Source organism: Candoia aspera, chromosome 6 (genome assembly GCF_035149785.1).
Source record: "Candoia aspera isolate rCanAsp1 chromosome 6, rCanAsp1.hap2, whole genome shotgun sequence".
Classification (NCBI taxonomy): Eukaryota; Metazoa; Chordata; class Lepidosauria; order Squamata; family Boidae; genus Candoia; species Candoia aspera.
In genome coordinates this window covers 79,425,139-79,569,317 of record NC_086158.1, presented here as the reverse complement: position 1 = coordinate 79,569,317, position 144,179 = coordinate 79,425,139, and the positions used below count along the sequence as shown (strand labels likewise).

The 144,179-nt window shown below is 39.7% G+C and overlaps 3 protein-coding genes across 4 annotated transcripts; 2 read left to right on the top strand and 1 right to left on the bottom strand.

Annotated features, from left to right (window-relative positions):
• Positions 1-49,751: 49,751 nt before the first annotated feature.
• MCU (mitochondrial calcium uniporter) lies at positions 49,752-67,573 on the top strand. The gene is made up of 7 exons (XM_063307492.1): positions 49,752-49,821; positions 53,623-53,793; positions 56,542-56,646; positions 62,192-62,352; positions 63,752-63,955; positions 66,002-66,118; positions 67,316-67,573. The coding sequence occupies exons 1-7, from the start codon at positions 49,782-49,784 to the stop codon at positions 67,391-67,393; spliced, it is 876 nt and encodes a 291-aa protein (XP_063163562.1). The 5' UTR covers positions 49,752-49,781; the 3' UTR covers positions 67,394-67,573.
• Positions 67,574-78,036: 10,463 nt separating this feature from the next.
• On the top strand, positions 78,037-110,061 carry OIT3 (oncoprotein induced transcript 3). Its single transcript, XM_063307491.1, has 9 exons — positions 78,037-78,289; positions 83,419-83,793; positions 88,744-88,854; positions 95,859-95,981; positions 96,867-96,989; positions 99,070-99,230; positions 100,892-101,307; positions 106,418-106,517; positions 108,032-110,061. Exons 1-9 carry the CDS (start codon positions 78,172-78,174, stop codon positions 108,203-108,205), a joined length of 1,701 nt encoding a protein of 566 aa, XP_063163561.1. The 5' UTR covers positions 78,037-78,171; the 3' UTR covers positions 108,206-110,061.
• On the bottom strand, positions 105,922-129,490 carry PLA2G12B (phospholipase A2 group XIIB). Of its 2 annotated transcripts, none has more exons than XM_063307490.1 (4): positions 129,145-129,490; positions 122,217-122,293; positions 120,901-121,066; positions 105,922-111,199 (listed from the first exon to the last, which is right to left on the bottom strand). In XM_063307490.1, exons 1-4 carry the CDS (start codon positions 129,380-129,382, stop codon positions 111,081-111,083), a joined length of 600 nt encoding a protein of 199 aa, XP_063163560.1. In that variant the 5' UTR covers positions 129,383-129,490; the 3' UTR covers positions 105,922-111,080. The 2 variants fall into 2 exon arrangements, with proteins under 2 accessions (XP_063163560.1, XP_063163559.1); XM_063307489.1 differs by having other exon boundaries at positions 122,205-122,293; positions 129,145-129,489.
• Positions 129,491-144,179: the final 14,689 nt, after the last annotated feature.

Genomic DNA, 144,179 nt, shown 5'->3' with positions numbered 1-144,179 from the left:
GGGCCAACTGCAGCTTCTGGGTGATTTTAAAGAGCGGCTCCATGTAGACTGCATTGAAGTAGTTCGTACAGGGGTGACCAAAGTATTAGTGATCATGAGCAAAGGCTGTTCAGACCAAGGCTGTCAGTTACTCTTGGAGCAGGAGTTGAGAGTCTAGGAGGATCCTCAGATTGTACACCAATCCTGCCTGGGGGACTGCTACCTACTGCTACCCAAATAATGTTGGAAAATTCCCCAAATCTGGGGCCCTAAGAGTCACAGCCATTTGATCTTGTTAGAGTTAAGTGAGAGCGTATTCTTCCCCATCCAGGCCACTACAGTTTCCAGACCTTTGGAGAGAACCCTGACAATATCACTTCATTGGCCAAGGGTGGAGACGTATAATTGAGAATCATCAGTATACTGATGATACTTTACTCAGTGCTGATGGATGACTTAACTCAGCAGCATTATGGAAATGTTAAATAAGAGTGAGGAGGAAGTAGAGTCCTGAGGAACTCCACAAGACAAGGATTTAGGGTTAGATTTATTTCACCCCATTCCAACATCAGTTGGAACTGGAGGAAGGAGAATAACCATTGCAATACTGTGCTCCCCACCACCATTCCTAATCCTCTAAGATTGGTCAATGGTATCAAAGGCCATTGAGAGATCAAGGATGGCCAGATGAATGTATCCCCATCATCCCAATCATGCCATAACTTGAATAACCTTATTCAGACGAGCACTTACACACTGCAGCAACCCAGAACACCAGAAAAAAGAAAAAGAACATCTGCACAGCATCTTCCAACAAAATGGATACCGGCTCAACTTTATCAAAAAGTGCCTCACCACCCAACCCACTACAACCTAACCGATGGAAACTATGAAAAGGATAACACTACCATACATCAGAAACATCTCAGAAACCACCAACAGACTGTTACAACCACATGGCATCACCGTAGCACATTGACCAACTAAAACTCTTCAAAACATGTTAAGCAACCCAAAAGACCCAATAGCCCAAGAAGAAAAAACAGGAGTTATTTACAACATACAATGCAAAGACTGTAACAGCCACTATGTAGGACAGACAGGCAGAAGACTAGCAGAGCGCATCAACGAACACCAACTAGCAGTCAGAAGACACAATGAGAACTCCTTAATCTCACAACACATAGACAGACTCAACCATAGTTTCAGCTGGGAAATGGTGAGCATCCTAAACCAAGCCAAATCCAAAAACGCCAGAGAATTCCTGGAAGCCTGGCACTCAGACAAAGTAGCCATCAACAGATACATAGAGGTAAACAACATCTACATACCATTCAAAAGAGACAGTAGAAAAGCCAAAAGACCAGTACACTCCCTTGCCAGCAATCAACAGCCAGATATGCAAAAATCAACATTAGGATTAACACCAGATGAACCATCAAACAGCACAATACCCCCTAATCAAGGAACTATTAACTCAGGCAATCAACCAAGCAGCAAACAACAGCTCAATCAAAGAACTCCCAAGGAGAGAACAACACCCCTACCAACACAAGCAGGGCAAGCCACAGTATATAAACTGAGAGCAAGGCCCACTCCCTCCTCACACTGAAGATGTTGCCTAGTCTGGCAATGAAATGTCAGCAAGAAAACAACAAGGCTCAGAGAGCACCAAGGACTCCACAGTTCAACCCTGAGCTACAAATATTTGCTTTGATTAATGCTATCTCAGTACTATGCCCAGGTCTGAAATCCAACTGAAAAGGGCCCAGATAATCTGTTTCTTCCAGAGTTCTCTGAAACTGCAACTCAACTACCTTCTCAACAATATTCCCTAAAACGGGGAAATTGGAGACAGGACAAATGTTGTCCTGTACCATCAGATCCAGCAATGGCTTCTTGAGGAGGAAGTGGACCACCACCTCCTTAAGCACTGGCAGGACTACCTCCTACTCAAAGATGAATTGACTTTTACCTTGATCCAACCACATATCATTGCCCAGGTGGCCTTGACCAACCAGGAGGGGTATGGAATTAATACGCAGGTGGCTGCATTTGTAGTCCCAAGGCCCCTGTCTACTTTTTCAGGACCAAGAGGCTCAAACTCTTCCCAGTAACCAAGCCAGACCATGCCTCAGTCAGCTCCATAGGACCTGCACAGACCTTCATCTCAGAGTGGATTTCAGTAACTTTATCAGACAGATGCCTTGAAGAGTCCTCACAATAGTCCTGTAAAAATTCCTCTGTTCCCTCCCTTCAGGAAATGACCGCTCACCTCGAACATCCCTTGTTAGGTCCTGGACGAGAGAGGCTTACCTGTCATGCATGAGGCAAATGGCCCATGAACTGAACTGTTACAGATGTCCTACAGGCTCTTCTCCATGAAGTTATATTCCAGTTCTGTGCTTACTAAATATTGCTGTAGTACTTCCATAATAATTGTCAGCTGTATCAGGTAGATCAGACTATGAAACAGACACCATGTACATCCAAGCTTTATTATTCTTGCAAGTCCAAATGTTTTACATTTCCTCCCTCTTCATGAGAGTAGGGAGGTGGGGAGGGTATTTGAGGCAATAAGCAACTTTTGGAAATTACTTTTGTGGCATGGGATCAGGTTATCAGGTTTCATTTATCTGATTGTTAGCAGATCTTGGTAGCAGATCTTCTTCCTGTCCTTCAAGGCCATTCACTTTATCCACTACAGTCATTTCCACAATCGCTTGGTCATTGCAAGCACTGTGTAAAGGAATGTAATTGACGCTCCATAAAACTTCTACTGTGATAGCATTAGTTGATCTTGTATTGTGTGATAATCATACGTATAAGCTTTCTGGAATGCTTGTCAGAAAAATGGGATGCAAAGAGTTTTGATAATGTTGCTTGTGTAGGATTATACACTGTGATCCATTTTACGGTTTTAATAAAAATCTTCTGTGGTGAGGCACCAGAGTGTAATCAGACTAAAAAGGACATCTGAGTGGTTGCCATAAATAGAAGGATATCACTATGTATGACAATGTTAAACACTGCTTTGCCATAACAAATGTTTCTGCTGATAGCAGTCTAGGGTATCTTTACAATACAAATTAATTTGTCATAGCTGTCTTTTAGAACACTTGCAGATACAACCCTATAGAGGTTTTAATCTTGTAGAGAACTCTATTAAAGACCTGTGGTTGGTCCTCCAGGTTCATGGTGGGATATGTTTTGCACGGGTTGCTTTATGCTACTGTCAGTAGGCCAGCTCAAATGTGATCATATTTGCTTCAAGAAATAGTTTGCATGCCAGGTATGTGTTAGACCTGGTATCAACTACATGTGAGAAATGGTCTGTTTACCAAGTCTATTGGGCCTTGTTTTAGGCTATTATTAATTGAGAACGATGTAGAATACATCAACCCTATACTGAATTCCAAGCTTAGTCCAGAATAAATTTTAAACGTATTGTTCTAAGAGAATCATTGGCTGACACTTGTCTGTTCTTTTGTGATATGTCCAAGCTGTGTGACTATGCAGAATAATATTGGATTGTTTTTCCATTGCATCAGTAGGGAACCAATTCATAAGCAGAGAATTTACACCAAGATTGTAAGTCCAGGTGACGCTGATTTTCTATTACGGTTGAATCTTTACTGATGATGGATACAATCCCAAGTTTTTTGTATATTCATACATTCCAAAATTTTGACAAGTAATCCAACATCACATTAACATCGTTAAACCCCATTCCCTTTCCCAAATCCATATGAACAAATGTATAGATATTAAACTGAAATAGGATAATAGTGGGACAGATATTGCATGTATCTTCTCCATTATTTTATATTTTCAGCATAATGAAGTTGATAGCCAACCCTTTCTCAATCTTCTTTTAGTTGTCCAGTTAATCTGATCCAATTTTTTTTGTTGAATTACTCTCACCTTAAGATAATAAGAAACATATTAAATACTTTTAAATGTTTATCTTTGCCATAGAATCACTGGAATTTTTAAACATCTATTTATGTCAATATTAATCAAAGCCAGTCACCTTCTAATATTTGAGGATTTTCTTTCACATTGATTTTCCAGCTTCTCCATACTGTTCCCCTCTATCTAATGCAAAAGCTTTCTTCTTTTGCATTCCAGGTAATGGTCTATAACATTTAATTTTAATTTTAAGTAATCTACTTCGCTTATCATCTTGTTAGGGCTCCTCCCACCCCACTTCAGGATTGCCCAAATTGATGCTTTGTAAAGGTGTTACTATTTGGTGTTGGGTGCCAACTGTAGAAAGAAGGGTAATTCCCTAAGTTTATAAAGAGCATAAATAAAAGTACATGAAATTGGATATGTACATTGTAAGGAGGTAAACTATGCTGTGAAAAGATTTGTGGAATTCGGTGCCAATCCACAACTTTATGTTTAGATCAGACATTGGATTAGCAAATTGGCTAATTATCTTCAAAAGCCAGAGTAAGGGAACCTCTAACTTTGAGATGTCCTTGTGAATCAACAAGCCTCCTGTTGTTCATAGTTATTTTCTGTGAACATTAATGGAGCTGCCAAACATGGAAATCAATGAGATAGGTGAGATTCAAAAATGCACTTGTTTGTATTGCAAATGTTTCAAGCTTTTAGTACTGGAAAGTTCTGCAGGAATTGCCTTGCCTGTCAGGGTCAGCCTCGCTCCGAATAAGACACGGACTCACTTAATAGGGATTAAGGATTTCCGGTTTATTGGAACGGTATGCTTGACAGAACGAAAAATGAGAATGGAGGCGTGGGGCATGGTGTCCTGCTTTATACCCCCTTGCCAGACCCCGTGCTCCTCCGCCCTCTATTGTCCCCATTCCCCTGACCGGACGGGAGATTTATATGTTGATGGGATTTGTGATGGTTGTTTGGGCGTTTTCCCGGCTGCCGTCTTTGTCCTATGGGTGCAGGTGCATCCTCCGGGGCACAAGGTGTGAGTCCTTCTGTGTCTTCGATGCTTATCTGAATTACCTTGTGATGTCCTTCTATGAAGCTGTAGATCAGGTCATGGGTGTGAGTGCTTGGATGATTAGTTGAGCATTGATTTGATTATATCCTTCCTCTTTTCCTGATGATCATGATCCACGTTGTGAGGCTCTTGTGTGCCTTGCAACGGGGTCATGACATGCTGCCCCCCGAAGATGTCTTTAGGGTGCTGGTTTCCCTGGGTATGCCTCGTGGAAGCGTTTAGTCAGTTGTTTTGCTAAGACGTGTTGTGCCTGGACCCACTCTGGGTGTGGGAAATGCTTCCATTTGATGAGGTATTGTAGTGTGCCCCTTTGCTTTCTTGAGTCCAGTATCTCCTGTACCTCAAAATGCTGTTGTTTGTCTATCATGATGGGTGGGGGCGGGGGTTTTTCCGTGTGCCATTTGGAAGGGCTTGTTGGTTTCAGCAGGGCACAGTGGAATACCGGATGGATCCGTCGTAAATTGTGGGGTAGTTCCAGTTTGAATGTGACCGGATTGATTACTTCTGAGATTTTAAAGGGTCCGATGAATTTCGGTGCCAGTTTCTTCGAGGGTTGTGGGGTCTTTATGAACTTAGTGGAGAGGTAGACCCTATCTCCCACTTTGTAGTTTGGTGCCTCCGCCCTGTGATTGTCCGCAAATTTCTTGTACGTGGTTTGTGCGTCCGCAAGGGCCGTTTGGATGATTGGCCAGGTTGTCGCCAGTTGTGCCGCCCAGTCGTCTGGTGAGCAGGGTGGGGCGTCCGGTTGAGGTAGTTCTGGTATTGGTACAAAGTCCCTTCCGTAGACCACCTTAAATGGGGTGTGGCCAGTGCTCTGATGTACTGCATTGTTGTAGGCTACCTCTGCAAAAGGTAGTAGGTCCACCCAGTTGTCCTGCTGGTAGTTTATGAATGCCCTTAGGAACTGTTCAAGGGTTGAGTTTAGGATCTCTGTAGATCCGTCTGTGTGTGGATGCCACGCAGTGGACAGTGCCTGTTTGGTGCCAATGAGTTTTAAAAATTCCCTCCAAAATTTGGACGTGAACTGTGTGCCCCTATCGGTCACCAAACGAGAGGGGGCACCGTGGAGCTTGTATATGTGTGTGAGGAACAGGCGTGCCAGTTGTTGCGCGGTGGGGATGGTCGCGCAAGGGATAAAGTGTGCCTGTTTTGAAAAGTAGTCTTTTACCACCCAGATGACTGTTTTCCTTTGGCTGGGTGGTAGGTATACTATAAAATCCATGGAAATTTCTTCCCAGGGGCGAGAGAGGCTGGCTACTGGCTGCAACAGCCCTTGGGGTTTCCCCCCCTTCCATTTGGAGGTGGCACATGTGGGGCAGGCAGCGACATAGTCTTTGATGTCTTTTCTAAGAGTCGGCCACCAAAATTGCCATCTCGTTAAATGTATGGTTTTTACGAACCCAAAATGCCCCGCAGTTTTATCGTTGTGTGAGCGGTTTAAAACTTCCCCCCGCAATGACTCTGGCACGTACAAAACTTTCTCTTTCCAGGCTAGGTTGTCTTTGAGAGATACATGGTGTCGGTTGTCTTGCAACCATGTATCCGTTTGTAGTGCTTGAGCGAGTCTTTGTTGCCAGTCGAGCGGAATTGAACGGTGGCTCCGTTCGTTTTCTGGCGTTCGTGCTGGCGTGCGCTGATTCCTCGTCTGGCTGCGCGTGACAGCTGGGCAGCCCAGTTGTTTGTCGGTCCATACTGTCCCCACGATGTCTGAGGCTTGCGTGGCATCCTGTGGCCGTCGTGAGAGAGCATCCGCCAGGAAGTTCTTCCTTCCCGGTATAAATTTCAACGTGAAATTGAACCGGCTGAAGAACTGTGCCCAGCGCACCTGCTTGGGGCTGAGGCGTTTAGGCGTGCTGAGAGCCTCCAGGTTCTTGTGGTCAGTCCATACCTTGAAGGGGCAGGAGGCCCCTTCCAGTAGGTTCCTCCATGTTTCCAGGGCTGCTTTTACTGCAAACGCCTCCTTTTCCCATACGTGCCATCTCCGCTCCGTTTCGAAGAATTTGCGGGAAAGGTACGCGCAGGGTTTCAGCTGGTTGTTAGAGTCCTTTTGGAGCAGGAGAGCTCCGATGGAGAAATCGGAGGCGTCTTCCTGCACCACGAAAGGCCTGGTGGGGTTGGGGTGTTGTAATACTGGCTCTGCTGTAAATAGGCTTTTTAGTCTCTCGAACGCCGTTTGGCAGTCAGCTGTCCAGTTTAGTAGCGCCCCCGGGTTTCTTGATTTGCGAGTGTCCCCCAAGCCCTTGGTCCTTAGTAGGTTAGTCAGGGGTAATACAATTTCCGCCAGCCCCGGGACAAACCCCCTATAGAAATTCGTGAATCCGAGGAAACTTTGGAGTTGTCTCCTCGTGCGTGGGCGCTCCCACACCAGTATAGCTTGGACCTTGCTTGGGTCCATTTCTATTCCTTTTTCCGAAATCCTGTACCCTAGATAGTCTATTTGTTGTTTATGAAACTCGCACTTGGAGAGCTTGGCAAACAGCTCTGCCTTGCGAAGTTTCCTGAGCACTTCCTTTAACAACCGTTCGTACTCACGCTCTGTTTCTGTGTATATTAATACATCATCGAGGTAAACCAGCACCCCCTTAAAAAGGTGGTCATGCAGGACCTCGTTGATTAATTGCATAAATACACCCGGTGCCCCTGCCAGTCCGAATGGTAGCACCTTGTATTGAAACGACCCCAATGGGCAGTTGAAGGCCATTTTCCACTCATCCCCCTCCCTTATTCTTATGCGGTAATAGGCTTCCCTTAGATCTAGTTTAGAGAATACCTTACCCTTTACCAGGTGGGACAAGATGTCCTTTATTAGGGGCAGTGGGTGTTTATTGGATACAGATGCGGCGTTCAGGCCCCGGTAATCTGTACAGAGCCGCAGTGACCCGTCCTTTTTCTTGCGAAAGAGGACTGGAGCTCCTACTGGAGAGTTTGCAGGCTCGATAAAACCCCTCGCCAAGTTCTTATCCACAAACTCCCTTAATGCTGCCAGCTCCCTCTGGGTCATTGCATATATTTTGGGTTTGGGTAGGGGCACCCCTGGGACCAGTTCGATGGTGCAGTCCGTTTTCCTGTGAGGGGGGAGTCTGTCCACCTCCTTTTCACAGAAGACGTCTGCGAAGTCTGCGTAGTTGGTTGGCAGACCGTCTGGCAACGCCGCCTCTCTGTGCTCTGAGGTCATCGTTGCCCTTCCCATTGCTGCCCGGGGGACGCTGTCCTCTGTGGGTGCTTGGTAGCGCCCATCAGAAAACTTGATCTCTCTAGTTTTCCAGTTGATAACTGGGTTATGCTGCACGAGCCATGGGATCCCTAGTATAAGCAGGGGTTGCCCCACTGGCCACGATGAAAGCCAATTTTTCCTCGTGGCTGCTGAGCCGTAGCGCGATCTCGCTGGTGTATCGGGTGACCGGGCCCCCTCCCGCTGCTGATCCATCAAGCTGCGTAAACACCAAATGGTGCTGAAGTGGATAGCAGCGAAGGTTAAGTGCGGCTACCAGGTCTGGGTGCATTAAGCACTTAGAGCAGCCTGAATCGATCAGTGCCCAGACCTTTTCTGTCTTTTCCCCATGGGTGAGGGTAACACGGACATAGAGGATGGGGCATTCTTCACTCACCCCTCCGTCGGTGCGCCTATTGCCTTTTTCCACCTGTCTTCTGGCGCCCATTAAGCCAGGTGGCTGGCGTTTCCCGTCGGCTCGTCGGAGTCGCTTCCCTCCTCCTCTGAGCTGTAGGGGAACTGTTTGGCTCTGTTCTCCCCCGTCGCCACTGGCAGTTTTCTTGGCGCTGGGCTTGGCGTGGCTGGTGCCCTCCACGTGCTCTCTCTGGGTTTAGTTTTGGGGTAAGCCGCCGCCTTGTGATCGTCCTTGCCGCACTTGAGGCACTGGCCCTTTGCGAATCGCCGGTCGCATTCCTCCTTCCGTGGGTGGGGTCTCGCCTTCCCGGCCCCACAGCTGTGCATGATGTTCTCGTTGCCTCCGCCTGCTGCGCTTCCCTCTTGGCTTGGAGGAAAGTGTCTTGGGCATCCTCTGCTTCCCCCGCCAGACGAATCCACTCGGCCAGGGAGTTGAGGTTGTTGCGGCAGAGTGCCCACCTGAGTACGTTCAGGTTGAGTCCTTCTTTAAATTTCTCGATCAGAGTTGATTGAGACCAGACTTCCACTTTTCCTGCCAGGGCTTGAAACTCCATGGCATACTCCGCCACGGGGCGCTGTCCTTGCCGGAGCGCTTTCAAAGTCCGTTTTGCCCTTTCTTTCTCCAGGGGGTCCCTGAAGTGTAGTTCCATCGCCCGAAGGAACTCATTGCTGTCCTGCAGCTCCCGGCCGCCTGATTGGCACAGTTGGACATACCAATCAGCGGCCCGTCCTTTCAATTTTATGGCCAAGGCATTAACTTTGCCCTTTTCTGTCCTGAAACAGGGGCCCCACACTTCGAGGTAGTACCTGGCATTAGTCAGGAAAAAGGAGAGTTTCGAGGGGTCCCCGTCGAACTTTATGCCAAAGTCCTTGGCTGCCATTCTGGTCGGGCTCCAGGTCACATCTGGGCTGTGCAGCGTGTGTCACGGGGGCTGGCGTGGGTCGTCTCGTCTCCTGGCATCTGGCGGTGTCAGTGTCCTCTCTCGCCGGGTCTCTTCGTGAGCAGGTCGTCCCATCGACAGGGTGGGAGGGTGGGATGTCGTCCATCTGGTGGGCTCCTGGAACCGGGCTCTCCCGTAGTCGCCGCTGTCCTCTAGGTCGTCCCTCCGTCTCTCCTCTGGGTGCGCCTCCAATCGTCGGGTGGGCTCCTGGGGCCGGGCTCTGCCGTAGTCGCTGCCGTCCACTGGGTCGTCCCTCCGTCTCTCCACCGGGTGCGCCTTCGGACCTCCGGTGCCCTCCTCGATGCTGCCGCCGCGGGATTCCTGCACCACCGTCAGCTTCTGGAGCAGCAGCTGTACCGCCTCCAGCCTCTCCAGCGCGCTTAGCCTTGCCGCCGTCCGTGAACTCCTTCGGGTGTGCTCGACTCTCCGCTCACCCTCGACTCCGGCCGCCATGGATGACGGTCCGTCCCTCGGTTCCTCCGGGGTGCCAGGCGACCCTAGAGAGGATCCCCCCATCTCGTCCGCGGTAGCCCGCGGGCCACAGGACGCCTGGGTGTTTCCCCCCCTTTCCTCTTCCTCCGAGCTGGATCCCGCGCTTACCTGGGCATCGCGCTGCCGGGACCTCAGGCACATCCCGCCCGAGGGGAGGGGAGCTTCGCCTCTGGTTGCTGGGTGGTCACGTCGCCGCACTCCGTTGTTCTCCATACCTAGCTGGGTCCCTCACAAGCTGGCTGGATAGGTGCTAGGTTAAAAAAAAAATTTGATTCCCGTTTTTATGTCAGGGTCAGCCTCGCTCCGAATAAGACACGGACTCAATAGGGATTAAGGATTTCCAGTTTATTGGAACGGTATGCTTGACAGAACGAAAAACGGGAATGGAGGCGTGGGGCATGGTGTCCTGCTTTATACCCCCTTGCCGGACCCCGTGCTCCTCCGCCCTCTATTGTCCCCATTCCCCTGACCGGACGGGAGATTTAGATGTTGATGGGATTTGTGATGGTTGTTTGGGCGTTTTCCCGGCTGCCGTCTTTGTCCTATGGGTGCAGGTGCATCCTCCAGGGTACAAGGCGTGAGTCCTTCTGTGTCTTCGATGCTTATCTGAATTACCTTGTGATGTCCTTCTATGAAGCTGTAGATCAGGTCATGGGTGTGGGTGCTTGGGTGATTAGTTGAGCATTGATTTGATTATATCCTTCCTCTTTTCCTGATGATCATGATCCACGTTGTGAGGCTCTTGTGTGCCTTGCAACGGGGTCATGACATTGCCTTTCTAAGACATAGTTGGGAGTTCCTGCACCAAAAAGTAATTAATGGACATCTTGGGGACATTTTGAAATAAATTCTCTTTGGTGGCAATTGGGGAGTTTGGCTGACATCTTGCTGAAGAAGGAATCCTTTTAACAGTCAGGGAAGTGGGGATTCTGACAGTTCTCGCGTTCCTTCTCTGCTCTACCTATTTAGCATGCAGAGGGAGTTTCCATCATCCAGCAGAGTATCTTCCCATCTTTCCTACATCACTTACTCAGCAAAGCAAGCAGCATGCAGAAAACCCTGCCAGTAAAAATTCTAGTGTTTAGGGAATAACCTTGGTAGTGCTGCAAGGTTACTGGCTGTATTGATGGAAACTGCAAACTTTATGTCAGTTATCAGCTGCCTCTCTTTTAAGTCGTGCCATCTGATTTTTTTTTAAAGCTTAATCTTTAAGTTTGCAGGTAACTTCTCAGACTTAATACAAAGCTTCCTGAATATACTAGACATTGAACTAGGAAGATGCATCTGGGATTGCTGCAATCTCTTAAAACTCAACGTATTCAAATTTTGAGTATTGGAATAGGTTTCAGGCTATACATTAAGGTTGTTGCAAAATGATTTGCTAATACAGTACTTTTTTCTCAGGTCTCACTGTTGCAGTTGTACAAGTAGTAGATGATTTCTAGGTTCATTTGATAGCGTGTTGCATTTTATAGCATAGAGTTTGACCTCCGATGCTTATTCTGAACTGAATATAACGGTTTATACATTTGAAAGCTATGCCTCTCTGGGCTGTGACATGCACAAATGATTTTATGTGAAAAGAAAGCAATACAAGAGTCATAGCTTATTAAGATTTCTTTGTAGTGGTGATACTTGCTTTTTATTGGAGATATTTTGCTTCCAGATGTGCAGCTCCTGACCTAAGTCTTGTCCCAAGGCTGTTGAATTGACTTTAGGGAATTCTGTACATGTATATTGTTAAAGAATGACTTTGTAAATGTTTAAATACAGCAGGGATTTTCTATCCTCTGACCATTTTCAGAGGTTCATATTCCAATACTGGATGTCATGATTTTATAGAAATGGATGCTCTGGCCTGTATTAAACTTTGCAGATTTAGCTTTCTGTTAGAGATATGTTATTTGAGACATGTTGAATATAAAACACTATTTAAAGCCAAAGTTCTGAGTTTGATACTACATATATGGTGCTCAGTTATGTATTTATAAGGAGTCTCCTAGTTTAGAAGCAACATTCTTGAAAATCTTACTACAAGTTCCTTATTCAACTTCCAGTGCTCTAACTCAACTAGAATTAGGCTGCATTCCCTTGGAGCCCGATTAAGACTTTTTCGTCTTAGATTCTGGCTGAAGCAAGTCTACAGGGGAACTTCCTTAGCTCATCACACCTTGCTGGATAGGTTCTCTTCCAACCTAAGAAGACAAATGAAGGACAACTTGGCATACAGTATTGTGGTCTCACCCTGACACCACTACCTGCTTTGGGACTTGATAAAACCCTGGCTGAAGTAAACAAGAGATTTGGGATCTTGTTATCCAAAATGATAGAGAGAAAGTCTCCCATTCCTTTTATAGCACAATTGTCCCTCCTCCCTGAATTATCCCTAGATATTTCTTTAACATTTTCTATGTTCCACATAGAAAATTATTTGCTTTGGCCTGAATTGGGGCACTACTTACTAGGACAACAACTGGTGTGTGTGTGTGTGTGTGTGTGTGTGCGTGTCTCCCATATGAAAGCTAAACTTCTTTCCATTCAGATTTAGAGGTAGAATCTGTCTTTCAGATGCTATTAAAATTGTCCATGGTACACCCAAAGACAATCAAGTTTAATACTTTCAATTGTAAATAACTCTAATTGCCATTGTGACCAGGAGTCTATTACCTTCTCCTGGGTAGCCACTCTTCAGAAACTTCTAAGATGGTTGCAAAATTTCTATCAATAGCAATAGCTGTTAGAAACTGTCTGGTTCTTCCCTCATGGTATTAACTGTTTGCTGCTAATTGTTTTAGGATTTTCTCACAATTTCTAAATTTATTTTTTATAGTTTTTATAGTCATTGTACTCTATGCTGGTCTTTTATTGTGTTTGGTCTTGTACTGTAAATAAATTTTGATTGATTGAACTAGACACCTTCATAATAAGGCAGCCAGTCCCTCAGATAACCATGCTGAAGCTATTTGAAATCTCAAACTGAGTCTGGAAATGGACAGCTGGCTTGTCTTTCAATATTGGGTTCATATGAGCTTGATATCATGCCACAGATAGATTAGATTTTGTACCAGGTTGATTTAAGGGTAGCCTACTTAAATGGCATTGCAATAGTCTAAATACGATATACGTAGTGCACTCTTCTCAAATCCAACTAACTCAAGAACAATCAAAATTTACACACTAAACATAATTGTGTCAGCATGCTCCTTGCCAAAGTTATTTAACAATCCAGAAACAGAATTAAATCATGTATATAATAGCAAATTCAAATAGGCTGGCAGGAAGACCACAGTCTGCAAAATCTTTAGGGGAAAAAAACAACTAGCCAAGGACAACTGCAAATGTAGAATGGCCATTGGATACTGGTTGGTTAGTATGGAAAATATGGAAATCGGTAAAGAAAAAATGTACATGGAGTATCCTGCAAAGGGAATGGTTGATTAGGAAGAAACCCAAAGAAGACCTATTCCAGTTACATTTTTCCTGGCTCTGCTGGTTTAACACCTCTTCATGTACTTGGTTACTTATCTACAACAATCCACTTTGCTGTACCCTGGAAATACATTCTGTTGACAGTTATAGCATTATCCCTTTAATATTAAAAGATCATTGTTAACAGAATTCACTTGTAGAATACTTTTGAACAGTTATTCAAAAATGAAGTTACAAAAGTAAAATTTGAAATAATATTTTCATTGTGAACCCAATAATGGGTTTTTACCAGACAACTTTATAGAATCAGTACTGCCCAGAACAGATGGTTTGACAAAATATTTTTTTTTTCTAAAGAGAATTATCTGTTTTCAACTTAAATCTTGTGATCCACTTTACTGTACAAGATTGATTTTATATTCTGGATAAGAAATGAGTAAACATCTCAACCTGGATCCAAGAGCATTGCAACTTGGCTTCCTACGTGTTAGATACATAGTAAGTATCTTATTTCACTTGCCCCAATTCTAGGACCAATATTAAGAGTTTGTACACAGCACAGGGATTAGCACCGATAGAGAGTGTTTCCATGAGACAAATTATTTCCTCATGGGATTGACTTTAGAGACTGATTTTGGCCTATTTCACTATTACGTGAAAGTTCATCTGGTTTTCTCAATATTGTACCTTAGTTGCTTGATCACTTGAATGTCTGATACTTCATCAGTGAACTAACCCCCATTTCCTCAATTTTTGCCTTCTAGTATTCCAACCAGTTTTTTGTTGGTCTCAGAAACTAAATATGGTATCTTCTTCGTCTCTTTGCTACCCCCTCTCTATTTTTGAGCACCCCATTTGAGAATGTAATTTTAATTCATAGATGTTTGTTGAATATTCCTAACATTTCATCTTTAATGTATTCATTATAGTAGTTCTATCTTCTCTGTTCACTGGATTGTTTTATTATTCTGCAGTAATTAAAACAGTGCTCATAGAGTTTTTTTTGCTAAATCAGTTGTTTGCAAAATAATTTGATGTATTTTAGAATTCTACTATTTATAAAAGATTACTCTGGGACAGTAATGAGTTAGCCCAGACACTTGGTACTAAACAAAAAGAAAAATGTGTTTGCTGTTAAAAGCCCAGCCAGTAAGACTCCACACTTGAAAAGCTAACACTAGTGCCAACGAGTTGAGGTGCCCTAGGTGGCAAATACAATATTTCTGTGACTGTCGTCTTAAATTGTAAAATGAAGTTGTTCTTTGCTAGCAAGCTTTTAGATCTATTCCTTTGGCTTGGCAGAGCGGGGTGGTATTCAGCATCTTGAAAGCAACTTTTGTTCTTTCAGGATAGCGGATAGTGTGAACTTTTGAACTGCTTTTATCTGCAATTCTGTCAAGTTATCATTCCCATTTCAGAGAAAAGAGAAAAAACACCCAAATTTTATGTGCTCTTAAAGCTATAGTTAAAGGCTCTATATGGCAGGTTTCGTGTGATAATCAGCCATGCTCTAGTAGCAGAAATGGTTGTACTGTTGCAGTGTCAAAGACTGGAAAGAATGAGGTGTAAATGGATTGCAAGATGTGAAGATCAGGCTTTTGTGAAAAATCTGTGCTGCATTCCTCTTTGCTCCATGTTCTTTGGACGGAACATCTTTAAAGAATAAAGGAAGGGTTTTTTATTTAAGGAAGTATATCTGTGTATCATCCTGAAAGAGCTTTTAAATATTAGGTCTGTAGATAGGAGTATTGCATGGTGCTATTACTAACTTCAGTACTATGAATTAGGTTTTTTATGGTATTAAGACTGTTAATTTACTACTTTTAAGCTACTTTGCGGGGGACGCGGTGGTGCTGCGGGTTAAACCGCTGAGCTGTCGATCGGAAGGTCGGTGGTTCGAAACCGTGCGGCAGGGTGAGCTCCCGTTGCTCGTCCCAGCTCCTGCACACCAAGCAGTTCGAAAACATGCAAATGTGAGTAGATTAATTGGTACCGCTTCGGCAGGAAGGTAACGGCGTTCCGTGAGTCATGCTGGCCACATGACCCGGAAGTGTCCTATGGACAACGCCGGCTCCAAGGCTTTGAAACGGAGATGAGCACCGCCCCCTAGAGTCGGACATGACTGGACTTTACGTCAAGGGAAACCTTTACCTTTACCTAAGCTACTTTGCAATTTGCTAGTGAAATAACCCTGTTCAAAAGTTAGGCTACTGTTCAGCCTTTTATTTATTATTAGATGTGAAAACATGGCATGAAGTTTCGCAGTTGTTTTTCTGGAAGCCGGTACATTAGAACTCTGCAGTAAGACCAGCAGGCATAAGTGGTTTGATGAATTATGCACAAGTAGCAAGTGATGTGGCATTCACCAATCCCCTCTCTGCAACCCTTTCCCACAAGGACTGAAGAAGCTTGTGGATGAAGCAGGCATGCTTAACAACTTCTATTAAGCGTGATTTTTATCCTGTATTGGCAGAGCCTGTTGCTGTTCATTTTTTGGTTCTGTGAAAACATCCAGTGTCAAATGCCTCCCTACAAGCTACTTTGCTCTGGTAGCCCTAAAGGAAGTCTTAACTGTGCACGCAAAAAGCTATGCTGATGATGGGGACAAGTTTGAAGAAGGCATGCAAACCATCCCAGCCCCAAGCACTTATTTTGAATGCTTTGCACCATCCTCATGTATACCCTGGGAGCCTTAACCTGCTGTTCCATGGATGCCTTCCACAGAAGAACATTCTCAGCATTTCTCCGGATGACGTCTTACCATAAGTCAGTGTGGTGTGATGAATGGTGAGGCGCAGTCAATGTAAAAAACTCTGCCATATGGCTTTTGGAGCTAACAAGGCAAACAGTCATGGCAGTTATTTGCCAAAAGTTCTTAACTTAAATTTGCTCGTCCAGTTAGGAGATGATGTGTCAGAGCCTTGGACTTTTTCAGGATGGATATTTTAATGTGATAGCCTGGATTATGCTTTAACAAATTGCGCAGGGCTAACCAAGGTATCAGCAGAAAGGTCACTCCTTCTCAAAATTAGAAATATAGTTAATGAACTAGCAAATATGTAATGAGGTTGTCATCTTACTAGCAATAGTATGAGGAGAGGAAAATGTTGTAGCTGGCTGTGACATGAAGTAACGATTCAACATTATGCAGCCGTATTACTAATCTCAAAGCGCAATAGAAAACTGCTCAGAGAAGTCCATAACTGTTAGTCACTCAGAGTTATGTAAATTTCTATATCTAAGGGATTGAACTGAGAATAGAAGCCAGATCGTGGGAAGAGAACCTGAGATGAAAATTGTGTGTCATTTGCATTATGGCATTTGGTCCTATCTCCCCTCTGGTGGACACCCACTGTAAGGCTGTAAAATAGTGTGACAAGTCTCCCCAAACCATCACTTTTCTCTGACTTCTCTGGCACGGTGTGTCTGTGTGTGTGCATGCACAGTTACTTTAAAACAGAGATGAAGGTGGCAGTTTTTGAATTAATTCTTCTGCAGTCAATGAGAAATGATTGGGATGGGGGTGGGGGAAGTCCTTATTTTTCCCAACAAGCTTCTCAGCTAATTTACCATCAAAATAGGACTTAACATGATGTGTAAACCCTGCCACCATGTACAGAAGATCAAAGAAAGCAGTCCAACTCCTGCTGGACTGCAAGCTGAATTCTTGCAGTAAGCTAGATTCTGTTACTTCTTTTACCTTTATTTTTTGCAAAACCAAGAAAATGAAATGCAGTCTGTGCTCTGTTTCCAAATTCTCAGTAGAAAAATCAGGGGAATAGATCTTCATCTATCCCAGTTAGGGCACTTGCTGAGCAGAATGGATCTATTGTCATTGGTGGTCCATATTTATATTTATGTGTGCTGAGATGCTACAATTAGTGAGAGTAGGACAGCGGTGCCTAACTGGAGGACTATTTGGTATGAACAGGCTGATATTAAGTACAGAAATGCCTTAAATAAATAATAAGCAATCCATTCCATACACAACAAGAGACCCCATGGGAAATTCTTGCCATTTATGCTAAACATTGAATTGACAATCTGTAAGGAAGCACTAAATTAAGCTTTAGTTGCTATTTCCTAGTCTACTTTTATATGAAAAGAATTGTTTTTTCTGAGATGGTAGCTTCAGGTAACAATTAGCTGAAACATTTTCAAGTGTAATAAAAAAGGTAACTAAGGGCATTGGCTGTTATATCAAATATCTGTAACCAAGCCTTGGTTTCTGTGCGTTATATTCTTTGGAATAAATCTTTCCTCCTCTGATTACTTTTACAGACTAGAGAAGCAGTAGGGGAATGGGTTAACTGATTGTGTCATTACCAGTTGTCTTTCCATCAGTTTTTCCACTTGTTATTTAATACAGCTTTCAGGTAAACTTATAAAGAACTTTATGCCCCAAACCAATTGCCAGGTCATTGCAGTAAGTTTTGAGGGCTGTGGGTTCAAGTTTTAAATCATAACTTAAAGGTAAATCTAATTAAATTACATAACAATGTTGGTGATTTTTTTAAGAAAATAATTACTTAAAATTTTATGTTCCCATGGGAATAATTTAATGACTCTTTTCCAATCAGGATAATACTTATGGGAGAAAGGATCTATCAGACAGTTTGCTTTTTAGGTAGCCAAGATTTACTAACATAGTTTAGATGCACTTGGCTTGATAACATTTGCTTTAGTTTAATATAAAATCCTATCATACATTTTTATTTCTTTTTTGAAGGGAGGTATTTCTCTACCTCAGACTTGAATTTCAGGGTGTCGCTGCTATAGTCTTGATGCTTTTATCTGATTTGTATTTTCAATTATTGGTTGTCAAATTAATATGTTACATTAGTTAAGCATATGCTACCATAAGGAACTTTATGTTTTCAGTTTCATATCTTCAGCTTGCATTTATTTTCTGTTAATGTCAGTGTTTTACCACTTTAGTAAACAATATTGACAAGAACCACTAAAATATTTTGGAACTGAAAAGCACTGTTAATAACCTTCTCTTCTGCAAACAAAATCCTTCCTATGGGGGTTTATCAAAGCATACTTTAAAAAAGCTGTCTCTGTGTGCTTCCCATATTCAGTAGTCGCACATTATCCTCTAAAGCTCTTTGAAGAAATCTTGTGTAGTGTACATTGTTAAAAAGAAGCTTTATGAATGAAATCTGAAAAATGAGTCATGCCTAATGTGAGCCCACTCACCCTCTGTTTATACTGCTTATTTTCTTATTCCTGTAACAGAAGTGGTATCAGCATCAGAATGAATAAAATCTTTTACCAAATCAGTTTTTGCAAAATTAAAATGGTGCAACTATTAAGTGTTAATGGGATCCCTTACTCGTCACATTTTTATAGCTGTTCATCGAAGCCCTGTCAATAAGTGCATCTTGGAGTACATAATGTGTTAATATCCAAGCTGTTGGATATTGTTCAGTTGCTAACTGCTTCCAACACGTTGTGGCCTGATGGACAACATTTTGTTAGGATTGTCAGTTAACTTGTACACATTGGCCTAAAGAATATTCCGTGAGGATCTTGCTTGAAAGAATTACTTTTGGCTTGAGGGAGCTGACAGAAAGCTTGACATAAACTCATGCTTGTGTCATCAGTGATAGTAGATACCTACTTCATATCAGACTCTAAAAACTTCTTTAAGTCCACCTGAAGTTCTGGTGCCTTCATGGATGTGTTTGTGCAGTTTTCTGGGCAATTGTACAGAATTGGTTTGTACAGGACATGGCAGAGACATTTGAAGGACACTACTTTCGCAAACCTCGACCTCAACCTTCTAATCACTTTCAGAAATTGCTCATTAATTATTTTTATGCTATTAGAGACCTTCAGAATGTCAAGTTTGAAAATGCTGGAGGAGTCTGTCTTTAATCCTGAATAAAAGAAAATTTTAATCATAAGATTAAGAATTTAAAGAATCTGAAATGAACAGCAAAGAGCTCAAATAAGATTTTGATCCTAGAAAGTTATAAAACAACTAAGGGTTCAGATAAAATTGGAATATTGAAACTTTTATGTTAAGATTTTGGAATTAATTACAAAGTACAAACAGCTTCTGATGGGAAATAGATCCTGTTTTGCTTTTTACAAGACATAACAAAGAATTTCATGATTTCAAAAACTGGACACTAGAGGGGACAAAAGATTTTAGGTAGAGGAAAGATATGCAGGCCTGCAAGATGGTGCAAAATGTTTTGACAATAAAAATACTGAAGGAGACTTTTGAAGAATGGAATCAGAAAATAGTTCCCACAGTATCAACAGTGTCAGTAATGATGTCTGCTTCTATGAATAGACTATGTCCAAAAGATATTATTGAAGAAATAACAGATGTAGAACAAATTTTATAGAGATAGAGATGGTATCGAAAGTGGATTTACAACTGACAGGCCAGGAGAATGACTTAGAAAAGGATGTTTCACTGGGTCTACAAAAGAAATGGCTGAGGTTTTAAAATCTAAAAAGGAAATACAAATGACAAACCAAGAGAGTGACCTGGATAATTTTTTCCAATTGGATTTACAAAAGAGGCTTGTTAAAGCCTTGAAGAACTCTGTGTGATGGGACAAAGAAGAAATGAAGAGAAATTAAATCCTACAATAATATTTGAATGAGCTAAAGATTAAGACTGTTAGAAATAAAAGGAAGGAATTATAAAGTTGGTTTATTTGATCAAGGTTAAAACAAGATATGTTGTTATTTCTGACTACCCTTTGTGGACTTTCTGCTGACACCAGGACTCAAAAGACAATTCTTTATGGATTTGTTTATAGATTAGAGATTGGATATGCAATGAAGAGTTAAATGTTTGTTATTTTAGAGAGAGTGAAGAGTTACTCAATTTATTTATACTTGTAATGAAGTTTGGAAGTCACTTCTTTATATATTTATTTTTTCTTTCCTTATTATATTCCTACTTTTCTCTTTTTTCTTTTTTCTTACACATTTTATTCCTCTATTCTCTTTTCTTTCTTTAAGTTCAGTTTGTATTAGATTTTAAGGTAAAGGTAAAGGTTTCCCTCGACGTAAAGTCCAGTCGTGTCCGACTCTAGGGGGCGGTGCTCATCTCCGTTTCTAAGCCTTGGAGCCGGCGTTGTCATAGACACTTCCGGGTCATGTGGCCAGCATGACGACTCGGAACGCCGTTACCTTCCCGCCGAAGCGGTACCTATTGATCTACTCACATTTGCATGTTTTCGAACTGCTAGGTGAGCAGGAGCTGGGACTAGCAACGGGAGCTCACCCCGCCGCGCGGTTTCGAACCGCCGACCTTCCGATCGACAGCTCAGCGGTTTAACCCGCAGCGCCACCGCGTCCCTCTTAGATTTTACTCTTATAATAAAAATTCTTAATAAAAATTATACACACGCACACACAAAAGAAGTGTTGAATCCAAGTCATAGTGGATGTGAGTGATTTTACCTTTACATTATCTTGCAACTTTATCACTGCATCCTTTCATCTAGAATAAATTTTTGGATAATACTGTGAAGATACAGTAGAGCTGGGTGCTCAGTAAAGAATTCTAACTCTAGTTTGGTTGGATTCCCTGAAGTCTTTCTCTGCCAGGACTCCAGCTATCATGCCTCATGTTTAATTGCCTTAGTTCTGAAGGTTACTAAACTAATTGGTAAGCCAAAACAGAGAAGGTGTTTGATTGCAGTTGTATCAAACTTACAAGTCAGATTTGATTTGATTTGATGTAGGTAGAAAGGAGAAAACTGTTTTGCCATAGCAGATACATGAGAATGCTACCAAAGGTCTAAACCAGGAGTCAGCAAACTCCATGGGTACAGCTAGCAGGTCTGCAGCCAAAGTGATATGGCTGCCATTGGCCCGCCAGCAAGGAGGCCACTGATACACTACTGCTCCTGTCCAGGACACCACACCCCCAATCTTCAGACCGGCCCCTCACCCCTGGAGCTCGATTAGGGCTCAGGCCTGGTAATCTGCCACCCGCCCATCCATTCTTAGCTCATAAGCTGTATGAAAACAGGCAGTGGGCCAGATTTGTCCCATGGTCCATAGTTTGTTGACACCTGGTCTAAGTAAAACAACTCAGCACAGCTAAAGACTTGAAGATCTAACTCTTTAAATGTCTTAGTCTTATGAGATCTTATAAAATTCATTAGTTTGCTTAAGATAGACCCACTGAAGTCAATACAAGTTTTAACTTGTTATCAGTGGGTCTGTTCTGTGCTATCTGGATCCAACCCATTAATTGTATTTTTATTGGTCCAGAGGCTAACTGATGTGTGTTCTATATGAATTTGCTCTCTGTGAAATGGCTAACTTTTTAAATAATGTTTCTGTAACTTGATGTTCTTTGTAACTTGAAAGCAATACTTTTCACAGTAGGTATAGACTAATAAGTAATTTTATGTCTCTTTATGTTCTTCTTTCTTTAAATAGGCTGCATTCATATATCTAAAAAAGGCAATGTTCATATACAGTAGCTATATAAATGCAGAATTTGGGATAGCATTTTTAATGGTTTCTGTAGATAAACACAAGCATTCATGAGTATTGCTGAAAAGGATTCATTCATGTACAGGAGGAAAAAAAACCATATGCAGTAGACTATTTATACAATGTTTATGTAATGATCATATGCTTGCATAAATATAGATTTATTTTATAATTCCTCTACTCTTAATTTTCTTCTCTTTTTCTGCTCTCTGGAACTTACCTTTAACTGGGTGATGACATAAAACATGCTTTTATACTTTCACTGTAAGGTATTATTAAAAAAATTACTAACTCTTTAATTTTTAAACCCTAGTGTGCTGTTTTAGGACTTATTTCTGACTGAATGTTTACATTACTGTTCTCATTCAAGGGAAGTGCAGCGTCACCTAGAGCCAATGATGGAATTATCCTGGAATCAGGGGATTTCTAGATCAATAGCCCTCCTTTTAACTGGGATTAATCTTTAGCTTGTTTCTTCCAATCCAATCCCTCACAGCCTCCAGATACTTCCACCACTTCTCCTGCTTAGCCCAGGGTGGATATATACAGATGTTTCCAGTTAGATAGATAATACCTCACCCTGACGAAGAGATTACCTCTTCAAATTGCTTCATGTAAATGTAAAATAAAATGAGGGAGATAACTGAATCCTAGAACACCAAACAGCTTGATCTCTCCCCTCCCCAGCACCATTTTGGAATTCCCACTTAGGAAGGAACAAAACTACTACAAACCAGTATTTCCAACTTCCAGCCCTCACAGGCAGTTCATAGATATAGATATAGAGTTCACACACACACACACACACACACACACACACTGTGTGTGCGTGTGCGTGTGCGTGTGTATGTATATAGACTAGAGAGAGGACTGAAATTTTGAGTCAGAAGGTTGAGATGTGCCATTTTGAAGGGCAGGTTTTATTTTTTTAAATCCTAAAGAAGGTTTTTAGTAGGTAATGAATAATGAATTTACCGTTTCCACCTTGCTTACCCTTTGAAGCCTGCTGCTTAATGTATTCTTTATTTTTGGGGAGGCAGTATGTCATGTTCACTGATTCAATGTAGTTTATACATCGTAACATTTCACATGCCATGGCTCTGACGCGCGTTTCTGTTTGGGAGGGAGCTGCTGTGAGACTCTGTATGTGAAATCAGCACAATGGAATGTGTTTGGGTTATGTTATCTGTTCAAGGCCTTTTCCCCGCAGACCATCAGAAGCCGTTAGGAGCACCTGGGATTGTGGACTTGAGAAGATCCTATGGGGGGAGGGATTTCACTTGCACCGAGGGTTTTTAGTTTGCATTTGGCACGCTTTCATCATTCTCAGCTTTCTCTGTGATCCTGCATACTATTCTTTAATAAATCAGATATCTTTGAATTCCTGCTCATGAGTCTGATAGTGTTTTAGAATAGGCAACCATTACAGCCTCTTAACCAGGTTCATTATTAATTCTGCTCTTCATTAGGGGGAAAAAATGTTTCAAGACGTAGCTTGTAAAATCCTTCACCTCTCACCAGTTCTGTACACTGGAGTACTTCAGTGTTTGACTGGTGTGGTCCATGCCAGCTGTATTCTGATATACTTGGGAAACAGAGAAGTGTGTGTCCAAATTAATTGGCAGCAGCGTAAATGTATGAAAACCTCTGTCTCACATTTAGGATTGTTTATTACATTTTTAAAGCTAATCCATTGGCTACATCTCAACTTTCTGTCTATATATTAATGCAGTGTTTCTCAACCGTGGCAACTTTAAGATGTGTGGACTTCAACTCCCAGAAATCCCCAGTCAGGCTCCCCAGGCTGGCTGGGGAATTCTAGGAGTTGAAGTCCACACATCTTAAAGTTGCCAAGGTTGAGAAACACTGCATTAATGTCTTTCTTTCAGAAATAGGTATGACTCTCTTTGGAGGTTGATTGGAAAGTGTCCTCTTTAAACATGCCAAATTTCAGAGTTTAAGAGTTTAAAATATACTCTGTATGTGAAAGGAAGACTTCTTTTCCCAAAATTGTTACTTACAATGGGGAGGGGGAATGCCTGTGATTTTATATTCATTAGGAAAATGGGAAACCTCAGAAGAAGCCAAGTGAATGATGGGTGGAACAAAGTGAAAGGGAAACAATAATGGGGAAATCTGTAAGGGACATAGGAATCAGCATATTGGTCTGCCCTCCTCTTACCACCATTCAAGTATGGCAGGAGAGTGTATGTGATGAAGAGCCTCCTTTATCCAGGCAAAAGATGACTATGGGAAATCAGTGGAAGGTCTCTACTGAGCGGCCCTCTGTTGCAGTCTTCATCTGCCCATGGAGGCAGTGAGAGAATAGGATTAGCATGGTGATTCAACCAAATATGGTGTTTACCTGGAAGCAAGGTAAACACCATATTGGTTGAATATGGTGCTCAAGAGTATATGGTGCCCCCAGGCCACATTGACTGATGATGTCACCTTCTGCCAATGCAAGGATTTGCAGTTTTAGAATGTTTTGGAAGGAGAATGGTATTGGTGCCCCCTAAACGTTGGCACCCTAGGCCAGTGCCTACATGGCCATCCCTGCCTGGAAGTAACTGAACTCAAGGCAATTAATGCAGTGTTTCTCAACCTTGGCAACTTTAAGATGTGTGGACTTCAGCTCCCAGAATTCCCCAGCCAGCCTGGGGAGCCTGACTGGGGATTTCTGGGAGTTGAAGTCCACACATCTTAAAGTTGCCACGGTTGAGAAACACTGCATTAATATATAGACAGAAAGTTGAGATGTAGCCAATGGATTAGCTTTAAAAATGTAATAAACAATCCTAAATGTGAGACAGAGGTTTTCATACATTTACGCTGCTGCCAATTAATTTGGACACACACTTCTCTGTTTCCCAAGTATATCAGAATACAGCTGGCATGGACCACACCAGTCAAACACTGAAGTACTCCAGTGTACAGAATGAAGATGCACTAATTTTCATGGGCTTTTATCAGCCCGTTTCATTGTTTCAAAGAGAAGGGAGGAAAACACTCAAGATTTTTTTTCCTAGCAAGCCAAACAGATACATCCCATACTTACCTAAGAGTGCACTTAATGGAACTAATTAAATAATTAGAATGTGTTGTTGTTGTTGTTTTTAACTTACCAAGTCAACTTCACAGGCACCTTCTCTATGTGAGTGTCTCTGTATATATGGAAGTATCAATCAACCAATTTTACTAATTAATTAAACTCACGAATGGGATTATGATGGTGTTGCCCCTTTTCAGTCCTTTATTGCCTTTTGTTCTGTCCTATTGAAATAGTGTTGTCTTGGTTTGTGTCAGGTTAGGAGTAGACATGTTCTTCATTTATCCTTGATGTTTTTAATGTTACTTCTATGTTCTAGTACATTTTCATTTTCTGTACTGTATTTGAGTCTTTTCTGGAGGATGTTGTGTTCTGCAGCAAATAAGGAGCAGGTGGAGAGTTTTACTACTATTCCAGTTCAGTTTTATGCTTGTTAGTAATAGTTTCAATATTTTTCAATAGTTCAATAGTTTCAATATTTTTATGTTCTGTTTCTCTCTTTCTTAGCTTGTTTTTGTGGTGTGTTTTTGATAGCTCTACTGTAGTTAGCATTACATGCTTTGATTTCAAGGTATGTTGATTATTTTGGGTATTTGCATAATCAGAAGTGCAGCTCAGCTATCATCAGTTGCACTTTTTCAACCATGTTAATTGTGCTATTTTCCATCCATGTACAGTTGATTGCTGGTCGTCAGCAAATACAGCAAGGGCATCTTCTCCTTCTATGCATGAAAGACATTAGCAGCTCATTAGTGAAACCTGACTAAAGAGTTGCAAGCATGGTGTAGAGCAGCAGCATAACTCAGCTATTTTAAGGTTGAGTTTATCCTAATGAGCATGTGGAAGAGAAAGAACGAGTGTTCATAAAATAACCTATTATTTAGAGCCAGGCTATAGATAGCAGATTGTATGAGTTGCTTGAACACTTTCATTTTTCAGTGATTTCTAATTGAAGTCTCTATTGGAGATATTCTCCCACTTCTGTATGCATTTTGTGCTTGTATGTTGTTGCAATAGTAGTGAAAATATGTAGCTTGGGGTTGGCGTGTAGCGTTGTTGGAGTTTTCTGACTTTCAGTTAAGTTTTATATTCGTCAGTGACCTGCACATATGTCTTCCAAGCTTGGTTTTGGTGATGCAAATGTTTCATCACTGTACTATCAGTATCTTTCTTGGGATAGTGTTTCAAAGGAGAAGGCTGTGAGTGAAAGTTGAAACAGCATTACAATCTGATTTTAAATAGAAATTAAGGACCTTATTTTTCCTACACATGTTGATGGCATGTGTAAAGTATAAGTTGAAATAAGGTGAGGAGAACTGACTGTATAAATTACATTGTAGGATCTCCAGTTTTACATGCAACCCAAAGTATTCTGTTCAGTCTTCCCTTGCAGATTTATTAGTAATCAGGCAGCTTACTGTTCAACTTTAATTTGTTACAGTTTTCATTTATAAATCCGTTCTTTAATTTAAAAACATTTAGATTATATGTGAATTTAGAAGTAATACAGGCTTTGTTTTAAAATTCATGCACAATAACATATCTGAATTGGGATTGTTATTGTAATGAGTATGATATTCATAATTTCCTCAGTATCTAACTATTAATCCTCTGTGATGAAGGAAACCTAAAGAGAAAGCATGGGGCTCTTTATACATTCCCTTTTTTGGACATAGAAGTATACTGTGCAGTATTTCTGAATATCTTTGAATAAGCTGGGATATTTTTTGTGTGGCCCATCTCTAATCTGATACTGGTCCTGCTTTGTGTTGATTAGATAGAATGGAAATCTTGGTAGCAACGAGTTGCATCTCTTTGAACAACTGAATTAAAAATGGAGAGTACAAAAAGGACGATTAGGTTTTATATACTTTATTTCATGTCTTTTCTTTTAGATACCAGCATTTCTAATCACAGGAGGTAATTAGAGAGTCCTTGGTTAAATCTTGTTCACATTATCTAACCTAATTTACCTATGTTTAATGGTAAACACTTTTATTTTTAAGGTTTAGAGGACAGGTTTGTGATGGTTTTGGTGAAGTTTTATTTATAGTTCCACTTAGGGAAGGTTTCTTTAGGTTCTTCTCTTGTGTCTATGGTAGAAACATGGCCAAAGCATCCCTACTTATATTTTTATTTTCTAGTCATCTGTATATATCTTCTGCATTCACTTATCTGAATCTTGTTTGATTAATTAGCTAATTTGTTGCATTTCGAAAAGATTGTATGAAGTGTGGGTCTACAAGAATCCTATCTGAGTGCAATACATCTCTTTCACATGTTGTAAGTCTACCTCTATGCTGGCTTTTATGCCACAGATAGGTTTAAGTGAAGGAGGAAAAATTTGGTTCTTGCTGTAATTTGGAGAAAGATTTACACCAAATACACTTCATTTGACTTCGTAATCCAAGGGAATCTTAACAATATTTCTTGGTTTTTAACGAAGTAGAAGTCTTCTTTAGGTACAAGAGCAAATTTTATCAAGGGCATCTTCTCCTTCCATGCAAAGATGTTAGCAGTTCATTAGTGAAACCTGACTAACCACTGCAAATATGATGTAGAGCAGCATATGCCAGCTATTTTAGGATTGAGTTTATCCTGATGAGCATGTGGGAGAGAAAGAATGTGTGTAAAATAGCCTCTTATTTAGACTCAGGATATAGTGACGATTGCATGAGTTGCTTGAACATTTTTATTTTTCAGTGAGTCAGATAAGGAAACTAACCAATGCATAGCCATCTGGTATAAGCCACAATGACATCAGGTGTATCATGACATTGTTGTACAAATTATATCATTTAGATCAGGACACATATCACACCATTCTCCTTGCCCCACCTCTGCAGCTGCCTTTGAACCAATGTTGCCTTTGGGGATGCTGGTGTAGACTACTATCAAGCCAAGAGCTGATAATAACATTTAAAAATCATGATAAAATAATATCAAATTTAAAATACAGATGTTTTCCATTGCCCTCCAAGACCAAGTTCAGATGAGAATATTTGAATTTTCCAATATTTATCTGTAGTGAACTACCCAGATGAATGTTATCTGGGGTCCAAGTGTAAGCCATGAGTAGGTAAATATATTATTAAAGTTGAAGGGGGTGTTCTCCTGATGAGAAAGAGTCAGAGAAATTAAATAGAAAAGATTAAAGTCAATGGTTCTGCAAAGCCAAACTTCATTCCAGGTGCTTTAGGTGTCATATCCATGTTTGTTTGTTTTGGCAACAATAAGAAGTGATTGCCACTGCTTTGTTCCAGGATATATTTTCAAATTCCACTTCTAGCCTACAGCTCTGGTATTTTCTGGTGGCATCCCACCCAAATACTAACCATGTCTGCCCATTGATTGTTTAAGATTAGCCCAGGTGACTAGGTGTTGCCTCTTTTTGGGACAGCAATGTAATAAATTAATGCTTACACATGATGGAAACAGTGAAAAGTAGCTATAAGTAATTGGTGGAAGGACTTGAATGAGGCACTAGAAGTTGGTCTTATTTATTTAGGTGGGGGAGAATGTAATTAAATTTTTAAAAACCTCTAAGATAAATTACAAAATTATGGACAAATGATCACATATCATCTCTGTATAAATTCAGTGCACTTATTCAAACAGAGCAACAGGAAAATGTTCATGTATGTGACCCTTTCAATGGATTCTGTAAGTAATCTTTTAAAAAATGTAATATTTTATTTCAAATCAAACCTTTATTATGACTATAAGGCCAGCAGTAATATTTTGTTCATACATACAGTAGTCAGTATTCTTAAATAATGAATGGGAAAGATGAAGTGCTCTGAACTTTTGTTCCTCTTTTACCTTTAGCCCCAAACTAGAAAAACGGGCAACACCCAACAAATGAACAGTAAACAAATAGATTTAGTTATATAAAAGATACCTGGCATGTGCACGCAGGTCAGAGACTTTAAAAAGAAGAGCAAATCCCTGGAAATCCAGCACCTTGTTTAAACATTGAAAAAATCATGAGAAAGAGAGTTCAAAGTAGGGTAAGTAATAAGATTCTACGCAAGTGTGGGACCTGGAATAAGTTGTTATAATATGTTTAATTTGCACTTTCATAATATAAATACAGAAGTTCAGTTCATTGTTTATAAAGAAAAAATGCAAAACCTTAAGAATACTACTGAATAATAGTATTCTAAAAGTTTTGCATTCTTTCCTTTATAAAAAACGAATAGTCTGCACTTCCACATATTCCATGACATAACAGTTTCCTTGGTATGTATTCTGTTTTAGGCTTAACATTAATTGCTAAAATTTCTCCTTGTCCTAAATATGATCAATCAATCAATTTTATTTCTGTCATAGACCAGCATACAACTAGTAACCTAACAATTACACTAAAATAGGAATAAAAATAAGTAATATTGATAGCATAAAATAAGGTAAAGATGAAATGATTAAGGTAAAATTACAGAGTGCAGGTATTAAAAAGCAAAAAAAAACACCCTATAAAATTACAATTAATTTTATGATGAATAATCTAAATATTATAAATAACTAGAGCAAATAACTATAAAGGGACATAAGTAATGGTAGAATTTGTAAAACGCTATGAGAATGTAAAGCTATGCTAGCTTATATTATCAAATCAAATCGATTTTTATTTGGTCATAGACCAGCAAATAAAACAGAAGATTCACATCTGATTAGAATAAAGGAAAAAAACACTTCTACATTTTCTTAGATTTTTTTAGAATTTTAAGAGATATTGTGGTGTGCTGTACAAATTATAGAGCAATATTTAGCTGTGGTCAATGAAGTAAAGTCAGATTGGTCTGGTAGAAACAGCTTGAGATGAAAATCTGAATGACCTGGATGTTTAGTAAAAAATTGGGATAATAATTCCTGGCAAGCATCTGCATACAGAGGACAATATAAAATGACATGTTCCATCGTTTCGGTTACTCCTTTGCCACATGGGCACAGCCTTTCATCGAAAGGAGTATTTTGATATCTCCCTTCATTAACAGCTGTTGGAAGGGCATTGAATCTAGCCAAGATAAGGCCCTTCTAAATTTTGGAATCATTATGCAGCTAAGATATCTGGCTGGTTGGAGAAGATGTGCAGAATGAACCCCCCCCAAAAATGTTTTTAGGTAAAACTGATAAATCTGATTGTAGCTCCAAATCAATGGCCTGTTGTTTGAGATCAGTTAGTGCATGTTCATAGCCCAACAAGATGATGGCTGCCCCTGAAAAGCCATATAATTGCTGTTTGGCGTGTATTGCCTGGCACCAAGAAGATTGAAAGCTATTGGTCATAATCAAAGGGGCCAAGCCAACTGGGAAAAAAGAAAGCTTAAGCCAGTAAGAAAAAGTGTACATCCGAGCAGAAGTTTCTATTTTTAGTTGGCCAGCTTCACAGCGAACCACCACATTGGGGACACAGCAAGGTGCTTGAAAGATAGATCTTACAAACTTGTATTGGACTCTTTCAAGAGAAAGGAATGACCTGTAGGGTCCTAAATATGATTATTATGTCACTTTGTCATTACATGTTAGAGCATTCCCTTCCATCCATGAAAGACATGCTTTTGATGTATGTATTTTTATCATTATGGTTAGGTTTGCATGAGTTCATTTATATTCCTGATCCATCCTGTTTTCATATCAACTATGATGTTTTTAAAAATATGTTTACAATACAAAACAGGCATTTATCTACAAAATATAAACCCTTTTCTTTGATAAACCTTTTTGGTATATCTTTTTAAAGGAACCTGAGTTATAAAATTCAGAGAACAACAAGACCAAGAATAACTGTATTGTCCAGAAAGTACAAAACAGGATAGCCTGCTTAAAACTGGGGATCTAATCAAACCCTTAAGTCTGCTTAAACTTAGCTAACTAAATATAAAAGGTTTTTTTTTTTTCCCCAGGTGAATCTGACTATTGTGCCTAGTATATCTTTAATGTAAAGCATCCTTAACTGGTGCTGTATTTTTCATCGGGCATTTCAGGTTGTTTCAGATAGAGGTTTTCCACCGTTATCAGTCAAAAGACACTGTACAGTAAATTGTCTCTTTTACTTCATAACAGATTTACTCGGAAAAAGAAAAATAAAGCACAGGGAAAGGTGCAAGCACTCACAAATGATAGATGGTATCATTTGCTCTTATCATCAGTCATCTGCATCTGTCATTGATTCCATGTTGATGTTCCATTCAAATGGTTTACACAACAGTATCAATTGTTATTAAAAGCTTTTTAAGGCCAATCTGTTTTAAACATTTTAAATGTGACTTACAAGAATACATTGGTGGCTTATATCTGGCAGAATATATTGAGTATGCTAAATACAAGACAATTCCTGCTTTTTATTCCCATATTACAACAATTAAATGCAATTCATGTTAATTTCACCCAAGAGGGACACTGTTTAGAGTCAGAGACTCTAATATTACATGATGATGTTTGTGAAGCAAATTACATTGTGGATAATAATGTAACATTGTATATGATACAAAGAGATACCTTAAATTATATTATTACATTATCTCATTCACTACTCACTTTAAAAAACGGTGAAAGGTCCCCTGTGCAAGCACCGAGTCATGTCTGACCCTCTGGGGGGATGCTGCTTTTGCGACGTTTTCTTGGCAGACTAGAGCGAGGTGGTTTGCCATTGCCTTCCCCAGTCGTCACCTTCCCCAGCAAGCTGGTACTCATTTTACCGACCTTGGAAGGATGGAAGGCTGAGTCGGCCTGAGCCAGATACCCAAGAGAGAATCCAGCTTCCTCTGGGATTGAACTCAGGTCACGGGGAGAGTTTCAGTTGCAATGTTGCCACCTGCCCCTCTGTGCCACATGAGGCAATGTACTCACTTAAAAGTACCTGCCATATTATAATAATATTAACCAGTTTGTAGGCATGCAACTCAAAACAAAAAAAATTAAAAGATAATACCCTGCACATTTTCTTTTACTATATATTTATTTTATTTTGCTGCCTGTCACCAAATTAAATCAAGACTTTATTGCAATCATTGATCAGAAATCCAATATAATAAATAAAATCTGATACAGAATGAAACACTCAACAGTTTTCATCCATATGTGGAGTTACCTCTTCAGCTGGTCATTCTGCTTCATTATGGTGTCCATTATGGTGCATTGTCAAAGGTAGCAAAATTTTGCCATGGAACAGTTGACTTTAGGATTTCTGTCAGCTCTAAGGTAGCTTACATAAAAGTTGTCAGTGTGCCTGGAAAAATTGCATAATGATGGCTGGAATAGCTATTGCCTTAAATCAGAATAAAAGGCACAAGCTAGAAAAAGATTCTCCATGGATTTAGTCACACCTGATGGGCATTGCCTCTACTGCCTGTCACCATATGTTATGATTTGATCTTATGTAAGGCAGTTCCCCAAAATATCTATAGGAAAGTTAGTCAATTAGGGATATAAAATGAATAAAGATGAATCAGTAAGAGGGGAAATTAGTAGAGCTTGCAGTGTTTCATATTCAGAAGTTTTTTTGTTTTTTTTAAGTGTTTGGGGGCATGCAGGGACACACATGTGACTCTGGTCTAACTCTTTAAAACAAAGGGAATTTTCCCTGGGTTTCTGCTGAAATTTTGGAAGCCAGCAAAAGATTCAGCTGCTTTAAAGGAGTTGCAGATGGATGCTATACCAGTGGACTTCAACACGATGACTGGGGAATTCTGGGAGTTGAAGTCCATACATCTTCAAGTTGCCAAGTTTGAAAAACACTGCACTATACGAATGCCCCCATACACACTGAAACGCCATTTTGGCTTTGAATATAAAACACTGCACAGCCCTAAAAAAGATGGGTTCATTAACACTTGAATTTCCTTTTCTGACTTGATGTGTACAGCTAATTACTATTTAATAATAAGTGAATGTGCGGCTTCATTTGTGCAATTAGGTGTACATTCTTACATGCAAACTATGTGTTACCTTAGTTTTGAAAAACTGTATAAAATGTGAAAATAGGCATATCAAGTACAGTCAGATTACGCTAGCTTGAACTGGTGTTTGGAAGACCTGCAAATACTAAAATTATTTTAGTGGCTAACGTCTACAATTCTATATAGTTTTCTAAAATAACTTGAACGAAGGGGCAAGAAAGCATTTAGAGTTGTTCCATTTGCTTTTGTAAACTGGCTCATGGACATGAAGTAATTACTGAGTGCAAAGACCCTATGTTAAAATCTTTGTTTATATTATTTATAAAAAAGATGTCAAATTATTCATCTGCTCTGATGATCAAATCAAATCTTTATTCATAAACCAACATATCTCTGGTGATGGTTTTGCCATGCCTCTGTGGTTACCGTATTTCCATGACTCACCATGTATTCTGGGCCCTAATCCAAGAATAATTGAGTGTTGGAAATTAGTACTATCAATCCAAAATGAAAAGCAATATATTCTCTATTTGCAAAAAAAAAAAGTCACTACCTCATCATTCCCTGTATGCTATGTTCATTTTATTTGTTGACTACTTGTAATTTTTCTTGTATAAAGAGAAGTACTTACCCTACGTGATATATAGGTATTTTTGTGGTTTAATAATAATGTTATTAAATATTATTATTATATTATTATTAATATATATTAATAATAATAGTTATCAGATTTTTAAAAAAACAGTAATTTGATTCATTAGACATTGTTTAAGTATCTATAACATTAAGAGCAGTCATTGTTCATGCTGCGTTTGAAGCCTTAGGCTATAATGCTGTGTATCTTAAAAGTAAGTCCTATTGAGCATAATGGATTGAATTGTGAATGACCTCATTTGCTTAAGGGCAGCCTACAGTCACTGAAAAACTATATGTTCAAGAAAATATGGAGAAAAGGTTGCAAAATGGTCATTGGCTTTTTAAAAGCTTTTTTTGAATAAGTTGTTATTTTCTAAAACCTTTTTTTAACCGGAATAAATCTGAAGTGTGCTTAAAGAGTTTAATAAGTGAACTATACATTGCTAAGTGGTTTTAATGTTTATATAGGAAAAGAATGCAGGAAATAGGCTGTAAATAATTATGATACAGAATGCATTACATTTTTGGAAAATTTGAATGACATGGACCCTTTAGTCTATAATTCCTTTTGTATCATGGTAGTCATCGTAAACATGTTAAAAATAATTCAGTGATTTGTTGTTCTTATCTGTAGCACAGATGAATAAATATTTTACTTAGATTGATTAAAAGTGGATATGAGAAAAATCTATGAATATAGATTTATTTCTGTCTCTATGTGTATATCTCTGGGCAACTTACGTTTAATATTACTGAGCAGGAAAAAAAATTAACTGACCCTGCCATTAGTTTCTTTTCTTCAGCAAGAATGGATTTTTTTCTCTTGCATTTGTTGCTATTAACAACAGTGCCTTGGAGGATGATTCAGAATTAAATACTGAATTCAGTGAATTAACCTAAAAGACGGGCTCTTGAACAGTAGGCTTAAATGTTCATAATCTTACATGTGAAATGAGGAAGGCGTAGTAGATGCTGTTACTTGCTGTAAGCAAACTTCCTACGAATACTGTAGATTCTAAGTGATGTTTCCTATTTGTTTCTAATGGGGTTCCACGATAGGTTTTGTGTTCCATGTGTATAGTCTCTGCCACTCTTTGGCAGAAAGAGGCTGCCATGCTGAAGATCCATCATCTGTTCCTTCAGCTTGTCCTCCACAACATCAATGAGAGCAAAATCCCAACTCCCTCTGCAAAATACATATCCCACCACCTTCCTGCACCAATCCAGTTACATCAAACTTATTAGAAGATATATGTCTTTGTTCTTATTGTGTGGGCATTTCTATCAGAAGACAACTATTAATTTTTTAAAAAGCTTCTCAAATGCATAATAAAAATTGAAAAAAGTGCAAATAGGCAAAAATAAAGTTTTGTAGACTTTTATATGGCTTTATTAAAATGACATTGGTGTTGAAATGTATTATAAACAAGGATTCTGTTATGTTCATTACAGTGTTCTTCTTTATGGACATTTACAATCAGCCTTTGCTTGAGATACGTCTTACAGCACTGGTTGTCTAAGCATAGCTTTTGCAAATCTGTCAATTTTCATTGCTGTTACCACCCCATTTGAGTTAATGGTTTTAGGGGAGATGTTTTTTTAGTGCATTAGGAACATCTGACTTCTCTAAAATCTTTAGAAATTTTAACAAAAATGCTACTTTTCTCTACAATTGAGTTTTAAAATATATGGTTTTGTATGGAAGTAGTAGGTGCCTTTTTTTCATCAGGTGGACTAATTTGTTTCAAAGTTAATAGTCAAAATTTTACAAGTTTTAAATGCATCCAGCAAGCTTTACATGGGCAGCTATTGTTACATGATCTCTGTAACACACAGAAAGTGCCTTTTATAGAGATGCCAGAAAAACAGAAAAGATCAGATTAGTAGAATATCATTTATGGGTTGACTGTAGGACCAGAAACTTTTCCTGTGGCTTTTGTTATACCATAAAAACATGAAAAAGCAAAATTTCAGTGTGTTTCTTTGTACCAGGAATAATTTCTGTGATAACTCACAAGCTAAATATCTGGCCACACAATTGCCTTCAAAATTGTCTTATCAATTTGTTCTACTTGCGTTCTAACTAACAGGATATAGGACACAGAGCATAGAAAGGAATTCTTTTTAATGGTCTATCTAATCATTGAAATTATTGTGGGTTTTTAAACTACACAGAATTTTGGAGTAAAGATGGGAGAAACGTTAGTTTCCCAGAGAAAATCTGTGACAAGGAAAGAGATACAGTTTGCAAAACACTGTGATCTTCTTCCATTTCACTTTCCTTTTCTTCATTTAAGTAGTTTTTCTAATTCATCATATAATTTCCTCTTGTTCTGTTACAGAGATGTTTACCTTTATTTACCAATGATCTTAGAAAAAATTGCTATATATAAAATACTGCTAACAGAATTTGAAATCCGGAACATGGCTTCTCCACAATTCTTTTGCATGTGCTACATCAAACTTATTAGAAGATACACCATTTGTCTTTGTTGTTCTTATTGTGTGGGCATTTCTTGTTTGTTTATTCGTTCAGTCGCTTCCGACTCTTCGTGACTTCATGGACCAGCCCACGCCAGAGCTTCCTGTCGGTCGTCAACACCCCCAGCTTCCCCAGGGACAAATCCATCACCTCTAGAATATCATCCATCCATCTTGCCCTTGGTCGGCCCCTCTTCCTTTTGCCCTCCACTCTCCCTAGCATCAGCATCTTCTCCAGGGTGTCCTGTCTTCTCATTATGTGGCCAAAGTATTTCAGTTTCGCCTTGAATATCATTCCCTCAAGTGAGCAGTCTGGCTTTATTTCCTGGAGGATGGACTGGTTTGATCTTCTTGCAGTCCAAGGCACTCTCAGAATTTTCCTCCAGCACCACAGTTCCAAAGCATCGATCTTCCTTCTCTCAGCCTTCCTTATGGTCCAGCTCTCGCAGCCATATGTTACTACAGGGAACACCATTGCTTTAACTATGCGGACCTTTGTTGTCAGTGTGATGTCTCTGCTCTTAACTATTTTATCGAGATTGGTCATTGCTCTTCTCCCACGGATTAAGCGTCTTCTGATTTCCTGACTGCAGTCAGCATCTGCAGTGATCTTCGCACCTAGAAATACAAAGTCTTTCACTGCTTCTACATTTTCTCCCTCTATTTGCCAGTTATCAATCAAGCTGGTTGCCATAATCTTGGTTTTTTTGAGGTTTAGCTGCAAGCCAGCTTTTGCACTTTCTTCTTTCACCTTCATCATAAGGCTCCTCAGTTCCTCTTCTCTTTCAGCCATCAAAGTGGTATCATCTGCATATCTGAGATTGTTAATGTTTCCTCCAGCGATTTTAACTCCAGCCTTGGATTCCTCAAGCCCAGCATGTCACATAATGTGTTCTGCGTACAAGTTGAATAGGTAGGGTGAGAGTATACAGCCCTGCCATACACCTTTCCCAATCTTAAACCAGTCCGTTGTTCCGTGGTCTGTTCTTACTGTTGCTACTTGGTTGTTATACAGATTCTTCAGGAGGCAGACAAGATGACTTGGTATCCCCATACCGCTAAGAACTTGCCACAATTTGTTCTGGTCCACACAGTCAAAGGCTTTAGAATAGTCAATAAAACAGAAATAGATGTTTTTCTGAAACTCCCTGGCTTTTTCCATTATCCAGCGGATATTGGCAATTTGGTCCCGAGTTCCTCTGCATTTTCTAAACCCAGCTTGTACATCTGGCAATTCTCGCTCCATGAATTGCTGAAGTCTCCCTTGCAGGATCTTGAGCATTACCTTACTGGCATGTGAAACGAGTGCCACTGTTCGATAGTTTGAACTTTCTTTAGTGTTTCCCTTTTTTGGTATGGGGATGTAAGTTGATTTTTTCCAATCTGATGGCCATTCCTGTGTTTTCCAAATTTGCTGGCATATAGCATGCATTACCTTGACAGCATCATCTTGCAAGATTTTGAACAGTTCAGCTGGGATGCTGTCGTCTCCTGCTGCCTTGTTATTAGCAATGCTTCTTAAGGCCCACTCAACCTCTCTCTTCAGGATGTCTGTCTCTAGCTCACTGACCACACCATCAAAGCTATCCCCAATATTGTTATTCTTCCTATACGGGTCTTCCGTATATTCTTGCCACCTTTTCTTGATCTCTTCTTCTTCTGTTAGGTCCTTGCCATCTTTGTTTTTGATCATACCCAGTTTTGGCCTTGGTTCCAAAGCAGCTAATCGCCACTTACCCTTTGGGCCTTGCTGCCAGCCGGTTGGGCACAGGGGCCAGAGGGAAGCAGGAAAGAGGGTAGGGACATGCTCCTCCCATCTTCCCTTGCACCACACAATCTACAGGTTTCTGGGACGTTCAGTCGGAAGGTGCATTGGTGCTGAAGCAGCCACAATTCTGCCAAATTTCAATCCCATGGGAGTAATGGGTCTCGATTTTTGGATGCATTCTTTAAGCTAGTCCACTTGAAGTACATTGATTTAAACATTGTTGCCCTATGGTGCACTGTTTTGCCCAACTGAAGGTTACAAACAAACACTGAGAGTTTTAGTAGTATATAGATTATATTAAACATATTTATGGTATTTACATGTCTGGAAGACAAAGTGTATTTAAAACTGTTGTATTTATTCATTCTTTTAAAACTGATTTCTAGAGGTTAATTTCAAGTACTTAACTAGAAGCTTCTAATTTTTTTTCTATGTAAATTAAACATGCCTAAAATCATTAGTGCATATAAGATATCCTTTTTCACTTGTTCATGTCAGAATGTTGAGTGAAAGCTAGCACAGAAAAAGCAAGGTCATGTTTCACTACTTTGTTTCAATGTTTTAAATTTTCCCAGCATGAATGAAGAACTTTCCTGATGGCATTAGAGGGTGGGGGTGAAGTTAAATCCAAGTATAGGGTTTAATTATTTCCATGTGGCTCTGGTTTCATGAAACAGAAACTTACACTACTTTATAAATAGGAGATACAGAATAATACACATCTGTCCTCATCTATGTCTCACAGATGGGTTTGTTATTATCTTTTATATGGCTTTAAGTAAGAGATGAAATAGCACACTCAAGGCAAAAATGCTTAGTGGGACATCTTTCCTGTCCTGGTAGCTGTGGAAAATGTGGCAGGGTCAGTTTGAGGACTCTGGGTGTAGAAATAATTTAAGAACCTTCTTTGTGTTTATTATTTGGTAAATAAATATTTATTTGGTGTAAATATTAGCAGAAAGAAAAGAGCAATTTTGCATATGTAAGTACTATAGAAAAGTATTTGATTTTCTTACATTTGAAGTTTCGTTTAAACTGTGAATTTCTCACGTTATTATACTACCCACATACTAAGAAGGAATGTAATAAGGGTAGGCTAAAGGTGCTGATCCTTTGTTTAAATATGGCTGTGCCTTGTGTTTTTCTACTGATGTTACCATGATAATTTGGCTCAAGAATCATTTTGTTCAGTAGAGCTGCAAAACTAATCACACACAGATGTTTCCCACCATAGTTTTTACTGATCCCCTTTTCCCATATGTTCTTATCTGCATGATCTGATAAGGCATTATGCATTAGTTCAGATTATGTCATGAGTACTGATGGTGAGCAGGAGGGGGCCCCTATCCAGGGGGGAAAACGCATGCGTAGTACTGAGGAATTAAGCAGCCATTCAAAGAGACACAGATCAGACCCGCCCTAACTTTTGGGGTTTATCTGTCTGGGTTTTTCCCACGCTTCTTCAGTTTGTTAGGATTCTGTTTAATGTAGCAGTAATAAACGTTAGAGACCTACTCATCGTCTCAGCGTGATTTCTGACTGTTAGGACAGATTATGCATTAATTTAGCAGAAAAGAAAGAATCAAAACACATTTTTCCAGAAAAAAAATACCAGATTTGAATCAATATTATACTAACAGAAGATAAAATCTATTATGTTTTGAACCCCAAACAATCTTAATTATTTAAAGGTGTTGGTGAATATTCCTAAAGGGCTCTGAAAGGAGAATTTGCATATCCGGAAAAGATCCAGAATTTGGCAAGGACTATATAGTGCTATAATTCAGGAATCATAAAATGGTAATTTTAGCCTATCGATAGAGAAATCTTTGGCTACTGGCATAAGTATCATACCTTTTGCCTAAATGTGTTAATCAAGTGCACAGAATCTGAACTAAGTATGAGGTTCAGAAATAACGTCGGCATACATTACCAATATATCAACATAATGTACCAATTTATATTCCAATGAATTATGCAACTCACAAATGCCCATGGAAATTATATGTTTGTCTAATAGCACAAACTAAGGAGTCTAAACAAATCACAAAATCAAAGGTTCTAAGGAACCTTATGAATATATCTGTATTGTATGTGTGTATGTATGCGTTTGTGTGTGTGTATGTGTGTGTATATATATATATATATGAGATGTGCATAGTTAAATATTCAGTATTTCTTCCTGCAATTACATTTGTATAGACAAAGGTCCCGATTTTATCATCCTAACGTATCTCACATTGTATCCAGCTTCATTATGATAAAAATTTAATGTTTCCCACCAATAAAGGGATATGTCTATCTCACATAGGATGGAAATAATTGATATATTCAGTACATATGCTAAAATGAATAAACACCTATAGGCATTAATTCCAATTTGGAATAGTTAACAGAATATCCTGCAATTTGGCCAAAGGCATTAATCAAATGCATCAAAGCCAGAATCGAAGTGTGAGGTTCAGAGACAAACATTAAAACGTCATCAGCACAGATATTTTCTAATCTTGTCTATTAGCACAAGCTAAAGACTCAAATATCAAAAACGATGGGGGAAAGTGGACATCCCTTATCTAGTACTTTTATATAATGAAAAAATAGGTGAAAAAATACTATTAACCTCCACTTTGGCTTGGGGAGGCTCATAGACCCCCTTTATAAATTATTTAGGAAATCCACATTTGGGTGAGGTAATATGCATATATTGTCTTTAAATTTCCACATTTAGTGATAGAATTGTAGTTTTGTCCTTTTTATTGTTATTCAAATCATTCAAATGTACAGTTGAATATTATCTGTCTAGCTTTGACAAAGCCCAGTTTATCATTCTACTGGTTAAGAGAATACTTGTTGGAATCTGTTAGCTAAAACAGCAATTAAAGTTTTAATATCAACATTATTCAATAAAACAGGTTGATATTAGCATATATCATATGATCTTTACCAGTTTTTGGTATAATATAATATATGCTTCATTAAATGAAAAAGATAAAATTTCATTTTCCAAGATCTCATTATATAAGCTGATAGAGTTTAGGAGCAAGAATATAAATAAATGTTTTATACTGTTCCACAAGAAATCAGTCCTGGTGCTCTAATATTACTCATATTCCAAATCACTTTTTTAATCTCATCTATGGTCAAAAGAACAAATAATAATTGTGAAGAATCCAACTGCAGAATGTCACTTTAACTAAAAAGCTTCTTTATCTTCATCAGATAGTTTCTCAGATGTAGTATACTGTATATATCCAAGTAATTTTGGGGGGGCATCCCACCAAATCTTTCACCATTTTCCTAGTGTTTTTGATGCAAGCATGTATCAAAATTCAGTTTGATATGATAATGTATTATTCAATTCATACTTAGCTTATTCTGTCTCCTGTATAGGCTGGTAATGGGACATCTGTGTCCAAAGAGTTTTCAATTTATCTTTCAAATTAGTTTCATTTTTTTTAAAGTTTCTTATATGATATGGGTGCAATAACATGACCACATTTTATAAGCCTTGTAAGCTTCCCATTCAAAAAATAAGGAAGTAGCCATTCCTGTATTAAATTCAAAATACTATAGTGTCTCAGAACTCATATGCTTTATAAATTCAATAGAAAAACATTGAAATACCAGCTGCCAGATGGTTTACTAAATTGTTGCAGCTGTAAATTTAAGCTAGTTGGATTGTGATGTGATATATAAGCTATGTTAAACATACACATTTGAATTTGTTAAAATAATATTGAAGAAACCAAAACATAATCAAGTCTAAAAATTCTAATGCGGAATAAGAAGAGTACTGGTGATTGCCTATAAAGCCATGTATGGCATAGGGCCTGGATATCTGAGAAACTGCTTATCTCCAACTGTTTTTGCCCACCCAGTATGTTCTAGCAGAGTGGGTACAGTCCATGTCCCAGCATCTGAACATCTTTTCCAGGGCCTTCATTGCTACCCTACCAAGTGCTAGTCTGTGACATAGTTCTTGACTCTGATTTTTTTATTGGTTAGCTTGGTTCTTCCACTTCAGCTTGACTTGCAACTTGTACATGAGCAGTTGTGATCCATTCCACAGTCCGCCCCTGGCCAAATTTTGCTGTTATAAGTAAGCTCTCCCACCTCCTTGGATCAATAATATAGCCAAATAGATTCTGTGTGTCATCGTCTGGTGATGTCCATGTGTATACGAGATGTTTTGGTTGTTTGAGGAATGTGTTAGCAATAAAGAGATCATTGGATTCTCAGAAACTGATAAGATATTTTCCTGTCTCATTTCTGTTTCCTAGGCCATACAGTTGAAGCAAGTTTTCCTCCTTGCTATTTCCAACTTTGGCATTCCAGTCTCCAATCATAAGCAACACATCTTGCTTGGATGTTCCATTGATTTCAGATTCAACTTGACCATACAATTGTTAGTTTCCTTCTGTATCAGTGGTTGGAACATAAACCTGGACAATCATCATATTAAAGAGTTGTCCAAAGTTTCATTGATACTAGTCAGTCACTGACTGCATTGTACCCATGTACTGTCTTTGCTGTATCTTTCCTGACTATGGAAGCATCATCGTACCTTCTTTGTTTTTTCTGTCCTGAGTAGTAAACAGTAGAGGCTAAAAGTGTCCAATTCCAGTGCATTTCAAATTGCTGATGCTTTGGATATCAAAGTGTAGTCAATTCATTTCATCTTTTACTGTGTAGAGCTTTCTCACATTCTTTGCTTTGTACATTCTGCGTTCCCACTCTTATGCTGTCTTTGCAGCTTTGGATTTTCTTTTCCTGCATGTCAGTATCCGCAGCTAAACATCTCAAATGCTTTAATCTAGCTGTGTCATAAACACCATTAGCACTCCAAAAGGTCCTCAGTTCTTCCTCATTAGCACGCTAAGTGACATCTGATCTGAGAAAAGATGCAGCATGCAACAGAAAAGGAATTTATTTAGATTCAGCATATTTCTTTGTAGGAATGTTACTTTTCAACATATCCACCATCTTTTCGGATATAAACCCAAAACACAGTTTTGAAGTTCTCTGAACATTTTCTGCAGTTCTGTTTGACTTACAGCACTGATCCCATTTGTAATCCTAGCATTTTATCCAATACTCATTTTATTTAAATCTTGAATACATTCCCTCTCCGTGGCACTTTACAGATAGTTTATATCTTGTATAAAAGTGAAGTTACTAAAATTTTAAACTGCACAAAACTAACTTTATAGACACCATGTATACACTGTATGTGACCTGGACATCTTTAAAACTGAAACCCTTCAAAAGTATTATGTAGTTGGATCCTCCCCATCCCAAATATGTAATATTGGAAACTGAAGTGAGGGAATCAAAATGTCCTTAAATGCTTTTTTTAGTTATCAAACATCTTCCCTACATTCTTGCAACTTTTCACCAATTGAGTTGTAGCTTGTTTGGCAAGAAAACCTAGTAGGAAAATTGTAATTCCAGTTGTGATTCTCTGTCCAAACTTTCCACTTGTCCTTAAACTCATTAGTAAAGGTAAAGGTTTCCCTTGACGTAAAGTCCAGTCGAGTCCGACTCTAGGGGGCGGTGCTCATCTCCGTTTCTAAGCCTTGGAGCCGGCGTTGTCATAGACACTTCCGGGTCATGTGGCCGCATGACGACTCGGAACGCCGTTACCTTCCCGCCGAAGCGGTACCTATTGATCTACTCACATTTGCATGTTTTCGAACTGCTAGGTGAGCAGGAGCTGGGACTAGCAACGGGAGCTCACCCCGCCGCGCGGTTTCGAACCGCCGACCTTCCGATCGGCAGCTCAGCGGTTTAACCTGCAGCGCCACTGCATCCCTCCAAAAAACTCATTACTCATTACTTTACCTTAAATGGCAAATTCTGGGTATTCAGAGACCAGGAGTAATCGAGGTATTGGAACAGACACACAAAGGAAGAGAACTGCAAACAAAAAGGATGGCTGGTAATATTGAAAAGACAGTTGCGAGCCGAGAATATTTTATATAATTCCTAGCTGAAGCAGAGAGCTTTCTCATTGATAGGAATAGGATACAAGGGTCAGCATTTGGATAAGCTGTAAAGATAGTCTGTTGCCTAAATATTTTGGGATTGGCAGGAAAGGCAAAAGCTTGGTACCCAAGCTTTGCTCTCATCTTGCTATTCCTGTGTTTAAAAGGGAGAGCATTTATCTATTGAATATGTTACATGAATTTTCTATTCATATATACAATACACATGCATACATAAAATATTTTTAGCTGTGTGTTCTCTAGTCTTTGAATTAGCACAGTAAGTTAACAGTGTTAGACCTTTAGCAGTTAATTTAATATACAAGTGAGATTTTTTTCAGTATTTTCTTTCATATTCAGGACAAAAGCACTTTCTGTATTCCATTATGCTCAGAGAAGTTATTCCAGCCATCAGAACAAACAAGTTACTTGTAAAATTCAGTGGAAATAGGAACTACATAATTTTTTAAAACTTTCTGATTGTATTATGTTGGCTTTTAATACCTTAAATATTGCACTGAACCAATATAATAGAAAAAGGTCTCTCACTCCCTGTCTTCAGAGTTATTTGTTGTTTAACTGAAATTAATTCAGGGTAATGGTTCACGGTTTTTTTATTTCTTCTATACATAGTTTGTTAATTTACCCCATATAACCTAATGATTACTACTCAGTAAGACACACACACTCACACTGAACTGATGCATGGTTTTGCACACCATTTACTTGACAGCCAAAGATTGCTTGAAGAAAGCTTGGAGCAATCTCTAATGTTCCTGGGATTATAGCCAACAGATTTTGAGGTACTACCGGTCTGAGCCAAAAATGGATTTTTATTTCATAGTGCAGAGCATGGAAGCAAGTTTTTCTTTTCTGCCATAAGCAGCTAATTGGCTGAACTCTGGTTCAGCTGTAGCTGAATTCATTTTTGAGGCCCTGCGACATTATGATATAAATATTTTTAATTTTTCTGTCTACTAATCTTTGTCTGCAAGTACTGGGAGTGGAACGCCTTCAGAGACTTGGTATTCAACTGACTGTGTGCCAATGCTAGATACTGTCTTAAAACAAGAAATTGGAGATATGTAAAATTATCCCCATGTGGGATTTAGAGCATGTTCACTAAGTATGCTAAATACTTGAAGCAACTGCAGTCGGCATGTACTGCTTGCAGTTACCATATGTAACCATGTGGTTGTATTTCCATGTGGTTGTACCATATGTAACATGTAAGTTGCTTTCACTCTAGTAAGAGACTGAATGTAAATTGCTCTGAGCTAAGCCTAACTCATGGAAAACGTTGGAAGGAAAGAATCTGTGGCTGGCTTGATATAAATGCAGCATTATACTATGATGAATGCACACATTAGTCTACAAAGTTCTTTAAAAAGTGGATTTACATCCTGATTTGCAAAGTTTTAATCATGTAGTAATTATTCAGTGCACCTTGTCACTGCATAGCCACTGATGCAAAATTAAGGCAACAGGCAGCAAGGGAGGTGAAGGTACTTATTAACACTATCAGGAAGTAGCATTGTTGTTAGTACCTACCATCTTGTTCAGAAAAGGTCAGGACCACTTTGAAAATGTAGTCCAAAACTACTAATCTAATGGCTACCCTCCATGATGCCCACATGTTTCCAATTAAGTCTTATTGCATAGTAGGACTTGTTGAGCCATTTTGGAAGAAGAGCTATCCCATTAGATATCCATATCTGTCTGCTGGTCATGCAGATCTTTAATCTTTTTTCATTCTAAATAACATTTCATATGAAAACATGTGTCAATATAGTTATGCCTATATGAACTCAGGCAGAGGGTAAATTAATTTGGTTCATATGATCCCAACAGGCCAACATACACAACTTAGAAGTTCTGAACTAGGCTGGGTAACAACAGTAGTAGGCTGTAGCATACCTAAATGAGTATGAACCATAGTGATTATGTTGTATTAGCCAAGAAAACTTTGAGCTTATCTTTAGACTTCCTTGCATACTTAAATGTGTACTATGTGGAGCTATCTCTAAATGCTTTTCAATATCAAGCCTATGTAACTATACACTTCTTATATTAAATTTACCCATCTATGAGTTTTCCGTGAGATGGGATAAATGGAAATGTTGGTCAACATGAAAATAATGTAGAGATACTATACCTAATACACAGGGGAGAGAGACTGATTTTTCCTCTTTGCACTTTAGGGTCTTCTAAATTTATTTTATTTATTTATTTAAATTTATTGGCCACCCAACTCCAGTGGACTCTGGGCAGTATACAGAACTAAAAAACATAAAAACAGAAAGAAACATTAAATCAACAAGTAGCCCAGACTAAAATATTCTGCTAACAAAACCCACCAAACAAAACAGGTGGCATTAAACAGTGGCAAACATCAACCTCAGGCCTGGGAACGCAGCCAAGTTTCCGAGGCTTTCCTGAACCCCAGGAAAGAGGACGCCCTCCTTATCTCTGGGGGAATGCTGTTCCAGAGGGTGGTTGGTCCCTGTATTAATACAAAATAGCAAGAGAATTTCATTTGACTGCTGTTAGTCTTGGAAAGCTTAATGCTGGGTCAGGACAACTGGCAAATGTCTACTAAACTGTTGTATTAGTGATCTACTCTCACAAACAGTACAATATATGATATTCAGATCCTGTGCAGTTGGAGCTGCCACTTTTCAAATCAGAGGAACTTTTTTTTTCAGTACTAAAATAGTTTCTTCAGTCTGCAGAATGGTGGATGGTGCTCCGCAGAAAAATATTTTTTCATAATGTTGGTGCTTGTTCTGAGTAAATATCAACTACTCTCTACCAAGATAGTTTTTCTTGTTTGAGCTATAGTAATATAGATGATCTTAACAAAATGTAGATACTGTAGATTTCAGTACAGCCTTAATATTTCTTTGAAGATGTCCTGGAAAGCAAGGGTTTCATTAAGAATTAAACTTAGAAATGAAAACTATATTAATTGTTTTATTTGTAAATAAGCACTTTCAAAATAGGTCTCATATCTGCTGAAGAATGTTTTAAGTGTGCAACTGTCAGCTTCGTAGAATGGGTTAGACTGCGGATTCTTAATATTTAAGAATTTGTGTGAAAGAACAAAGGTATGCCGGCCTGATTTGCAACAAGTAGTTGTTTTTTCTGCAAAACACACAGATATTTATTAACAAGTTTTTGAGGGAGGGATTATTTGGTCAATGTCGCCAATGAATGAAAAACATGTTTTATTTAACAGTTGCACATGACTTGAAAATGCAGTAAGGTTTAACCTGAATTATTTGCAAATTCCATATATTTTTGATGTGGTTTAATTCAGTAAGTAAACAAGGCAAATGTATGCAGTTAATCCAGATTCTAAGGAATTATTTTTAAACAAGCAATGTGCAGAAGTGGAAGAGACGATAGAATAGGAAGGACAAGAGACCTCTTCCAGAAAATTAGAAACATTGGAGGTAAATTCCAGGCCAAAATGGGTATGATCAAAAACAAAGATGGCAAGGACCTAACAGAAGAAGAAGAGATCAAGAAAAGGTGGCAAGAATATACGGAAGACCTGTATAGGAAGAATAACAATATTGGGGATAGCTTTGACAGTGTGGTCAGTGAGCTAGAGACAGACATCCTGAAGAGTGAGGTTGAATGGGCCTTAAGAAGCATTGCTAATAACAAGGCAGCAGGAGACGACAGCATCCCAGCTGAACTGTTCAAAATCTTGCAAGATGATGCTGTCGAGGTAATGCATGCTATATGCCAGCAAATTTGGAAAACACAGGAATGGCCATCAGATTGGAAAAAATCAACTTATATCCCCATACCAAAAAAGGGAAACACTAAAGAATGTTCAAACTATCGAACAGTGGCACTCATTTCACATGCCAGTAAGGTAATGCTCAAGATCCTGCAAGGGAGACTTCAGCAATTCATGGAGCGAGAATTGCCAGATGCACAAGCTGGGTTTAGAAAACGCAGAGGAACTCGGGACCAAATTGCCAATATCCGCTGGATAATGGAAAAAGCCAGGGAGTTTCAGAAAAAGATCTATTTCTGTTTTATTGACTATTCTAAAGCCTTTGATTGTGTGGACCAGAACAAATTGTGGCAAGTTCTTAGCGGTATGGGGATACCAAGTCATCGTGTATGCCTCCTGAAGAATCTGTATAACAACCAAGTAGCAACAGTAAGAACAGACCACGGAACAACAGACTGGTTTAAGATTGGGAAAGGAGTACGGCAGGGCTGTATACTCTCACCCTACCTATTCAACTTGTACGCAGAACACATCATGCGATATGCTGGGCTTGAGGAATCCAAGGCTGGGGTTAAAATCTCTGGAGGAAACATTAACAATCTCAGATATGCAGATGATACCACTTTGATGGCTGAAAGCGAAGAGGAACTGAGGAGCCTTATGATGAAGGTGAAAGAAGAAAGTGCAAAAGCTGGCTTGCAGCTAAACCTCAAAAAAACCAAGATTATGGCAACCAGCTTGATTGATAACTGGCAAATAGAGGGAGAAAATGTAGAAGCAGTGAAAGACTTTGTATTTCTAGGTGCAAAGATCACTGCAGATGCTGACTGCAGTCAGGAAATCAGAAGACGCTGAATCCTTGGGAGAAGAGCAATGACCAATCTCGATAAAATAGTTAAGAGCAGAGACATCACACTGACAACAAAGGTCCGCATAGTTAAAGCAATGGTGTTCCCCGTAGTAACATATGGCTGCGAGAGCTGGACCATAAGGAAGGCTGAGAGAAGGAAGATAGATGCTTTTGAACTGTGGTGTTGGAGGAAAATTCTGAGAGTGCCTTGGACTGCAAGAAGATCAAACCAGTCCATCCTCCAGGAAATAAAGCCCGACTGCTCACTTGAGGGAATGATATTCAAGGCAAAAATGAAATTCTTTGGCCACATAATGAGAAGACAGGACACCCTGGAGAAGATGCTGATGCTAGGGAGAGTGGAGGGCAAAAGGAAGAGGGGCCGACCAAGGGCAAGGTGGATGGATGATATTCTAGAGGTGACGGACTCGTCCCTGGGGGAGCTGGGGGTGTTGACAACCGACAGGAAGCTCTGGCGTGGGCTGGTCCGTGAAGTCACGAAGAGTCGGAAGCGACTGAACGAATAAACAAAAATACAGATTCATCAGTACTTCCAAGTATCCCTCTTAATCTTTCCCCATGATAACCCTACTTTAGTTTGTATATATTTTCCCATTTCTCTTGTAAGTTTGCCTGCATGAAATGTACACACTGACCAATGGGGTTAGATGTGTTGGCTGGGATTCCTGAATATACCCACTCCTCATTTAGTGACAACCTTTGCAAATGTGATGGTAATAAATGGTAATAAAAATTTCATTTTTTGACCAACGTGAACATTTACCACCAAATTTTTTGTGCCTGGCAACAATGTATGCCAGAATGAGAGTAACGCTGGCATAGCTGTACAAAAGAACTTTATCTGAAAGCAGCAACCAGTGATCTTCACAGCATCTTTCTCTCTCAGTCATGTGTTCACTTAATAACTATTTTGCTTAATGGCCTGGTCATTGGAATGAAACATGGTCACTAAATGAGGAGTGGGTGTAAATGATTCTGAGTCTATATAATGATAGCCCATCCTGTTAGTGCAGTATTCCATTCTTGGTTATGTCCAATATAATAAAATGTTTCAGCTTATGAATGACCTGCCTCCATTTATAGCTTCAAATGGAAATTCATCTCCAAAGTACACTTAAAGATTTAATGTCTACCTAATTTGTTTTTTAACAATTCAACAGTAAAAAAATAATAGGTATGAGAATTGGTTTGGGAGAATATCTACATTAAATGATGTATAGCAACCAGTTTCTCTTCCATTATTAACTGATTCACCGTCCTCCATGCAGTAGGTGGTAGGAAGTGGCAAGACTGGTAACATGGCATGGGCCATCTGAAACAACTGAGCATTTATTGTTTTAACAGGAACACTTAATGTGCTGTGTTCATTTTTCTAGGCACACCAAAGGTTTCCTCCCTTGCAGACTATGGGAATAGTCTATTGCAGTACTGTAGTGCCCTCTGATGGTGAGTACAATATATATATATATATATTTATATATAAATTGTTCATTAAAGGATTTTTGTTCAGATGCTCAAGGATCTGGTTTTTAGTTTAATTAGCAATTGTATTTTTAAAATGAAAAAGGAAATTAACTTAGAGCCAGTACAGTTCTCAGTGTGATTTTAACAATTTACCTGTTCAAAATCAATGAGGCATCTTGCTTGCTCTAGTCTTTCTACAATACTGAATTGCAAAATGCAGTGTATCATTTTTTGGGTCAGTTGTCATATTGTTTTCCTTTGCATATTCTGATTAGATAAGCATCTTTCTTCATGGCTCTTTGTTCATGACAAAAACAAATAATTCTTTTCCAAGATCTCATTTTTGTAAGCTAGTAGAGGGCTGTGTCAAGCTTACGCCTTTGTCTTGAAGGTCAGATTTCTTTTGCAGACAGTCGGTGTCACATACCTGTGCTTCTTCCTCCCCTTCAAAAGCTAGCTTGTCTGTGCATTTATTATAGTTCTGCATTCTTTCTATTTTGCAAACACATCGGTTTATGAAATTTTCACAGCTGATGCTTTAAAGCCTTTGCTTTATTTCCTGCATCCCACATTGAATTTGAAATGCAAATGTCATCTTAAGCTGACAGATTCCAGTTTTGTCTACTGTGTATTCACATCACCTACCATGTGTGACTAAAGAATATTGCTTGTGTTTCTTACCCAAATTCCTTCAGTAGTATTTGCTTCTTAATATACCTTAATTTGCATTTGTGGTCGCTCTCTGTGAACTTTTCAGACAGGGGGGTCTGTCTGTGGCTCACCTGGTTGTGAAAAATGCTGCAGAACAATTCTAAGAGCAACCTTGAGCTTCCAGGAATAGTAGTAAGACATGGAGTCTACAGTACCATGTTGGAATGTTGTAGCAGATTAACAGCCACTGAATGTTTCATGAAAATATAAAATCCAACTAAGAAGAAAAGGACTTCATAGCCCTTTAAAAGAATTCCTGCATTGTGTAGACAAATTTCTGGTTTTTAATCTCTGAGTATTACTCAATCTTTTGACTATTATGAGATAAGGAGGATTATTGTGGGGAACTTAAAAACTCCTTTGCACTCTCTAAAACGGCATTTTGAAGCATGCATGTTATTCTACCAAAAATATTTGAGAATAATCAGTGCCTAGTAGGTTAAAATGCTGAAGGGCTTAAAGAGAATACAGTGCTTTGAAAATAAAATGGATTTGACATTCTGTTGTAATTAATGAGTGCCATTTAAAATGTTAAAAACCATCATGCTGTCAAAATGGGAATTGTTCTTGGGGATTCCTTGTTATAGTATTACTAGTAGTATATTAAAATTGGTTTGCTATCTCATGCAGACTTCAGGTTTCCCAGATGGGCAATAAAACCAGTGACTCGGTTGTTGATGAATTTCTAGTGGTGTGTCTGAACATCTGCCTGCTATGCTAGAAGGCTGGAAAAAAGTGCTTGCTACATTTTTGTGTAGCTCCATTTAAATTATTTGAAATTTAGACAAGTACTTTTTGTGATATTTCCCTTAGAGGAATATATATGTAAAACAGAAGAGTTGTACTGTATTTAGGTAGGAGGAATAGGAGGAATAAACTTACTGCTTTGACTTCGGATGTTTTTTTCCGTGAGCAAGTTAGTTAGCTGAAGGATTTTATCTTTGAGAACCCAACAAGTAAGGATAAAGTACGATTATTGAAGTGTTCGTTCAATATCAATTTATTCTGATTTCCAGAAAAAAAATAATCTGGAAAGATCCATCCACTGCATAGAATACTGTGGAGCTTAGAAGTCAAGATACAGTTTCTCCGAGAGGATAAAAAATTAGTAAGAGTGTATGCCTAGCATTCTCCTGTCTCTGCAGAAAAAAAGATTTCTAGTGGTGTGTCTGAACAGAAAATTCTACTTTTTTTAGAAGCAAAAGGTAATTAGAAGGAGTAGATTTTCAGTTCATCAAGGGAAGGCATTGGTGACAAATTTATGTAGCCATAGCTTCACATTTTATGTAGCCATAGCTTCTTATGTAATCAAATTGTTCCACTTGTTTCAGATTATGAATGATGAGTGCTAATGCTGATGCTGCAAAAATAAATTCAAGAGAGAAAATATTGGCAGAATTAGAAGAACTTTGAGATTACAGAAATACTGCATATTTAAAATGTTTAAATACAGAACCAAAGGATACAATTACCTGTGGCGGTTTACAGGTTGAACAGGAGAGGAAGAAGAAATATGGCATGAAAGTCAGGCCTGGCTCAGCCTTCTCCTTTTTAATGGCATTGCTTGTACTCTGTTTATCTCTCTGCTAAACCTGATTGGCTCACAGATGCTGAAGACTAACTTTCTGCAGGGAATATCCTAGAGACAGCTTTTTGAAACCACAGGTTGCATCATCTTCTCAACATGCAAAACGTTATTTCAATAATCGTTTTATTCATTCAGGACTGCATTTTGCCTTGCCAAAAATGAGAAAGAATGGAAAAACAGGATGACTGAGGAAATGTGAAAGTTTAAGACTTAGGTTTCTAATATAAAATGGTGGTGGGTTGTTACATCATAACCAGCACATTTAACACAGATGGTGGGAGAGCATCCTTAACTGCATCAGGAGCAATGGGCTAAATATGGTGATGTCCTACAGCTCTGTTCTCCAATACCTTGGTGCTATTCTTCCCCATTTCATGGACCACATCCACATCCAAGCAGTCGTCTCATTCTGACCTGCATATAAACCTCTGCATTACTTACAGCATATTGCAAGGTGTGGACAACAGAGGACTTGCTGATTATGTAGTATCTAGCCCTACTTTTATAGCAGTTTGAATGTGCTGCTGAAATTAGACAACAGAACTGTTGGGGGTTTTTTTCATTTGGGAGTCAAATCATGCATTAAGCTTTCGTGAAATATTTATGCATCACTTAAAAGCTATCCAGATCCCCAATGGCTGAAATTTCAGCCTTACCTCTACATGTGTGTCAGTCCCACTGGATAGACCAGATCAAGAAATCAACTCCACAAAAAGGCTAAAATGACTTTTATTGAAATTGGCTATAATAACAGAATCTCTCAAATCTGATTATGTTGTACTTCCCTTCTGTAATTCAGTGAATTAAGGATGTGTCTGTCTAAGCTGCTTTTGAACATTATCTGGACATTCTGGACTTAAAAAAGTGTTTTACCTCTTGTTGCCTTGGTGATGGAGCTTATATATCTCCATCAAGGTCATCTTCTTTACTGTCTATAATGTGGCTCCAAACATTTTAAAAACTGAACCATTCCCCCAAATACGAAAGGAGAAATTCAGTTTCTATATTCAATGGGATATATAGAGAATTGGTCTTTGCTTTGATCTCGTCCCTTCTGGGACATGAATAACATTTATTTTTAACAAATAGTTACTGTTTCATGGCCTATGTTCAGAAACTATTGTTATGTGAAAAACCCATTTTCCTAGGCAGCACTTCTCAAGGATCTGAACAAGGAAGTGTAAGGCTGATTTATGTAAGCTCCACATAGAAAAAAGATCAGTCCAGTACTTAGCACTGTTCAAAAGGAACAGTGATTGAAAACAGTCTAGGCATCACAGAAATATAGAATTGAAAAGGCTCTAAAAAAAACCTCTAGTCCAGCCCGCTGCAATGTGCAGGAAAACCAATTAATCTATCCATGAGAGGACAGCTAGTTATGTGAATATATGTTCCTTTTGTCTATAGGCTTCAACTTAGCCCCAGTGTACATCTTAACATGTCTTTCTAAATTTGTTTCAATTGTCCATGGTTATCCTTCTTAGACGTTACAGTAGTTTACCAAAATGGGTTACCGGTGATATCTCTGAGTCTTCCTTCTCGTCGTGAACGCTGCCAGTTTACACTTAAGCCTCTCTCAGACTCCGTTGGAGTATTCTTACAGCAACTCCAGGCAGAGGACCGGGGAATTGATCGAGTTGCAGTTTATTCACCAGGTACTATTGAGCATTACGGGAGGAATCCAATGAACTCCTTCAGCACTACATTCGATTCTGCTGTTCCTTTCTATATTTACAATATCTCCTTTGTTTTAGTAATAAATTTATACTAAAGGGCTTTTCAGTTCAGTTTTTCACTATATGACTTGTAAATCTGATGAAAAGAAAGCTTTCCAGTAGAAAATGTTGACCTTTGGCAAAAAAATAGCGATAGTTAAAATGTTTAATGTTTAAGCTTATTTAATAAAAGATATTTTTGAGATCTCATTTATTATATTGGTTAACCTTTGTTTCAATTGGTTATCTTTTGTTCCTTGGTGAACAAGGAATTGGTGTGATTTAGACTGCTTTCTAGCTGAGATTATGAAACTTTTGCTGTTAGTGAATTTTTTACACTCAATGCTACTGATGTAGAGTTGTAATCAAAATTATTCAACCCCCCCGTTGCAAATCAGGTTGATTGTCAAAATGTACAGACTTTCAGCTGTTTGCAATGAACAAATCAAACAAAGACAATTGAAATAGCTCAACACAATGAGTGCTTCAAGTGGTGTCCCAAAGTCAACTGAAAATGCAACTTATGACTTTTCCAGTCTTAGAATTATTCAACCTCTTCATGGCAAGCATCTTCAGTACTTAGTGGAGCACCCTTTTGCTGTTATAACCTGCTGCAAATGAGATGCATAGCTAGACACCAGCTTCTGGCAGCGTTCCTGAGGAATCTTAGCCCATTCCTCAGGAGCAATGGCCTCCAGTTCATATAATAAGCATGCTGCAACCACCTTCTTCAAATCCCACCAGAGATTTTCTATGGGGTTGCTGCTGTAGAATCTTCCAGGACTACTACTTCATCCAAGCCTTAGTGGTATTTGAGGTATGCTTGGGATCATTGTCCTGTTGGAAGGTCCAGTGACACCCAAGCTTCAGCTTCCTTACAGATGGCATGACGTTTTCTCCTAGGATTTCCTGATACTTCAATTAATCCATCTTGCCGTCCACACACTGCAGGTTTCCAGTGCCAGGGGATGCAAAGCAGCCCTAGAGCATCACCAAGCCACCACCATGCTCAACTGTAGGCAGAGTGTTCTTTTCAGCGTATGCTTCATTCTTCTTCCTCCAGACATACCACTGATCCATTGGGCCAAAGAGTTCCAGTTTTGTTTCATCACTCCACAGAACAGAATCCCAAAACTTCTGTGGCTTATTTATATGATTTTGAGCATATTGGAGCTGACATTTCTTGTGCTTTTGGGTCAGTAGTGGTGTACGTCTTGGAGTTCTGGCATGGGAACCTTCTGTGTTTAGTATGCGCCTTACTGTGCTCACTGAAACCTCAGTGCCTGTTGCCACCGAGTCTTGCTGCAAGTTTTGTGCAGTCACTCGAGGGTTTCTCTCCACCTGCCTTCCCAGAAATCTGGTTGCAGCCATTGACAGCTTCCTTTTTCTGCCCCATCCAGGAAGTGTAACCATTGTTCCTTTAACTTTGAACTTGCGAACTATGCTTCCAGCGGTGTCTCTAGGAACATTCAGTGCCTTTGCTTATCTTTTTGTATCCTGTTCTGTGTTTGTGAAGGGAAATGTTCTCTTCTCTTACCTTTTTGGACCATTCTTTTGACTTAGCCATACTGCATTTCTAACATGCAGTCAAACGTGACACTCAACAAACCCCTAGTCAGCTCAAGCACACCTGGTGCAACTAATGAAGCCCTTGATTAGTCGCATCAGGTGTGTCTGAGACAACACCTGTTTTGCATACTGTATGTGTGCTGTTGTGATGGATTCTATTCAGGGGTTTGAATAATTTTGAGACTGGAGAAGTCATTATAAGTTGTATTTTCAGTTGACTTTGGGGACACCGCTTGAAGCATTCGTTGTGTTGAGCTATTTCAATTGCTTTTGTTTGATTTGTTCATTGCAAACAGCTGAAAGTCTGTACATTTTGACAATCAACCTGATTTGCAGTGGGGGTTGAATAATTTCAATTACAACTACAGCTATATATTTCACTTTTTTTGTTTTGTTACATTGTGCTAAACCTATAGAGGTTGATGTGGTGCAAGATTAACTACTTGGTTCTTGGACAAAGAAAAACAGTATGGAGCTTTTTGGCCTACTGTTTGTTACAAACAAAATGAAGTTCTAAAGAAGAGAATGTTAGTTACCAAGTTAAAATTACCAAGTAAAATATGAAATTGAAAGTCTTAATTATATCTAACACATGTTCTCTGTGTTATAATGTGTGTTGGCCAAATGTTTGTCAGTGGATGAGGGTAAAAGCAGAAGAAAAGTGGACAAAAGATATTAAACCAGTCTCCCCATTTACCGTTTCTTGCTTGCAATAAATATCCATCACTAAGAATCTCTTCCCCTCAAGTCTGTTTCTGGTCTTAGGGCTCCACTGGGAGAAAAAGCATTTGAAAGTGGAAAGTTGTTTGCAATTAAAAAGGTAGGAAATAGGTTCCTACCACTATTGTGCCACTTTAAATCCATACCCACTTATTTTGGTTTATATATTTGGTAATTATCTGTTTCCTCATACACAGCTCTGCTTCCATAAGGTGGAATTACACAAGAATAGTTTAGATTCTGAAATATTTTGAGATTATATCTCAGAAACATTAAAATGTAGCTTCAATTCATTTCTCTAATGTAGCATATACTAACTTGCAATGGAACACGGCTGGAATATTAATGTTAATAAGTCATATCTAGCTTTTAATACATCTATTCCTGTATTCCTTTCAGATGGGACACGAGTAGCAGCTTCCACAAGCATAGATCTCCTACTTCTTGATGATTTCAAACTAGTAATTAATGACTTGAGTTACCATGTTCGTCCACCAAAGAGAGGTAACAGCTTCATGCAGTCGGGATATATTTCCAGAAGTCATTTGCCAGAAAATCCGCCATCTAGTATTTAAAAAGATAATTTCTTATCTGTTTGGACAGTTGCATCTTCTGCAAGCTAGTGCATTCAGAATTCTGCACAAATATGCTGTCACTGACCATCATGAATATCCATGCTGCATCTCCGAGCCTTGAGAACAATGCTCTTATAACGTGTTTAGTTGTGTGTTCTCCTATGTGTTGGAGGACACTTTTTTCCTATATACTCATGCATTCTTCTTTCATTCTACTTTTCCTTGATTAAAGAATAATAAAATCCCAGTTTCCATAAGAAAGACTTTATATTGAAAAAGTTGCAGGGAATCTGGTGAATCTCATGAAGACAGATTATTGATTAGCTACCTATGATCAAAGGGACGCGGTGGCGCTGCGGGTTAAACCGCTGAGCTGTAGATCGGAAGGTCGGCGGTTCGAAACCGCGCAGCGGGGTGAGCTCCCGTTGTTAATCCCAGCTCCTGCTCACCTAGCAGTTCGAAAACATGCAAATGTGAGTAGATCAATAGGTACCGCTTCGGCGGGAAGGTAACGGCGTTCCGTGAGTCATGCTGGCCACATGACCCGGAAGTGTTTACGGACAACGCCGGCTCCAAGGCTTAGAAATGGAGATGAGCACCGCCCCCTAGAGTCGGATTCGACTGGACTTTACGTCAAGGGAAACCTTTACCTTTACCTACCTATGATCATTTGATAAGAGAATGATTCTAGTAGCGGATCCCATCACTAAGACAGTATATAATCGAAATAGTGACAGATGAATGGACTTCCTGGTGATTTAACTTACAGCTACAACGATTGCAGGCCCAATAAGCTAGTTAACTTACTAGCAAATATTTTATTAGAGCTGGTAGTTGCAAGATATGTGAGCTTGTACTCCAAAAACAGCAATAGAGCCCACTAATAGAACAAAATTGTTTCTTCACGTGCTCTGTTTAAGCTGCCCTGCAAGCTTCCTGAAAAGTCAATCCTGAAGGACAGAGGTTAGAGATGGAATGGAATTTAGCCCAAGAATCAATGGAAAAAACAGAAGCATCTCTTCCTGAACTGAAATACCAATTACTTGTAGTTAATATGTTTGGAACCAAGACAGAAATAATTAATGTGGATACTTTTTTAAAAGAAAACTTCCTGTTGCCAGACAAGATCACTAGGGCAAATTATAAGTTATAAGATAACTTATTTTAAGTTAAAAGATAGCTTAAGATTGTGAGCTGTTTGACCATGATAGTGATTGGGATTTCAGATATGAAATGATAACTGCAAGCAGCTTCCATTTACCATCTTCTAAAATCCTGGGTCCTAATTATTCTGGAAGTCAGTGGTAGCAAAAATCGAGCTAAATCTGAATGAGAAATTGAAAGATTATTTGTGCTGTAAAGTGAGTTCTACTTTTGAGAAGAGAAGGTATTGCAAAATACCTTCAGTCTGATTAAGTACAAGAGGCAAGATTGTTCTGTAAAGACTGTTTTAAAGGTGACTTTAATGCGTGACTATCAGGAAGACTTCACTAGTTCGGCTCTATGCCATAATTGTTTTCCACACCCAAGTTGTTTCAAAGCACTAGGCTTCTCCATTTTTAGTATCACTGTTGTATGTTCTTAGCATCTTTTTGTGATGAAAAAAGGGGGGGGGGCTTGCTCTTTCAAATTGGCACGCTTGCTTGATTTTATTTATTTATTTATTTATTTATTTAGGGGATATGGCTTATCATAAATGCATAAACCTCGGCATCTAACAACGATTCACAAAAAAAAAACCCTAAAATAAAACCTCAAAACGTAATCTGAATTAAATAAAAATAATCATAATACAGTGAAACAATAGTCAATGCATCATAAAAACCTTACATCAGAACTCCTCCTATATTGGGCTTAACTAATACCTTGGCCAGTGCCTGGGGCAAGAGACGGGTCCGCACAGCCTTCTGGCAGGACAAGAGGGTCCTCTGGATCTCGGGGGAGGCTGTTGCCTGCTTCTTTCCTCCCCAGAATGAACAGTCAGTGTCACATTTTCAAGTAAACGCAAAAGATAGAAAGAAAGGGCTTTTTAACCGACTTTGATTGTCATTTGTTATTTATTTAAAGATACATCTTTTAACCAAAGATAGATTTCCTTACCCATAGGAAGGGCTTAAATAGACTTTTAGGGCTGCTTTGTACATAGTAAAGGTAAAGGTTTCCCTTGATGTCAAGTCCAGTCATGTCCGACTCTAGGGGGCGGTGCTCATCTCCGTTTCTAAGCCTTAGAGCCGGCGTTGTCATAGACACTTCCGGGTCATGTGGCCAGCATGACGACACGGAACGCCGTTACCTTCCCGCCAAAGCGGTACCTATTGATCTACTCACATTTGCATGTTTTCGAACTGCTAGGTGAGCAGGAGCTGGGACGAGCAACGGGAGCTCACCCCGCCGCGCGGTTTCGAACCGCCGACCTTCCGATCGGCAGCTCAGCGGTTTAACCCGCAGCGCCACCGCATCCCTTTGTACATACTTCATATATAAAGATACAATTTCTGTCCAGTAAAACGTATGTCACATGAAGCATGAAAGCTCAAACAAATTGTCTTGCACCCTGATGTATAAAAATGTAAGTTAAACTTTATTAGCTTGGTTCAAAGTCCTGTCACTTTAGCCTTCTGGGGACTCTTCAGTTCAGATACATAACAGGAAAGAAATCTACTTGTAATTGCTTGAATATGTGCTCACCCAGGCGTTTCTTATGCTAGTGTTGGCCCAGCCCAATGCTGGGTTCGTTCACTCAGCACGATGAGCCAATGAATCACGCAGTCGAGGAAAGCAGAATTCAAACACTTTATTTCTGCACAGAAGCAAAGAGGTACGCTTGAGACCTAAGTCCAAATGAAGCACGCCTGCTGAAATTCAGCACGCTGTTTTATACCATAAAACCACAAATACATGTCATAATTTCCTGATTTTAGTTTCACTTGATCCTGACTTACTGAAGACGTGCAGTTTAGGCCAATATCCCATAATAAGCATGGGGGTGCACTTAATTAGCTAAGCTCTCTGCCCCTGGGTGTGTTTTATAACATGCTAATGATAAATTTTGTTTCACCTCCAGACTTTTGCCGGGACATTCTTGACCACAGCTAAGCTAAATGCCATGTTACCTTCCTCTATTCCAGTAAAAAGTTCTTACAAAGCCACAACCTGCCAGCTAGTCTGACACTTCCTGTGTGTGAGGTGTTTGTGATCTACCTCTTTAGTTCCTACTAGCAGGTGCTAAAGCAAGGCCCTCACTGGGTAGCTTATTCTATCCACTGTGAACTTAAGCCCATCTTCATATGTGGTTGTTTCTCATATCAGAAGTTCTTACATGAATCAGATGGGCAGTAGTTCTAGATTCATAGTTCATTAGAATATTACTTCTCAGTTTCTTCTTCCACCCTTAAACTTCCCCCAACATGAGCCAGAATTTTAGGCCTACTCCTGATGTCACTTGATGACCTTCACATATGACCCATCTCTGGATTATAATTTGGTTTTATGTTCTAATTTTATCACTACATGAAGCAAGACATTAATGATTTAATAGATGCTCTGTTTTATGTTGCTTTGGCTTTGTAAATGAGTGAAACTTGGCTGTTTTTATATATCCTTATAAACCTTAAAGTATTGGGATTGAATGCTAAATAGATGGAGAAATCAGCCAAGAGCTATATGGGTTACATGTACTCTGGTAGGTGTTCACATTTGTGGGAGAGCCTACATTCTCATTGTGTTTATTCCAAAGTAATTTGGAAAGGTTATTTAGAAAAAAGCCACTGCTTTGTTTAGGGTTCCATATCCATGGTTTTATGAGGAGGAGGTGAGGAAGACCCTGCTCAAGTTTCCAGTGTTGATATTTTGGTTCACAGATCTTTGCATGTAAGCATCATGTTGTTTGAATATACTGTAGTTGCATGCATACAATTTATTTATGATTCATTTATTAATCATCCTTTGACCCCACCACAATAAAAATGACTCTCAAAATGTCCTCTGTAAATTATTTAAAGATGAAAAGTTTAACAGAATGCACAGAAACGCAATGTGTTTCATTAGGTTTAACATACTGTCTGCCTTTAATAATCCTGCCTGTAGAACCATGCAAGCATTGTGCAACAGGGGTGCTTGTTTGCTGGCATGGAAAATTCCAAACCAGATCCATTTCCTAACAGGTTTAGTGCTACCTGATTCTGGAAAGAAAAGGTTAATTATATGTGGCAATTGATATTCTGAAGCATATTCATATGAAAATATTTTATACCATAAACAAATGTAATTATTTAGATTTAAAACATTAGAGCTTGCAAGCGTGGGCCTATTTCGGATGTTGTATCATCTCCATTTAGAAGCATTACCAATTATTATACAACTTCTGAAATGATGTCTGTTTAACTTGGCTACTTCTGCAGATTTCAATGAAAATTAACTAAGGCATGCTAAGCCTGAAAACTGTGTACTGAAATTTACTGCATGCAAGATTCTATATTTATTTCAGTTTGCTTTGTCTTGACAGCATTTATTCTAACTTCACTGCAAACTAGAAATTCAGTGAATGGATATTAATGACCTTAATTGACATTTATATTTTGTCATTTCTTAATATTTACAGACCTATAAAGAGAAATGCTGAGACAGAGTAATTATAATTGATTGCATCAAGTGTGAACTGTTAGAAGGCAAGGGTTGACTTCTCTTCTCAGCTATAGGTCGACTTCTAAGTACATTGTCTGTTTTACACTGGGATATTTTATTCCAGTTGATAATGCAAATTCTTAAAATATCTCCCATAAGTCAAAATTGTCATGATAAGTACATGGAGATATGGTAGTAATACAAAAGTGGGTTGTTGGTGCCTTCTGAAATGCTTTTTTGACTTCCCAATCCAACCTACAACCCTGGAGATGTTCCATTTCAGTACAATTTTCATGTAGTCATGCATTCCTTAATTATAGTGCTGTTATAACTATCTGTAGTTCACTGATTGAGTCCAACAAGCCAATTAATGTTAAATAGCAAGCACTAACATTGTCAAAGCTTGTAATTTACTAATTATATTTCCTTCTTTTTGAAAAATGTTGCAAAACTAGTCACTCAGTGACTTCGAATTATTTGCTGTAGAATGGACTTTTAGCTTAACAAATAAAAAACAAAGGCAATGTTAAGGTATGGCACAATAGTGACATTATAGCTTTGATACTGAATTTTAAATGGAATTCCTGGCTTTCCTGTTTCTGTAATTTGCCAATCCAACATGGAAGCTTTTTCTCAATTTTTATCACAGAGGAGGCAAGTATAAATCAAATTCTTTTATTGGAACAGTGTTTCAGTGTATAAAAACTCAACATGAGTTGCCATGCTATGCATTAGATGATCCAAATAATTCCATCCTGTATTTTAGTTGATTCTGTAAATTTCAGTCCTGTGGAAGAAATGATTTACCACTGTGAAAAATAGAATATTAAAAGATCCATCCTCTTCTTTAGATCTCTTAAGCCATGAAGATGCCACCACATTGAATGATGTGAAGACCCTGGTTCAGCAGTTATATACCACACTGTGTATTGAAGAACACCAGCTGAATAAAGAGAAGGAATTGATTGGGAGGTTAGAAGACCTCAAGCAGCAATTGGCACCCCTGGAGAAAGTGAGGGCACTGAGATTTGTGTCAGTTGAACAAAGAACCTGTATTGTACATTAATGGCTTTAGGCAACCCTATCAGATGTTTGTAAAAGGTGGAAAAGAAGATATGCATTCAGTTCCTTTTCATATATAAAATTATTTCTTGGACTAATGTTCAAGTTGGCAAGGAATATCTCTTTATGTTTTCCAATAATTGACTTAAAGATCATATAAAGGAAAAATAGACTACCACAGAAGTCTCCTGACTGCCACCCAGCCAAAATTTACAAGTGATTGCCTGGCAGGTATTCTTGAACTAATGCTTCAGACTCCAACACATTGAGGCTTATCTAATAAATTGGTCTAGAGCTGGTAATATCCATTTTTATTTAAAAATCAGTAAAGGGGAGGGGGAGGAACATGAGTTGCTGTAAAGCACCATTTCCCCAGTTTATTGAATCATGGTTTGGTTGTCCACAGCTAAGTATCAGGCTCTCATGTACACATATACAGTCACATGCACTCCTCTTGTGTCTGTATTAGCTTTGCTCATCAGTCTTTATCAAGCTTGGCAATTTACAAACTACTCTATTCAATATAAAACCTTACAAATAAACTTTATAAACCACTCTATTCAATATAAGGAATTATTTTAATGTCTGTTTAGTTACCAGGATCTGAACATCAGGTTAAACCACAGTTCCTGGTTTTGGACTAAGCAAGATTGGTGCACAAGAGTGATATAAATGCACCATGGAAAGGGGATGGGAAATTGGGTTTGGCTGTTCTTTCAAAAAACGAAAAGGCTTATGACATGTAGAAATGCCAAATCCAAAGCAAGAACAAGTACTGGCTTAACTTTCTATTTGTAACTAGTAGCCTTCCTTCCAACCAGAACCTTTTGGCTGACTCCTTTTACTACAAGTAACAGAAGAATCCTAGCTCCTACTCGGAGACTGACCCAAGAGGGATTATGAGGAGGGAGGAACTGTTCCACTGTTGGAGAAGAGGCCTCTGTTATACCAGTGGAATGGTCCATGGGAAGCCAGTGATGTTTTTGCCAGTAATAGGTCCTGAAAATAGAGATTCCAAGGACATGATGAAGTACTCTCTCCTCAGGTTTATCTGTAAGCATTCCCATCTTTCTGTAAAAATTGGAAGCAGGGGCATCTTAATTTGAACTATTTTATTTTAAAATGAGAAGGACCATATTAGGGCACTGGTGTTAAGCAGAAACAAATGCTAAGTACACAAAAAGAATGGAAAGTTGGTCATTCTGCATTTGAACAATCAGTCATTTAGTCTCTGTCAAAAATATTGACATTTAAAGCACATCTGAATAGATAATGCTTATGTTTTGACTTTTTTTTTTAAAAAGCAACTGCTCAATACTGTACAAGTTCTGAAAAATTTTCTTTTGCAGGTTAGGATGGAAATCTGCAGAAAAGCAGAGAGGAGGACCACCTGGCTACTCTGGGGCGGGCTGGCTTACATGGCCACCCAATTTGGAATTTTGGCTCGTCTCACCTGGTGGGAATATTCTTGGGACATTATGGAGCCAGTCACTTACTTCATCACGTATGGCAGTGCCATGGCAATGTATGCATACTTCGTAGTAACACGTCAGGTAAGATTTACTTTGTGTTTGATTGTATAGGGAATTCTTTGGAAAAAAAGACATCGCGTAATTTGTGTCAATCCAGGGCAAAGTGACATAGATTCCCTTCAGCAGAGAGATGTGCACTGTGGAGCTGACGTGATTCTCTCTGCCAGGGAAGGCCTGCAGAACAAGAAGCAATCTGCACTGCTTCAAAGACCTGCCCTCCTGTTTTAGTTTGGCAAAGCTGCCGACTCAGAAAGTATTTGCGTAGAAGGATAAGAGGAGCTTTCTCTCAGCACACTGACCTGTAGAGGTTTGAAGTGATGCTTCAAGATGAACTGCATCACCTCCTCTACGTCTTCTCCTTCAGTATTTGCTGAAAAAGTCTCCTCTCCCACTATGAGAGCACTCAGAGAGACTGCAGAGCAGAAAAATGCAAAAATGCCAATAATCTGGTTGCTTCAACTCACCCTTAGAAATGGGCGGGAGTGGGGGAGGTATGTTGTTTCATAAAGCAGTTATGCGAGGGTGCTTCACTTGAACCTTTGTCAGAGAAAAGAATCACTCAAAGCTTGCATAGCCCTAGTACATATGCATGTGTGAACTGATCTCTAATTTTGTATTTTAGCTCATTCTCTCTGGTAGTCATCTGAACTTCCTTCCTATATGTTTTTTCATACTGCTACACTGAACTACAAAAGCTCCTTGAACAGGCAAAGAATGCACTGACGCTAAAAGATGGGTCTATGGGAATCCTTCTCAAGTTATTACATGTCACTTTCAGATTTTTGTCTAAATTTCTAGGGTCAGTTGTGTTATCTTTTTAAAAATGTAGGGCAGGAACTATTTTCCCAAGACCACTGCAGTTGTCATGAGTACGGATGGTGAGCAGGACGAGGCCCCTATCCAGGGGGGAAAACACATGCATAGTTTAGAGACTTTGAGCTGTCATTCAAAGAAACCCAGAACAGGCCTGCCTTGAGTTTTGGGGTTTATCTGTCTGGGTTTTCCCACGCTGCTTCAGTTTGGTAGGATTTTCTGTCTATAATAGCAGTAATTAAAACACTAGAGACCTTCTCCTTGTCTCAGCGTGGTCTTTGCTTAGGACATCAGGGATGTGTTTAGAATATTTGCATTTTGTATCTTAGCCACAGCAGAATGCAGATTAATGGTAGGGGAACCTGCCATCTGGTTCCCATCACACAGCTGCCTCTTATTATCCTGCTGCTAGTTGTGTCCCACTGATCACTGATTTCCTGCTGCTAAGAGAATCAGGAAGCCAGTGTTCTGTACTGACTGGATGGCACTATCAGAATGGCATATACAGTCCACCTTCCCTTGAGCGTTCAGAGAAGAAGATACAGGTGTATGTTATTTCACACACTCATGTACTAGGTTTTACATTACTACCCGTGGCATGTGTAGCTGTGAATTAGCCTATGTGCATCTGCAACTTTAGTCCAGTAACTTGTGTAGACTTCAAGACAAAAAAGATTGGCCATCTATGGTGGTGGGACTAATGAAGACCAAGTAACTTTATCCTTTTGGTTCCTGTCCCTTCTCCACAATAACTTACTTGGCATTACTGAACCAGAGCAGAGTGTCATATCCTAACTGCTGTTCTCTAACAAGCTACTTAATTATTTATTTATTTATTGCAGTAATTTTTAATACATCATTTAGATTCCAGGTGGCTTAAATTCCTCAACCACTGTAGAGCAAAATTAAAATTAAATTGACTAAGCTGTCAAGAATTGCTTTCCACTGCATATTTAAAATGACATATTGTCTGTTACATTGCTCAATTCCTTCATGTACAATTAATCATAAGTAAGATGATAAGCCAAAAGAACTTCAAATATTATCACTATTCAGTTGATAATCTGATCTGATGCTTAGATTCGTAGTTGAGGATTACCTTTGTCCTGTGACATATAATTTGTCCCTATTCTATGTTGAATTAATGCAGATACAAATTAATCAAGAGTTTAATTTCCTGTCCTTCCAAATCAGTTATTGATAAATAAGTATTCATGTCTAGGGTTTCATTTAATTTATTCTTTCATTCAATAGGAATATGTATATCCAGATGCTAGAGACAGGCAGTACTTACTATTTTTCCATAAAGGAACCAAAAAGACACGTTTTGATCTAGAAAAATACAATCAACTCAAGGATGCTATTGCTCAGGTAATGAAAATAAATCCTTGGAAGAAATTGGGGTAAAAAATAGGAAATTGTCCCATATTAGTTTTTGAAAATTCAGTAATTCATTGATCTGCTTTCCTCACTGTTTCTCTCATTATGTATTCCAAAAGACACTGCTATTAACAGCTGATTTTATAATGTTAGCACAGATCTCAGCCCAGAAGAAAGTTGAAATAGCTGATTAAGCCTGCAAGACATTGGAAAGACAAATCATTAGTGTGTTCTGCAATGACAAAATAAGCAAATATACATTCAAAAATGTATGTTTTTGCCTGTGCATCTGAGATCTCTTTCTTCAGGCAATTGATTATGAGATAATATATATATAAGAATTACATGCAAAGACTACTATAGCTAATGTTAATTTGAGATGCTTGATGTAAACTTGAATTAAAATTATTCACTGACTGTAAATGTGGGGGTTTCACTAAGTTGTGGAAGCATAGAAGAAAAAAAAGGAATAAATGAAGAACTTGGGGGAAAAAAGTCTATCCATAGAACCTCCCCATCTCTTCTGCATAATTTTCCATTTTGGGAAGTTGTTTTCAATCCATGGCATCTGATTTTCAGAATTGCCAGCTATCCGTGATTTTACCAATCCAATTACTAAAACGCCTGCATTCCATGATTTGATAATGGAACTATGTCACAATGCAAAATCCAATAAATTTCAGGATTGGGCCAATATAGTTTCCCTTTTTTAATTTCATCAGGCCCACCATAGTTTGGCTCTACTCAGTATTGCCTTACTTAGTTGGCTAGTATTTTTGAAACTGTTGGCGACCATGCCTTCCTGTTGGAAATTCTATTCTTATTCTCACTGGCATTATCTTGGCTTCCATAGAACGTTGAAGACTTGGTTGTATATGAAAAGTAAATACCCAGTGCAATGGGATGTACATATAGTCTGAGTTCAATAGTTTCTTCTACCTCTTGGAAAGTCCCTGGGTTTCCATTTCCTGTGCTGACCTTTTATGAATGTGGATATGGTGGACTTAGAAAGAAATTATTATATTTGTTTTCATGGCATTGCATTGTCCTTACATTGATTTGAATGTTTTCAAGTATGTATTTCTATAGCAATGTAATAGTTATGTTACTACACCGTAGAAAACTTGTTACACTCCAACATGATGAAGAGAAATATGGTCCTCATATCTTCATTCTATTGACTTTCAGGCAGAATTGGACCTTAAGAGGCTTCGAGATCCCTTGCAGGTGCATCTACCCGTCCAACAAATCAGCAATAAAGACTGATCAGCAGGGGACCTCTGTATCTTGGCAGAAAAGTGGCAGATCTTTTCTAGCTCTTGCCTCTTTAATCAGAAAGCATTTCAGGTGGAAGCTGGGAGGTCTTCTTGGGTTGAAGGGTTTTTTAATAATTAAAACAAAGACCTTGACAGGGGAGGGGGTAATGTGTTCAATCAAAAAAAATAATAATCAGGCACTGTGGAATGTTAAGTCTTTTCAAAGGGCTTAAAGATTGTCTCATTCAAATGTTCTTTCTTTTGGATGAAAATATATATTATAAAGGTGGGCATTTCATGAAGAAATTTTATTGGGGGCATATTTTTCCAGCTTTGCAGTGTCTGCCTCTTGATGAAGCACCAGCAGCCTGCTCAGCATTTTTTTTTAACTCTTTCAAACTATCAACAATAATAGTGCACTAAACAAGAGAAAGAAACAATCAAGCCATTTTAAGGCACCATGACTGGTGATCCAAAGTGAAGTAATGTCTCCATTAACATGCAGCCCAAGAGTAGACCCTTATGTGTTGTTTTGTTTTGTTTTGTAATATTAACACAAAATTACTTTTTATTCAAAAATCCCAAATCATGACCTTTTCCTCCCTGTCTGTTTCCTATCAAGCAAACTTTCTCCTTTACTGAAGGATTATTGATGTTATCAGTTTTATCAGGATCACAAACTGAATAATTCTTGGTGTGACCGTTTAATAATTAACATGGAATTATTCCTGAGTATCTTCTTCAACTTCACTGCCCTGATTAACTTTTACACGTAAATGGTGATGTTGCATGAGAAAACTCTTCATATACAGTCTTAAGGGAGGAATGTTCCTTCCCCTTACTCTTTCTCCCCCCAAATATGGTAGCCATCTGGGTTAAAGCAAATCAAAGAGTTTGGGCATAATGCATATATGTATGCGATATTTGGCTTGAGATCATGATGCTTTATGAAGTCCCTTTAAAACAGGGATGATTAAATATTACGTTTGCATAGCAGAATAACTATGTCTTGATAAGCAAAAGACTACAGTTGCACTTTGATTCACAATCCCCCTCTTCTTAAAGTAGCTTTAAAAGAGTGGTCTGATGCTGAAGGGTCGGGGTTTCTGCACAGAAGAGATGCAATCCCTCCCCCCTTAAAAGCAAGGGAGAAAGGCATTTGTCCTCCACCGCCTTCTGCAAGCCGGATGATCTTTTCTAAGCAGATCTTGCATCCTGCGCTAAATGGAATCTGTGGCCTCCTCTATCATCCTGTCTGATAAATCCTGGGAAGACAGGATAGAGATTGGAGAAGTTCTCTAAGCTTGGTTTTCAGCAAGGCTTGGAATTTCCTTTCTGTTCACTACTTTTCACTGTGTCAAGGCAAGAGGCTCCCACTTTCTGGGGAACCGTGTTTTAAAGTGTAAAATAAATATAAACCAGACGCCAGGTGCCTTGCAGATGGGATTGTTGCTGCCTCCTCGCCCTTGATGGCATGTTGAGCTGAATGGATGCATGTTCCAAGATGTTTTCTCTCCCCACTTCCTTCCTGTCTTTTCCTTTCAATTATGTTTTTTTTAAGAAAAATAAAAATTATTAAATTATCTGTTCATCCTCTTTGTATGCAGCATTTCAAAAAGGAAGAATATAAACAGTCCTGCAGCAGAATTCTTTGAGTGTGTTTGGGGTGAGGGAGGGGGCATGGAGAAAAGACCTTAAAAATAAAATAATGAACATGTGTAAAATCCTGTATCATTTATTAAATATGTATAAAAGAGAAATGTACTTCTGGAACAATAAATAATTATTCCGTTTTTGAACTGTTGCACTGAAATTGTGTTGTGCCCAATTCAAGGGAGGGTCAAGGAACTTCTTTACTTGGATGTAGCAAACCTCCATTCATTCAATCTATAAACAAACTTTCTTGAGCTCTTAACATGAGCCAAAGTGGCTTATTGTCTCTTCATGTATTACAAAAATCCAGCACAAAACATATTTCAATATAGTGAATTACTCCCATAAGTCATAGTATATCATTATTATTTACAGGTTTTTAAAATGTGGTTTATCTACATTATGGCTAGTTCTATACTGAATATGCTTTCTTTCTCCCTCTCTCTCTCCCCTTTATTTATGTATTTTTACTTGTAAGTCATTCAGTATATCATGTCACTTTTAAGTTTTCTAAATTAAACACTTGCCAGGATGGATAGCAGAGCCCTTTGCACACAGTTTTATTATCTAGCTATTCATCTGGCAGTCACAGGCCAAATCAAAGTCTTGGACATGGTACCTTTGACTATGGACAAGCAAGCAGGCAAATTTGTTCAATGGAGACATCAGCTCATGGTACTCCAGTCCTTTCTCAGTGACCTTATTGCACAATGAATTGCTAATCAAGGGGCTCAGTAGCAACAGCAGAGGATTTGGGAAAAGCAAAACAAAAGCTATATCTTGTGTTTACATAGAAAATGATATACCAGGAAGAAGATTGTTAACCTAGCATTATCCCTAAAATAATACCACATTTTCTGTGTGGGCCATTTTTAAACACCCTTTTAATTTGATACTGCTTACACGTACAACAATGTGTGATCAGGTAGCACCTGCAGGCACTGTGGCACTTGTGAAAGCATGAGATGATGGTCACAGGTGTTACTTAATATTGATTCTATCATTTTGTAAAATACAAATAGTGGATTCATGAAAGGTGAAAGGTCCCCTGTGCAAGCACCGAGTCATGTCTGACCCTCTGGAGGGATGCCGCTTTCGCGACGTTTTCTTGGCAGACTATAGAGCAGGGTGGTTTGCCACTGCCTTCCCCAGTTGCCACCTTCCCCAGCAAGCTGGGTACTCATTTTACCAACCTCGGAAGGATGGAAGGCTGAGCCAGCTACCCGAGAATCCAGCTTCTGCCAGGATTGAACTTGGGTTTTTACGTGTTTAGCACATTTCCCATTGCTCAGTTTTCACAACAAATGTTTAAAAGACCGAAACAAGGAAAGCGTATGAGTGTTTTTTTTCCAGCTGTTAACCTTTCTGCTTCCTTTTCAGCTCTCTCTGAACATTTTGAGGTGCTATAACCAGAACTGTATTAAAGGTATAGATGTGCTATAGAGTTATATAAATCCAATGTGAATTGGGAGATTTGTTTTAGTTTCCTTTCCTAATTATGCCCCATGAAGCCTTAGTATCTTTTACAGAAGGCATACATTGGCACAATATTTTCTAGAACTCCAGGATTCCACTTTTGATTTGTCACTGCCAGTTGAGACTCAGCACAGAACCTGGATGTTGCTTAGGCTTCTGTTCTTTAGGAAGTTACAAATCCATAAGACAGCCGCTCATCACATGATTGCTAAGTTTGCTAATGGGATTCTGAAAAGTGTTTTGAAAGTCGAGGAGGAGGAGGAGGAGGAGGAGGAGTACACTGTTGAATTTCTATCCACACGGTTGTTGACATTCTGAAGAATTCTAAAGATTAGTGAGGTAGGACTTCCAGATGCTGCATTGTTCTTCTTTAGATGCTTCATCATTGTGCTTTTCGTAATGATTTATGTGAGTTAATCCAGAAAACCTTAACTGGCCTGCAATTTCTTTCATCAGTGTGGTATGCTCCTTTATGTTCCTCCAGAACAGAGGACATTAGATTACTGTATTTCTGTTAGGTATCGACTTCACATTTGTTCTTTTTGAACTCTCAGATATAATTTGGGCCCAGTCCGCCAAAAGGGCCTAGAATTTCATTGATTCCTCAGGCTCCTTTTCTGAGAATGTAAGTACCTCTTGAGTATTGAAGACAAGTGCAAGTAATTTATTTAACTTCTCTTCAGTCTTTTGATTATTGTCATCCATTCTAATCTGATCACCAGCTAGTTGAATGCATTTTTTTTTTATTGCTCTTCAAGTTACCCTCTTCAAACTTCCAGTTTGCATCCTTTTTTTTTTTCTCCTTACATTTCTGTTATGCAGATTTCTGGGTCTCTGTTTTTGTTGTTGTTCTCCCATGGACAGCAGTTGCATTTTCTGGAGAACCTTGTTTTCTTTTAATAGCTTCTTTGAGGCTGTTCATTATACTGGAGTCATCTCAGATTTAATGTAATATGTCCTCTAGGATATGTAGTAGCTTCATTGATGTGGTTTTTAATAACCTCTTGAACATTTTGGAGACGTTCAACCATCCTGATTTTCCTTCTTAAATTCCTTGACCAGCAATGTTCATTTTTCAGATATTTCCCCTTTTGCAGTCAAACATTTTGGCCATTCTTTGTATAAGAGACTGAAAAGCTGAGAAGAAAGAGAGAAACTCTGAACCTAAACAATCCACTGTTGGGAGAAGACTTTGTTGGTAGTCGTGTAAGCTGCAGCTCTCTCCAGGGTGCAAAAAGCCCTGGAAGAAGATATTCAAAAGATCTCAAGAGATTCTATCTTAACAAGCTCACTAATAAAAAAAAAAGAGATTGGAGATTGCTATCACAGTTAAAAAGGTAAAGGTTTCCCTTGACGTAAAGTCCAGTCGAATCCGACTCTAGGGGGCGGTGCTCATCTCCGTTTCTAAGCCTTAGAGCCGGCGTTGTCATAGACACTTCCGGGTCATGTGGTCGGCATGACGACTCGGAACGCCGTTACCTTCCCGCCGAAGTGGTACCAATTAATCTACTCACATTGGCATGTTTTCGAACTGCTAGGTGAGCAGGAGCTGGGACGAGCAACGGGAGCTAACCCCGCCGCGCGGTTTCGAACCGCCGACCTTCCGATCGGCAGCTCAGCGGTTTAACCCGCAGCGCCACAGCGTCCCTGCTATCACAGTTACCATACCACTAATTTTTGCATTAAAATTCCTTATTGAAATTTGTGTGATTCTTTCTTCCTTGATTGTACCCTGCAATTTTCAATTAATTGATAACATGATTGATGATTATGTGCCATCAGGTTGGTATCAACTAGCAACCACAAAGATTTTCACCAGGGTGATCTGTCCTCAACTCGATTCTTCCGGTGTTTCAACGGTGCACCCACTGCTGCTCTAATTGAGCCCATCCGCCCTGTTGTGTCCTCTTCTCTTTCCTTCTACTTTTCCCAGCATTATGGACTTCTCAAGGAGCTAGATCTTCACATAATGTTTCCAAGATAAAATTAAAATAATTAAAAGGGAGATTAAGAGGCAATTGAGTCCATCCAGAGAGTTCTCAAGAGAGCTACTTCTTCGCACAATGTGATAACATTGTAGTTCCATTAAATTTGATAACGTGGTAGTCAGTCTTTCTTATTGGTTCAACTAGTCTCAAAATTCACACTAGGCCCAGGCTGCCATTTAAGATTAATTCTACAGTCAGTTCTAGGGCACAGTTATTAAAATGCTGCCTCCTTACTGTGATTGGACTATGCATTTATCCAAGCCATGTAAACCTGTGTGAAGCACCCATTAGAACACTTCTTCATTTGGATGCTCTGATTTCACTATCTAATTTGAGCTTGGTTGGGAGAAATAGCATCCTCCTGATAGTTACTTTTAACTTGTATTATCACCCATGGTAATTCTATGAAGATGTTTACACTCTGGATTTTTAACTTGTTCTGCTCTCTAGGTTCTCTTTGGGATATGGTGCAGCACTTTATTATTAGATCTGTGTGTGGAGCAAGCTCTTCTTCTATGGAGTTTGAAATCCAGAGTTCAATGCTCTACAGTGGTATGTTATCTAGCACACATGACTGGAATTGTCAATAACCAAGTACTTCAGCAGCCTGTGATGCAGAGATCCGTATGTACAAAAATCCAACAGGTTTTTTTTAAATTTGTATGTCATCAACTCCTACCAGATTCACAACAGCTTTCAAACAATCATATAAAACGAACACCTACAGTACATAATTCCAAATATATGAGAACAACAAAATAACAATATCAAATAATATAAATAACAATATTACAATATATAAACAAGGATAATCAGCTGTGCAAACAATAATTCTCCAAAGGCTCTCTGGAAGGCCACTACTAAGGGCTCCATTGCCAGTGTAAGTACCACATAAAGTACATTTTTTAATTTTCCTCTTCCCCTCTGTGGTTTTTGTTCTTTTCAGGAAGCAAGGTGCACAGATAAATCCTTGAGACTTAAAGGAGAGGAAGTAAGAATGTAGAATGTATGTCCTGTTAGAGCAAGAAAGATGACCTTCAGCTAACTCCTCTTTGCCTCTAGCAAAACTCTGGAGGCATTCTGTCTTCTCACAGAGACTGGAAAGTGTTCTTTTGCTATACAGTCCAATCCCAATGTGGTCAAAAGTCTATACATCTGGTGCCATTTTCCAGTGAAATCCTCACACTGATGACATGTGTAGAGTTGAAGCTGAGCATTGTATGCCAAACATGTTTCCATATTACAGTGCATTGAAAATAAAAAGTATCAATGGGTTGAACACTTGCTTTTTCCCGCATCTTCACAAACAATTATGTGCAACTTAAATTTATCAAACTTTCCATTATATGGATTAAATGGTGATAAGTTAACAGGACAGATAGAATTGCATTCAGGACCAGGAAGCCAACTAGCCATGATATCGACTCCAACTATCATAAAACTATGTAGAAAGGGCTGGATCCAGTCTATTGTATTTAGTTCATATTGAAATAAATTGTCCTAACAGCCAGGAACCACGCTGAGACAAGGAATAGGTCTCTAGTGTTTTATTACTGCTACATAACAGAAAATCCTAACAAACTGAAGAAGCGTGGGAAAAACCCAGACATATAAACCCCAAAGGCTAAGGAGGGCCCGATCTGTGTCTCTTTGAATGGCTACCTAATTCCTCAGTACTACGCATGCGCCTTACAGCCTGGGAGCCCCCTGCTCGCCATCCTTACTCATGACATAAATAGAATTTAAGTCTTAGTTAACTTTTCCTGTTGATTTCACTGGGACCCAAATTCAACTTATATACAATAGCTTGGCTGCAGTCTTGTTGAAAATAAATAATTCAATATGTTGTAAAGCAGACATGCAGTATTCAAAAAGGTGGGAGACTTCTAAAAACTTCGGATGCTCCAAAACCCCTCCAAAAATGGCTAATTGTATTTTTTAATCTGACAGAAGGGGAAGCTATCTCTATGCAAAATCAATCAAAATTATTTTTTTTTCTCCTCTTGTGCCCATAACTGGAATGCAGTTCTGGAATGACACTCACAGACCCTCAGCCAAAGAAACTTTGTGTACCTTCTGGCAATTCTTTTTGTCCAATCATTTTGGCTGTTCTCTTTTTCCCCTATTCAAGCTCATTGCTGTTAAAAACAACTTACTTCCCCTTCCACACAATCTTTTCACTGAAGGATTTTCCTCCCCAGATTATTCCTTATTTGGTTTTAAATATTTGGACAAAATAAATAATTTAACAGTCATACATAATTACTACTCCAGATGCCTGCTTTTACAAAATTCTTGCCCATGATGAGTTATACAGTATTTCATCCTGTGTATTCTCCTTGTCTCTCTTACTAACTAAAGGGCAGTTGAGGATTCCTGCCGTAATATTAGCAACAAGCAATTAAAAACTTGATGTATTACCTTCAAACCAAAGTGTAAGGTTGGAGCATAAGTGTAAGCGTGTAACAGAGGGATTTAGGGCAGGGCTGCAGCTAGGGTCTGTGTCACCCAGGGCAAACATGGATTCCATGCCCATTTTGTGTGCGCGCCCCCCAGGACAGCGCCCAGGGCACATTCCCCACTTGCCCCTCCCTAGTTGCAGCCCTGATTTAGAGATTTAAGTCTAAAAGTGTAAGAGAGGGATTTAGAGATTAGGGTTTCATTTCCTATTTCCACATCACACTTATTTTTCTCTTTTTCAAAAATGCTTATTGGATTCATTTTTTTTATACTGCTGCTTCAGCACTTTGCCTTAAATCACTTTTCCGTTGTCTATCTTGGTCTTCAGTTCCAGTAACGTTTCCGTTAAAGCCAAGTAAATTCTCTTTTCTTGCTTTTCTTGCTTTTCTTGCTGATTTTACTTTTGCCATGGTGGAATATGAGCTCACAGAGTTGAGGTCTCACTTGTTTTTAAAAAATGTGGTTTTTCCTAGTTCTTGACCCTCAGCAATCAATTTTGGAACTATGTCTTATCTGGACTGTTCAGCCTTGAAGTAAACAGCAGCCAGAGCATTGTCACTGAAAGCTAGTCCTTGGTGGCTTTACAACAGATACAAAAACAGAATTCATTACTGAATTTTGTTACTCAATGTTGCTATTTTTTAAAAAATAAAAATTATTTTAAAATATTTTTTAAAAAAACATGAATTCTTACTGTTTGAATAGTCCGAGATGTACTAATCATCTAAGACCTTACGAAACACTCTCTTGGATCTGGCCAAGAATCCGTCTTGTCCAGTCATGGACTTGGTTTACCAGTTGCATTCATTTCTTCAGGAAATCTGCATCATTATCTGCTCTGAATATATGCTTCTAAATAAATACATCTATATAAGTGGAAAGTTTGAAACAATCCTCAGTCTGAAAGTGATAACGATCATTATTCTGTTACATTATATACTATTTCTACTTACCCAGAAACAATGCAGTTCTTAATTCTGGAAAATACTTCTCAGGAGATTATCAAAATGTGTAATGTGAGCTACCAACATGTGCTGGGTCCACAAAGGATAGCCAAGCAATAGAATCTGAATAGGTGCTGCTATTTCAAACCTGCTATTTCTCATTTCAGAACTGAAGAATACAACAGCTTTTAAGTGATTATGACAACCCGCCACTTGCTCTGTAGTTGCTTCTCCCATATTAGTCTATCTTCACAAAATTCAAAACTTACCATTGTCTGTAAGGGTTCTGCAGTGAAAACTCTGTTTTCATGCATCTGCTCCCTATCAGTTTTTATCACAGGCCTTTTTTTCCTCTTCCTCTTCCCCATCACCAATTACATGTAGAAGGAAATGTATGGCCTCCAGGGTTTGTTAAACATTTTCAGCATCCCTCTCCAATGGCCATGCTGGTTGAGGTTGCCATCAATAGTTGTTCAGTGATTTCAGCTTGCCATGATTTTCCCACCTATCATATATCCAAAAAGCCATTTTTTTCTTGATTGACCCAAAGGATACCTGGCTAACTCTTTTTGACCTTTCAGATTTGGAGGGGTGGAGGACGAGCTATTTCACAACATCCTTTGGGACAACTGGTGCTTCTTTAATCTATTTTCTTTTCTTGAATAATTCACTCATCCACCATCTACTCTTTTCTAACACCCAACTCACTCAATCTTGATTAAGATGCTTCTGAGCTTTTATAAAAGACTAAGGAAGCATTGCGGGTTGTGATTTCTTTCTGAGCTATTGTGGCTTGCATTAGGTAGAACCAAGCAAGGCTACCAGAGAGATTTATCAGATTTGCCTTCAAATAGATGAAAACCCATCCTTAGACCAAAATAATTATAGGTAGCTAGGTGAATCCATACCCATAGCAAGGCATGCAGAGATCATACCTTTTGTGTGGGGGTGGGTGGGCTTGGAAGGGTCCTGGGGTATAGCAATGAAGTCAGCAGAGGGAGTGTGGTCAAAACATTTAGATGGCTTGGGGACAGATTTGGGAAGTTAAAAAGTACAATTTAGGCTAGCTGGTTTTTTGCTTGTTTTCCAGGGCCCAACACAGGAGAACCATTTGGTTCCCTTCCCTAATAGCGTTAGACATTTATTATTGTGGCCAGTTGAATGTATGAAATGTATATTTCTGTATCTCATTCTGTGTTCTGTTTCTCTTGTTTGGAATGCTATATTTCAGTACTCTGTGTAGTGCCGGATTGTTTTAAATTTTGTATTTGCACTGCCACGAAGGCAGAAAAGGTGGGGGGGGGGTAGAAATTCCAGGACAATGTTCCTTTCAGTAGAAATGTTGCAATTTCTTACTTGGTTCAGCAATCCCAAGGAAACAGGCAACCCTTTTAGTTTGAAGCTGACAGACAATCCATGTTTACGGGATTTGCAATGGCATGCAAAATCACCGGCTACTGATAATGGCAATTCATCATAGCCAAAGATCAAGGACGAAGTGGGGCAGGAAAAAACAAACTCCCCAAGTCTGAGTTCGGTGTGCTCCAGCCTAAAGTTGCTGATTGCTCTTACTTGAATGCCTTGCTCAGAAGTTCTGCACTGACACAGTGGAAGTAGATTACCTTTCCAATAGTGGAAATTGCCTTTAGCTTATTTATTTGCTTGGATGTATTACCTGGTGCCCAACGGAGGTGTTAGATTATAGCCAGCTGGTGAGGGCGGTGGCAGTTGTAGGTTCACACATTTGGAGAACACCAGACCCCAGCTGCATGGGGTTCCCCCCACCCCAATGTATTTTCCTCCATTTTGGCAAAGCCAGGAGTGACGTCTCATTCTCCCTTGCTCTTCCATTTCAGAGTTGGTTTTCTTAGTCACAGAAGCAGAAAACTGAAGATAGGTAAGGGGCACCATCTTTCCTTCTTCCCCATCTCCACAGGATGTGTGTGTGTGTCTTCCTTAGTTGTCTTTCTGGATAAGATAGCCAATGGGTCACTGCGGGGCACATTGCAGGCAAACAATTGGAGGATGGCTTTGCAAACAAAATGAATGTCTCTGGGGAAAAAATAGCCCCCTTTGTCTCTGAAAAGCATTGCTGCTGGAGGCAGGTCAAGGCTGAAGCGGAAGCTATTATCATCTTGGCCTCTTCCTCTGATAAAACCCCCAGTCCCCACAAGGCTTTCTCTCCTTATGTACACTTTGCTTCAAAACACCAGAGCCTGAAGGTACCTGGTGGGATTATAAGAAGTAGATTCACCTTGTCTTCTTCAATGGGTCCCATTGATACTTCTCGATGCAGATGCCTTTGCCAGCAAGAGATGCTCCTGCTTCTCATGTTATCTTTTTGCCTCCACGCTAACACACAGCCCTTACAGGAGAATACAGTGGGTGAGTACTTGCAAAGCCATTAACTGGAAGTTCCGAAAGGCCAGGTTCTTGTCCTGACCTGGTGTTTCTTTTGAGGCCTTTACGGGCCATTCACATGTAGTGGACAAAATGCACAGGTGCTTGCTTGCTGCATGCATTTGGAAGGAGAGTTGCACTTTTTTGTTTTTGTGGGGAACCTGGCTTTTGTAGCATTTAGTGCAGTACATTGGTCTTATAATTCAATTCAATTCAATTTATTATGGTCGTAGACCGGTACAGGCAGAGTGCTCAGTGGGTATACATAAATCTATCTTAATAGACAATAAACAAACCTCACTCGAAGATGTTAGTTAGGTTGTTCTATAAATGTATTTTAATTTTGTCTTAAATTTTATTTCGTTTATTATCTATTAAGATAGATTTATGTACACTCACTGAGCACCCTGCTTGTATTGGTCTATGACAGTAATAAATAGAATTGGTCTTATAATTTCTTAATGTAATCACAAAGATGTCAGAGCAACCTAAACCTTCATCTGTTATATGAGCACCTGCCTCATTAGGGAGTGAGATTTCTTCAATTCTCCTCACATCTACAGTTCCCCGCAACAGACTGCCAGCAGCAGAATTTCAGATGGCTACAGAGAAGAGCAATGAGAACAGGAAGGACCCATTGTACAAATGTAATTCTCTTCCATTCATGCCTTTGATGTGTAAGGGAATATCACCACTCACAAACATGGATATTTTCTCCTTTACTTTCTCTTAGGACGAACAAGACTACATCTTTCTGTTCTAAGTAATGCCCAATAGTGTCAGTCTGTTCTATTTTTATTCAGTTCTGTGAAAGTGGGACTCTGTCCCACTCTAGTGCTAAACTGTACCAAGGAATAAATAAGATTCAGCAATATTCCCAGAAGTCAAGACAATTATCTCTCTCTCTCTCACACACACACACACACACACTCACACACTCTATGTATTCTGCTAAGATCTTGTTAGGTGGACTTTCTGGCACCAGGCAGATATTAAAGTTAAATGAGATTATCTGATTTGATATGAGATAATATGAAGTTAATGTAGGTAGAGAATTATTGCAAATAGATTCTGCTAATTTGAAGCATATTATTAGAACATGATTCTATCTGAGTTATAAAATAAATCTCTTTCAAATCATGACTGTATAACAGTTGAGAATGGTTTTATATATTCTAATGTATTTTTGAATACTCTGTTGTATTCGTGTGAAACCTTTTATTCAGAGGGTAATACTGTGTGCCTGGGAATTTACCAATATTATTTTTACCCCAATTGTATTAGGTAGGTTATGTACAATAGACCAAAAGACTCCCCCCACTCCACCCTGGCATAAGGTTCACGACAGATTTGTGATTATATTTGTGGGAGGTCAAGCAAATATTGAGCATTGATATAAGATATTTCCGTATTTATTTGATTGGCAGTTCTAAATTAGAATTCAGTGAAGATGGCCATAAAGGGTATGATAAAACATGGGAACATCCACACACTCACTGTTATTTTGAAGTCAGGGGTATGATTTCAAAAGGCAAAATTGATTGATTGGTTATGTGCCATCAAGTCAGCGTTGACTCTTGGTGACCATATAGCTAGATCAGTTCCCAGCCTGGCCCTTCAGATCTTCCAATGGTGCACTGATTGCCACTGTAACTGAGTCCATCCACCTTGCTGCTGGCCATCCTCTTCTCTTTCCTTCCACCTGCCCCAGAATTATAGACTTCTCAAGGGAACTAGGTCTTCACATAAAAAAAAAGAACAGCATTATATGAACCATAATACATAACACTACCATATTAACTGAGTGAAATCATTAGTTATTCTCTGTGCAACCATTGCACAGAGAAGGAAATTTCATTTTTAAAACATGTAATGGTAGAAAAGGGCTAATGGCTGCACAAAGTACAGACCAGCCAATCACATTTTAGCCTGGTATGAAGTTACCAGTCTGGGCTCCAAAATCTGGATGTCTGCCTTCAACAAATGGCTACTTGGATTCTCGTAGCCCGAACCTGGCAGCTCTAGCTGTGCATGTAGTGGTGTAAACGCAGTAAGGGAGCAGCGATAGTCACCTTCTAGCACAGAGGTCCTTAGTCAGGCCTTCGGTATTTAAACCAAACCAACCTGTTTGTGATCTGTTGCAGGGCTGGTATACATCTATAGAGGAGCCAAGTTTCCTAAAGGGGCAGAATGGGTTGGACAAAGTGGCAGGCAGGAGGGGCTGTGAGTGAGCACAGTAGCACTATACCCATAAGCAAATGAACCAACAATACATTATCAACAATCACACCCCAGGGTATTTTCTCACTAGGTGACAAGGCATTCTTGTTTTCAAATTACATCAACAGTATTTCACTATTCCTAAAATACAGGATGAATAATGTAAGAGTCCAAGGCAGCCCAGTGGGGAATCAAATTTCAGAAGGGAGGAAAATATTGTTTTGCTTCATTTTGATGTACCCAATCAGAGCCATTGACTTCTTTAGCAAAAGAAGAGGGAAAAACAGCCCATTTGCCTTAGTCAGATGAAGGTTAATATAAATCCTACCTTAATTCCACAGCCAGCTGGGGTTATCCAGGGCTTAATCAGGTGTTAAATATATGCAGAAATATAAACGGCAAATTTAAACTGCAGAAGTTGCAGCGAGAAGATTAAATGCACCCCTGATGAAAAGTGTAATGAACATTTTTATTATATTCTCTTTTGCAGCTTTTGCTTTAAATCTTGGGAGGTTTATGAAATTCTCTTTGTTGGGGGAGGCTGACAGAGATGTCCTTTGCTCATCCCAAACCTTGCGGTGCTGGTGACAGGTTGTTGGATAATCAAGGTCTAAGAATTGTTCAAAGGCAGCGACTCCCAGGAGGGTTGCATTGCAAGAAGGCAGACAGGGAGTGCTGGAAAGGAAGGCAAGGGAAGAATCAGCATTTGAAGATGGCTCATTATCTTCAAATGACACAGAACATTGACCCTTTCATTAGGGATGTTGCTGCCAGGTTGCTTATCTGCACAAACTGGGAATCTTTACCTCTCAGGTATAATTCACCTGGGCTTTGCAGCTCCAAGGAATTCCCCTTCCATCTACTGTATATATGAGAGCCAGTTTGGTGTGGTGGTTAAGGCGTCAGGCTGGAAACCAGGAGACAGTGAGTTCTAGTCCCACCTTGGGCACAAAGCCAGCTCAGTGACCTTGGGCCAGTCAGTCTCTCTCAGCCCTAGGAAGGAGGCAATGGCAAACCACTTTTGAAATCTTGCCAAGAAAACTGCAGGGACTTGTCCAAGCAGTCACCAGGAGTCAACACTGACTTGAAGGTGCGTGCATGCACTGTTCATGTGTGTGTGTGAGGGGGGGGGGGTTAATGAGAGAGAGAGAGAGAGAGATTTTCCCTCCAGGCCTACAGATCAGAGAAAAATCTACTTCTTCTGCTTACTCATAGAAGATTGATTGGATCATATAACGCAACTTTTCTTTGGTGGCAAAAGTACAATCCCCTGGCTTGGTTTATGCATCATTCAGACTACTTCCTTTGCTAGTTAAAAACAACCCTACCTGAGAGAGCTGTCCTTGTTTCGTACCATAGGAAACTAAGAAGACATCCCAACCCTAAAGCCTGGCAAGACAAAGCCTTGCATTGTCTGTTTTCATCAGGAGTAGGGAAGTCTTCCTTCTACTCAGAGATGCTTTCACTCTCACCTATTGATTAAATAAGTTTTCCCCAAACTGGAGCCATCTAGCGATGTTGGCTGTTGCAATTATGATTCCCACCATTTTCCAGCCTGCAAAGCCACTGGTCACATTGGTGCGACTTTCAGTCGTGCTGCAACAGGTTAGGAAAGTCTGGACTAAATGGTGTATCACCAATATCCATGTATTTCCTATCCTCTGCTTTTAAAAGAATGATGATTTATGGTGATTAAATTAGAACTGTGGATTTTTAAAATCAGTAGCTTCATATCTCAGAGGTTTCTGAATAAGCTCCCCAAAGCTAAGCTGAGTAGACGCACTGCTGTCAGTTGCACAGGTTAGCGGCATTTTGGAATCTCAGAACCAAGTTGGATTTGGATTTTCAGGTACTACCTGAAGGATAGGTGTTGCAGGTGCACAGAAGCAGGATGAAACACCGTTTTTATTAAGTCTTCCAGATTTGGTCTCAGTAGAACATGGCCTGGGCCATTACAGCAGCTGAACAATGATTGTTTCATCAAGTTAGTAACGGGCGTATTGTCTAGGAAGAAACCAAGTTGGTTTAGTAGAGCCTGCAGCCAGGTAAGTGTGCAGGAGAGGTTGCTAAGCATGGGGAACTTATAGTATATAGGCAAGATTCCATGTCAAGGTAATTTCCTGTGGACTTCCTACTGAGTTTCAATTAAACTGCAAGAAACTATCATAGAATCATGAATTGTGTAGTTAAAAAGGTCCTCAAGGATCACCTAATCATAAGTAAAGGAAAGATCAGCCCTGTAGGCTCCATAATTTAAAATTGCATCCTATGGATTTTGAATGTAGTGATACAACCAGATTCCCTGTAAGACAACAAATAATTGTCAGATCAGAAAATAGATTCTAAAATGAAAGATTGAGGGAACTGGGTTTGTTTAGCCTCCAGAAGACGTAATTGAATAATAGAAAAAGGCCAAGACTTAATTCTGTACCACACAGAGTTCAGGTCAAATAATATTACAGAAAAGCAGATCCAGCTGAAAATATTTCTTAATAGGAAGACTAGTTCAACAGCAGAACCAATTACCCAGAGAAGTGGTGGGCTTTCCATCACTGGATATGTTCAAGCAAAGGCAGATTCTTGTACTGGGCAGAAGATTGGCTTCAACTGCCTCTTCCAAATTTATGGTTTTAAGTTAGTAAACATTTTATAAAGGAAATACAGCACGTTACTGTGAGATGGCCCCACTTTTACCATGAAGTCTGACTATGGATAAATATCTAACCTTGTACAGTTGTGTAGAAAGTAAGATGCCCCCAAGAATTTGTCAATTGGCTGCTTCTGTTCCTGCAATTGAACATATATTTATCTCTTCCTAATTATTCCTATAGGGTTCCAGCATGAATAATATTCTACCATTTATAATGAGTAGATCTTCTCTTCCTATATTCCAGCTCTTGATCCTTGTTCTGCCTACATCAGTCTGAATGAACCTTGGAGGAACACGGAATACCAGTTCAATGATTCTACTGACCAGCCTGCATGTGATAGTCACGTGGATGGGGAATGGTACCGCTTCACAGGGATGGCTGGGGATGCCATGCCTACCTTCTGCATTCCAGAGAACCACTGTGGCACCCATGCCCCAATCTGGCTGAATGGCAGCCATCCTCAAGAATCAGATGGCATTGTCCAAAGACAGGCCTGTGCAACTTTCAATGGAAACTGTTGCCTCTGGAATACAACTGTTGAAATCAAGGCATGCCCGGGAGGTTATTATGTCTACCACTTAGCCAAGCCCAGCGTCTGCTACCATGCCTACTGTGGACGTAAGTGAGCAAACCTTTTGCAACTCTTCTTTGGGCAAAGGAATTCCACTTTGGGGGCCTGTAATATTTATGAAAATAAAACACATGATTAGTGAATCCCATGATACAGTTTATCCAAGAGCAGTTCATTCCAGATTGCAAGTACGTACTCACGTGTATGAATAATTCCTCATAATTTTGTTTCCCTCAAACAAATAAGCAAACCTCCTTGCATGGACGTAACTAATCTTGTTCTCCCCTTAAATGATTCTTCTCACTGGTAAGTCCCCTCTTCTGTAATTGGCTCATTTATTATGAGAAGTATATTTTTCAGTTGTATAACATTCAAGCCTCTGACTCCCTGAAGTTGGGAATAATACATCCCTGCAAAAGCAGCTCCCCACCAATTTTTTGGCAGGATCAACTCAAAAATGGACCTTATTCCTGCCCATAGTAAACATGTTGTTGGGAACATGTTCCAAGGGAGTCAAAGATGATTTATTTATCTATTAAATTTCATCACTGCCCATCTCCCCCCCCAACGGAAGGACTCTGGCGATGATGACTCTGATGGTGACTCTGGTGAAGATGATGATCTTCCTAAAGCAATGACTCTAGAAGATAACTTACTGAAGGAGGCTGTGGCTTCAGAGGCATTCCTTTACCGTGACTGGTCTCATTTTTCAGCCCCAGATCCACCAAGACCCATAGCAGTGCTGAAATTCAGAACTGGAGGCACAGTGCCTTGTCTGGCATTGCAAAGTTTAGCATCCTTGAACACCATTCATGACAGAATGCCAGACTCTGCATTCCAGATTGGGCTGAGGCATCAGAATCAGCATTAAGGGTGATCAGTTAGCATCTAGCTTCTGCAGAAGGGCTGTTTGATTTTATCATCCCTCTGATGGCTTGCCATACAGTTTCCCCACTACCCTGAATTTTCTTTGGGATTTTGTTGCACAACCCTTTGGATTCCAGTCACAGATCCATTCAGCCGCTCCTCCACCTCTCCAGCCTGGCAGAATATTCAACCACATGGTAGAGTTGCTATAAAAAGAAAATCTACCCATGATTATGTGTTTCAGGTCAGAGAATTATGAATCGCCATGCTCTGACAATAGAAGCAGGTGTTTAGAAAGCCACTTGCTGTATTTCATGGACAACACATACATGCACTTTTGCATCCCTTAATTATTATGGAAGTTTTAACTCTACAGTGACAGTATATATAGCATTACAGTAAAATGGCCCTCCTTTGCTTTTTTTCCCACACTTTCTCACATACGTGCACACACATAAATAGCACTCAAAAATACATTGATGTTGGTATGAAAAATGTCTTCAGTCGTTGGCTCAGATCACAATGGTTTCTTTTCATATATAACTGCCCTCCAAACTAAATTTTAAAACAATAAAACTCAACCTGATTTCCTTGAGAAACTAGGCTCTGAATTTCCAGTTTACCTCTGCCTTCTTGGGCAATGTAGTTAATCGCTTTCTGTTGCATTACTCATAGACCTTTACAGCTTATAACTGGGAAATCATTTTAGTAATATATCCCATCTGGAAAATCTGCTCTGTGCATTCCAGTCAGCTGAAGAGGCTCAGCTCAAGGTTTCCTCGCTCAGCTGGGAGTGCGCAGATTCAAAGATCTGATCTTTTCTGCGGTATCATCTTCTCCTTTGAACTCCTTTTGAACAATCTAGCCCATTCCCTTGTGATTTTTAGAGAACAGCCATACCCCTTCTTTGGGGGGAACTTTTGGACTGTCAAATTTATGGGTAAACTGTTTTATTTTAGCAGTTTTGTGTGTTGTTTTAAAAGCTGTGTTTGTTGTTTGTGAATTGTCTAAGCTGCAGTACTGATGAGATAGCTATCCGTGAGCACATCTTTGTGCATGTATTTATGTGTGACTAGATTTGTGGATGCCTTAATGGGGGGGACTTTATCATTGTGGGGAAAATGCTGGACTACAAGGGCCATTAGGTTCATCAAGTAAATTCTTATGACCTCAATCCCAGAAATTCACAACAGATTCTCCATACCCCAATAATGCTTTGAGTTTTTACTTCTCTGCATTTTTTCTATGTGATATTGCCTATGAGATATCGATTGCTAATCTACAGCATGTTATCTTGTTTGATCCAGCATCTGCTCAAACATAAATTTCATTTTGCAATTTGAGCCAACTGGCATCTCTTCAGTATAATCATCAAAATTCATAAGGATGGGAAAATAATGTAAACTCCTTGGAGGAATTTTCGATTCAAACTTAATAAATACAAATAAAAAAATAGAAATAGCCCTTTTGACCCCACCAATGTTGTGAAGAACTAATTTATTACTGTTTTTCCACACATTTTTCTAACAGAACTGGTTCAAGTCATCTGCCACTGATGGAAATTTAACTTCTCAAAGCTGAAGAAAAATCCTGTATATCTTTTATTGCATTGATTATCAATTCAGCCTTCCATATCAATTAATTACAGCCCTTCATCAAGTTCTTGTCTTTCTAAAACAATGCACATGGGCCAGCACTGATGCAGTCATAATCTTAAATTGATATATGCAACACATAAGGCCATGATGGGAGATCATTAAGTTTCCTAGTTAAATGACTGTAAGATAGTGACAAATGCAGTTAAAAATTAAGCAAATATAGTTTTAATTAGTAGAATGAGCTATGTTGGATTTCAGCAAATCATGGAAGAAAATATACTAACTTTATGACATCCCCAGATGAGTATCTACCTGACCTTGAAAAGTACTTTCCTTCTCTTTCTCTTGCAGGATAAAGTATTGATTTCCTCCCTTCTTGTTCAAAGACTTATCAAACTGAGTTTGCACATATAAGTAGACTTGATGATACTAAAACAGTTATAAATCAATAACATCACACTTTTGCAGGAATGTCCAGTCTTTCTATATTATAGCATTTCGATCTTGCCAGTTCTACAGTAACAGTAGACAGTATGGTGCCCACATGTCCCAATGTGCCCTAACACATCTCCCTTGGTCTCCTCTCTGCCACACCAGCTTTTCTGAAAAGTTTATTTTCATTAAAGAGAGAGAGAGGTATAGTGCTTAAGTTGTTGTCAGGGTCCAGAGAGACCTAGGTTCAAGTCCATGGAAGCTCACAGGGTGACTTGGGTCAGTCTCTTAACCTATCCTAACAGGATACAGTAATTGTGGGGAATAATGGAGTGCTGTGTATATCTCCTTGAGCTCGTGCATTAAAGTCAGCTATAAATCTAGCAAACAAAGAACCTCTAGTGTAAATAGAAACTGGTGTGCTGCAAATCAAAGTATAAGACTCTATCTTCATATGTGTTTTCAGAAATGTATTTTGGTCCCACAAAGGCCCCATTGGGCTGGTAGATTATCCTGATGGCTAGCATCACTTCTGGTAAATATATTTTATAACCAACAATGTCTACCCATAATAAAAATTTTATGAATATGCAATTCTCTCATAGTAGCCATTTTGTGAATACATCTACAACAAGATCTCAAAGTTCCAAATATGACTTTACTCCAAAAATATTTCCAACAACCTTCCTCAGGGAAGAGAATTTTAATGGGCAGCTTTTCAAATTAGAACCAGTTTTTCTTGGTATTCATAAGATAATACACAGAAGTCCTTTTTGATGAAGCAGTAAGATCAGAACAGTTCCTTCCCTGCCTGCATTTAGAAAGACAATCTACTTTTTTAAGCTTCTGAGCTACTACTTTCAAGTTTTGTCTGCTGTTAGTTTTATTATTTGTTGTCGTATTATTTTCTGCTGTTTGCTATATATTTACTTTTCATAACATACATCGTTCTGAATTTAAGGAATTGTCCTAGCTGGCAGTCAAAACAGACTGAATTTTAAAACTATTATTTGCACTATAACTCATAACAAGCTTGAATTGTATAGCAATACAGAATTATTACTATACTGTTATACTAAATAACATGCATCACTATGATAAATAAGTAGAAGGCTGCAATTTTAGGGACACTGGATACATTACAGCAACAGACATTACGATAGAAATGATCAAATGCCACTAAAACAGGTTTTAAATTAAATTGTAGCATGAAAGCAGGAAGGACAGCAGTTTTATCTTTTGAAATCTTCTTTTCTCTAGTTCTGGGGCCTCCACCATGATGACTGGGGCACCAGTGTACCCAGCTGATTTCCTGTTCCACTCAACTTTTTGCATTAAAAACATTTTTTTTTATTTAAAATATGGTTGAAGTTGGCATGTTCAGAACCAAAGTACCAACCTCTGCCTTAGTTTTTATTTTAATGAATGCTTCTGGTCCCTGAATGAGCTTTGGAAACATTCTTTAAAACTAAAAATGATGGGTAACTGCAGGTAAGTGTTTTATTTGGAAAAATGCCCTCCTGCTCAGAAGAAAAGATAAAGATAGGCAGAGAGAAGGTCTAGAACAGTGTTTTTCAACTTGACAGTTTTAAGATATGTGGACTTCAACTCCCAGAATTCCCCAGCCAGCATGCTGGCTGGGGAATTCTGGGAATTGAAGTCCACACATCTAAAGTTGCCAAGTTTGAAAAACACTGGTCTAGAAGGATGCAAAAAAATTGGGGCTTTGTAACTGCTTCTATCCCTTGTGGCAGTCATTTTATGAAAAGACTAGCCCCGGCCAACTTTGTCATTTCCTCAACATTTCAGATGTATTTTCCTTAAGCTGAGGTCTCTTGCTCTAACTATTTTTCTCCTGATTAAAGTTGCCTTCAGTCCTTGAACCCACTGGAATAAAACTGTATCAGACTAAGTGATTCAGGGAAAGTGTTCACAACTCATTCCTCACCCTTTCTGCTTGATAGAAAGTTCACAGCGATCAGATATATATATACAGGTGCTGCTTCTCTTTTAGCCCTTAGCTTAAGCCCAATTAATTTAAGTAAGTATGCCCAATCAGTTAATCTGCTTTTCTAACAACCTTCCTTTGTCATTCTGCAGATTTCTATGACATCTGTGATGTGGTTGATTGTCAGGGTTCCTGTTTGGACACTGGGGACTGCGTTTGTTCTCTGGGGACAATTTTGGGACCAGATGGACAGACTTGCCTCGGTAAGAAACTTCTAGAAAAGGAAATATGAGAACCAAAAGGAAAATACCAAGTCAGGGGAGAGATCTGAGGGGGGTGGGAATTAACAAGCTGCTTATGGATTGCACCACGACACAGTACTGGGGTCCACTTTTCTTAAATGATAAGGAACAAAAAGAGGAATTTAGGTAATGATTATCATTGTGAAAAGGAACTAACTTTCATTGTAAACATCATCTACTCATCATTCCCACTTATGTAAACTGATCTCTGAAAAAATAATTAGAACAGGAACATAATTACATAGCCAACATTTTGAGTGAACTCATCTTCATGAAATGGCCTGGAGCTCTTCCAGCACTACATATGCAAGCTACAGTTTAAACTGAGAGATTTTGCAGGGTAGAAAGAAGAGTATTGGGGAGCTGATTACATTTAATTTGCATGCCCTGGCATTCTTTCAGCAAAATGGTAGCCTACTCCTGGAAACTATGTAAAGATTCTGGGCTTTATGATTAAAAAACAGATCTGCAGAGTTCCATGAAGTATTCAAAGCTCTCCAAAGCAGTGTTCCAATTTATTTAACCAAAGCAAGCCATTAATACAAAGAAAGTTAATAAACATCAGCTGCTGATAAGAAAAAAAAAGTTAAATTCAATCTAAGCTTTGCTTTAATTAGATTTTTGGTTTTGACAGATGTGCCAATAGTTTTAATTTGCTAAAGTTGTAGAAAGGACAGTCAGAAAAGGCAATCTCCAGTGCAACACCAGTTGGCAGTCTAATCAATTGCCTTGAATCAGAAGGCAGCTGCATCACTATTAAGTCTTTAATTTATGTTTCAGAATAATCAAACTCATGAAAGATATACTGTTATCTATTAGAAGTGTGGAAAGAATTCAGATGAGATGGTTCACAAAGCATGGATTTCTTCTTTACAAGCAAATCTGCTTTTATCCATATTCCCCCACCCCACCCAACCCAACCCCAAAAAAGCCCTTTAGAAAGCCCATTAGAAGTTTTCACCTTTGATGATCTAATCAAAATCTGAATATTTTTCATGCATGTGAAATTCCCCCCAACACACACACATACCCATACCTGCTGTGGTCCCAAAGCCATGTCTCTCCACCCCCCGTCAGCACTGTGGGGCAGATTAGAAGGGACTCTGAATTACTGTGTTCACACAACACCATCTAGGTCAGGAAAGACCTGGCAGATTAGAGAGGAGGGCAAGGAAGATGATGCAGGAACTTAAGGATATGCCCTGTAAGGGCAGGCTGAAAGAATCTGGGATGTTCAATCTGAAGAAAAGAAAATTTAGGGGAGACATGAGGCCAACAACTATTTTTAATGGCCACAGAAAGTAGGACCAGAAATTATGTAATGTATAAGTTTCAGCCGCCTCGATTTTGTTTAAACCTAAGCTTCCTGACAGAGTAATAGAATATGAGAATGACCATGGAAGATGGGGAGGGGGGGGAGGAGAAGAGATGCTGCCTAGGGAATGATCAGATAAAAGAGGGAGGAGACTGCAGCTGCATAAAGGGCAGAAAAAGAAACTTAGGATCTGCCTTAACTTGGCAGGTGGTAAAAAGGGACATTTGTACTTTCAGACTTGCAAGATTCCATTAATATAGCCTAATAAAAAGGTCAAAGTAGCTCATCTGATTGTGTTTCCTGTCTGGTTTACCTGGGAAGGCTGGCAGACAGTAAGATCAGTACAACAGTGGAAAAGTCTACCTATAGATGCTGTGGGTTCTCCATTTCTGGAGGTTTTTAAGACGAGGTTGGACAACCACCATTCATGGATGGTTTAATTGGCTTCCCTGCACATTTCGGAGGTTGGGACTTAATGATCCTTGTGGTTCCTCCCAACTCTACAATTCTATGATTCTATGAGAAGTATTCATGCAACATGCTAATCTTGATTCATGTTCACCCTGTATACTTAGCATGTTATGTGAATTCAGCCAGGATTAGGGTTACCAGATATCTGAACAGGCAAAGGAGGGCAAGGATAATTTGAAAGGAGGACAAATGGGGAGAAAAGGAAAACATACTAACTGTTTAACTATCTTGGCATCCGGAACAAAAATTACAGTGAAAAATCAGCAAAAAGTGTTCTGAGGTCTACAATTTCTATATATGAAATTAGTTTTTCCAGCAACAGAAAGACTAGTTTTTCAATCACAACATTTTTCCAACAAATCTTCATTTTCCAGAACATTTTCAAGCCAGCAATAATATAAAATCAACGACAAGACACTTTTCAAATTTCACCATAGAAACATATGGCAAGTCATGTGATCTCCAGACTCCAGTGATCATAGATTTGAAGGGGCTGGATTGAAGCTGATTGCTGGAATCAGGAAATAAATTAAATAATGTAAATCTAGGCTGTTGAGTCTGTCGATGGACAAGAGGAAGAAAGAAGCAGACAATTTACAAGAGCACTATACACAAGAGTTTGAATGACTACTGTTGTGAAAACAGCCCAACATTTAACACAAAAAAACAAGACATTCAAAAAGCCAGACAATGTTTGATTTTAAGGCTATGCTTGCCAGACAGCTAGTTTATGGTTCACTGAATGATACAAACAAAGACGTGGGTCAACTCAGTAAGCCGGTTTAGCATGTTGTGTTAGTTCATAGCCTACTGGTGGCAACATTGGTACAGCTTCTCCTTATTTTTTAAAAAAATATGTGGAGTATACTGGACAGAAGATGGAGCCTCAAAGGGGGTAGAGCTTTGTACATTATTTAACTGTATAGAAGAGACAGGGATGGTGTTGATTTTGAACTCTCCTATCACTGTTGTTCAAAATGAACATTTTGCCTCTTCCTGATGTGGCTCATTCATCTTTCTAATTAATTCGCTTAGCACCAGTAATAACAACATTTGAAGCATGGTCAGACTTTTCTTCCTCTTTTCCTAGCCCTTAAGCACTCCTTGTTTCCTAGCTGAAGGTCCACACAATTAAATTAGATTGATAAATGGACAATCCTAGTTAGACTGATTGGAGTATCAGTCCTGAAAACTTTCATCCATCCTAGCAATTGGATTAGCTTTTCACTGCAGCTTACAGGGTGTTGGCTAGATCTGTGTTTTTAAAACTTGGCAACTTCAAGAAGTGTGGACTTCAGCTCCCAGAATTCCCCAGCTAGCATGGCTGGCTGGGGAATTCTTGGAGTTGAAGTCCACACTTCTTAAAGTTGCTAAGGATGAGAAACACTGGGCTAGATGCTATGAATCTTAAGTTTCAACTGTAATTTCTGAATTCCTTCTGGTTTTCTAATGTACTGCAGCAATCTCCAAGCTAACAAAGTTTATAACATTAGGATTTACACTAACATTTTTACACTTAAGAATAGCTATGTTTAAGTTGAGTGTGCAAATGTTCAAGCCAGAGCTGGTCTATATAATCAATTAATTAATGTTGGAAAATTACAGTGTGTAATTTGCAGTTTAGTTTGCACCCAGTGCTACTAGTCATTCTCTACATCCAGATGAGAGCAACACAGAGGCCACTCAATTGCTAGCAAAAATATAGCTTGATGCTTATTTGTTAAAAATCAGCAAACATCCTAGGACAGTTCATTGGCAAAAGGCAGGCAAAAGCAGAGAAAAAGAGAAAGACATTAACAACAGGCAAAAATTTACATTATCTATATAGCTACATCAAAAGGACACAGAACATTATAACACTCTGAATAATTAACATGGACAATCCCAAAGGGAATGGGCTTTGGTTGGTCCAGCTTTATGTACATATCAGTAGCAGAATAGATATGGAAAGAAGGACACCAGCTAACCTTCCTGCACACCAAATGAAACAATTTAGTGGAAAGGGATGATGGATCCAACTTCTAAAACAAACTGTAAGGCTTTTATATAATCCTTTACCTTTTGTAAAACATTTTTGGAACTCTGGTTACAATTCTTGATTAAAACTGCAATCTGTTAGACCTAAGTCCCACTGATTTCATCGGGACCTACACTTATAAGGCAACGGGCTAGAAACCAGGAGTGAGTTCTAGTCCCACCTTAGGCATGAAAGCTGGCTGGGTGACCTTGGGCCAGTCCCTCTCTCTTAGCCCAACTCACCTCACAAGGTTGTTGTTGTGGGGAAAATAGGAGGAGGAAGGAATATTAGGTATGTTCACTGCCTTGAGTTATTTATAAAAATAATAAAGGCGAGATAGAAAATAAAATAAAATAAAATAAAATAAATAAATATAACTGTCTCCCAAGTGGTGACTGCAGGACTCCAACATTCATTAAAATGTAATTTGTTTTTAAAGAAAATAAAGAATAAGAAAAATCTCACAAGCTTATCAAGCAGATTAGGGTTCTTGGTCTACACCAAGACAGAACAGTCCAATATGTATCAGCTGGAAATAGAGTACATGTAAATTCCTGTAAATCCCTCATCTTAACCCTAACTGTTCCTACCCCACCACCCATATAATCATTCCTAAAGTCATTGTTGTTCAAAATGGAATTTGCAAAGTAGAATTAAGATGTCCTAGAAAAAAGAAAATCCCACAAAATTTGTGTTTCAACAAAAAAAAAGTCTATTATTGGGTAGCACTGAGTGCTGTTGGCAGAGTGCTAGAAAGCATTTGGCCCAGGAGAGAACAAAAAAGTCACACACTAGGCATTTCTATAAAAATAATTTTATTTACAGAAAACAAACATATTTAAGGGCTGTTTGCTGAGAGGAAAGATTTCTCTCAGCTGCATATTCTCTGCAAGCCTACACAGAAGGGAAACTGAAACTAAAACAAGTTCAGGCAAGTTCCTCCCTTAGGCAATACAACCATTAACACATGAAAAGGGGACAATTAAATTCAACCTCTTCACCCGGCCAAAATGATTAGTTACCATAGTAACCTTAATCTGTAGTAGAAAACAATATATTAACAAGTGCTGTGGTTCAGACTAGGTTCACATATTAAGCAAGGTCATACTTTGTTTAACCATAGTCTACTGAATAGATCATAATTACCTGGGGGCACAGAACACGTGAGGCAAACGGGAGTCTTCCAAGTGGTGCCTGTAGGACTCCAACACTCAATAAAGTATAATTGGCTTTTAAAGAAAATGAAGAATAGGAAGAATCTCACAAGCTTACCAGGCAAACCCTTGAGATCTGGGTTGTTGGTCTACACCAAGACAGAACAGTCCGGTATGTATTGTACATAGTGATATTTTCAGTGCCCAGCACTAGGAAAATGTATTGGTATCACCCTTCTGCTTCTATTTTGCCTTTCTATAATATTTTACTCTTTGACCTTTTAATGCCTCTTGTAAATTAATAGACCCAGTAGAACAGAGGAAGATTTTGTTTTCAGACCAGTGCCTGAGACTAGTAGAGAGCAAATATATATATATATATATCCATCTATTGCTATTGCGTTGCATCACATCTAATTCAAAGCAGCCTGGTTGACGGTATTGGATCCTGGTGGATGATGTTCTTCTTCCTTTCTTTGGTTGTTTCTAAACCTATTTTTTATATTTTCATTTTTCCTTACGGTATGATCTTTGGCTAAAATAAATTATTGCTGTTGGGATTGTGGCCTTTATACATTCTGATCACCATATTCTTGGCTATCCTATTTGTTAACATATTCCATGGCAGCAGCTGGCCAAGTTTAGCTGATCTTAACCTGGTTATTGCTTGGATAGGAGACCATAGGAAATGGAAGGATCGTTACTGCCAGCAAGCTGAAAAGCATCCTGGCAGAAGCCAATGGCAAGCCAAGATGCATCCCTACAAGGGGTCAAAAAAGGCAAGGTGGTGTCTGCTACCATGCAAAACCCTGCCACTTTTTAATGTGTAAACATGACATGTAAAAGGGGTGGGGTGGTCATGCTGCCATCTTGACATTTTGACACACACACACCCATAGGTGCCCCTGCATTTTGCCAAGAAAACTGCATGAACATAGAACTTAACTCAAAGGATACCATAGCTTTTGGCAATTACCTTTTTATTGATTGTTTTAAAGTTTTTTTTTTAAAATAAGCCAGCAATTTTAAATATTTTTAGACAGACCCAGGTGCTACAATTTCACCAAGGCTGTGGCTGCATTTGGAACTTCAGTATGTACTGTGCCAGATATAACTGAACTCCTTATGTTTATTCAGAGAAAATGCATGGGACACAGAAAGCTTTTTCTTTCTTTCTTTCTTTCTTTCTTCCTTTCTTTCTTTCATTTATTTGTGTGTCTTTGAGTCTACTCCTTTCACATCCAAATGCTAGCTTTTCCATGATCACTCATACAGTATTGGAGGAAATCGATACTGCTTAGTCGATGCCTGTTAAAGAGAATTTTTTTTTTCATGTCAAGTCACCCAAATTGTGATGAAATGCCAACAGACCTTGGGAAAACAGGGGAAGCAGCAAGACAGTTACAGGAAGAACCAAAGCCCATTGCAGAAGCAATTCTTGAATCTAGAGGAGGGGTGAAGCATGAGAAGAGACTCAGAGTAACACCACCTAAATCCAGGGCCACAACTGGGGAGACAAGCAGGGCATGTGCCCCAGGCACTGCACTGGGGGGGGGGCGCCAAAATGAGCACTGGGGAGGGCGCCAAAATGGGCATGGAATCCATGTTTGCCCCCGGTGACACAGACCCTAGTTGCAGGCCTGCCTAAATTACTCTCACCATATATTGTGCAGGAGAATTTCTTTGGGAGGCTTTCAAGCAAGATCTAGCAAGAAGGATCTCAGAAATCCAAGTGGTTCTGATTTCCTGAACTTGCCAGCCTTGCAGGGCTTAACACAAATGGAGTCATTGGCTTTTGAACTGCTGTAGGGGGGGGAAACGAAGCCATCAAGAATGCTGACAAAATTCTACCCAACAAATACAGCTTTTTCAAATGGATGAGCTGCAGTGCTCCAAAAAGTAGTTATTGCCACTCATTGCCCCTAGCATATATGTGCTACACTCCAGCTCTTAGCTGCTTTTAGCATTGCTGCTAAGTTGGAGATCTTTCACCCATGTTTCCCTCTAGATGAAAACGAATGTGAAAGGAATAATGGAGGCTGCAGTGAATTCTGCGTAAACCTAAAGAACTCCTATCGCTGCGAATGTGGAGTCGGCCGTGTTCTGGGGGAGGACGGAAAGACTTGTGAAGGTAAGGAAATGATTCAGAATTACTTGGTGAACTTTTGTATCTGACTAGTAGGTTGATTCCAATTAAGGTGCTTTCAGATTCATTTCTAGTATGAAAGGATAAGGTCCAAAATGCCTGAAAATACCCTAGAAATCAGAGAAATGGTTGTGGGAGAGGAGAGGAGAGGAGAGGAGAGGAGAGGAGAGGAGAGGAGAGGAGGCAATATCATGGCAGCTTTCTGTTTTCCTTCTAAGGCTCCATCCAAGAACAGGTATTTGAATGCCAGTTGGGGCTTCCTTTAGGGCTGAGAGGTAGGTGGAATAAAAATTGCACAGACAGGCATACATCTTCATGCAACTAGACCTTGCGCTGAGAGCCCAGAATTCACCAGTGGGGCTGTGCACATGTCCAAAGGGCAGTTTCCTTTGCTGAGGCTTCAGTTAAGGTGTCCCTTCAAAGCAAAGCCATGAAGTGGTGCCCACCTTCTCTTGGGCACTTCACGTGACGTGAAGGTGAACACCCAGCCAAGGAGGATCCACTTCAGGAGTGTATCAGAACCTCTGCTTCAGTTTCTTCACATAGTTTATCTACCTTACAGTTAATGGGAACAGCCCTGAAACAGCACCTCTTTGCTTTTCCACAGCTCTCAGTAATTTCATGGTGGCTTTTAATGCAGACATTCCTGAAACCTCCACAGATTTTTGCCCAGCATGATTAAGAAGTCAGTGAAACACATACGCAGTTTTAATTACTGTTGGATATACAGTATGAACGTAATCCCCTCTCGTGTTTACTGCTCCTACAGCTTCATTCTACTTGAGCAGATAAGGGACATGGTTGCAGAAGCAGATGCCTTGATGGATGGAACAAAGGTGGTTATTTGTTTACTCATTATTTCTGCCTTAGAAATTGAAGGGTGTCACAACAACAACGGAGGCTGCAGCCATACTTGCAACATGATGGAAGCCAGTTATCAGTGTGAATGCCCACGAGGTCTTGTTTTGTCAGAGGACAACCACACCTGCCAAGGTACAATAGGGGAAAAGGATTTCATGTTCAGTTCCCTTCAGCCTTAGCCAGCACGGCCAATAGCTAGAGATTTTAGGGAGTAGCAGCATAAGAGATCTGAAGGGCACTGGCTTGATGGCTTCCTGAGGGTGGTAGAAATGGCTGTCCAGTCATCTGGAGAGCACTGGCTTGAAGGAAACTGATCTAATGGATGGAAAGAATGCCATGTTTGGGAGAAGTTAATATTAAAAGGGCTGGACACTGCTTTTTATGAAGGCTATGAATTGCATATCCACACATATGCACCTAGTTTGATCATTGCAAGAGGGCCTGCTACGTGTTTCCCCACTTTCTGAGATACAGTATGTAGGGTGTGGATAAGGCAGTAGGCCTTCTCAGCTGCTGCTTCCACTTTATGGAACATATCTCCCACCCTCCCTCACAAGTACATGAACCTCCATCCTCCTGGCTTTTCATGAATAAGTGAACAGATTTATTTCACGGGTGCCTTTGGCCCAGCGGAACAGGGAGGTCACTCTGGGCATCAACCATCAAAAGGGGAGGAGATTTGACTGCACAGTCACAGCCACCACCTTGATTTTTTTACCACTCCACTCCCTCCCACAGATGTCTCTCACTGGAGTGGCCTAATCTAATATGGATTATTATTTCAATCTTATTTTGTTTTCCTAGTCAGGATGTTTTTTTTTAATTGTACACCACCATGAGTCTACTTGGGGCATGCCAGTATACATCAAAAGGAAGTGAGAGAGAGAGAGAGAGAGAGAGAGAGAGAGAGAGATGAAGCGCTAAAGGATGGCATCAGGTTGTGAGTGTTCATCCTGTTAGGCCTCCTGATCATGTGTGTTTCTTCTTTTGAGTTTTTTTTTGTTTGTTCATTTTATTGTGGTCATGGTGTTGTGTGTCATGGTCCTCTGGATGTTCTGGGGGTCCACCACAGCTCTCATTAGGAGTTTCTGTGCAGCTGTCAGAGTTTGCTTGTGGCAATGGAGACCTAGCCTGTTGGGAGAGGAGGAAGAAGGTAGAGGTGTGCAGACTGTATCAGCTGTGGCCAGTGTGGGCCACACAGCAGATGAAAAAAAGGCTGAGTCCCTCCAGTCATTCAGCTTGGTGCTACTTGCCCTCATATTCATTGGGCTGAAGGTCTCACCACTACCATACAATTCCAGTAGTGGCAATGTTGTGGCAGCTGGAGTTGGCATTGCTACTGCATGGCTGCTATTACAGATGTGTGGTGACTGATGAGCTGGAGGACAGTGAGATTGACTGGAACTGAGAGTTGAGGCAAGTATAGCCTCACTCCACTGGGGATCTGTCTTTTGTTCAGGCAGAAACCTGGCTGGATCTCTGTTCCATCTGGACCATAAACTTCATATTTCCACCTGAACTGTTGACAAACTAGGGCTGGCTGGTTTTAGAGCTGCTGAGCCTCAGAAGGCTAGTTGGATGACAGTACTGTTGACAGAGGGCCAGGGAGGGTGTAGGTGAAGATCTCTGATGCCATCCTGCCTAGGCAGAAGGCAGTAGTCAGCAGCTTGGTTGCTTGGGAAATATAGAAGCTGCTGTCCAATACTTCTGGTCCATAGAAACCCACAGGGAGAACATCAAGAAACATTCAAGAATGTCACGCCTGAAACAGCCCAAGGTTCACATTCTTTTGTGATGAGTTAATTGATGGAAACAAGTTGTGAAAACTCATCACAGTTTTCTGGGGAAGAAAAAAAAATACTCCTCAGCCTCAATGTTAATGAAAAAATTACACTTCTATCAGTATGCAGAAGGTTGCTCTGTCATACAGTGATCCAAAAAACACTGTGATTATGTGACAGTAGGCCTTCTTGGTTCTTTGCTGTGTATTTTAAATTGCTCAAACCAGATACCACTGCTTTCTGTAGCAATGGCCATCCTGCTGTTTTATGTTCAGGCAGATCAAAGCATTATTTCCCCAGGCCAAAACCTGGGAACATTTGATTCAGAAGTGACAGACATTCAAAAAGACCTCATCCTGCTTCTCTAACCATCACTGAAAGGCTGTGCATTTCACTTCCAACTCACTTACTAGCTGTGTTCCTTCTTACAGTTCCAGTTTTATGTAGATCTACTTCTATAGAAGTGAATATTCCCAAGGATCTCGTTGGGGGGATGGACCTCTCACTTACCAATGGCTCCTGCAAAGGAGTATCCAATGGCACGCATGTCAACCTCATCTTCTCTCTGAAAACCTGTGGAACGACTATAGATGTATGTATTGATTGTATTTATTCATATGTGTGTTTATTCTTGCACTTCTATCCTCTTTTCTCTTGAGATCTCAAGGCAGAGTGCATGGGGATGCCCCCTCACTTTATGTGCACAATATAACCTTTTGAGATAGGATGGGCTAAGAAACAGCAATTGGCCCAAAGGTGCCCATTGAGCACCATATTCAAGTGAAGAGTCAACTTGGCTCTCTGCACTCCAACTTAACCACTGCACTTTATTCCTTCATTATTAATTTTCCATAGTGGCTTTAGCATACTTAAACATATGGAAGCATCTGTCACTCGGGGTGCAGACCTAAGTAACTGTTCTATATATAGATTGCCTAGCAACGGTGTAGAACAAAAAACTTCCCAACCTTTTGCTTTCCACCTGTTTCTCTGGTATTGTGTGAAGGACATTGTTTAAAAAACTGTACATCAGTGGAACCGACTTAGAGTGTTTTTTATGCCAGTCCCACTGCATGACCTTCCCAAAGAATCCTAGAAAAGGAGATTTCTCCAAGCTTTCAGGATGTCACTATTTGCTCTCTTCTTACATCCAAGAGCAGACTGAATAGGTGAAAATACAAAAATAATTATTACTGCTGTTATGATTCTTTGTAAAATATCCAGTCAACAGTTCAACCTGAAACAGCATCCCCCACTCCACGCCACTGGTTTTAATATGCCACTATTTAGCATCCTTGCTGTCAGCCAAAACTGATCTATTTATAGTTTACTCAACTGATACACACACACACCTTTGTATGTCTGTCTGTCTGTCTCTCTAAGGCAGTGTTTCTCAATCTTGTTAACTTTAAGGTGTGTGGACTTCAACTCCCAGAAATCCCCAGTCAGGCTCCACAGGCTGGCTGGGGAATTCTGGGAGTTGAAGTCCACACAGCTTAAAGTTGTTAAGTTTGAAAAACACTACTCTAAGGAGAGAGTGAGGGATAACTTAGCTGTCACCCACAGTTACATCAGTTCTTTGATGATCAGCAAGTAGAAACCATTTAAATGGAACCAAGATGGGGACTCTTGTTTTCTTCTTTTAATATTATAGGCTGAGATATTCATTATGCTTCTCTTTCACCTTTCTTGATCAATTCTGCAATCGATTTTTGTAACTCGCTAAAACCTTGCTTTTGTGCTATGTGGTTATGGCATAATCCTGTTAGCCCAAACAGAATTCCAATTTCTCCCCAGAATGACATTTTTAGTTAACTATTTTTAAGGAAAACAATAAACTATTTTACTTTTCTAAGAAGCCATTGTCTAAGCAGAATTTTGATAATCTAAGGAACTATTAATTTTCCTTATTCTCATAATGTATTCTTGTTTGTTATGGGAGAAAATAAAGTATCTAGCCCTACTCATTAACACTGGAAACCTTATTGGTCATCTATAGCTTATTAGCAGAGACTTCACATAGCCCTTTGAATATGTGGGCTAGAAATGTATTTTTAAAAAAGAGGGAAATTTTAAAAAAATCCTGGGTGGCTGGTTTCTAGTTCTTGCAGTCCCTTTTTTGGTTATTGGTTATTTTTTGCACTGTTGCAGATGGTCTCATAGTCCAAGTTTCAGTAATGTCATTCCTGACATATTCTTTTATTCACGTGGTCCACCTATCTTCACCATATCTTCTTTGCCCTTTGTTTACAGGTAGTGAATGATAAAATAATTGCTACCAATATGATAACTGGCTTGCCAAGGCAAACACCTGGCAGTAATGGGGACATCATTGTTCGCACAGGAAAGCTGCTGATCCCTGTGACTTGTGAATTCCCTCGCCATTACACCATCTCAGAGGGCTATATCCCCAATGTGAAGAACACTCCCCTGGAAATCATGGGGCACAATCAAGGTGTCTTCCCCTTCATTCTCGAGATATTCAAAGACAAAGATTTTGAAGAGTCCTATCGTGATACCCTTCCCACTCTTAAACTCCGAGACTCTTTGTATTTTGGGATTGAGCCCTTGGTGCACCTGAGTGGTCTGGAGACATTAGTGGAGAGTTGCTTTGCTACCCCTACATCCAAAACAGATGAGATCCTGAAGTACCACTTAATTCGAGATGGGCAAGTGTTAACTCTTTCTTTCTCTGATTTGAGATTTAAAACCCAGGTTCTTTGGTTGTTTAGTCATCCTAAGCTTGAGGAAAGAAGAAGAGCCAAGTCTTTCCTAAGACAACCAGCATGCCTTTTGGCCAGTAGAGAAATCAGAACAATGGCCAGCTGCCATGACTATCCAGGCAAAACTATCCACTTCACAAAAAGGAAGCAGAAGCTGAGCAAATAGATGAATTGCAATAGTGTTTACCAGAGAAAGTTTTCTTTCTGATGATAATGCTTGATCAATTTGGTGACCATAGTTAAAAACATTTATCCTTTCTATGTAGCCCAGCTGTAGAGCATATTTAACCAATTAGCAGAATTGCTATCTTTCGTAGCTGTTCTGGGCCTCAAACAGGGCCCAATCATTTTGTCTTTGCAAAGAATGTGTTTTTAGTATCAGAATTGTACTTTCAATGTTTTCAGACAAACATCTTCTCTTGGTTTCCACCCATATTATTATTATTGTTGTTGTTGTATCCCACATACACATACATATAATATATATAACTCAAGGCATCCATTTTTATCCCAATTTTTTCCACTGAGTATTGTAAACCCTACAATTAGATGTATATGGCGATATATCATCCTATATATGAAATTTGATTCAAAATCTTGTTACCCTGAGTTTGTTAGCCAAAACCAACATGATTATGAACAAGACAGTGAGAGAGAGAGAGGGAACCTTGGCCTATAGATGTTCATAGAATCTTGAGAATGGAAACCCAAAGATAGCAAAAGATCCGAATGAGCCTCAGCTTAGTGCAGGGGCACAGAATTTGAGCAATAGAGAGGAAAATATGACAGAACTAGGTGGCAAGAGGAAAAAAGAATTATTTGGTAACACAAGATGATAGAACATACACTTTCTGGAGTATGATAAAAGGACATACAAGAAATATGGAAAGAGGTACATTGGTCTCACCTTGTATTATTTCTACATGTAGTGGCCATATGTCCCATAATCTTCTTTGTCATGACCAGGGAGATCTTGAAAAATTTTCTACTTATAATTGATTGAAAGGAGTAGAATCTTCATGCAACTGGGAGCCCTGATAAACTACCATGTGAAGAATTATACCTGTGTTCAACTGGTGGTGAATAGAACTACCCCAAGCTATGGTTAAATCTAAAGTTTAGCCTCAAGTTATATGCAGACCTAAAGAGATTGGGGAAGGGATTATGTAAAAAAATAACAAATTCACAACGATATCTCTAACTGCTTTCAAATGAATTGTTCCTGGGCTAGTTAGCATGCCATCTGTTTCAGAATATTAAAACTAATCACAGCTTGGCCCAAGAACTGTAGAATATTCTGTATTTCTTTATCATTATCACTGGTTTGTTCAATGTTTCAGGATGCATTTGGACACTCTCAAAATTCCAATTCCAAGCATTTGTATGCCCAACTAAACATCAGCATCTACAAATAACAGAGCGACAGCAAATGCAATGAAAAACAGAAGCAACAGCGACAGAAGATGGCAATCTGGGGCCATCCATCATTGCAAGTTAACTATAAAGTACTTAGGCAATTCTAAGGGTATAGTGTTCCTTTAGAGAAATGAGAGTTTGAAAGAACAGTTGGGGTCTCTTAAAATATAAATCCTCTAAGCAGATGGAAGAAAAGAAGCATTTACTCATCACACTAAACTGTGCTTAAGATTGATGGGCTGGAAGTTCTAGAAATTATTGTCCTAACATGTACTGTATAAAGGCTAAAGTTTGGGGACAGCTCCAGCCAACTACAAAACTTGTTGCAAAGTAAATGTGGTTAATAACTCCTCCTTTGAAACTCAGCTTGAAACCCAGGAGTCTTGTCCATTTACTCTGTAGATGGGAGCTGACTCAGACCTTACACAGGGCAGCAATGATTCTTTCCTCTGCTGCTCAAATTCATTGAAAAACCAGTAAAGGAGGGCCATGTACAGGAATGCTATAGAACCAGTTCTACCTGCATTCTTAATCATGGGAAGTAGCATCTTCTTGCCTAGGCACATGTGAATTTATACTATGGAAACTCTGCAGGAGCAAAGGTGAATTAAGACAAGGCTTATGATGAAGACAGACACCCAGGTGAAGCACAATAAAAAAGATTTCCCAACTGTGTTCTTAAAAGCCAGATTGCCCACTAGTAAGGACATACCTCTTGCTAGACTAGGCTATTTCAATAGCAAGGGGAAGGGATGGCATTTTTTTTTAACACAAGGGGATAGCTGGGTTGTGCTGTACAGCAAAACCCTAAGAGTCTTGTAGCACTATAGATATTAATCCACTTCTTATGGCATAAACTTGAATGGGCTACATTCTACTTTAACAAATGCAGTTCCTAAAATACAAGTCATCATGCCTTCAAGGATGTGGCATCTGGTGTTTATCCAGTCTCTTTATTTATATAGCTGTTGGTGTTTTCTGATGAACGTCATACATTTATAAGTCCCCTAGAGATCATCTTTGTATCTGTTAATTCTGAAACAATTTTAGAAGTATTATCCCTAAACTCATACTGTAAGTTAACGATTTGTGAATAACAATGTTAAATTGCTTCATAAATGCTTTATGAAGTTCATCAAATCTCACTGACATAATGTGAAATGGGGACATTTACTAAAGGCATCTGGCATTCTTATTCTTGTAATGCTGAAATTATAATGTAATGGAAATGTAGGTTAAAGTAATTCAGTCCTAGTCTTAGTTAGACCATCTTTTTGGATTCCTTACCATTGCTTCATTGTCTACCTTCCATCTGTCTATGGACTAGTTTTATTTTTAATCACAAAGACACTTGTTGAACAGGCATTAGAGAAATGGAAAAATCTACACAAAAGCAAAAAAAAAAAAAAGCACTCAGAAGCATCTGGGGGGGTGGGGTAAAAAAAAGTCAAGAGACAGCTGTGATTGTGTGATCAAAGCCCCACCCCTTTTTATCTATAATACATGTCGAAAAGTGGGCCAGGCTTTGATCTCACAGCCACCACATTGAAGTTTTGAATTTCTCCTCACCCCCACCCCTAGGGTTGGCCTTGAAACAACTACTCCCTGGAGCAAACCTAGAGATGCCTTACAATCCAAACCAGTTCCCTTCCTGCCAGTCAGAAGGGAATTTCTGCTATTCAGCTTTCTTTGTTGGACATGGCTAGTATATAGTCCATATTCCAGTTGCCATGGATTTTTTAAACCTCTCAGAGACCTAAATACAGAGTATTCATTTGAGTTCTTTCTCTCTCTCTGGTCAATTAAAACCAATGGCCTAGTAAACAGAAGGGTGTAGGGAAACTGCAGAATGAAGTAATCCTTGAAATTGTATTTGAATTGTTGGGTTTTATAGTTGTGAGATAGTGATCCATGCAATCCTTTAGAATACTGAAGCATATGTTGGATGGATCTTGCTCGATATGTGGGACTGCATTTCTGCTTATAAAAAGTCTTTGACAGTTGCAAGAAAAGTGAAGGATCTAGTGGCACCTTAAAAATAATTGATTTATTATAGCATAGATTTTAACTAACAAAGACAGCAATATTTTCTTATATGGGCTATTTGATTCTTCTAATTACAACAGAAATAATTATTAAACCTTTCTTGATATGTTTACAAAATGATTTTTTCCCCATCTAGCAATAATACAAGGAACTACAGTCCACATTATCCTGAAAATTCAAGTTCTGTCTGATAAGCTCTTCTCACTCCAGATAAATATAATTAATTAGTTATTTATGTCAGATTCCAAGTACCAAAGGTTATTTCTATCGAGGACATCATTCTCCACGTCTACTACTTTTTCCTTGCCTTTTGTGCTGTGTAGCAAGTTTTATAATGTTCAAAGTCTACATTCTGGAGACTAGATTGCTGGTAAGCAAACTGTTGTGCTATCATTCACCACCAAAGAATGGGCTTTTTTCTTTGAAGACACAGACACACACACACACACACACAAAGCTAGGCACTGAAAAATAACACCACCACCTATCAATTCATTCTCGGTATTTTTATGTCCTAAGAATGACATCTAATTTTTCAAGAGAGTTTGTTGACCTCAGTCTATTTTCTTTACATTAATTCAGATGGTTTTTATTCTGGATTAAGGCTTGGAAACTATTTCACATTGATGAAATTTTAAAAAGCTGTCTTTAATTATTTGATTAATTCATCTTTTGGTCTCACAAATCCTGAAACCTTATAAGCCTAATGGAACAAAATGTCGGGAATAATGCATTCCATTGCCCATTTCTTGGCTCAAATAAGTGTTTCTGTTATTTGCAGGAGTGTCTGGCAGGGAGTCAAAATGGCAGCCACAACTCTCTGATTGAAGCCCCACTCTTTTTTGTGTGCATCACAGAGTACAATGAAAAGGGAGAGGGCTTTGATCCCAGGATTGTGGCAGCCATCTTGATCTTTTTGACTCCTTCCATCTGAACACACCTGGTTATTTGCCAAACAACAAAAAAGCCAAATGTAGGATGTTGAATGTACCCCCTACATATAGAAGTCCCACTTACAAACCATGTTTAAAAACTACTTTCTCCAGCTCTAGGATTTGCAATCCATTTTAAAGAAATAAACATAAATTAACCAAAAAGTTAGGGTTAAAAATTGCTAGGAAAATTTATTTGATTGTGCTGTGATTAGCCCCATGTATTTGGGAACCTGAGGAGAATGGAAGAAACATTTCCTACAATATTTTCTCCATTAGTTCCTTGGTTTTGCTACATCTCTGGGTCATCTATGTATCATTGTTGAAAAAATCAAAGGTTGGCTCGGGATTCCTTTGATTTAGGATGCTGGTAAATCCTTTGATCATTAGGAGAACTGCAAGTCCAGGCTGTGAAAGAAGCCATATGCGTTCTTTTAATTATTTTTTGTTGCTGTGGGTATTTTATTTCTGGCAATGCAATTAGATCCCACTTCTGTTTTTTCATCTTCAGTCTTGGCTGACCTACCACTAGGGCCAAAGACAGCAATATGAGTGCCTGCCAAACTTCCTGTCCTCCCTGGAAGGCACTGAGATACCTTCTTTCTTTTGGCCATCATTCTATGAAAGCCATTGACATTTCTTTTCTCTCTCTTTCTCCTCAGCTGTGTTTCTGATGATTCCATAAAGCAGTATACATCAAAGGATCATCTGGCCAAACACTTTCAGGTCCCAGTGTTCAAATTTGTGGGTAAAGACAACAAGGTGAGCAAGAATTAAAGAGCAGTTCAGATTCCTGAATTTCAGCAGAGCTGAACTTCAAACACAGGTGGCCTTGGTGTCCACTGAAATGGGCTAGCAGGAGATTCAGATGCCACCAAGATCTTCTCTCACATTTGATAGACTTGACTATGAGAACATGAGAATGAATATTATTGGTAAATGTGGGATGGTGGTGGTTAACTAATTATAAAGCAGTTTTTAAGCAAAACCAAAATCAAAGAAAGCTAATCTTAATAAAAAGTTTGCAAAACTCTTTCAAGACTTGCCTAGCCTGGCTGTTTCCTTCTTCTAATTCCCAGACTTGCCATATTCTCTTTCTCCTGAGCTGTTTTTTCAGATGAAATGGACTATATGAGATACTGTCACTAAACACTATGCCATTGCGCCACATAGACGATTTTGCAGCTTGCTTCCCTTGGGAATGCTGTACCCTTATTTCTGATTGGGTGACATCACAATTCTCTGTTCTGAAATGAGAGTTTCTCGCGTGCAAGCATTTCTTAAAATTCCAGTCATTACCAGATAAATAAGTATGGGTGGGCTCATCCTAAGAATTCATCTAACACGACACATTTCAGTTGATGCCACTAACCCATTGCATTCAACAAGGAGTTTCAGATACCTGGCATCCCAGCTGTTTCAAAAGTTCAAAGAAAAAATGACAGGGAAACCACCTCTTTATTCTACAACATAGAGGTATCATCAGTTTTTCTTGAAAAAGAGGTAACAAGAGTACTTCTTTTAAGTTTTTGCCCAGGAGTAAAATACCGTGGTTACCTAAAATGATATAAAATCTGGCTGCTTTTAAAAATCTCCAATCAAAAAGTTGTGACTCAGTCTCTGAAGCTCACATCTAGTGTTGGACAACTTCTATCAGATCCATTTAATTTGCATTTGCATATGTATCTGGTTGAGGTAAAGGTTGCTGCTGGACCAGTGCCTGATCGATATTATGGGATGCTGAAGGTTTAATGCAAATAAGATTGTACCAGGCTAACGCTACGTCTACTGTTTTCTTTTTGTTTTCATATCCTGAATGAGAGAAGTTTCAAAATATTGTGCCAAGAACTGCAGCTAAGGCAGAATGAATACATGCCTCTTGGACTGACAATCTCCTGACATAGGAGTCTGCTTCTTCCAATTTCTGGCATGAAAATCCATAGATGCCAGTCAGAAGCTTATACATTCCTTATGGCTGAAAAGCAAAGCAGTATGAGATAGCATTTTTTTCTGAGCCAGTGGTCCTCTTTCCCCTATCACCTCTGGCCAGACAACATACTGTGTGTATGTGTATGTATGTATGTATGTGTGTGTGTGTGTGTGTGTGTGTGTGTGCGTATATATATATATATATATATATATACACATACACACATACATACACACACACATACATACATACACATACATACACACACATACATACATACACATACACATACACACATACACACATACATGTATTTACACATAAATATGCATCTTTTTTTATTTAGGAAGTGTTCCTGCACTGCCGTGTCCTTGTATGTGGAGTAACAGATGAGAGGTCTCGCTGTGCACAGGGCTGTCATAGACGGATGCGCAGAAGAGCTAAACCACAGGAGAAAGGGGATCACATTGCAAATCGTATCTTGACAAGTGGCCCAATTAAAATTGATGTGCGGGAATAGACGCATGAATATATTTGAAGGGGTATAGCCCATTTCTCTCACAAGCATATCCCCCCCCCCCCGATCGAATTAGGTGTAATCTACATCTCAATACTGTTGGATGTGTGCAGTGACATTGAATGGAAATTTGATTTTGTAGGGTCAAAACAGGGTTCACTTCAGTTAGACATGATTTATTCAAAGCACAGCCAAAAATGCAGGGGCATCCGCAGGAAGGGGGTAAAAAAAAGTCACACTGGAGCTACAGCTGTACAGTTGAAGACCTACCCCTTTCTGTATGCAGCTAAACAATTCTTCTTACACGTCAAAATTCTGCATTTCTGTAAAGGAGTATGACATTGGGATAACAGTTGGGACAGGGACCCTGGCCATAAGGTGTCAGCATATTAAATTGTCATGTTTAATGGTTTGTTTTTTGAAGAGTTGAAATCCTCATAGGCTTAATTATGATTTCATGGATCTAGGACCTTTCCCTACCGATCTGAGATAGGCACTGCCCTTGTGTGCCCTCACAATGCTTTGGAGCTCCTGGCAGTCTTTTCCTTCTGAGCCCACTAATTCCAGAAGTTAATCGGCTGCTGATCTTGAGGAAACACAGCGAAGACAGATTCGTTGCATTTCCTCCCTAGCTGTGAGATAGGCTGTTCCCACTTGGAATTCCTATCTCCCCCAGCCTCCTGGTTCCCAAGACTTTCCCTTCCCTCCTGAAATGAAGGTGTTGTGATAATGTGCGCTATTGCACATTTGCACATATTGGAAAGCAGTGGTGCAAAAATGTCCAAGATGTTTGGGTCAGAGCCACAACTAGGGTCTGTGTCACCCAGGGCAAACATGGATTCCATGCCCAATTTGGCACCTGCCCTCAGCACTCATTTTGGCACCCTGGGGCACATGCCCCGCTTGCCTCCCCCCCCCCCTAGTTGTAGCCCTGGGTTGTGTAGACAGCACTGTGGTTGTGTGGAAGGAGCACTAGTCATTCTGAATGCTTTCTTAGCAGTTCAGCAGATAGTGAGAATGTTCTTGGTGATAACTGAGAAAATCTTGCAAATGGGAAGGAAAAGAATGGTGATTTGCAGGTCATACAAGGATTGGAAACTTTCCTGTTCCCTGATTAATGGACACATTAATAAAGTTTTCAGCATGCCCAAGCTCATTCTGTAAAAGGTGGCTGTGCAGCTATGAAACTAATGGGATCAGTTTTGAATTATTCAATTTGCTAAAGAGAAAACTGTGACATTTAAATATTTTTTTCATAAAATTGTATAGATTTCACTGTTACAGAGTTTGGAAATCTGTTGCTACCACTGCATACCTTACTATTATTTTTTTCTCCCTCCCTCCACTTTTTTTTTAATGGAATTATCAGGAAATTTCTTCCAGCGACTTGATTTATGCTAGCTCCCCATGTTGATTTAAGAAACTGCATCTATCTATATCGTCTGCAATCCCCACCCCCACCCCCAAAAACTACTTTGGAGAAAAGATAATTGATATTTACAGTACTGAAAATTGCACATGTTTTAACTTGCTAAATATGTATTTTTCAAAAACTCCTATTCTCAGATGTGAAAAATGATTTCATGCAAATTTTCTCTTTCTCCCTCTTGATTCAAAAAGCCTTTGTTTCTTTGCATTCTTTTCATCAAGATGCTATGAGGCTGTTGTCTACAACGATAACAACAATTTGGGGAACCGATGAAACATTCCTGATGGACAGCATCTCTCTAACAAGATCTCAGAAACAGGGGAAGGGGGAACTTTTCTCCGGGGGATTGTAAGAAAGAACTGGTCCATCTGATGTCAATGTCGGACAATGCAAACACAATTGCTGCATTACAACAGACCATCTCCAAATACTTCAGACCATCTCAGTCAGAAGGAGTTTTAATTCCATTCAGTTTTGTTCTGAGAAGAAATGTCAGTTCTCCTTTCTTCAGAGAGCAATGGGCAATCTATCAGAATGCTTCAATTTTAAAGTGGAGGGTATAGAAAAAGAATCTTGAGGGCCCAAGAGTTTTATGTGTATAAAATATATATAGTTGTGCCACTTGAAGTTGTAGAATACTAGTAATTCCATCTAGTTAGAAGTAGGTTCCTTGATATTATTTTAAACTATATATGTTATTTAATAAAAGTTTAGAATGCTCTGCATTTTATATTTTTCTTATACTCATGCACCATTTATACCTTTTTCTTATGATAAGATGATCCATATTTTTTTCTCTTTAACTGGAACAATGTTCTAGTGAAAATAAAAGGAGTATTATGCAATAACTTCATACTCTGATCTTGGTGTTCTTCTCTCATTTGTCTTCAAGCAGATGTCCACAACCTCATATTCTGTGTCAAACTGAGTAGTGTAGTTGGTCATCCAGTAAATATTGATGCACTTCTTTTTCCAGCAACGTAAGATTTCCGTGGCTTTGAATCACTTGAGAAGCAAAAGCAACAGTATCTGGTGAAGGCCATGGGCCTATAATACACATATTGGCTGCAAAGGTGCACTATTGTCAGTGTCATCCTGCAGCCTCTAAATCTTCTTTTATGACTGGACTGCTCATACACATCCCAGATGCTCTTCTTACATTAAGAATCATCTCTAAGTCGAGCAGATGCTCTGGAAAGTGGATAGAAGTCATTGGATAGAACAGATGAGGGTGGCAGACTAAGCAGTTCCATTGCTTTTTGGAATTTCTTTCTCAATCATACTCACTTGACAAACTGCAATTAGCACATTTGTGGTCACAAGAACCTGACCCCCAAGCTACGATTAAGAAACTTGCACCTGTTCTGGAAGATAGAAGACCAAGCCTCTTGTAAACAAAGGACACGTGAAGCCACCATTGTCACACTATCAAACAGCTTGATGCTCATTTCACAACTCATCTCGTTCCTCTTCATTACAGATGCAAGCACTTCTTTGGCTGTTCATGAAGGGGCGGCAGCCCAGGGTCCTGACAGTTTGGAATATCGTATCCGCTACTGACTCACATGCTGCAGCAAAAGAGGAAAGAGGTCAAAACCAATCATACCTTTCTTCTATAAGCTGACTGGGGCTTCGTTTCCTTAGACCATAGAGAAATAATCAAGTACTTACTTACTCACTTCCTTAAAAAAAAGATCAAGGATCCGAGTCAACCTCCAGAACCTGCGCCTAGAAGGAACTAATGTTTCCATGCCCCCACAGCAAACAGGGCCCTAGCATTCCCAACAGCAAAAGAGTTTTCTATTCATTTTACAAAAGCTTCCAAAAATACATCCAACATTCAAGTATGAAAAAGTGCAGTACTCACTTTAAGAACATTTAGCATAATGGCGTTATACCTATAGCATTGAGAGAAACAGGATAAAAATACCTATTTTTTAAAAAAAGCATTTTGTCCCTTTTTAAAGTATTTTATCCCTTTATTTTAGTATACAAGGCCATTTTCATTCTTATTATATTAATCCTTTATAATCAAGGAATCACAAGCTACTCAGAACTACATTCTCATGAGTCGTAAATATGCATGGTTTTTATCATTATGAAAGGGCATTCCTTCTGGATCCCCAAAGTGCCTGTATCTCTAAAGGTATTGCCATCATACAGGTTGACCATAAGGGGTGGGGGAGGATTAGCAGCACCAGTACATATTTGCCAATCAGCCAAAGTCCATCTCATGGAAGTTCTTTGGCCCCTCCACAAACACATTGGATATAGTCCAATCTCTCCTTTCTCTGGCACCTTTGAGATAACTTGGACTACAAATTCTTTCCTATCAGTGGGAGAAGGCTGGGAAAGGCTGTTATATTTGTTGTTTCCTTTAATACAGAGGATCAATGTGGCGTGATGACATGTTAAATATATACTAAAGGCTGTCATTTTAAAACTACAAATAAAAGCTATTGTTTTGTGTGCGTGTGAGAGAATGAGCTGAACTAGAATCATAGCAGTGAGGAAGGTGGTTTTTAATATTTTTTTTCCCATTTTCCTATTTTAAAATCCATCCTCCCCCGGTTGCTACATGGTCATCCTGTGGCTAAATTTCAGTCCTGTTGATAACTTTAGGAGCAACTTATCCTGAATATGAGTCTCCTTTATCCAATTAAGACAGAACTTTTAATAGGCTTGCCTAAACTGTACTTCCACAGTGCTATGCTTTCTCTCAGGAGCACTTTGGAGATCATTTCTGGTGGTCTCCACTTCTGCCAACTTGGCTGTGAACAAGAGGTGCTCAATCCCATTCATAAAGCAGGGCAAGGGGAAAGGATAGCAAGAGTATCTATGGAGAGGTCAAAAAGGTCAGTATAGGTCAGCTGCAGCTGAGTGACCAGGCATGCACTTAAAAAAGTGGCAGAGCTTCAATCATGCAGTCATGACCACCGTCTTGACTTTTTTTACTTCCTCCCATGGCAGCACCTGGTAGGGAAGAAAAATAGCCTGGCATTTTAGATGCAGAAGCACAGGGAAAAGGGAGAAACTGAGTCATTTTCAAGCCTGCCTCTGATACTGTGGCAGAAGATTTGCAAAAAGGGCAAACTAGCACTTCCCTTATAGGCTCTGAAGTAAGGAGCTGGAGAAGAATGGCAATGGGAAAATGGAGGCCCAGCATCTGTAAACATTTCTGACATCATTGGAACACAGAGGGACTTTCAAACACAGGAAGGATCCTTGTGCAGAAAACAGGTTGTATTTCCTCTGCTGTGATCTGCTCTTCCTTGCTTCTGAAATGATGTATGAAAAATAGCTTCTTCTTTTCAGACACTGCTTTGTGTCCTAGCCAATATTTATATTCCCCTTTATTATCTAGAACTAATCTGGAAAAGATTTTTGGCAATGTGATTTTAAAATATATAGCTTTATAAATATGCATGAGACATTTGCTATAAGAAAGAAAGAACATTTCCTTCCAGATAAATACTTAAAGGAAGATTAAAAAAAAGAGAAGAGAGAAATTCAAGGGAAGGAAAATAAACATAGAAATCAAGGACTGAGTATTTAGAAGGGTGACGGGATCTGTGAGACAACCGAAAACAATATAAGCGTAAAAAGAGCTTCTAAGTTAAAATATGGGTTTCATTATTTCTTTCAAATAAATTAATTCAGAAGGCAGAATATTGTAAAGACTGGGAATCTGGAAGCCACATATTTTCAGGGCTAGCTTTAATATTTATTTATTTATTTATTTATTTATCTTATTTATTTATTTATTTATCTAATTTATCCCTGCCCATCTCCTCCTGTCGGATGCTTAGATATCGTAATTTTTAAATAAAGTGTATATAAATTCAGAAATACAAGTTAGATTTGCTGTTCTGGCTGGTATGATTCAGCATTTCCAGGACTTTTACTCAGACTAGCTGGATGGTAAATTTAGCTAATGTGGGATAGAGTTTGTTAGCCACCCAATCAATTTTTTTTCCAATAGGATGTGCATTTGTGATCTGTTTTATTACTGTTTTTGAATAATCAATTATATTAATTATTAAAGAATCATTTATTTATTTATTTATTTATTTATTTGAATTTTACCACCATCCATCTCCTCCCCAAAGGAGGGACTCTGGGTGGTGGATTATTCTGTTTTCATTAATAAAAAATACATACATAAATGTCAGAGTTGAGTTGTTCTATATTTTTCTTTAAACTGAGGCAGATTTAATAATATTTATCTTTAAATTGATTTAATGATGCTGCTGGTATTTCCATTTAAATCATTATAATTAATAATTCAATAATTATTGAATAATGAAGAGTGATATAAAACAGCTAGCAAACATTTTTTAAAAATAATAACCTAGCTAGTCACCCCAATATGGTATTTGTGCAAAATGGATACAGATTATATTATTAAATTCATATTTCATCACAAGGCTTTTAAAAGGCTGTATTCCATCATCCTTCCTTCCTTCCTTCCATCTTTCCCTTAGAAGGGTAGACTAATCAAACTGTCATGTAATTGCCTGTTTTTGTGTGAGAGGATAGGATTGAGGATATGACGGGATGTTCTTTAGAAAGGATAAGATCAAAGTTCCTCTGAATACATTTGAGGAAGATGTGTCTGTCTTTTGATCACAGCCATAGTTAACGTGGCCCCCTGTCTTATATGTTACTCTCCAGTGTTACCCTGCTGGAAAGGTCACTCATCCCATAAAAGATAGATGAGCAAATAGCTTCAAAGTGCAGGAACAAATTTTGTTAGAAATTAACTCTGAAAATTGGGAAAATGGGAAGCCTACTAGGATAGCACATGTTCTGTATTCAGAAGATCATAGGTTCAGTCCTTGGCATCTGCAGAAAGTGCTAAGAAAGATGCTTGTCTGAACATCTAGAAGATGATGCCAGTGAATGTAGCTAATACTGAGCAAGGGCAATCAGCAGTCTGATCTTGTGTACTGAGGTAAATTCCTAGAGTAGTGTCATGCAGAACTTAGGGCTCCATAAACAGGACTAGAAAACAATGTCCTAACCCCAGTCTTTGTGGAAATCAGATCAGTCCTCTCCTCCATTTACAGATATGTAAATAATTGCTGCTGAAATGATGAAAGGCACTGAGGAGTAGAGGAGACATTTGAGTAAGATGCGTTGAATTCAAACCATGCAACCAATAAGTAGTAAAACCACACTTTGATCATGCTAATGAGCCAGGAAGCCAATGAGCCGGTAAGCCACTTTCTTAGGGAATGTCCTGTTCATTGGTAGCTCTGAAGTATGAACTTCCTAATTTCTCTGAGGAATGAACTTCCTAATTTATCTTAATTGTTACATTCAGAAAAAAAAATAAAAAATTAGCAACCCCTCTGCCATCTAATTGCTTCTGATTGAAGAAGAGAATTTAATGGTGTATGGGAATGAAATGCTGCTTTCTGCCTGAATAATCTTTTTTCAAAATATCTTCTTCTGTGTTACATGCCCTTTTCAACTTGCAAAAATTTTTTGACAAACCCCTTCATCTTACAATGCAATAGCTTTTGTTTCTTTTGTTGTTTGTTTGTTTTTGGAGGAAGTGTTGTTTTTACTTCTCCAGATGGAAATATGCCCTCCAGACATTCCTGGGTTTCAGCTCCACAGTTGGAGTTGAGCCCAATGTGTGAAGAATCACAGCTTCCCTGTGGATACTTTCAGGAGCGCAAACACTGCAATAAAAAGTGGCTTAGCCACCTCTGTAACACCCAGTGAAAATGTAGGGACCACACATAATCCACAGAGCGAGATAGATTCTGTATGATTTGTGTACAGCTTACTTCCATTCCTAACTAACTGTCATGTTCCCCTTTCAATGTGCTGTTAACATTGTAACGTTTCACATGTCATCTTCTGTTCCGTGTTCCTTCACCCGGGGTTTTTCCATTCCTTCACCCTCCGTTGTTTTGAGGGCTTGGAATGTATGTTTGGGTTTGCGCTCCTGCTCAAGGTTACTTTCCCAGGCGTGTCTAACGGCTTCTAGCACCTGGGAGGGGGAGCGCCCTGACGAGGGATGGGGCGGAACTTGCTCACAGGCAAGGCTTTTAAGTTTGTATTTGGCGCGCTTTTGCTCATTCTCAGCTTTCTCTGTATTTGCATACTATTCCTTTAATAAATCAGTTATCTTTAAGCCCGAGCTTGTGAGACTGAGTGTTTGGGATTAGGCAACCGTTACATAAAGCTGAGAATCATTTCATCCATTTTCCGCTAGCCCCATCCAATCGTTGGATAAGAGGGAACGCTAGCGATGACAGAACCTCAGCTTCGCGCAAGTGATGGAAGCGAGGAGGAGCGGGAGGCGGCCAGAATCCGGCCAGCGCTAACCTCGAGAGCGCAAAGAGCAGCACGTCGGGAGTTGCGGGATATCCAATTAGATGAGCTGCTGATATCCATGCAGGAGAGCCTCAGGAGTGAACATAGAACTGTTATGGAAAGAGCACCGGGGAGGGGGTCTCCACAATTATCCTGGGAGCCCGAAGTCCCCTTGTCACCGAGGGTGGTGGTAACCAACCAACCCCTGGAAGAGCCGGTCACTCCAGCTCGTATGAGGGCATTAGAGGATAAAATGGATTTAATAGTGACAATCCTTAAGGATCTACCCAGAGATGCAGAGCCCACCCCGGAGGATTGGGAGGAAGAGCCGTCACAGTACCCCAGGCATAGTACCCTATCAACCAGGGGGAGAAGCAAGACTCGATCAGCCCGTCAAGGGGGGGGGCGAGAGGCAAGACCTCCTAGGGATCGGCCACCCATGGGGGCTCGGCGTACGCTGACATTCGCGGAACCGCCACAGCCAGCTGAGCCGGCAAGAAACTTCCCACCATTTGGAGTGAAATTCGATGGGGATCCCACTACGCTCTCCTTCTTTATCACTAATGCCAAGCATTATATAGAAGATTGGGGCCGGAACTTTCGGTCAGAACATGGCAAGATCAATTTCATTGCCAACAAACTGAGAGGAAGGGCAGCTGATTGGTATGTGCAACTATGCCAGGCTGAGGCAACTGAGTTAGAGGACTTCGATGACTTTTTGTGGGCACTTAAACAGCATTTCGAAGACCCTCTAGCCCAAGAAACAGCTAAAAATGACCTGAGGAAACTCTACCAAGGGTCCCTCTCAGTTGCCAATTATGCGTTGGAATTTAAAGCTTTGTCAGGGAAAGTGGAAGACTGGTCTGAGCCAACAATAATTGAAATGTTCAAGCAGGGGCTAGAACCAGAAATCCTTCGCTGGGCACTAGGAAGAGATGACCCCAAAACGCTGTATGGGTGGATTCAGTTGGCGGGCAGCGCAGAAAATGCCCTACAAACCTATGCCCATACCAAAGAGCTTAGACAATCGCGTCCTGCTAGAGGAGCGCGCACATCTGGACTTGCCAGCCGCCCCAAACCGAAAACCTGGGAAGAGGAAAGGGAACGACGGTTCTCCAAAGGTCAGTGCCTGAGATGTGGGAAAGAAGGGCATCGAGCCACGTCGTGCCCGAGACGCCGTCCAAAGGAACGACAGACGAAACCTACGGTAAAGTCGCCTGCTCCTGCTCCACCGCGAAAACTGAAAGCAGCCATCGCAGAACTGGACCCCCCAGAACTACCCTTCGGAGAAGAGGAAGAAGAGTTGCAATTCGAGCAGCCGGCGGGAAAAGCCTACCACCTGCCCTGAAGGGCACCCTAGGGCAGGTGGAAGAAACCGGGCGTAACCACGATCCGGTGAGTGGAAATTTCCCCACACTGACTGTTAAAGTTAAACTGAGCTCAAAAACCAAAACTGTGGAAGTTTGGGCCATGCTAGATTTGGGTAGCTCCCGTTCCCTTATGCACCCTGATGTCGTAGCGGCTCTGGAACTGCCCACGTTCCCTTTGCCAAGACCTATGATCGTCACCCAATTGGATGGAACTATGGCGGGAGGGAAAGCAGTCAATCATTCCACGGGACTGGTCGCCTTGCAGATGGGCTCCCATCAGGAAAAGCTGCCATTTGTGGTAGCTCCAGTGGGGGGTCCTCTGGTAATCTTGGGGATGCCTTGGTTTGTGCAACAAAACCCTTTTATCAACTGGCTGCATAGAACTGTGACTTTTGCAGATGGATTTTACAAAGTACTCGAAAAGGACCTACTGGAAGACATGGAGGGTGGAGGGGTAGCGTATACTACTGTGCAAACGCTTCAACCTCTTGAGGGACTACCCAATCAGTATCAGGATTTTGCTGAGGTATTTGGGGAAGAGGAAGCAGATCGTTTGCCACCCCACCGAAAAACGGATTGTGCCATTGAATTCTTACCAAACGTGAAATTGCCTCACCCAAAAATATACCCCATGTCACCCAAAGAACTCACTACGCTAAGGGAGTTCATTGACAAAAACCTGGCTAGGGGTTTCATTGAGCCTGCTAATTCCCCGGTAGGAGCCCCTGTCCTATTCAGGCCAAAAAAGGATGGGTCATTAAGGCTTTGTACCGATTTTCGCGGGCTCAATGCGGTCTCAATATTAAATAAATATCCTTTGCCCCTGATCAAAGATATGTTATCACATCTGGCCAGGGGCAAAATTTTCTCAAAACTGGATTTGAGAGAAGCCTATTTTCGGATTCGCATAAGGGAAGGGGATGAGTGGAAAACAGCATTTAACTGTCCTCTTGGGGCTTTCCAATACAAAGTCTTACCCTTTGGGTTATCCGGAGCACCTGGGGTCTTTATGCAACTAATCAATGAGGTCTTGCATGACCACTTATTTAAGGGGGTACTGGTATACTTGGATGATGTATTGATTTATACTGAAACCATATCAGAACATATCCACTTGGTGCGTCAGGTACTGGCTAAATTGGAAAAAGCAGTTGTACGCGAAACTGTCAAAATGTGCATTTCATCAGTCACAAATTGATTACCTAGGCTATCGAATTTCAGCTCAGGGCATTGAGCTGCGCTGGGCTGAGTTTTTCAGCCGCTTCGACTTCACCCTTAAGTTCATACCAGGCAAGAAAAACTTTTTAGCTGATGCACTCTCCCGCAGACCCCAAGATGCTGGCCCAGGGCCAACGGTCCAAGGCACCGTCTGGACCGACAAACAATTAAGTTTGGCAGCGGTGACTCGCAGCCAGACCCGAACGCAATCAACGCAACCTCCAGCCGCTCTGCCTTCCAGCCGCTCGCCGCGCTTGTCAATTCCATCCGATTTGCAACAACAGTTGCTTTTCCACCTTAAAACAGATACTTGGTTACAAACCAATAGAAACACTTTAACCTTCACTGACGATCTTGCCTGGCACAACGATCGCCTCTATGTACCCGATGCTATGCGAAAAACCATACTCCAGCGTTGCCACGATGACAAGCTGGCTGGACATTTTGGCTATGTAAAAACTCTGCACCTTGTTCGCCGACAATTCTGGTGGCCAACTTTACTCAAAGACCTGAAGGCATATGTTACTGCGTGCCCTGTGTGTGCCGCGATAAAGCGCAAAACAGGCAAACCCCAAGGTCTCCTTCAACCCGTTGCCACCCCATCTGTCCCCTGGCAGGACATTTCCATGGACTTTATCGTTGATCTACCCCCTAGTCAACGCAAAACTGTCATTTGGGTAGTCAAAGACTTTTTCTCCAAACAAGCCCACTTCATCCCATGCGCTTCTATCCCCACCGCACAACAGCTGGCACGCCTCTTCCTCATCCACGTGTACCGCCTCCACGGTATCCCCGCCCGTTTGGTGAGTGACAGAGGCACACAATTTATGTCACAATTCTGGCGGGCATTTTTAAAACTTTTGGGCACCAAACAGTCACTTTCCACCGCGTGGCATCCGGAAACGGACGGATCTACAGAGGCGGTTAATTCTACACTGGAACAATATCTCAGGGCTTTTGTTAACTACCAACAGGACAATTGGGTCGACCTACTCCCATTTGCTGAGGTCGCTTACAACAATGCCGTTCATCAAACCACTGGTCAAGTTCCTTTTAAAACAGTTTTTGGACGTGAGTTTGTTCCTATTCCTGAACTTCCCCATCCACAACCGCTGCCAGCTTCCCTTACTGACTGGGCGGACTCTCTCCAGCACTCATGGATTAATATTCAACAAGCTCTCCTCCATGCCCAGGCTACTTATAAACGCCATGCCGATGCAAAGCGTTCCCCAGAACCATCTTTTGTTGTCGGGGATAAAGTCTACTTGTCAACTAAGTTTATCAAATCCCCACAACCCTCTAAGAAACTTGGCCCTAAATTTGTCGGACCTTTCCCAATTATCGCCCAACTTAACCCTGTTACGTTTAAACTTGATTTGCCTCACAACCTTAAACGTTTACATCCTGTTTTCCATTGTAGTTTACTCAAGCCCTACCTGTCGTCGGACCGCTGGCATCCACAACCCATTCCACCCCCTCCACTCATGATCGACAACCAGCAACACTTCGAGGTGACGTCCATCCTCGACTCCCGACGCCAGCGCTCCGCTTTACAGTACCTCGTCCGCTGGAAACATTTCCCTCATCCTGAATGGGTTGCTGCTCCAGACGTGTTTTCCCCTCGTCTGGTAGCCCAATTTCACTCTGCCTATCCTGACAAACCTGCTCCATAATTTTTTTTTGGAGGGGCAATATGTCATGTTCCCCTTTCAATGTGCTGTTAACATTGTAACGTTTCACATGTCATCTTCTGTTCCGTGTTCCTTCACCCGGGGTTTTTCCATTCCTTCACCCTCCGTTGTTTTGAGGGCTTGGAATGTATGTTTGGGTTTGCGCTCCTGCTCAAGGTTACTTTCCCAGGCGCGTCTAACGGCTTCTAGCACCTGGGAGGGGGAGCGCCCTGACGAGGGATGGGGCGGAACTTGCTCACAGGCAAGGCTTTTAAGTTTGTATTTGGCGCGCTTTTGCTCATTCTCAGCTTTCTCTGTATTTGCATACTATTCCTTTAATAAATCAGTTATCTTTAAGCCCGAGCTTGTGAGACTGAGTGTTTGGGATTAGGCAACCGTTACACTAACTCTATTCTATAGATCTCATGGGAAAATTTGCATGTTTTTGATCTGGAGCATGCAGCTTGGTATACTTTTTAATGTATTTCAGGATTCATACAAATCTGGTCTAGCATTATCTGTCAATCAGTGTGATAGATTTAAAAATATTCAGATAATCTCAATATGTGATTTTTGAGCTGATTCACACATGCCTGAGTTTGAGTTCCTGTCCCTACCTGCAGCTTAGAAAATGGTCTAATGTGTTTATATGTTTAATGTCTGCCCCAACAAGAAACTCACCTTCTACCTTGGAGACAAAACCAAGGCTACGTTTAAGGTCAGAGCAGATGGACTGCATGCACCAACGAAACTTGGCATCGCAGCGATATTTATTAGCCCCACAGGTATCGTAACAGATATCCAGCTGGTTGCAGCACTTAGTCATGGCTGGGATGCCCATATCAAGCTGTGAAAGAATGGAAAGAGAAGAAAAGGCTAGGGGATAGAATGATTCCCCCCCCCCATATTTCTCCTGTAAAAGCTCTTCATGCCACTTCATAATGAATATTTTAACGTAGTATGAAAGTGCTATATATTTGACAGCCCTGCCCAGCAGGAGGACTGCATTGAAATGCGAGATTAGGCAAACTGATCTTCTGTTTATTTTGGTCCTTAGGAACCAGGAAAGCTATCTCCTGAGTTGTATCTGCCTGTGGCTTTTAACTGCATGAAGAGTGACAAGATATTGTTCATCGTCCAAGAATGCATTCAGCTAGCCTGAATATGTCAACAAAGCGGCAACCATCTCAGCTTGGAGATTTACCAGGAAATGTTGTGGTTGTAGAGCAATACTTTCCTTCTGTTGCATCACGTGGAAATCAGTGCAGTGAACAGTGAGCCTGATGCTGGTGCAGTATAATATGCCACCCACTATCGAACAGGGATGAAGTTGCACAAAGGAAACATGGAATATGGATAGTGCAGGTTCCATTCAGCAAATGCAGATCCCTCTTGCGAAAAAGGATTGTGGAATGTGGGGATTCCCCAACTAGAAAATTTTACATCTGCTAGGAAATATCAGATGCTGGGTAAATTCTTAGGTCACAGCACCAGCTGACATGAGACTAGATTCACACTAATGGTGTCTGGTCTGCACCAGACTTGAGCGTTTTAGCAATCCCCTTGTTGCTAATATTCATATTACTCTGGGCCTTTAACTTTAATTATTAAGATGATAGGGGTTTTCTAGCCAGCATCCATTTCCAGATGATCCATATCTAGAAGATATATGTTAACACTGCAGCTGTCCCCAACAGTTGGGGACTAAATATTCTGTTGCCCAACCAATCAAAGAGTAAATTGTATGGGCAGTGGTCAGACAAAAACACAATCATTTTGTTTGCCATAAGCAGCTGGCCCTCCCCTTTGGCATGCACAGGGAAACACCTTGCATAACATGGCTTGAGTGACCGTCTAGACCACCTCTGAATAAAAATAGTTGAGCAATCACAACTATCTCCAGCAAAGTCAAATGCTTCTTTCTTCCTGGATGTTTTGATCAGTTAATGATTTCATCTGAGAAACAGGTTGTTAGCAGTACATACACTTTCTGGTACCTTGAGACCCAGGAAATAGGAGCTACAGCCATTGGGTTCTGGAGATTTATAATTTGGTCTAGGAAGTGGTGCTTTCCCTGGAAAAAAAGCAAAGAAAAACACTTTGTGGCAGCTTCGGAAAGAATTGTGTAGCATAAAGTACTGTACGTGTACCTGGTGTCTTCCAGAAGTTGAATTCCAATTCTCATCAGGCCTAATCAGCATGGTCAGTGGTAAAGGATGGCAAAATCTAGCAGCAGCTCAAAAGCTACACATTGTATGGCCATCTTTTACTGTTATTGTTGGAAAATAGGAAAGACATGGCTAGGGTTTGCCAAAGACAAAGCCATAAATTTAATTAGGGATCCTTGAAACAAAATCCAATATACATATGGAAGATCAGAACCTTTACTTATGTTAACTCTTCTGACTAGAACTGCAATTCAATTTTGGACATTCACGTTTTTAATTCCTCATTGTACATCTAAAATGAGAGCCAGTTTGGTCTAGTGGTTAAGGTGCTGGGCTAGAAACCAGGAGACTCTGAGTTTTAGTCCCTCTTTAAGCATGAAAGCCAGCTGGGTGACCTTGGGGCAGTCACTCTCTCTCAGCCCAACTCACCTCACAGGGTTGTTGTTGTGGGGAAAATAGGAGGAAGAAAGAGTATTACGTATGTTTACCGCCTTGAGTTATTTATAAAAATAATAAAGGTGGGATAAAAATAAAATTAATAATAAATAATAATAAAATGTAAAAACAGCCTTTGAAAGGGATTCCTTTTGCCTCAGAATTTTAGCCCTTTAGATGTTGCCACAGCAATTTTGGCAGATCTATAACACAGAATTTTGGGATGTCAGATACTGTATATGCCACTTTGTGTTATCTTTAAGATATTGTCAAATTTAACTAAGAATGCTTTATGCCAGCAATCAAATATGTAGTTCTTCCACTCCATGATTAATGTTGCAGATAATGCCCGCATTAGAAACTCGGTGAGTTTTTTAAAAAGACAAAATACCTAGCTTTTCTTTATATATAACAAGGAAATACAACTCATTTACAGAAGGAAAACATTACATTTTGTAGACACGGCATTAAAGAAGCAAGTTTTAAGAGCAGGGGCGTATACAGGAGGGTTCAAAAGAGCCAAAATGGCAGTCACAACTGCATAATTGACACCCCATGTCCTCTTTATGTACATCGCATGTGCAATGCATTTAAAAAATGGGTGGGGCATTCAATATGTGGTTGCGGCCACCTTCATAACTTCTCTGAGCCTCCCTGCAGACCCCCTGTTTGAGGGAGTGGACAAGCATCAATAAAAAGGAAAACATAGCTGCAAGCAAAAGTTAACGCTGTCATTACTTATTAACCTAAGGGAGTATAACAACTCTATGTGGGTTGGCAAAACAAGCTATTTTGAGTCTTAGTACTGAAAAAGAGTTGAAAAAGTAACTGAAGTGCAGGTTTAATCTGGTCTGGAAAGCAGTGAGCAGACAAGTAGCCTATCAAAGAGATAATAATTTCCTTTTTAAAAAATCTTTTCACCCTAGTCCCTTTGTAGATGGTTTTCCTGATACAGTTCCATCTGCTTGTAGATAGTGAAAGATGAGATATTTCACATGTTGTCAACATCATTTCAACAGGGAAACCCACTCACACAGCAGAAGAGATCATCTTTGGACAGAGATGGCTGGTATAACAGGTTATCTGTCAAACATTTGCTTAGTGCAAAACAACCTGAAATCTGCTTTGCTTTAATTACCAGTCCGCTGGTCTGTCTAGTGCAGTACTATCTGAAGGCTGTTAATGACAAGTCCCTTTTATCAATTTTAGAGTCATAGATGCTGAATTAGCTTATTTAGAGAAAGCTCATCTAATCATCGGATGCACCCCTTTGTTACATTCAGTCTCAATTATTCTACAGTAATTTGCATATGTTAAGAATTATTTTTGCATAGTTAAAGCAATGGTATTCCCAGTAGTAACATATGGCTGTGAGAGCTGGACCATAAGGAAGGCTGAGAGAAGGAAGATAGATGATTTGGAACTGTGGTGTTGGAGGAAAAATCTGAGAGTGCCTTGGACTGCAAGAAGATCAAACCAGTCCATCCTCCAGGAAATAAAGCCAGACTGCTCACTTGAGGGAATGATATTAAAGGCAAAACTGAAGTACTTTGGCCACATAATGAGAAGTCAGGACACCCTGGAGAAGATGCTGATGCTAGGGAGAGTGGAAGGCAAAAGGAAGAGGGGCCGACCAAGGGCAAGATGGATGGATGATATTCTAGAGGTGACGGACTCGTCCCTGGGGGAGCTGGGGGTGTCGACAACCGACAGGAAGCTCTGGCGTGGGCTGGTCCATGAAGTCATGAAGAGTCGGAAGCGACTGAATGAATAAACAACAACAAGAATTATTTTATACTTTAATTTCTTCAAAACATCCTTCAGAAAGAATAACTAGTGCAAAATATAGCAGCCAGAATACTTGCAGGAGCTAGAAGCTCAGAATACATTAGAGCTATTCCAATCATTCTGCACCAGCTTCTTATTTCAGAAGATCCTGGGATTAAACCAGGAATAGTTTGCAACAAAGTATGGTCTCAGCCATTGAACTGTGCCCCCTGCCCCTGGTTTTACAAGCACCACAGGTTGGTGACTACCTAGTAGCTCTTCAGATGAAAAGCATGGAAACAGACAACTGGTTTGGTAAGTGGCTATGCACAGTGTGTACAGGAATTTACATTGTACAGATTATGGTTTGGCAAATGGACATCTGTGTCTATCCTCTATTGGCATAACTCAAAAAAAGGGGTGGGATGGAGATTCAAAATACTGCATTACCTTTTAGCTGCTTAATAGTCTACAGAACTCTCTGCATCCTAGAGGCAGGCAGAAAGTTGTTTAAACTTTCACTGGCTGCCAAGGGAGATTGTCATTCCAAGGATATAACAGGAGCAGGATGACCTCACCCTTCTGTCATGACTGAATAGGTTGTTTCCCTCAATTTTTCAGGCCATCTACACTTTTGACAGGGACTCTTTATTTTAGGAGGCAAGAGACATACTTTACATTGAATCACCATTTAACCCAGATTTATGGCTGAAAGTATGTATGTATGTGTGTGTGTGTGTGTGTGTGTGTGTGTGTAATTTCAGTTTATAAATTGCACCCTAGTAGGTGCAATCATCAATTAAAGCTTATCATGACAACCTTTTTTTAAAAAATGAACAAAACCAATGCAATGTAAAATTAGAGCATTCAAATCATACAGTAATAATGCTAGAGGTACTTGAGGGACCACCTCTTCCCGACTGTGTCTCCTCATCCCATCAGATCTGGCAGAAGAGGCACACTATGGGACCTGCCTAGGAAAACGTGCCACCTGGCAAGACAGAGCATTTTGTGTTGTGGCACTCGCTCTTTGGAACATTATCTCCCCATAGATTAGATTAGTCCCAATCCTGGTGGCCTTTTGTAAGACTTTGAAGGCCTAGTTATGCCATGGAGCACGCTGACTGGAATATGTGACAGAGCCTGTGGGATGCTCATGCTTGTGTTCGTTTTTGCCTTGGCTGCCAATCTGTATTCAGTATGATATTATTCCTATTTTATATTTTTAACTGCTGCTTGCCACCCAGAGTCATTAAGCTGAGATGGGCGGCTATAGAAATTGAAATAAATAATAAATAAATGAAGTGGTATGGTCTGGCTTCAAGAGGCACTTCATGCCACAGAGGGAACACAATCTGCTTCAAGAAGGAGCTTTGCAGAAACAACACACAGCAGCTCACTGGTTGTGGCAGATAAGGAGAAGTTGTGCCCTCAAGGGGCTTTTGCAAAGGGCTCTTGTTGTGAAGTGCAGCGGTGGGGACTGGCTGTTCTGCTCCTCTATTTATAAGCAGGGACCCTCTGGTGGGATGCTTTGATTAAAACTTCATTGAAGCAAAGAACCCCTGTGGAAGATCTGCAGAACCTTCACTAATAGCAGAGTAGCACAGACCAATCATTACTGTTCGTTGAAAGTGGATCAAGAAAGGAACTGTGTTCATTTCCCTAGGAACAGAGGTCTACAGTCAGTGGATTGTTACTGAAAATATTTTGTCTCATATATTCATTGGGCTATACTGTCGAGGGGTGTAGATCTACACCAGTGTTTTTATCCGAAGACTGAAAGATCTGGCTTACTCAGAAGGTACATAATGCACAGCCCAAACAGTTCTCCTGGAGATACTTTCCTGGAATATTCTACTTCTAGCTTTCTGTACTTCATGATTTCTTTTGTGTGATCACAAATCAACTGATTGCATACTCTGCCAGTCAAAATGTGTTTCAGTCTTCTACTCTTGTAACTTTACTTGGTGAGGATGATTTCAAGACCTAGTCTCCTCTGAGTGCCATAGAGAAGCAAGGCCCTGCTGATACTGATTGGAGGAGAAGAAATAAATCTCTTCACCTAGAACAATAAGGGTAAACTATATGAAAAGTTGTTGGAAAGCTAATTGCAGTGTTCTGCAGAGAGGAAAAGATTGGAGGACAAGGCCTTATTATATGTTTGTTTCAAGCTATTCAGAGGTACTGGAACACAGATATAAACCTATGCACAAGTACATGATTAAGGTTTAAACAACCTTTTTAATGTTAAGAGTTTCTTTCTGTAATGCAGATCTGCACATTTAAAGTGATTGAATAGACTTTACAAACAAACACAACAGCAGAACTACAGGCTGTAAAAAATGAACAAGGCTTTATATTACCATGCGCCTTGTGGTCCTGTTTTAAACATGGTGGATATTGTGCTAGTGGTTCAGTATATATGTCTGCTGATCAGCAGTTGCCTTTCAAAGAAATAGAATCTCAAAAGGGGCTCAAAAGTAGATCCTGCCAAGCAGCTGGGCTTAGAACAAGACAGCTGATAATGGTAATAGGTTATGGGTAATTTAATATGAAAGGAAGTGATCCTTCAGCTATCCTAGAGCTAACACTAAGGATTTTATAGATTAAACAGAAGACACCTTGATCTGTGTCAAAAAGTAACTGGAAGCTGGTAAAGTTGTTCCAACATGATCTTCAAAACACTCTTCTGATCAAAGCCAAACTGCTATATTTTGCACCATCTGTAGTTTCTCAAACACTTTTCAAGGAGAGCAGTATACAGAACATATTGCCATAATGTAAATGAGGCAATTAAAGTATAAATCACAATAGGCAATCTCAGATTTTTGATGAGTTTATTAGAATAACATGCTTTTCTATTATGGTAATGTGTGAATCTTCTGCACTATGAATCTTCTGCACTATGGAACATCTACATGTGAATAAAATCTCTCTCTTTTTTTTTTACCTTAAAGAAAAAGAGAAAGGAAGTCAGAGCAAATAATTATCAGTCACAAAAGTGGGAAAAAGGAAGAAAGTAAGGAGTTGATTAACAGTTGCTGGTACCAATTTCAGAGGCTAATGGAATGTGGAAAGTACCATTAAAACAATATACATAATCAAACAAACCAGAAGAATAAAGAAAAAACAGGAATGTAATACTTTGCACCCAGCAAGATTATCCATGTTTCTTTCTGTCACTGTTTCATAGCCACAAGGGACTATGTGTGCATCACAAGGATCTGTATGTGTATTAATTTCCCTGACCCAAAAATTCATCTTCAGTCAGTTGCTTTTGTCAAGGAGGCAGGATGGAATGTGTCTCTGTATTCTAAAAGAAGAAATCAGTGTTGACAGCATCACTTAAAAGAATGACATAAAAGAATTTGCCATTCCAGAAGATATCTGAACCATGAATCTATACGGCTAGTCAGGGGCAAGTGATTTTTCCCAATCCATGGTAGACAGTCTTTTAAAGTTGTTTTTTTGGGAGGGGGGGGGGTGGCAGGGAGGTACATATTATGATTTCATACTGAGAAACCATTCAAGGAGTGCACAAATGAGCAGGGCTGATGGATAGGACTATAACAAGTGTGCATGCATGTCCACACACACGTTTATGTACTATATCCATTCTCTTACTCACACAACCTGCTAAGAAGGCTTCAGTCCCTTGCCATCCTGATCATTATCACTGTTTTTCCATTGCTCTTTGCAATTAGAAAACAGTGATGTGTTACCCATCTCCTAGATGATGGGTGGTCATTGGATGGATGAGAGGTAAAAGAAGGCAGGGATGAGGTATCTATTCAAGAAGAAATGAGAGCTACATATGACCTATGGGTATCCATACCGTTCTAACCCAATATTTGAAAACTGGATTCCATAAGTGTATAATCTAATCACTTTTCCTCAACCCTTGTACCCTTCAGCTGGTACCTCATCTTCCCCAATTTTGTTGGCTGAGGATGAGGGATGTGCAGTGGCCCTACAAAACTAGGAGGCACTCAGAAGCTCACCTAGTACACAAATAAGTTGGCATTTTGACAAATCTGGCCTCTTGAAATGTATGAGAAGTAGAACAATTCAACTAGTAAGGCAAAGTAAACAACCATTTGGAGATAGTGCCATTGATATGCCCTGTTTTATCTACAGAAACATACTGTAAGGAGAACCATCACAACTTGTTAGAAAAATGATAGACACCCCAGTCTTTGTGATTAAAGAGTAATGCTGACTGTTTGTTATTAGTAGATTTGCTAGAATAAAAGGAACTGCAAACATGGTAATTAAAGGAGTATCAAGATATATCCATCCTTGAAATGAAAATATGTAATAATGATAATAGAGGCAGCATGGAATTCAAATACACTAATTTACATCACAAAAGTGCAACAGTTCCATGAAATAAAGTAAAACATAACAGTAAGAATATAATATCCTGGTCAATTCTTCATCACTAAGCATCCATTCAAACAAAACGAGGAAACATTGCCTAGTGTAGGGAAACAACAACCATCAACACGGAATAATAATTGGGGGCTATCAGGGACTGGACAGCGGAAATGCTTACCATATCTGCACCTGTATTGACAGACTCCATTCTTCCCTCCTAACAGCTCTGAGACAAAGTCAAAATAGCCATTAACGGCTTCTATGCCATCCCGGATGGTCCCAATCCCCCAGTCGGAATAGGAGTTTTCCTCTGGCAATGGAGATGGGGGGATGACAGTATCCTGCATAGTTTCTTCATTGCATTTTCCTCGACTCAGAGACAAGCACAGAATCAGTGCCCTGATGAATAGCTTCATTCTGAAGTGGGGCAAAACAAAATTGGGCCCCAGGAATCTCAAGGAACACAAGTGGTGCAAGCGCAGTGGTGGTAACAAGACTGGAGCTATTTCAAGTGTGCTTTTGTGGTGGACTTTAAACACTGCTGTGTTAACAGGATGAGGTCACCATAATCAGGGAGCACAAAGTTCATATGAACAGCATGTGTTGCCCAATATTTAAGGTCTTTGATATGCTCTGCCCAGGTGGACTCTGGGGTAGCAGAATTCCAAGGCTAATCATAAACTCCTGTAGGCAAACTCATCCTCTCCCCAAACCTCTGACTCCCCCATCTACCCCTCCATTTTGGTTCCATTTATTTATTTATGGCTTTTGCTGAAATGCCTGGAGCAGGGAAAGGCAGTTTAAGTTGGAAAAAGCATAAAAGAAAGTGGGCTTCTGACCTTACTTTTCAAAAGCAAGGTATTTGTCCTCCACCTCAGATTGTCCTCAGTCTCAGAGCCCAAATGCTGCTTCAAAAGCACAAGCACTTAAACTATATTAAAGAAAAAGCCAGCCTTCCCCAAGTTGTGCATCACAAAACAATCATCTGAAGTTGAAAATCTGGCAGGACAAAGTTGTTTCATCCACCTGATGGAACACCGGAATGGAGGAGGCCACATGAACCTCCTGGGATAAAGAGTTCCACAAAATGGCCACAAATGAAGAGGTATCTCTTCTTGTACATTTCTCCCTAATCCCCTGTTGAGGGGGGACTTGGATCAGACCCTCTTGGACCCTTACCTTAGTAGACACACAAATTCAATTTTGGTAAAGCAGGACCTGCTATAACCCAGTGTATCATCCAGATTTCAGTTCCCACCTTCTTCTTTAACTCCCTAGACCCTGGAACAAGTCCATTCATCTCACTACCCAGCAGTGAGATGGCCACTTAGCCCATCAAACAACAAAAGGCTTATCCCCACCCCCAAAGAAGTTATACTGATTTGAATAAAATTTACATTTATTGTTGCCTAAGTAGAAATGCAAATTTAGAAATATTTACTCTAATTTCAGTAGAATTACAATTAAGACCAAGTTCCTGGTATATCTGTTCAGTTTGTTATTTGGAAGATAACTTCTGGTGGGCAACTTCAAGTGCCTCATCCTACAGTATCAGGGATGGGGAATCTGTGGAAGTCCAGAAATTACTGAAAGGCAAACTTCAGAAGCTCCAGTCATCAGGGCCAATGGTAAGGGATGCTGGGAGGTTTATAGATTCTCCATCTTTCTTCCAGATCTTTAAAATGTATTTGGCCTGGATAGTCTTTCAAACCTCCGTAAATGTGGGTGTATGATCTACTCTACCAGATGGGCAGCCACCAACTGGGTTTGCTCAAGAGCTCTCTCTTATCTTTGCTTCATTTATTCTTATGGCAGAAGTGCTGGCAATCAAGGAAAGCTTAAATGCAAAAACAATCTCCCTCTCATGCAGCCGCTGAAGGAGGGAAAAAAGGGAAGGGATGAAATTTGAGCAGCAAAGCAATTGAACCATTTGTTTCAATTCAGAAGCGCCAGCCAGGTTTTGTTTAGAGGCTGTCCATTTTAATCCTTTGATGAGTGTTACTACAAGTCTGGGGAACTTAAATATTCATCATACAAACCTTTACATTTCAGCTAATCTATAATCCCCTACTAAATTCACTGAGATATTCTCACAAGTAAGGATATACTGTATAGGGTTGCAATGTGACAGATTTATTTGAGCTTAAGTTTTTGTAAACTAGAAGGCTGAGTGTCTGCTACAGTCTGGGAGGTTTGAAGGATGCCTCTGTGATTTCACTTTCTTCTCCTGCATGCTCTGCCCAGGTGGTCGCTGGGGTAGCCGAATGGGATGGAAGGAAACATGCTCTCTTTAAGTTATGCTATAACCTTGACATACATCACTGACTTTTGTCAGCCTAAGGCCAAAATACCTCAGAGAGTTTTCCTAGCTTTGTGATTCCCACTGCCACAGAGAGTTAGCATTTCACTGCTTCCTTCTAGAGACAGACTATCTCACTGGGTCTGGTATTCTACAAGAGATGGGATTCCACTCAAGGCTTGTTCAATATACTTCATTACTTGAGGCAGAGAAGCAATAAACCATGTTTGGCTCTAGGTCAAGGGCACAGTACCCCAAAACTAAGTGAATTATTTTAGCCTATGAGGCAGGAAATTTTGTAAGAAACTGCTTCAATCCCTGACAGTAAAACTACAATAAGAACAAATTATGTAACTAACCATCTGATGCCCTCTTTTGACTGCCAAAAATCTGATACCTCAGGTACTTTGGCTAATGCTAAGGGCCTAAGTAATGACTGGCTGTTTTTGCTAGGCAGCTGAGGTTTCTAGGTTAGGCTGAGACTTTGAGCAGTAACTACATCCATAATGCTGAGAAAGTGAGGCAAATACTGACAAGATAGGATGTTCCAATCCAATAGTTCCTAATCTTCTCCTTTGTGTGCAGGGGCGCAACTAGTGTCTGTGTCACTCAGGGCAAACATGGATTCCGTGCCCATTTTGGCGCCCCCCCAGCGCAGCACCAGGGACACATGCCCCGGTTGCCCCCCCCCCCACAGTTGCAGCCCTGTTTGTGTGGACCACTATATTGCCTCTGAAACATTTTGAGGACCTTTGCATTAGACTGGAGTCAGCAACACAGTGGCTGGGGGTAAAATGGTACATATCACGATCCCCTGAAGATGTCTGCAGGTCCCTGAAATCAAAGAAAAAATAATTTACATTTAAGTTTTATTTTAAATGGTTGAAATCTGATGAGACCACCAACTCTTGCAAGATGTTGGTGTTCCTGTAGAAAATTTTGCAAGATTTGGGGCAAGAATGTCAAAACTCACAAGTTTTCAGTTGAAATTTGAAATTAAACTAGATGTTGAATATTTAATTAAAAAAAATAGCTGGACAACCAATTATAGTATCCTTAGGGACCACCAGTTGTTTCTGATTTTCAGATTGATTATTCTTGTTCTAGTCCTTTCGATAAACCACATCAGATGGCATCTTTGTAAGAGTCCTAAGAGTAATGTGAAATAGCTGAAAGAGCGAGCCAGGAGACATCTTGAAAACTACGGGCTAGTTTGATGAGCATCCATTCCAGGTGAATTAGTGAAAAGTATTTTTAATGATAACTTCATCATGCATACCCAAAACTAATGGCTAGTTCAAGAAGATGTTTTACAGAATAAAAATTAGCACATAAATAGAAGTGAACCCATCAATGCAGTCTACTTAAACTTGAGAAGGCTTTTGACTCACCAAAGAATCCTGAGCAAGCTTAGTGGTCAATGGATTGTTAAACAGAACAAATGTATGAAAATGTAAAATAAAATGTAACATTTCTACTGTGACTGCTGCTTGTTTTATTGATTCATGAATGATTTTGATTGGTTTGGCTTTTAGGGCAAAAGAATTCTGGCCTGGAGTCTCATCTAGAGGGCACCTCTTATTTTTTTATCTAGTTGTCTACTGACCAAGTTACCCTATAATAGCATATAAAGATCAGCTGCAGAGGATATACTTCTCAGTTCTGAACTAAGATGGTATATTTTAATTCGAGCTGAGCTCCTAAAGTTCTGCAAAATGACACTTTATGAAAGGTTTCACACAAAAAAAGGTGGCTGGATAAGCCCTTTTTCTTCTTACATTCTGTCACCATCTGTTAGTTTCTCCTGTTTAGTCACATACCACAATTTAAAGTACTTACAGTTACCAGATCAACAGCAGATGTTAAATGCTTCTTTTTCTTTCCTTCTTCTTTGAAATATTGTAATGTTGATAACCTGCTATCAATAAATGCTGAAACAGAGGAAAGCAGGTTCAAAAGTCCTGTTGTCCACTCTGCTTTGCTTCAAGGAGCAATAAAAGTACTTCCTAGCTGAATCATCTCTGTGTATATAATACTAGGTTGCAACTTTCAAAATCTATGTAGAGATCCACACCTTGGTTTACATGGATGGGCCAAAGACTATCATTTATGACCATGGAAAACACATCTTGTCTCTTTGCAAGCCCACTGTTTTTACAGTAGGCTTTTCATAAGAAATTCAATCATTCTTGTGTCACGTAGTTCTGATAAGGTCATTTGACTAATAAATAAAGTTATTCATTCATTGTGTCACATAGATGCAGAAATATACAAATGGGCATGGCTAATATATTATCAGTGAATGTTTTTTTGCTGCTTTTATTATGCTCATGAAAGAGCAAGAGTGGGTTGACTGTGTTGATATTTATGGTATTTATTATACATCCATTTATTTAATGAAATTTGTATTTATCATTTTATATTGGTTAGATTTATATACTCCAGAAGCTCCAGAAAGTCCTCCAGTGAATTTTCCTGGCTAGATAGACTAGAAGCTAGACCTCCTCCACAGCCTGATCCAACACTTTAACCATTACACCACAAAAGTGTACTGTATACATATGCAGATATTAATTACTTGGTTTTCTTTTGAAGAATGAGGTTTAGATAAACATTTCTCATTTTAATTATCTCTAGCAATTAAAAGAAGTAGATAAAATGGTTTTCAGATTTATCCTTACAATAACCTTGTAAGGAAGGTTGGATTGATTGTGTTTAGACTGCAATTCTAAGCCATGGAGTATATTAGTAAAGTAACATGCTGGTTTTAATATGGAAACTGCTTCAGGAACCATGTAATATATTGTTTATTTTTGTCTTTATTTATTTAAACAGCACAAAGAAAAAATAAAACAATAAAAAAGAACAAGGAATAAGAACAACAAAGACCAAAACAACAAATTATATAGCTGACATTTTGGTGAGGGGAGGATTACACAATATTTTTAATAAAGGATGCCCATATTTCATTATAGTATAATCATCCATATGTAGTCTATGACTGTAAACGTAAGTTAAAAGTAATACATGGCCCCAATTACTTGGTGGATTGAAGACCTGGTGGTAACTGCTTCAGGGATGTGCTTGAAGGGTGATGCAGACATAAACCTAGTAATGTGTATGTATAGTATATATGTATTTGTAATTTAAATTCCTTGGGCTGCCTACCCATCCATGACTCTTGGTTGCATAGAAGGTTTACAACAGAGAAGCAATACATTAAAAGCCATAAATAACAAACCAGCATGCCAGCGGAAAAGGCCGTGATTGTTGAAATACATGAACATCTACTCCATAGTGAGTATACCCACATCCTAGCCCAGAGCCTGGAGAGAAACCAGGTCTTCAGGGCTTTCTTGAAGGACAGTAGGGTTGGGGTGATGTGGATCAGAAAGGGAGGTGGATTGCTCTCTGTCCAGATGCTAGGCACCATTTCAGAGAAGACATGCCTCCTGGGAGCCACAAGATGGCACTCCTTAATAGATGGAACCCCAAACATGCCAGCTTTGTCAGATCTTACAAGGCAGAAACTTCTGGAGAAAGAAAGCTATATGTCAAATAGGGTTTTGTAGATGACAGTCAGCAGCACCTGAATTCTACCCAGAAGCTTAGTAAAGGTAAAGGTTTCCCTTGACATTAAGTCCAGTCGTGCCTAACTCTAGGGGGCGGTGCTCATCTCCGTTTCAAAGCCGAAGAGCCAGCATTTGTCCGTAGACACTTCCATGGTCATGTGGCCGGCATGACTGAACGGAACGCCGTTACCTGCCCTTCCGAAATGGTACCTATTTATCTACTCACATTTGCATGTTTTCGAACTGCTAGGTTGGCAGGAGCTGGGACTAGCAACGGGAGCTCACCCCATCACGCAGATTCAAACCGCCAACCTTCCGATCGGCAAGCTCAGCAGCTCAGCGGTTTAACCTGCAGTGCCACCGCGTCCCATACCCAGAAGCTGACTGAATTATTATTTAATGCAGAGGCTTATGTTTGTGTAGCCTGAGGATGTTTCTTTGCTTAACTTTGTGGTTCTGAGATTGTTGGTCTCAGAATTAAGGAAATTATGTAGAATTAAGAAAATATAACACTATTCATTCCCCCCACCACCACTGGTTACATTTAAAAGGGATTGCTCTATTGGAATGCGACAGTTTAAAATGGATGTCATTTAAAAGGAAGCCCCAACTTGAAGGTAATTGGCAGCAAGTTTGAATAAAAAGTAAAGCAAGCAAGCAGCAAAAAAAAAAAAAAAGACTACTGTGAAAGTTAAAATTATATCTGTCCCAGTCTCACCAAATGGACATGAAAAGAGCTTCAGGGCACTTTCAAGGGAAGTGGTGCTTCTCTATCAATCAGGTTGCTAGATCAGGATTCTGGGTCTATGAAACTTGCCCTAAAATTGCTTTGAAATGGAAGAGTTTTCAGAAGGAACTTCATTAATGTTTGCTAGAGTTAGGGATGGGAAGTACAGCATATTGAATAATAAAAATGTGTCGGAATGACATTTCTTTCAGTGTCACATACTTACTGTAAGCCTACAATCCCCATAATAATTTTTCACAGTATTTCTTGAAGGCCTACTGAATGCTTGCTCTTCCAGCTCTGCACCCATGTTAATCGTTTCTCCTGAGGTCAAAAGTTCTTACTATAATCCACAGTCAACTCTCTTTGCACGACAAATTGCTTTAGAGCAGTGTTTTTCAAACTTGGCAATTTTAAGATGTGCAGACTTCAGCTCCCAGAATTCCCCAGCCAGCCCCTGGTGAAGGTGGATACTTCCATAAAGCTTTGTTGGCAATAGCGTGAAAGTACTTTGCCACTGCATTCTTCCAGAATGTTTTTAGACTTCACAGTCCAGTTACATTCCTGGGATTTCCTAGTAGTTTTTTATCCAAATGCTAAACAAGTCTGACCCTGCTTAGGGTTTAAGATCATCCAGGGTCAATGAGGTGTGGTCACCTACCAGAGCCAGGAGTAGACCAAAATTGACAATATTTCCAGCCCATGTGGCCAATGGGAAGACATAAGGAAAGTACTATGGGAAGGCTAGCCCAGCCATTCACTCAGGAGACATCAACATACAAAGTTGTTGTATTAATTCTGCTTGTCCTTGAGGACCAGATAATTGTCCATATTTGCATCTCTATGAGAGTCCAAGGGATGCAGTGGTGCTGCGGGTTAAACCGCTGAGCTGCTGAGCTTGCCGATCGGAAGGTCGGCGGTTCGAATCCGCATGATGGGGTGAGCTCCCGTTGCTAGTCCCAGCTCCTGCCAACCTAGCAGTTCGAAAACATGCCAATGTGAGTAGATTAATAGGTACCGCTTCGGCGGGCAGGTAATAGCGTTCTGTGACTGTCATGCTGGCCACATGACCACGGAAGTGTCTACGGACAAACGCCAGCTCTTCGGCTTTGAAACGGAGATGAGCACCGCCCCCTAGAGTCGAACACGACTGGACTTAATGTCAAGGAAAACCTTTACCTTTACCTTTACCTTATGAGAGTCCAAGGTAGTATGTATGGGTTGAGAAGTTAAAGGAGAGATTTGTATAAACCCCCTTCAGTCAAGTGAAACATACACACTGAAATATGATGAGTGATAGAATGGCTTTCTAGGAATTTGAAAACTGGAAATAAAGCTGCCTGGCTCCATTGCTGCTGAGAAATTTCAGCACAGCAGCTCCCCCTATTGACCTCACATACCCAGTTGCACTGTCTCTTCCAGGTGTCCTTGAATTGCTTAGCTTCTTTCCCCTTGACAGATGTTGATGCAAAGGAAGCATTTGAGCTCTGCAGCACAAGGAGGAATCTTTTTGTGCTGAATTTTCCATGTAAGAACAGAGGACAAGGCCCCAACAACTTCACGTGCTTTTACAAATTGGCTGAGTCACAGACCTTTATACTATGTCCCAGATATTTTTTTAAAGAAAACACTTAGCAGGATTTTTTAAAGAAGGCGATGATAAATGCATTGAGCTTTAGAATAAGGAGGTGATTTTTTTTTCCAGTTGGGCTAAACCTGGATGACCTTTTGCTGCCATTTAGTGGTCTCAAGGATTCTTGCTATGGTCCTGCTTTTAGGCCATTTGGATCACTTGGAACTTTGAGGAAAGTCACAATGTGGGTGCCACAATGTTTAGACTACGTAACAAACTGCAGATGTTGCGCCCTGACACCCTGCCTCCTCATATTCCATACCACCATTACAGCTTCAATACCATAGCTCCATATCAAGTGTACAAACTAACTGGCAATTTTAAGATGTGTGGACTTCAGCTCCCAGAATTCCTCAGCCAGCCCCTGGTGAATGTGGATGCATCCATAAAGCTTTCTTGGCAATAGTGTGAAAGTACTTTGCCACTGCATTCTTCCGGAATGTTTTTGGACTCCACAATCAAAGAGCGGCCTCTCTACAGAACATGTCGACGAGTGACAAAGTGCAAATTGATACATGAGCCAAGATGCTTTGGGAAACAAAAGCCATTCTGCACCCTTCCTTCCAACAAGCTCAGTATCCAAGTGCAGCTTCAATTTAGGTCTTATCAGAAAATTCAATCCAAGGACTTAGAAGAGTGTGATAATTAAGCCTTTTCAAAAATGCTCATTACAACACTAAAAGATGATTATATTAAAAGCATAACATAACTGTAACATTGATCCATTCATATTTCAGTGGCCAGCTAGTCCTCTTTTATTAAGTACATGATTACAAAATGATATAAAGGGTGTTAAAAATGCATCTAACTTTTTCAGATCTCAAATTCCATCACAAGCACAGAAACCTTGTTTTTTATCAGAAGCCATGGTATACCCAACTTTCATCACACAGCACGTGTGTGTGCGTGTGTATAGGCGTATCTTGAGAGACGTAATTCATAACCTAACTTTTCTGCTTTTATTTTTCTCCTTGATATATTTCATTCCCTATTTCTTACGGTATGCTTACCTGGGAGTAAGTCTTATGTTCCGTAGGATGACCACTTGGGTAGCAATCATAATCCAGAGCAATACTGAGCCAGATCCAATTGAGCCTATAGAGGGACTCTTAGAGAACCACAGAGAGGCCTCTAGCTGCAGTGGCAGTAAAAAACCACAATTCATTACACCCACATGCACACAAAAAGCTTAGCTATGATGTCCATATTCAAGGTTTTTTTTTTTTTTAAGTCAGTACCTAAATTGACTTAAAGGTGGCACTGCGGGTTAAACCGCTGAACTGCTGAGCTTGCCGATCAGAAGGTCGGCGGTTCAAATCCGCGTGATGGGGTGAGCTCCCGTTGCTAGTCCCAGCTCCTGCCAACCTAGCAGTTCGAAAACATGCAAATGTGAGTAGATTAATAGGTACCGCTTCGGCGGGCAGGTAACAGCATACCGTTTAGTCATGCCGGCCACATGACCACGGAAGTGTCTACAGACAAACGCCGGCTCTTCAGCTTTGAAACAGAGATGAGCACCGCCCCCGAGAGTCGGACACGACTGGACTTAATGTCAAGGGAAACCTTTACTTTTACCTACCTAAATTGGAGGCTTGCTTTTTGCTGTGTGCTAAACGGCTCTATTGACCCCACCTTGCAAAGGCCCTGTAGCTGGCGCACTGCTCAGTTCTTTCACTGGACCAGGCTTATGGATGATGCAAAGGAGAATGGAGTTACTCTGCACCTCCGCTTTTCTTGCATTTGGATACTCCAGCTAGTCATTGCAGAAAATGAGGGCATTGGTAATCCATTAAAAATTGGCACAGAGAAGACATTTGACTATTATATTACAGCTTCTGGCCTAGCTTGCCATCAACTGGATAAGGAAATGGACCTTATTAAACAATGTGGCCCAACAAGAGGTGAATGCTTGGCAGCAAGGAAAGAGGTCCATTTGTAAATAAACTCCTTCTGCACCAAGAAGTAGAGCTGTATGGACCACCTGGATTTCTACCTTTTCTAGGGGCCTGCTGGGGGCTGCTGCTCTGCATAGCAACACTTTACGTAAGCATTATGTTTGGTGAGAAACTGCAGTAAAACTGAACTCCCAGGGTGGGTTTCCCTTATGAATAACGCAGCCAAATAGTTTCTGCTGGGCTGTAGAACAGCTGAAGAACAGTTTGAAGTAGGTTCACAAAAAGCTTTTAGAAAAGATAGGAGAGACTTGGAAAGACTAGTTTTCCTTCCTGTGGGGGCCTCAGCTTCCGTAGTGAATGGGAGGGCTGATGCTCACATCTAATTCTGCCCTATTGGTATATAGCCTGGGAAAACATTCTATAGCCCAATGTTGGTTAAATTCTTAGAATATTGCGGTTCACACAGTAGAATGGAAACAGCTATGTACAACGGAAAGGTATCAACAGCCTGGGATAACCCCCCAAATTTGCTGCAGAAGTAGCAAAAAAAAAAAAATCTTCAAGGAAGGAGAGTGTTCAGTGAGCAGGAGATACTGACTGGGAAAGGAAGGGAAAGGTATAAAAGTTGGGCTGGGAGGAAGCGCAGTGATTTAATGGTACCTGCCAGTTCACTGATTTACTTTTGCCAGCTGGCATCTGCACTGAACTTTCTTCAGGAAGGCTCTGGCCTGAGAGAGCTTTGAAAACTCTTGCCACACCCCAGCCATGCTGTGTTTCAGTGTACAATTTTATAGAAATTACATTCCTGTGACAACACTCCTGTGAATGGAGAAAAACCAAATAATCTTGATTAATTGGCACATTCAGACCACTCACCTGATAACAGATTTGCTTAATCAGTGAAAGGGCATGACCAGCTCTTCCTTTTTTTTTTAAAAAAAAATTTGTTAAAGAAGTTTTTTGCAAAGTAAAAACAATATGAATTTAAATAAAAAATAAAGTGAAAGAAAAGTGTTGTAGAAAGACAAAAGACAAAAGAAAGAAAAAGAAAGATATAAGGAAGTGGCTTCCGAACTTCTTTACAGCAGTTATAAATGCATTTATATTTTATCCTCTCTAAGGTTACATCATGGCTCCCTTCTCTCCATATTCTACCTTTTCTAATAATCAAACCCATAAATTTGGACACATTGGACACATTTCCAAAAATCAAAGCTCCATTTCCGACATTGGAAGAGCCTCCAGTATGTATCACTACATCATGGTGCTACTCGAAATTCACGAGGTGCTACTTGAATGATTAACTCATCTGCCTAACAGAACAGTAAACCGGAGCATTTTTTTTTCCAAAATTATTTCCCTCCTTTCCTATATTCCTTTCACTTTGTTGCATTTGTGATATTTCTATATTGTCAGCTGCCCAGAGTCATCCTGGAGTTGGGTGGCACTGAAGTAAAAATAAAATAAATATCACAACCCATGGAATATATCCCTCCATCTTTTAAATCTGCAACCAAGGGTGCTGTAAGGAAGATGTCAGAAATTACACCGTGTAGCTCAAAAATGGATAACCATTGGGCAAGTTCAAGAAACATGCAATCAACTGATATTCATACTATTATTGTTCTGAATCAAATATTTTCTGAATCAAATCAGATTTGATTTGAAAGAGTGAAGAAAATTGGACACATTCCATTGTTTGGGTGGTGGTGTTTTTTCCTATCCTACCTTTATTATTTTTTATAATAACTCAAGGCAGCGAACATCCCTAATACCCCTTCCTCCTCCTATTTTCCCCACGGCAACAACCCCGTGAGGTGAGTTGCGCTGAGAGAGAGGGACTGGCCCAAGGTCACCCAGCCCACCTTCATGCCTAAGGCAAGACTTTCTATGGTTTGAATTTAAAATTAATATATTTTAAAACACTACCTTATCAGGAAACTTTAGCCATAATTAATACATTTTTAAGTTTGATGTTGCACAATGGGGCCAAAATTCAGCGTTGTCATTCCATTATGAATTCTGGCTCATGCTGCAAAAATAGTTGAGGCCAGTTACTTTTGAAATGTAGTAGCAGGGAGATGAAGCAACTAGCACAACTATCCATCCCAATAAGATGAAATCCTGTTTGTTCCACTGCAGGTTTTTCCTATCTACCTAGAATCCTCTTTTGAAGTCACGCACATAGATCAAGAAAACTGACTTATCGATGAAGTTATAATACTGTTTGTGACCTTTCTCTGAAAAGGCTTGCCCGTGAAACAGAATCTCCTTTCTTGCCTGCCAATAACCAACAGGATTTTGGCTGATATGTGATACCAGTTGTGGCACGTAGCTAAAGGCAAGGCTATTTCCCTGCATTCTTCTTCCTCCCTTGGTTATCTTTCAATGAAACCATTCCAGGATAACTATCTTTGGAAGTCTAAAGATGCATTATATAAATGTGCACAACTTTTATTTAGAGATACCGGATGCCAGTTGGATTCTATACATGAAGTATGAATGAAAAAGGTCATGCCACAATTCATCAAGCAAGATTCTTCCCAATATAGTTTTTATTTAGAACCTTTTTTTACGTTAAAATGCTATTATGAAAAATGAACACAGTAAGGTAATTTGTACATCTTAAGTGTAAGCCCAAATGCTTGTTCACGCTTCACACCGACCCTTGCTCACAGCAAGTTATGCTCTGGCTCTTAAAGCAATGGAGAAGGCAGAATCACTAGATCTTAATCTTAATTGGGTAATCGGAGATGACATCAAGGTGAGAGTGGGTTTATCACAATAGGCTGAAAACTTTTCTTCAATAATTGGGAAGTATCTGCGTACTAACAAAACTGTTGTTCCCCAGTGAGAGAGGCTTTTTTTTTACATGAAAAAATCAACCTTAAGTTTCATTGATTCAGATATTTAATTTTTATGAGCAATAAGTGACTATGTTCTGGTTCTTAAATGTTCTAATGCTCAGAAGTTTCTGTGGAACCATCACGATTTTACTATTTTAAGTTAACACAGAGGAATTCTTCCTTACTTAACGTTTCAGGAAAGTTTGTGAAATCTTATCCCATGTCTAAAAACCATTGTATTTTTTTTCCTATTTATGGTTTTTATGGGGAGAAAGTACAGGGCCTGAAAGTACAAAGTAAATTTTCAACTGGAATTTTGTGTTTCAGAAACAATTATTTAGAAAATCAAGCAGCAAACATTGAAATAGTCAAACACTTACCTGTTCTGAACAGACACTTGAAACAAAACATTAATTTCTTCCAAGGGAGGATGGTTCAACTTACATTAGCAGCTTTACCTCACCATTTAAAAGTGATGTGTCCGGTCATCACCTCTTAAAAGAAAACTGACCTCTCCTCATCCCATTTCTATAGTCTTAAATTCTGTAAGATGAAAGGCTTGCCATTTCATTCACATGATGGAACAATGCTCTGCATGAAAAAAAATCAAAGAGCATTCCAACTCTTCACCGGAGGGTATGAATGTGTTCCTGACTTGCTGGTTCAAATGAGTTTAGGAACTGAGTTCTAAGCGATTGACAGCAGTGGATTATTTCCAGTACTGATTTTCTGCTGTTGAGGAGTGAGTGAAAAGGACTCCTTTTGAATTGTATCTTGCAAGAGGAAGCATATGGATGCACTTTAATCAAGTTGAAATTTGCCATTTTGCAGTTCTTTTCACAACTTTAAGTTACAGAAAGAAAACTGCTTAACTAGGTATTTACCCGCAGTTTAAGCATAATGCAAAGCATCAACGGGCAGCTCTAATGGACTTGGCATGTTTTCCATACGTATTTTCCTAAACATGAGGTTAGAACACTGATCAAAAGTGAATTAACATCAGTAGATTTTTCTAAGAGGACAACCATTACTCTTGTAACACTTCTGCTTAACTTATATGTACTGTTTTGGCAATACAAGCCGTAAGATTTATTTGTTTACTTATTTACTTATCAAATTTCTCTGCCACCCATCTCGTACACGATGACTCTGGGCAGCTTACAGACAAGATTATTAAACCAAAGTGCTTTAAATCTGGACAGTTACTAAGAGCAAAGTTGTTCAAACAAGTTTAAGTGCTTCAGCTGCACTTCATACTGCTGTAACTTTTAAGAAATGCCTAAACTGAATCTACAGCCAGTTTGGTATTGTGGTGAAGACATCAGGCTAGAAACCGGGAGACCATGAGTTCCAGTCCCACCTTAGGCACAAAGCCAACTGTATGACCTTGGGCCAGTCACTTTCTCTCAGCCCTAGGAAGGAGGCAAGGGCAAACCACTTCTGAAAAACCTTGCCAAGAAAACTGCAGGGACTTGTCCGGGCAGTCTTGAGAATCAGACATGATTGAACAGATTAAAAAAAAATTGAATCCATTTCTTCTATTTAAGAATCTGAGTTTCCCTATACATAGTGATGTTGTTCAGGTTCTTGTGTGTAAAACTGATTTGGTTGTGCACTCCCTCTAGCTCCAGCACAGCTGGCAATCAGAAATACTTGCTTTTAATTGCCATCTGTATCCTTATTTAAACATATTGTGCACAGTGAGAAAAGTAGTTTATTAAAGTATTTCCAATCTAAACAATAGTTAAGGTGGATATACCTTAATCAAGTTGGGTCAGGGAAAAAAATTCCTTAGACCTGGAGATCTGCTTCAGGTCAGTGTAGAGAATGAATTAAATGGTCCATAGTTTAATTCAGCTTACTAGGTCCATTATCAATGTAGTTGGCACTCCATTTCAAGCATATCTCATGCTACAGCGTCATCTGATGGTTTTGAATGCAACCTTTCACATGCTTGTTGCTTAAAACTTGGGAATATCCCATTCTTCCTCTGCATCACACTAATCTGACCATGTCCACCAGGTTTTCAGAAATTAATTTTATAAAATACTACACTCTGAAAATTAATAAAGTTCTTATAAAAAAAAAGAAGTTAATCTTACAGAAGAAGAAGTGATTTGTGTTGTTCTGGACATTATTCTTCCATACCATCCCAAGGATATAAAGATGAAGACAGAAACATTTGTAAAGCAATAGACTATTCTGGAAGTGCCTTGGCTACTCTGAATCTAGAGCATACCT

Excerpts from the sequence above, each read along its gene's own strand:
- MCU (XM_063307492.1), top strand. The coding sequence starts at position 49,782 with ATGGGAATAGTCTATTGCAGTACTGTAGTGCCCTCTGATG. Across the intron at positions 53,794-56,541 it reads AGTTGCAGTTTATTCACCAG|ATGGGACACGAGTAGCAGCT; the intron begins GTACTATTGAGC and ends TATTCCTTTCAG. Across the intron at positions 66,119-67,315 it reads TCAAGGATGCTATTGCTCAG|GCAGAATTGGACCTTAAGAG; the intron begins GTAATGAAAATA and ends ATTGACTTTCAG.
- OIT3 (XM_063307491.1), top strand. The coding sequence starts at position 78,172 with ATGGGTCCCATTGATACTTCTCGATGCAGATGCCTTTGCCAGCAAGAG. Across the intron at positions 99,231-100,891 it reads CCTGTGGAACGACTATAGAT|GTAGTGAATGATAAAATAAT; the intron begins GTATGTATTGAT and ends CTTTGTTTACAG. Across the intron at positions 101,308-106,417 it reads TACCACTTAATTCGAGATGG|CTGTGTTTCTGATGATTCCA; the intron begins GCAAGTGTTAAC and ends CTTTCTCCTCAG.
- PLA2G12B (XM_063307489.1), bottom strand. The coding sequence starts at position 129,382 with ATGAAGCTATTCATCAGGGCACTGATTCTGTGCTTGTCTCTGAGTCGA. Across the intron at positions 122,294-129,144 it reads TCAATACAGGTGCAGATATG|GGAAAGCACCACTTCCTAGA; the intron begins GTAAGCATTTCC and ends CTTTTTTTCCAG. Across the intron at positions 111,200-120,900 it reads TTTTGTCTCCAAGGTAGAAG|CATGTGAGTCAGTAGCGGAT; the intron begins GTGAGTTTCTTG and ends CTTTTGCTGCAG.